Source organism: Anabrus simplex, chromosome 13 (assembly GCF_040414725.1).
Source record: "Anabrus simplex isolate iqAnaSimp1 chromosome 13, ASM4041472v1, whole genome shotgun sequence".
NCBI classification, from domain to species: Eukaryota; Metazoa; Arthropoda; class Insecta; order Orthoptera; family Tettigoniidae; genus Anabrus; species Anabrus simplex.
This window is the reverse complement of record NC_090277.1, coordinates 32,820,162-32,964,340: the sequence shown is the minus strand read 5'-3', so window position 1 is coordinate 32,964,340 and position 144,179 is coordinate 32,820,162. Positions and strand designations below refer to the sequence as shown.

Below are 144,179 nucleotides of genomic sequence, written 5' to 3'. Positions count from 1 at the left end.
GAAATGGGCCGTGCATGGAGAAAGGTGGGAAAAGGTAAGTAAGATGGAATATTTAGGAGTCATTATTAACAGAAAAGGAACTTGGGATGATCAGATGAGGCGTGCGAGAAACAAAGGGATGGCCGCCCTTGCCTCAGTCAATAACTTGCTGGCTAAATTTCCGGGTATCAATTATAAAATGTTGAGGTTAGTTTTACGATCGGTGGTTTCTGGTAGGGTAATGTATGGGGCTGAAATTTGGGGGGTGGATGAGAAAAGAGTAGAATTAAGACGAATTATTAGTAATTTCGGTAAGTCGATGTTGCGGCTCCCGCAGTGCACAGCTAATGCTGGGGTGGAATTACTATGTGGGGAAGACTTGGAATTTGAGTATGTGAAACGAATAGTGAAATATTGGATGATTTTGAAGAGACAAGATTGCGGGAGGGTGCTACAAGCTGCATACGAACAACAGTTAAATAGTATGTATAAGGGATGCTGTCTAGTCAAAATTAAAATATATTTGGAGATGATAGGATAAGGGCACATGTGGGGGAGGTTTGGTTGAAGACGGAAGCCAGACGGATGAGGGTGCTTCATAGGCAGCAATTGTTGGGGGAAAGTAGACTAAGAAGTTCGCTGAATGTTTTTATTAAAGTAGAGGAAGTAACGGGGATAAATATTAGATACGTTGACAGGTTAAAGAGAGGTGGGTTGATGTGGTGGCTGATGGGGTTGCATAGGAATAAGGGTTAATTAAAAGGGAGGGACAAGACGGTTTTTATACTATGAGGGGCAATGAATGATGATTTTCACTTATTAGGTGACTGTGAAGAAACATATAAGATAAGAAATAGATTACTGAGTGCCGAGCATCGGAAACTATTGGGAAAAGGGGATGAACAGTCTATTTTAAGGTGGATTATCAAGCAGTGGGAAAACGCGGGTGAGTTGAACAGGTATCTATGTACGGTAAAAGAGTCCTTTGAGAGCAAGATGAAAGAGGGTGAGTAATAGAGTGGACACGGGTGTATGTGTTTGGAATGAAGTTGTGTCTATGGGAAGCTTGTTTAATAATTTGACGATATGCACTGTATGGAGATTGTATGATAAAGTTAATGGTGAGTGGAGTACTGGTGTTGGTACATAGTTGAGTTGGTGTTTTGTTGGAGTTGGGTAAATGATGTGTTATTTTGCAAAGGTAGTGGACTTATTGTTTGTGGTATGGCAGGATGGAATGTAATTGCTGACCATCATTGTTTTGGTATTGATCGGGAGTAGGTCAGGGAACAATGAATGTGACGCAAGTTGCTGAGTGCATAAGGACACGTGATGAGTGTGCTGAAACGAGGAGCTGGTGTCTTCTGCAGCTAAAATGATCTTGTATTGGATATATTTAGTATGTTAGGGTACTTTAGCCAGTTAGTATATAGAGCTTCAGTTTACTATTATTAGTAGATTTTTTACATCGTTATGCCCTACTCCGGAGCACGGTTTAACTTGCTTAGCTGATGTGTTGGCCTTCTTTTCCTCCCAAAATCTCTTCATCTCCTCGCTGAACTTCTTCCTTCGTTCTTCTGTCAGAGTTATAGTAGCTCTGGTGTTGGGTTTGTCTTCAAAGTGTGATTGTCGATTTTGGTTCTGAATTTATATCTGTCCTGTACAACGTCTTCCGAGATGTTGATTTCCTGGAGATCTGTTTCAGTTTCACGAAGCCAGCTGTTATTGGTTTTCAATGAAAGGGCCGGGTTGAGAATTCTTTTAGTCAGCCTGTTAGTGTTCATTCTGATTATGTGTCCATAAAATTTCAATCGTCTTTTCCGAAAAGTGTGAAAATTTTTCTTCAGAATGACAATATACCTCTTGGGATGATTTTTTCTCCATATTCCATCTATATAAACTGGGCCAAAAATGTTTCGTAAAATTTTCTTTTCTTATTTCTCAATGTCTTTGGTAAAAGATCCGCCACCAATGATTAAGGTTTTTGAGGCATATAACGCTTCAGGTTTGATCACTGTATTATAGTGTCTAAGTTTTGCATTTCGAGATGATTTTTTATTATACCTCTTCCAAGTGATCTTGTATGCTTTCTGTAATTTGTAAATTCTTTCTTTATTTGCTTCGCGGTTTAAACCAGAGGGCTGAATAATTCCTCCCAAATATTTAAATTGGTTTACTTGAACAATTTTGCCGAATTTAGTTATCATAGGTTATCCATCTAAGTATCGTGAGGCTCATTCCATGTACTGAGTTTTCTCATACGAAATTTGAAGTCCCCTTATGACGGCAATTTCATGTACTTTTCAATGGAGTGAATTGCTTCATGCCTATTGTTGGAAAGGATTGCTAGGTCATCAGCAAAGACCAGACATTGCACGTGAATTAGGTCTTTACATAGTCATCCAAGGGTTATTCCTTTAGTTTCCCTTTCCCAGGTCCTGATTACTTTCTCAAATACCAAGTTAAACAGTAACGGCGATAAACCATCCCCTTGACGGACCCCGCAGGAAAAGGCTCAGATCTTTCGCTTAGGAATTTAACTTTCGAAGTACGTTCGAACCTCACTGTCGGCAGCCCTGAAAATGGTTTTCCGTGGTTTCTCGTTTTCACACCACGCAAATGCTTGGGCTATACCTTAATTAAGGCCACGGCCGCTTCTTTGCCACTACTAGCCTTTTCCTGTCCCATCGTAGCCATAAGACCTACCTGTGTCGGTGCGACGTAAAGTAACTAGCAAAAAAAGTAACTTTCGAAGTAGTGCCAGTTAATGCTTGTTTGATTAATTCTCTTGTTTTTTATCCACTTCAAATTCTTATAGAATATTGAAAAGTGTTTGATGGTCTATAGAGTCATATGCTTTTCTAAAATCCACAAAAGTAACGACTGTTTGTTTGATTTTGCGCATTTGGAGGATAGTTTTGAGATTGTTGTTTTTGTGTGTTGTTTTATTTTTGTTTTTATTGTTTTTCTTTGTTTCTTTTTACTGTTTTTGAAAAATTATTATTTTTTATTTTTTATATATAACTTGTTATTGTAAACATGTATTTGGAGCTGAACGCCTGTTATGTTCAAGAATAAAAATACAATACAATATAATGTGCAGCTCCACTTTCCTAGATTATTATTATTATTATTATTATTATTATTATTATTATTATTATTATTATTATTATTATTATTATTATTATTATTATTATTATTATTATTATTATTATTATTATTATTATTACTATACTTTTGGATTTGGACAGGTGCAGATTTCTCAAGATTTATGTAGAGTAAGTGATAGTAAGTGTAGTTGGTAAGAGAGAGCAGGACATTCCCGGAAGAGGAGGGGTAGGACCCGGGCCTACCCCTTAGAAATAAAACAGATATATATCATGAACCAGGAGGACAGAGGCGGGGTACAGTAGGAGAGCGGTTACAGCCTCACAAGTTCGACCGCCAATGGAATGGTGAGAAAGCTGCACTGTCATTTGGTAGGGATGGTTGGGGGCGTCTTACGGGCCCCAAGGATAGGGCCGGTCGTGTCATCATGGGAGGGTGGTCTTTTTCTCACCAGGGATGATGACATGACCGGACAGCAGTAGTTTATTTATTTTATTTACTTTTTATCCAGCGGGGTCAATAGGCGTGGCATGTAGGGACTGAGGATGACTGCTGTGGTGATCCTCCCTAGGGAGTGCCACGTTTCCGGAGTATCTGATGGACCTCGTGTTGTTTTTCTTTGTTCCTTTTTCCTGTTTTTGTAACTTTTTTAGTTTTTATATATCTTGTTATTGTGAACATGTATTTTGGGGCTGAACGCCTATTATGTTCAAGAATAAAAATACAATATAATGTGCAGCTCCACTTTCCTAGACTGGCTTATTGATAGACTGGTAGAGAAAGTGGTTACTAGATTGCGTGAAAGCATTGATTTTAATACAGGAGTCGTTGAGGACTTGAAGGCAGAGCTGTATAAACGCGATGAAATGATCAGAGAACTTCAAGAACAGGTCAGCAATGACGAGGCAAATGAAGACGTAGAACAAGTGAACCAATACCTAAGAAGAAATACATGGTGCGCCAGAAATCCAAGGAGAAGACATTTATGAAGTTGTTATGAACATAGGTGTAGCTGTGGGATGCGAAGTCAAGAGGACTGATCATGATGTCGTGGATCCCATCTGTCAACAAGAATATTCCTCATCCAATCATCGTCTTCGTCAACAGGTGGGGAAGGTACGAACTAATGATGGCCAAGAAGAAAATTAGGCAACTGCAGTCCTCGGCAGTTGGAATAAATGCTGCTAGCCACACTGTCTACTTACATGATCAGCTGATTCCTAACGTTAAAGGGCTACTAAAGAGAGCTAAGGACCTTAGGGTGAAGGTGTATAAACATAAATATATGTGCGTAAAGATGATCCCTCCCAAGTAATTAATGTCAAAACATTTGATGATATTGTCAGATTAGAATCATGAATTGTACAGTTTAGCCACTTATAATCATCATTATTATAATCAAGGGATAGCTCATAAAATCAATTGAATAGAGAAGTTAAAGGGAACAACATTAGGATGCTACCGTATATATAATGCTCAGAGTATACGTAACAAATGGATAACATTATCAACTCCCATTGTGCAAGCACACATGCCTGATGTTACAGTTATTACCTACAGAAACTTGGCTGAATCCTGATGAAGAAATATAATATAACTTACCAAATGATGATGGCTATTTTTTTCAAGATCCTTAAAAAAGTGTGGTGGGATTGTCATTTATGCCAAGCGATGCTATAAAGCTAAGGTCCTAACAACTGTAAAATCTAAAGACGTGCCCTTTAATGTGTTATTAGTTGAAATTTCTGGTTCTGAAGGAGAGTTTCTTGTTCTAACTTGCTGTAGTCCAAATATGAAATATTTGTGCTGATTCATTCATCACTTGTCTTGAAGAGTTGTGGAGTAAGTATAACACGAATTTCTGTGTTACTGCTGGAGACTTTAATATAGATATACTGGAACAAAACCAGCAGTCAGAGGAATTGTACAGGCTAATTGTATGTTATAATCAAATATATTGTGATACTTTTTACCCCCACTAGATTTACTAAAAGTAGTAACTTCGATAGATCATATATATATAATAAGAGTTGTGTCTGCACATTGCTCAGAATTTTGAAAGGATGTTATTTCTGTATCAGCCGCGTCCTGAGTAACAAGGAAATGCACTTTTTAATTTTCTGTAATGTCTGTCTGTGTGTACGTATTTACACGCATCACGAGAAAACTGCTGAAGAGAATTTAATAAAAATCGGTATGCGTAGTCGGAGAATAAGTCGCTACAATCTAGGTCATAATTAATTTTATTCACGCTGATTGAAATGGTAGTTTAAGGGAAGGCTTAAACTTTAATTCTCAAATATTTATGTTATTAGTGATCGTATCTTAATGAAAATCGTTATGCAAAGTCGGAAAATAAGTTGCTATAATCTAGGCCATAAATAATTGTATTCATGCTGAGTAAAATGTTAGTTTAGGGAAAGATCTAAAATTTAATTCTCAAATATTCATGCCGTCTTTCCTGGCAGGATGCAGTGTTTACAGTGCACTATGTCTTCTGGTATCGGCTAGAATAAATTTGTTACTTTCATTGACTTGTCTCAGTCTCATCCTTGGCTTTGACAATATGAAAATGACCGAGGTATAAGCGAAGCCAGTAATGCCATTTCTTATGAAGCCAGTCCCTGTTATGAATGGTGTGAAAATATCGCTTATAGGGTCGGTTGGTGCATGCATTTCAGTGGGCTTGGCAGACTGATATGCAATAACAACTTCTGGCTCAGTGAGGAAAGCAACGGGAGACTACCTCACTCCTCACTTTCCTAGTATGCCTCTTCAGCGACACCTGGGCTATCTATGACAGCTGTTGGTGGAGCTGTAGAGGATCAAACCAGCTTTCGGGCTGAATACCCAACATACATACATACAAATATTCATGCTATTAGTGATCTTATCTTGAAAAAAATCAGTATGCAAAGTCGGGAAATAAATCGCTATGATCTAGGCCATAAATCATTTTATTCACGCTGAGATAAATGGTAGTTTTGGGGGAAGGCCTAAAACTTAATTCTCAAATATTTACGTTATTAGTGGTCGTATCAATAAATATTACGTATTCGGGAGATAGTGGGTTCGAATCCCACTGTCGGCAGCCCTGAAGATGGTTTTCCGTGGTTTTCCATTTTCACACCAAACAAATAGATCATCTTTATATATCATATAAAATGTGAAACCATGGAACACCATCTTCAGGGCTGCCGACAGTGGGGTTCGAATCCATTATCTCCCGGATGCAAGCTCACAGCTGCGCGCCCCTAACCACACGGCCAACTCACTCGATCGTTGCGAGTGTAACAGCCTGCCTGAATATTGGTGGGAATTAGCTGGGGAGTTAGATAACTTTCTTCTTTAGCATGCCATTCCTCTGGTCCATGCATTTTCTGATACTACTGTTACGTAACACACTGACTCATTCCTCATAGAATTCGAGCTATTCAGTTCCTACTCTGAGGCACTGATTGGAATGAGCAATGTGCATATTTAACGGAATAATGGCAGATGAGTGTTCGCGGCTGTCTGCGGCTTGGTCATTCCAGCTCTGGAACTTTGGACTATTAGATCGGCACCGTAGTACTGTTCGTTAAAAGTCAGGAAATGTGCGGTTTTTCATTTGATCGAGTATTTTATATGATATCATTGCTTTTAATCACTACTCTCCTACTGACGTTTCTTAATGACCTATGCTGACTTCAGGTAGGAAAACCACAAGGTTAGTCTCTCTGAGAATCCAATCCCGTAGCGAAGCACGGGTACATTAGCTACTTTGTATATATAAACGAACACTGCTGTTTTCAAATGAACAACATTTTTAATGATTTTAGTGACCATAATATATTAATATTTGACTTAGAAAATCAGAAAGCCATACAAGCAAACAAGAAAAGTATTGTAAACGTTTAACTGAATACATGTTTAATAATCCCTTACTAATTGATACAAATGAAGATGTACATAGCAGTAAATAAACTAATTAGCTAAAGAGACGAAAAGTTTACGCTGTTCTTCAACAACCGAGGTAACTTAAAGAGTATGAGACCAACATTTCCATGCATGACACCTGATCTCTTGAAACTTGTTGAACAAAAGAACATGTTTTTGGCCAAAATTAAGAGGCAGCAACTTAGAAAAATAATGGGGTGTGAATAGTATTCAACAGAACTGGTAGGGGACTACAAATCGCTATGTAGAAAAATAACTAAAATGAAAAGGGGTCTAGAGAATTCATATTTTTCCGACAGATTAAATACTACAAAAATTATTTTAAAGTGGTAAATGAAATCCTAACCACCGACAGCGATTGTGATAGTAAAGAAATACACTTGATAGTACAGGATACGGTTATTACAAATCCACTAGAGATATCAACAACATTTAATTAATATTTAACTAATGTTGGACAAAACCTAGCTGCTAATATTCCAAGTAAAACCACTTCCAATTCAGGTACAGGTCCATGTAGTTCTCTGTTTTCACATCCCATCAACGACAATGAAATATTAAATACAATTAGAAAACTGAAAAATACCAGTAGCCGTGACTGCTATGGTGTAAGTAACAACCTCATAAAGAAATTGGCTCCATGCCTAGTCCCCTACGTTACACAACTTATAACTACATCGTTTAATGAGGCTACTGTCCCCAAAATATTGATGGTCACAAAAATTGTACCAATATACAAAGGTTTAGATAAATAACTATCGTCCAATTTCTATACTACCTATCTTATCTAAAATTTTAGAAAATATTTTTAAAGAGAGATTACTTAGCTTTTGCTTAAAAATAATAATGTTTACAGATATCAGTATTGATTTTTACCAAATTCTAGTACATACATTGCAATAGAAGATATCATGATTAAATTTCGGGGAAATATGGACTCAGAAAGTATAGGTGCGGGATTATTCATTGACTTGAAGAAAGCTTTCGACACAGTGGATGATGATTAATCATGAAGTTGGAAGCTGCTGAAGTTAGAGGAACAACATTAAACTGGTTTATCAGTTACCTTACAGACAAAGAACAATTTGTGTCCTGTAATAATGTGGCAGTATCCCATTGCCCATAAATGTAGGTGTACCTCAAGGTTCAGTACTACTGTTGGTTCCATTTTTTCCTCATATTTATGAATGATATGTTGTATGTTGGGTATTCAGCGCGAAGGCTGGTTTGATCCTCCACAGCTCCGCCAACAGCTGTCATGAACAGCGTAGGCGTCACTGAAGAGGCATACTAGGGAAATGAGGAGTGAGGTAGTATCCCGTTGCTTTCCTCACCAAGCCAGAAGTTGCTATTATGTATCAGTCTTCCAAGGCCACTGACATGTATGCACCAACTGACCCTACGAGCGATATTTTCACACCATGCATAACAGGGACTGGCTGCATAAGGAATGGTATTACTAGCATCACTCATACCTCAGTCACTTTCATATTGTCAAAGCCAAGGATGAGACTGAGACAGGGCAATGAATGTAGCTAATTTATTGTAGCCCATACCAGAAGACATAGTGCACTGTAAACACTAAATCTCGCCAGCAAAGGCATATGAATGATATTGGATCACTAAAATTGTACCAATATACAACAGTTTAGATAAATTTGACGTAAATAACTATCGTCCAATTTCTATACTACCTACCTTATCTAAAATTCTAGAAAAATATATGAAAGGGACGACACTAACGTGTTTTACACGGACACTTCTCCGGATAACCTTGAAATCATGAAACAGTCCTATATTACTTTATTCAGAATTGGTTTATTGTAAATCATCTATTATCTAACTACCGTAACACAATCATCTTTCATAAACCAGCATGCAGGCTTTCTCTGGAAATTACACTCAAAGTTTATGACTGAAATATACCTAGAGCTAGGGAGACAAAGTGCCTAGGATTATTCTGAACGAATTTCTCTCTTGGAGTGATCAGGTTCAGGCAATATGTATTAAAATTACACCAACAATTGGCGTTAATAGACTTAAATGCAAACTTATTAACTCACTACCTACTACAGAATATCTACCTCGCTCTTATTCAAAGTCATATTCTTTATTCGGTGCATGTTTGGGCATTTTGCAGTAAAGAGCTATTTCAGACTGTTGAAATTCTACACAAGAGAGAATTAAAAATTCTTTTTAAGCTACTTACATTGACATCGACAGCTTATCTACACAAACATTGTAATGTTCTTCTACTAGATGCTTCACGTCAGTAGGCTTCAGCTGTGTTATTCTATAAATTGATAATAATAATTTGGTTCACTCCAATATTTTATGTGTGAACAATTCTGACATTCATTCCTACAATACAAGAGGTATCAATACAATTCACATGGAATTAATTAACTCAACTAAATATGGCAACCGATCTGTACGGTACTACTCAGCACATGCGTATAACTCACTTCATAACGTATGTGACAGGCTGCTTCATTTCCCGTATTTACGCATAAACTTGTAAAATATTTACATAAGATGCTATGAACATCTGAGCTATCTTGACTATATAACTTTTATACGGTAAATGTATCGTACCTCTATAATGCGTAAACTCACACTCTGTTTATTCTCATGTAAAACATCTGTGTACTGTCCATGACAAACTGGAATTTTAGGCTACATCTTCTATGATCTATTTTGACCACAATTATAGTTCCTGTGGGAGTTAAATGCCAGTTTTGACAACATTTAGTTTCAAAGAAATCATTGACGGCAAAGAATTTAGAAATTTATTGGACATGTCCCGTGGTAAATTATTCCAGTCACTAAGTCCTGTTCTTATAAAGTAATATTTTCCTCGGTTTGTCCTTTTATGTTCCAAGTTTATCTTCATATTATTTGATTACCAATGTCATTCCAATCCATCTCCCCACTGACTGGTCAGAATGTACCACGAGACTGACGTATTTGAGCACCTTCAAATACCATCAGACTGAGTCAGGATCGAACCTGCTAAGTTGGTGCCGGTAGGACAGCGTCTCAACCGTCTGAGCCACTCAGCCCAGCTGGCCCTGTTTTACGGCCGGATATCCTTCCTGACGCTAACCTTATGCGGAGGGATGTAGTCAATATTGCGTGTTTCTATAATAGTTGGTAGTGTGCTGTGTTGTCTGAATATGAAGAGGAAGGTGTAGGGACAAACACAAACACCCAGTTCCCGAGCCAGAAGAATTAATCAGAAGAGATTAAAATCCCCGTCTTGGCCGAGAATCGATTCCGGGACCCTCTCCACCGAAGGCCTCATTGTTGACCATCCAGCTAAGGAGTCGGACTCGTTACACCACTACACGTTAATAGATAATTATTTTAAAATATACTGCGGTACACACTTCGGCATGAGTTAGCCTATATTTTAAAGCCAAAACTAGCGTTAGTTTCTACTTCTCTTAATTAGATTTAAAACTACGGTATATTACGGTATATTATTTTATCCACTGTACCTTAAAACTGAATGGTTTTGACAATATATTGATTCATCACTACGACCGCATTTAAGAAACAGGTGAGGATTTGTCAAAGTATTTCTTAATTTTATCAGACAGAATAAAACTACGCCGTTTCTACTTACCGAGTGGTATATTCAGTATTCTGGATAGTGCTGTTTGTTCGTGCTTAGTTGAGGATAGTTAACCTGAGCTTGGTGTCGTTTATTTGCTCTTAACCTACTGGATCTATACTAGGCCCTACATCCTTCATAGATTATGAGTGCATACAGGAAGTGAACTGGTAAGTATTGCTCAATAACATGTTATTTATTTCATTTTATTGTTTCATTAGGTAACAAGTTGTCAGAACTATGGCACAAATAACGTACCTAGCAGACAGACTACAAGTGCACTGACTGAGTGCGGGAAGCGAGGCTAGACTGGGCAGCCTATAAAAAAGAAAGCGGCTTCTGTATGTCACGTGATTACCTCTTTCTTGGAGTTGCCATTGATAAATGAGTCGGCTCGTACTAGATCTCAAGAAGCAAAGAGGGAGCTAGCATAGAGTACACTGGAGGTAGCAGTGGCGCTACCGTCTACGAGGGAACTGCAGCGAGCGGAGCATGTTGAAATCTCAGCTGTTTGGCGAAAATGGTCGCTCCGCTGTACTCATCAATGTAAATATGCGAATTTTAAAACTGTGTGGATATTGATATGGTTTAAAATTCTTACACGTAAACATTCTCAGAGACTACGGCATACTTCCGAAGTTTCTCTCCGGTAGAAAGAAAGCCCAAAAAAGTAGAAATACAGGACAAATGCTTGATAAGAGGGGACGGTGCTCAATTGCAGTTAAGTAAACAAAATAAATTTACTGTTTATATTGAGTTTTCTAAAAACATATTTTTAGAATGGGGGTGCGTATAATTCGCTAGTATCTGTTGTGTAAATGGATAGTACTTCGGCATAACTCTGCCCAACGACCGAAATCATTCTCTGCCGTACGAAGCGAATGAGCGAGTTTTTAGTCCTAAAAGCGTTGGCGAGAATTTGGAGCAAAGTAGATAAAGTATAGTCATCGACAGTCAAGGCGCTGGCTTTCTGAGCCCAAATTGGCAGGTTCGATCGTAGCTCAGTCCGGTGATAATTTGGTGCTCAAATATGTTAACCCCGTGTCGGAAATACACGAGCACGCAAAATAACTCTCATGGGCCAAAATTTCGGCACCTCGGCGTCTCCGAAAACCGTAAAAATAATTAGTGGGACATTATTATTATTATTATTATTATTATTATTATTATTATTATTATCGTCATCATCATCAACATCATCATTGTCCACTGTTTTCTAAGCGTGATTACACACGATTGTGGTTTCAGTCTATTATAGAGTTTTTATTTACCTTTTCGTGAAATGTTTGATTTGCTCTAAGATTTTAAGTTGTAAAATGACTTCATTTAATGGAAGGTGAGAGTGGTAAATTATACTGTATGATTGAAGAGAACTGAAGAATCTTTACAATCATATTTTGTTTGTTTACAATTTGGTTTACCGGTACGTCGCACCGTCAAAGATAGGTCTTATGGAGACGATGGGATAGAAAAGGGCTATGAGTGTGAAGGAACCAGTCGCGGCCTTAATTAGGGTAGAGTGAAAGAAAAATGTATTCCCTTATATTTTCTAAAACATTAATTTCAGTCTTCACGGTGAAGTCCAAGGAATCTCCTTCACGCCAACAGCGAAAGAACCCGCGAAGTCCATATAATGATAAGTGTCACACAAATTATTATTTTGTTCGCACGAAAATGAATTTCAAATAAACATACTGTAAAATGATACGCCAGGCAAATGCTGGGGCTGGACCTTAGTTAAAGCCACGGCCGCTTCCTTTCCACTCCTAGGCCCCTCCTATCCGTGGTGTAAAAATGGTAAACCACGGAAAACCGTCTTCAGGGCTATCGACAGTGGAGTTCGAACCCAGTATCTCCCGAATACAAGCTCACAGCTAAGTGGACCAAATCCCTCAACCACTCGTTTGGTATCATGCACATCAGTGACATTACATGAAAGGGGAGTAAATATATCAGATTAACCTCTTAACACTGAGTAATCATGGCCATGCGGAGCCAGTTTAGTTTTATACCCGTCAATACAGTCGGCGCTCTAGGAAATATGTTGAGAAATCAACATTACATTCTGATTATAATGAAGAGTAGCAGTGTATCAACCTAGTGGTTACGAAACAAAATTGTCTTTGTTAACCTACTTAATTTTTAAAATTTGTTTTATGTCGCACAGACACAGATAGGTCCTGTAGCGACTGTGGGATAGAAGAGGCCTAGGAATGGGAAGGAAGCGGCTGTGGCCTTAACTAAGGTACAGCCCCAGCATTTGCCTGGTGTGAAAATGGGAAGCCATGGAAAATCATCCTTAGCGTTGCCGACAGTGGGGCTCGAACTCACTATCTCCCGGATGCAAGATCACAGCTGCGCGCCCCGAACCGCATGACCAACTCGCCCGGTTAACCTACTTCTAACCTTGGGATCATGCATGTATGATCTGCCAACACGTTGTATACATAGGCCTGTATTCGTATACTCTTTCACTGGATTTTCAGGATAATCGCTTTCAAATATATTGCCAGTCAGTGAAAGAAAAATGTCTTCCCTTCTTGTTGTTTGAGCCATCAGTCCGTAGACTGGTTTGATGCAGCCATCCATGCCACCCTATCCTGTGCTAACCTTTTCATTTCTACGTACTCCTGCAACCTACATCTGCTCTAATCTGCTTGTCGTATACCTACCTTCCTCTACCCCTACCGTTCCTACCACCTACACTTCCTTCAAAAACCAACTGAACAAGTCTCGTGTGTTTAAGACGTGTCCTATCATTCTATCTCTTCTTCTCGTCAAAGTTAGCCAAATCGATCTCCTCTCACGAATTCGATTCAGTATCTCTTCATTAGTGATTCTATCTATCCATCTCACCTTCAGCGTTCTTCTGTAACACCACACTTCAAAAGCTCCTATTCTCTTTCTTTCTGAGCTAGTTATCTTCCATGATTCACTTCCATACAATGCCAAGCTCCACACGAAAGTCTTCAAAAACATCTTTCTAATTCATATAACAATGTTTGAATGAGCACATTTCTTTTCATAAGGAAGCTCTTCCTTGCTTGTGCTAATCTGCATTTTATGTCCTCCTTACTTCTGCCATCGTTAGTTATTTTACTACCCAAGTAACAATATTCATCTATTTCCTTTAAGACTTCATTTCTTAATTTAATATTTCCTGCATCACCTGCCTTCGTTCGACTGCATTCCATTACTTTTGTTTTGGACTTATTTATTTTCATCTTGTTCTCCTTACCCAAGACTTCGTCCATACCATTCAGCAGCTTCTCGAGATCTTCTGCAATCTCACATAAAATAACAATATCATCGGCAAATCTCGAGATTTTATTTTCCTCTCCTTGGATTGTGATTCTCTTTCCAAATTCCTCTTTCATTTCATTTACTGCCTGTTCTATGTAAACATTGAAAAGGAGGGGCCAAACTGCAGCCTTGCCTCACTCCTTTCTGGATTGCTGCTTCTTTTTCAAAGTCCTCGATTCTTATCACTGCAGACTGATTTTTATACAGATTGGTGATAACCCTTCGTTCTCAGTATCTGTTCCCAGACACCTTTAGAATCTTAAATAGTTTGGTCCAATCAACATTATCGAATGCCTTTTGTAGATCTACGAATACCATGTACGTGGGCTTGTCCTTCTTATATATTCTAAAACATTAATTTCAGTCTTCATGGTAAAGTCCAAAGAATCTCCTTCACGCCAACAGGGAAAGAAACCGCTAAGTCAGCGCAAGTAGGCCAATCCATATGATGATAAGTGTCACAAAAATTATTATTTTATTCGCACGAAAGGAGAAAAATCAAATCCTTGAGATTTGCCGATGATAATGTTATTTTATCTGAGACGTAAAGTTAGGATTGCTTCACGTGTTCCTACATTTCTTCTGAAGCCAAATTGGTTTTCTCCCAACTCAGCTTCAACTTTTTTCCATTATTCTGTAAATGATACGTGTTAAAATATTGCAGGCATGAAATACTAAACTAATGGTGCGGTAGTTTTCACATCTGTCAGCACCAGCTTTCTTGGGAATAGGTACAACAACATTCTCCGAAAATCGGATGGGACTTCCCCTGTCTCATACATCTTACACACAAAATGGAATAACTTTGCCATGCTGGTTTCTCCTAAGGCAGTCAGTAATTCGGAGGGAATGTCATCAATCCCTTGTGCCTTGTTCCTATTTCGGTCGCTCACAGCTCTGTCAAACTCTGACCTCAACATTGGGTCTCCCATTTCATTAGCATCAACAGCCCCTTCTTGTTCCGGAACCAAATTATCTACATCTTCACCTTGATACAACTGTTGGATATGTTCCTGCCATCTTTCTGCTTTGTCTTCTTTCCCTAGAAGTGGCTTTCCATATGAGCTAGATTTCCTTTCTCCAAAGGTTTCCTTGACTTTCCTGTATGCAGCATCTACCATCCTTAGGACCATACAACCTTCGACATCCTTGCACTTCTCCTTCAGCCAGTCTTCCTTAGCTACCTTGCACTTTCTATCTACTTCATTCTTTAGTCGCCTGCATTCTTTTCTGTCCTGTTCATCTCTAGCATTCTTGTATCTTCGTCGTTCATCAATCAGGTCTAGTATCTCCTGAGTTATCCACTGATTCTTAGTTGATCTTTTCTTCCTTCCTAACATTTCTTCAGCAGCCCTACAGACTTCATTTTTCATGACTATCTACTCTTCCTCTGTTGTGTTTCCCACAGCCTTTTCATTTAGTCCTTTTGCAACATGTTCCTTGAAACAATCCCTCACACTCTTTTCTTTCAACTTGTCTAGATCCCATCTTTTTACATTCTTTCCTTTCTTCAATTTCTTCAGCTTCAGATGGCATTCGATGACCAACAAGTTGTCGTCAGAGTCCACGTCTGCTTCTGGGAAAGTTTTGAATCCAACACCTGGTTTCTGAATCTCTGCCTAATCATAATGAAGTCTATTTGATACCTTCCAGTGTCTCCCGGTCTCGTCCACGTATAAAGCCGTCGTTTGTGGTGTTTGAAACAAGTATTGGCAAGGACTAAATTATGATCAGTGCAGAATTCAACCAGACGACCTCCTCTTTCGTTCCTTTGTCCCAATCCGAATTCTCCTGCTGTAGTTACCTTCTCTTCCTTGGCCTACCACTGCATTCCAGTCTCCCATCACAATTAGATTCACGTCACCTTTTACATGTTGTAATAAATCTTCTATCTCTTCATATGTTCTTTCGATTTCCTCATCATCTGCTGACATAGTAGGCATATAGACCTGCATTATTGTGGTGGGCATTGGTTTGGTGTCTATCTTGACGACGATAATTCTTTCACTAGCTAACCCGCTGCCCTATTTTCTTATTCATTATTAAACCAACTCTTGCATTTCCCCTTTTTGATTTTGTGTTGATAATTCGATAGTCGGCTGACAAAAAGTCCTGCTTTTCCTGCCAACGCTCTTCACTTATACCAACTACATCTAACTTTAGTCTATCCATCTCCTTTACCAGATTCTCTAATCTACCACAAACTTCTAACATTCCACGCTCCGACTCGCAGAAAATCAGTATCCATCTTCCTGATGATCGCTCCCTCTCGTGTAGTCCGCACCCGGAGATCCGAATGGGGGACTAGTTTACCTCCGGAATATTTTACCCGGGAGGAAGCCATCGTCAGTACAGCATTGATACAGAGAGAGCTTCCTTATATTTCCTAAAACGTTAATTTCAGTCTTCATGGTAAAGTCCAAAGAATCTCCTTCACGTCAACAGGGAAAGAACCCACGAAGTCCGCGCAAGCCATAAGCTGCCCAGGAGTCTGACATTTTCCTTAAGAGAATTAAAATACTTCAATTTATCAGATAAACTCCAGTAGTGATAGAGCCAAACAATCCAGCTTTTGCCAAACAGCGCGCTCGTTCAACTTCCCACGCGACTGCAGCGCCAATGCTACCTCTATGTGTATTATTTACTAACTCTGTGGGAGCTAGCTCATACAAGAGTCGACTCGTAATTGAACGGCTAGCTCTCAAGGAGCAAGGATGGAGCTAGTTCTTACAAGAGTCGACTCTCTCCAATGAGTCGTTAAGAAGGGTCAGTTTGTTGATGAACGACCCATCACTAGACTATCATTAATCTGTGACGGATTTTCGGCTTCCGGTTTAATATCTGTTCTGAGCCAGATCTGTCCTTTCTAAATCCACACTGATATTCACCCAAATGACTGTCAAGAGTTGCTTCTATCCTGTTAAGTAACATTCTTGAAAATATCTTATTTTCCACTGGCAAAATGGATATAGCCTAGCTCTGCAGTTGTTGACATCTTGCTTGTTACCCTACCGGTACCTTTGTTATGAAAAGGATGTGTAGAAGCCACTTTCCATTCCTCAGAGATCTTCTCCATTTTCCAGATTTCTTCAAAAGTATTTTGAAGATCATCTATGATTTTTGGCTGAGATCATTTTACAAGTTCAGCTGTACGGTAATGGAGTCTTCTCCACCATAGTAGCTTTGTTTCTTTTTAGGATTTTAATTGATTTCTCAATATCTTCAACAGTAGGTGCTGGATCTGCTTCTCAATTTTCATTACTCTCTGGAAATACCGTACTAACTTGTTGTTCGTTTCTTCACCGTGGTACCGAAGTTGATCGAAGTGTTTTGCCAGTAGGCCTATTTCACAGTTCTCAGTGTTGGTTAGAACCATTCTGCCAATTTCATCTCTGATACAAATACTTGGAGCTTGTTGTTGTTTTTAAATGTTTGATAGAAACTCCGTGAGTTCTATTTTCCATAGTTATTGTTGTTGCCAACAAATTGTGAATTTTCGAAAGATCGCTTAGTACCTACTCCTAATTATTATTATTATTATTATTATTATTATTATTATTATTATTATTATTATTATTATTATTATTATTATTATTATTATTATTGCTAGTTGCTTTACGTCGCACCGACACAGATAGGTCTTATGGCGACGATGGGACAAGGAAGGGCTAGGAGTGGGAAGGAAGTGGCCGTGGCCTGAATTAAGGTACAGCCCCAGCATTTGCCTGGTGTGAAAATGGGAAACCACGGAAAACCATTTTCAGGGCTGCCGACAGTGGGGTTCGGACCTACTATCTCCCGAATACTGGATACTGGCCGCACTTAAGCGACTGCAGCTATCGAGCTCGGTTATTATTATTATTATTATTATTATTATTATTATTATTATTATTATTATTATTATTATTATTATTATTATTATTATTATTATTATTATTATTATTATTATTATTATTATTATTATTATTATTATTATTATATTCATTTCAGCCATCTATGGGTTACGATTACGCAACTTCCAATGCTTTCTCAAGCTCTTTCTCCTTCCTCTTTCGTCAGTATTCCTTCATCCGTTGGCTATCTCGTGCTCGTTCTCTGCCGAGAATACTCAACTTTTCCTCGTTTTCTCATCAGCTAGGTCCTTCACCTCCGCAACTCTCTGCCTGAAGATTTTGCTCTTTGTTATATCTTCTGCCGTGATCACACATTTTTCTAAATCTCGGTGGACTTCTTTTACCCATGGGACTTGTGTCTTCCTGTTCTCCTGGAAGGTGAGGATCCAGTTGGCGAGTCTCTCTGACCCCATCCTTTTAACATGGCCGTAGAACGTCAATCTCCTCTTTTTCATTGTGGTGGTGACGTTTTCAAATTGTTGGTATAGTTCTTGTAAACTTGTCGGATGATTTTCTGGTTCCAAGAATCTTTCTAAGGAACCTCCTTTTTTTCTTTTCTAAATCAATCAATCAATACTGATCTGCATTTAGGGCAGTCGCCCAGGTGGCAGATTCCCTATCTGTTGCTTTCCTAGCCTTTTCCGAAATGATTTCAAAGAAATTGGAAATTTATTGAACATCTCCCTTGGTAAGTTATTCCAATCCCTAACTCCCCTTCCTATAAATGAATATTTGCCCCAGTTTGTCCTCTTGAATTCCAACTTTATCTTCATATTGTGATCTTTCCTACCTTTATAGACGCCATTCAAACCTATTCGTCTACTAATGTCATTCCACGCCATCTCTCCGCTGACAGCTCGGAACATACCACTTAGTCGAGCAGCTCTTCTTCTTTCTCTCAATTCTTCCCAACCCAAACATTGCAACATTTTTGTAACGCTACTCTTTTGTCGGAAATCACCTAGAACAAATCGAGCTGCTTTTCTTTGGATTTTTTTCCAGTTCTTGAATCAGGTAATCCTGGTGAGGGTCCCATACACTGGAACCATACTCTAGTTGGGGTCTTACCAGAGACTTATATGCACTCTCCTTTACATCCTTACTACAACCCCTAAACACCCTCATAACCATGTGCAGAGATCGGTACCCTTTATTTACAATCCCATTTATGTGATTACCCCAGTGAAGATCTTTCCTTATATTAACACCTAGATATTTACAATGATCCCCAAAAGGAACTTTCACCCCATCAACGCAGTAATTAAAACTGAGAGGACTTTTCCTATTTGTAAAACTCACAACCTGACTTTTAGCCCCGTTTATCAACATACCATTGCCTGCTGTCCATCTCACAATATTTTCGAGGTCACGTTGCAGTTGCTCACAATCTTGTAACTTATTTATCACTCTATAGAGAATAACATCATCCGCAAAAGGCCTTACCTCCGATTCCACTCCTTTACTCATATCATTTATATATATAAGAAAACATAAAGGTCCGATAACACTGCCCTGAGGAACTCCCCTCTCAACTATTACAGGGTCAGACAAAGCTTCACCTACTCTAACTCTCTGAGATCTATTTTCTAGAAATATAGCAACCCATTCAGTCACTCTTTTGTCTAGTCCAGTTGCACTCATTTTTGCCCGTAGTCTCCCATGATCCACCCTATCAAATGCTTTAGACATGTCAATCGCGATACAGTCCATTTGACCTCCAGAATCCAAGATATCTGCTATATCTTGCTGGAATCCTACAAGTTGAGCTTCAGTGGAATAACCTTTCCTAAAACCGAATCGAACCAGTTATTAATTTCACAAACATGTCTAATATAATCAGAAAGAATGCCTTCCCAAAGCTTACATACAATACATGTCAAACTTACTGGCCTGTAATTTTCAGCTTTATGTCTATCACCCTTTCCTTTATACACAGGGGCTACTATAGCAACTCTCCATTCATCTGGTATAGCTCCTTCAGCCAAACAATAATCAAATAAGTACTTCAGATATGGTACTATATCCCAACCCATTGTCTTTAGTATATCCCCAGAAATCTGATCAATTCCAGCCGCTTTTCTAGTTTTCAACTTTTGTATCTTATTGTAAATGTCATTGTTATCATACGTAAATTTTATTACTTCTTTGGCCTTAGTCTCTTCCTCTATCTCGACATTATCCTTGTAACCAACAATCTTTACATACTGCTGACTGAATACTTCTGCCTTTTGAAGATCCTCACATACACACTCCCCTTGTTCATTAATTATTCCTGGAATGTCCTTCTTGGAACCTGTTTCTGCCTTAAAATACCTATACATACCCTTCCATTTTTCACTAAAATTTGTATGACTGCCAATTATGCTTGCCATCATGTTATCCTTAGCTGCCTTCTTTGCTAGATTCAATTTTCTAGTAAGTTCCTTCAATTTCTCCTTACTTCCACAGCCATTTCTAACTCTATTTCTTTCCAGTCTGCACCTCCTTCTTAGTCTCTTTATTTCTCTATTATAATAAGGTGGGTCTTTACCATTCCTTACCACCCTTAAAGGTACAAACCTGTTTTCGCATTCCTCAACAATTTCTTTAAACCCATCCCAGAGTCTGTTTACATTTTTATTTACCGTTTTCCACCGATCATAGTTACTTTTTAGAAACTGCCTCATACCTGCTTTATCAGCCATATGGTACTGCCTAACAGTCCTACTTTTAGGACCTTCCTTTCTATCACATTTATTTTTAACTACCACAAAAACAGCTTCATGATCACTAATACCATCTATTACTTCAGTTTCCCTATAGAGCTCATCTGGTTTTATCAGCACCACATCCAAAATATTTTTCCCTCTGGTTGGTTCCATCACTTTCTGAATCAGCTGTCCTTCCCATATTAACTTATTTGCCATTTGTTGGTCATGCTTCCTGTCGTTCGCATTTCCTTCCCAATTGACATCTGGCAAATTCAGATCTCCCGCTACAATCACATTTCTTTCCATGTCGTTTCCCACATAGCTGACTATCCTATCAAATAATTCCGAATCCGCATCAGTGCTACCCTTTCCCGATCTGTACACTCCAAATATATCAAGTTGCCGATTATCTTTAGAAATGAGCCTTACACCTAGAATTTCATGTGTCTCATCTTTAACTTTTTCGTAGCTTACAAATTCTTCTTTCACCAGAATGAAAACTCCCCCTCCCACCTTTCCTACCCTATCTCTACGATACACACTCCAGTGCCGTGAGAAAATTTCATTTTTCAGCCATGATTCAACTCCTATTACAATATCTGGTAAATATATATCTATTAAATTACTTAATTCTATTCCTTTCTTTACAATACTTCTACAGTTCAACACTAACAATTTTATGTCATCCCTCTTGATTTCCAGTTCCCTGTTCCCTTATCACCGCTCCCTAGGCCATCCCGTTTCCCTGAATGTACCTCCCTATTATCCTTCCAAACAAATTTCCTAACTTATACGTACCACTGCGGTTTAAATGAAGGCCATCCGAGCGCAGATCCCTTTCTCCTACCCACCCATTAGGATCTAGAAATTTCACTCCCAGTTTCCCACATACCCACTCCATAGTCTCATTTAAATCCCCAATCACCCTCCAGTCAGTATCCCTCCTACACAGTATTCCACTAATAACAATCTCCGCTTTCTTAAACTTCACCCGTGCTGCATTTACCAGATCCCACACATCTCCAACTATGTTGGTACTTATATCAGCTTGCCTTACGTTGTTGGTACCAACGTGAAACACTACCACCTTATTATTATTATTATTATTATTATTATTATTATTATTATTATTATTATTATTATTATTATTATTATTATTATTATTATTATTATTATTATTATATTCATTTCAGCCATCTATGGGTTACGATTACGCAACTTCCAATGCTTTCTCAAGCTCTTTCTCCTTCCTCTTTCGTCAGTATTCCTTCATCCGTTGGCTATCTCGTGCTCGTTCTCTGCTCTTCTGAGAGTCCCTTCGTGGCTATTGTTTCAGCTGCGTATATACATTCAGGTTTGACTATCGTGCTGTAGTGCTTGAATTTGGCCTGGTAGGAGAGTGACTTAGATTTGTAGGTGTATTATTATTGTTATTATTATTGATTGTTGGACATGAAAGGACGCGTGAACTTCGCAGCTACAAAATAGCTGAAGAAAGCGGGTTCATATTGTGAAGGTACTTACCGAAACGAGCTTGTATGGTTATTTTAAACCCCATTGCATGGTAGATGTGTTTGTTTACAACTGGAACGACAGAATATTGAGTGAAATATTGAGAAGTTTGCGGTGAAATAATACTGTTGTGAGCAGCCATCTTGCCAAAGATCAAAATCGCGTAAAAGGAACACTGCGGTAGATAGACGATCGTTTTCTAGTGTAAGCACTCCCAGCGCCCACTCACAACTTCATCTCCTTCACTCAAAACACGGCCAACTAGACTCCCTCATTGGCATGATGGCAGAAGCATACATTCTGTGTGATACAGTGGAGCTCCCTGGTGTATCAAGGGAAAGTATCCACAATGGCCGAAATGTTAGGAGTATTCACCTAAATCTGATTGATGTTATCAGTCGGCAGTTAATGGAGAATCAATACAAAGGAGAGGTGCATCATGGGACTGCAAGATCACTGTTGAAGAACATAATGGCTATTCCTTACAAAAACCTAAAACCGGTAATAAAGAATGGCCTCATGAAGCTGGAAGAAGCTTTAGAGGCTGGAGCAACATGCAGGATGTTGTAGAAGAAATCTGCAGAAGAACTAAAGCAGAGGCCAACTACCACGTAGAATAAGGAATAGTCCAACACATCACCAGTGACAAATGACTCGGAGGAAGATCAAGGAAAATGGGAAACATTTCTGTCCAAGAAGAAGGGAAAGAAGAAGAGTGAGGATAGGAAGCACGAAGATATTCAAACGAAACAGGCCAGTAATAATCCTGAAAGTACAGCGCTTAGCGAAAGTGGGAAATGACCTAATTCTAAATCTAGGAGTCGTTCAGAAGCCGTAATCATCAAACCAATGAATGGTAAAACTTTCGCTGATGTTTTGAAGGATATCAGGAACAGGACGAAGCCGGAAGACAGTGTAGCAGGCATTCGATCTATCCGTAATACAAGAGCTGGAGCTCTTCTTCTTGAATTCAACAAAACAACAAAGATTGAAAATAGGGAGGTATTCAGTAATTCTCTGAGAGATGTCCTCGGACGAGATGGCGATATAAAGGCTTTAATCCCCCGAACTACACTGGAGATTCGAGACATGGATGGCGTCACTACCGCTGCAGACGTGGAGGAAGCTGTAAGACGAGATTCCGGCAATCCCCATGGAGAACTGAAAATATCGGTCTCGAAACCAAACAGCTGGGGACAGAATCTTGCCAACTTCGAAACCTAAGACGAGGATGCTCAGAAACTATTGGAAGCAGGAATAATTAAAATAGGATGGCTATACTGCAGAGTACGAGGTAGAACCATGTAACCTCGCTGCTTTCGATGCCTATCATATGGACATCTGGCAAGAAACTGCACAGAAGTAAGCTCTGTTTTAAGTGTGGAGAATCTGACCAAAAGGCAGTAGACTGTAAAAAGAACAATCCACGATGCATGATTTGTACAGACAAGGGTATCAATGAAGCTAAACGAAATCATATTCGTGGATCAGGAGCATGTGCAATATTTCGTGAAGCTCTGGAAAAGGCAAAAAATCTCAGTAAATGATGCGAATACTTCAAGCAAACATGCACAGGAGTCAAACAGCAAACGATCTTATGACACAGCTGATTTACGAGATGGAAGTAGACATCGTTATTATTAGCGAACCATATCAAGAGAGGGACATCCAGGGTGGTTTGTTGATAATCTCGGAACGGCTGGAATTTGGTTACCAGATCTAGGAGAAGTTCCAGTAACACAGCATGGATGCGATGACGGTTTTGTTTGGGTACAGACTGGGGGAATCACTATTGTAAGCTGTTATTTTACGTTAAATGAATCTTTTTCCAACTTCCAGATGAAACTTTATGGTCTTGAGGATGTAATACGCAGAATGGAAAAAAAAAAAACTAGTTGTCGTTGGTGACGTAAATGCTCAAGCGTCGGAATGGGGCATGCCACAAACAGACTCCAGAGGACGACGTATAATGGAGATGGCAGCAAGAACGGGTTTGGTGGTCAACAACATTGGAAATGTGCCAACATTTCGACGGCCAGGATGTCAGGGAACAATACCGGATGTAACCTTCTGATCAGAGGATATTACGCGTAGGATTTCTGAATGGCAAGTGATCGAGAACTACACGGGGAGTGAACATCAATATATCATCTTACGACTGCTCCAAGAATCTCCTCAAGAAAGAAACATGTTGCACAGGCCAGCACTGTAGAATGTAGCCGGTATCGACAAGGAAAATTTCATTGATGTAATACGGAATGGAATGGAGAACATAACTGAAAAATGTTTTGCTCGTAAGGGAAAGAAGCAGCTGGTGTATGTGTTGAACTCACTATGCAGCTAATCCATCAAGCATGCAACGCCTCAATGTCCCCAAGGAGAGCGCGAAATAGCAAGCGCCCAGCGTACTGGTGGACCGAAGAGATTCCTGAACTGAGAAAGAATTGTCTGTGATTTCGACGCAGGGCTCAGTGGATGAGAGGCAGTCAAGGGAATACCTCAGTCACAGCGGAGTACAAATCAGCGAAGAAGGAGCTCCGTAATGCAATCAGAAAAAGTAAAGCCGATAAATAGTGGGCACTGGCTAAAGAAGTAGAAGATGATCCACGGGGACAAGGTTATAAGATTGAAATGAAGAATCTCGGGACATTTAAAACTCAGAGTGCGAATCCGCAAACCATTAAACAAACTGTGGATATACTATTCCCAGACCATCCTAAGAGGATTGACTGTGACGATGAAAAAGAACTGGATGATATACCCCTCTTCACAGTACAAGAGCTGAATAGAGCTATTAGCTCTCTTAGAAACAAGAAAACTCCAGGACCAGATGGTATACCTACAGAAGTGCTAAAGGTAATATCAGAACTATGTCTAGAACTGTTGCTGAATATGTACTATCATTGCCTGAAAACGGGTGTTTTTAGTCCGCGATGGAAAACGGCTCGTTTGGTTCTGATCAGCAAAGGAAAAGTTGGTGGTCATAGACCTTTATGTATGCTGGGCACAGCTGAAAAAGGCCTGGAGAATCTTCTGCAGCTCAGAATCTTCTCAGCAGTTCAACTAGCAGGGGATCTATCTGCTCGCCAACATGGATTTCGGAGAGGACACTCGACGCTAGTGTGGGAGGTGGTGAATACAGCAGAAAGGGCACAAATGGGCAACCATCATTCCCGTAAATTGACACTTCTTGTGACCCTGCATGTGAAGAATGCCTTCAATTCGGCAGGATGGAGTGACATTTTGGTAGCTCTTGAACAAACTTTCAGTCTACCACAATATCTTATGCGCATAATGAGAGATTACTTCAAAGATCGCACTCTGTTGTATGATACGGAAGATGGACAAAAGACAAAACGTCTGACGGCTGGTGCAGCGCAGGGATCGATCCTTGGTCCAGATCTTTGGAATGATGTATGATGGCTTGTTACGTTTGGAGATGCCAGAGGACACGAAGCTTGTGGGCTACGCTGATGATGTGGCCGCCTTGATAGTAATTCGTAATGTTGAAATGGCTCAAATCAAACTGAACCAGGTGATGCGGCGCATAAAAGAATGGATGATGAGCCACAGTCTATCATTAGCCGAACACGAAACGGAGATAGTTCTTCTGACGAGGAAAAGGATCGAAACTCTTATACCAATGACTGTTGGAGTGATTGAAACATCTGCGAGCACAAAATATCTAGGAGTGACACTTGACTCCAAGCTCACATTCTGGAATCATATTCAGAGAGCGACAGACAAGGCAGTAAAATACATGACTGCACATAGCAGACAAATGGGAAATATTAAAGGTCCGAAATCCAGTAAACGACGTCTTCTCATGTCGACGGTTCAGTCAGTGCTCCTATATGGCTCTGAAATCTGGGCTGAATCCTTGAGATTTGCTTGGTATCGGAGAAGGATAGCTGCCGTACAACGGAGATCGGCTTTACGTATTGCATGTGCATACCGCACGGTTTTCGAACCTGCAATCCTCACGGCGGCAGCAATAGCCCCAATAGACCTATTTGCATTGGAGCGACATGAAATCTGGCGTACCCAAGGAGAGCTGGGAAAGAAATGTGCCTTCAGTCAACGGATGAGGCGATGGCAACTCAGATGGGAAAGTGACCCTCGAGGCAAATGGACAAAGCGACTGATACCACGCTTGGATATCTGAGTTAAAAGGGCCCATGGTGAAGTAAATTACTACCTCACGCAGCTTCTAATAGGACATGGATATTTCCGGAAATTCTTGCATAAAGTGAGCAGAGCGAGCGACGCAGCATGCATATACTGTGATGACATTGACGACGTATTTCACACCTTTTTTGTATGCGGCCATTGGACGATTCAGAGAAGATGTGTGGAAACTGAACTAGAAGAATTGACAACAGATAATATTATTTCGGTGATGCTGCGAAACCAGGAATCTTGGGATCGCGTGGCAGTGCATGTGGGCGAAGTCCTTCGTCAGAAGAAGAAGGATTTGGAAGCATACAAACGTTCGTAAAGGAGAAATGAAGAAAGAAGATGTCTGAAAGACAAAGCACGATATCACCCTGAAGTAATGCGAGGGCGGTTCCGGGGTGATGACACACATCGTGGGAAAAGGGTGTGTGATTTTTAGTGGGTAAGAATCCCTCACACCTGTGGAGTGCGGACCCTTCAGATGTGTCTTTTGAAGATTTTCCACAATCCCTCGTTAAAAAATTATTGTTATTATATTATTATTATTATTATTATTATTATTATTATTATTATTATTATTATTATTATTATTATTATTATTATTATTATTATTATTATTATTATTATTATTATTATTATTATTATTATTAGTGGAATCTTACGCAGAATATAATAAATAGGTATCAATGGTCAGTTTGTCAGTTTGGCTCCTTGGTACACATTAAATTTTACAACCGTCTTTCTTCCTATAAACGTTTGGATCGTAATTTACATTTGGTCGAAAATCCTTTTCTAAACCCAACCTAATCTTCCGGCTGACAGGAAGTGAGTTTGTTCGCCAAGCGTTTGGTTTATGGGATAGTAGTCTATAATTTGGTAGGTCCTATTACTACACAATTCACTTCATCCGGTTTCTGTTCTAAGTGGGCGATATTTCTTTAGGTTATGGCGATTGCAGTGGTGTTTTTTTATGATGGATACTAGGGACATCGCGAAGCGTTGCACCACTTTACTCCATTAATTGTGTCACTTCTTCAAGATAGTTTTTCATTATGGAATTGTGATTTCTGTCTATCACCCTCTAATATATTGTTGGTAAGTTCAAGTCTCAACAAGTTACTCCTGCCGATCTTCTAGATCTCAATAGTGAACTTAATATAAATCTTTTTTAATCACGTATGATGTAAAACTGTTCCCGAAATTCACGTAGCCTACTGTATTTTCTACTACCGGTATTTTTGTATGGTTAAGCGTTACCCTTATACCCAGCTTATTTTTGAAAAATTCCGTACCTTTTGCATTACGGTTGCGTGCATGTCCTTCAGTCTTGTGTTTCAACAATGTATAGCCTGTCTGAGTTTCACTGCATCGGACATCTAAATTTAATTGTAGGGAGAATTTTTTTGAAGTGAAGATTCGAGGGTGATAAATTTGTAATGAAATAACAAGATTAATATATTATTTTAACGATTCTGTTGGCGTGTTATTTAATTCACCTGTGTGTACGACTAAAGAGGGATTCACTGAATGTTTCTTGCTTTGCAGGCTACAAAACATGTTCCACGTTTGAAATGTTGACAGTTGTGCCGTTTAGCTTATCTGTAAGATCAATCCATATTTCCGAAGAATTCCTTCATATACCTATCAGTGTTGCTTTGGAGATTCATTGCTATCATATCGATATCCCTCAATGGCTGTTATTCAGTTGATAGCCAGTATTCACGCCTGATGTTTTATTTGTGTGTGATACCATAAAAGTAGCGAGCCTCCGTGGCTTAGATGGCAGCGCGTCGGCCTCTCACCGCTGGATACCGTGGTTCAAATCCTGGTCACTGCAAGTGAGATTTATGCTAGACAAAGTGGAGGCGGGACAGGTTTTTCTCCAGGTACTCCAGTTTTGCCTGTCATCTTTAATTCCAGCAACACTCTCCATTATCATGTCATAGCATTTATCACTCATTAATAAATCACCTTGGGAGTGCGACCCCAATGTAATAACAGCCTATATATGTTTCATTCATTACATCCCTAACCCAGTCAGTGACTGGAAAACAGGTTGTAGGTTTTCATTTTCACCATAAAAGTACTCTCTTTCGTAATATGTTAACCGGAAATTACAAGCTCACAAAAAAAGTTGTGTAGGACATAATTCTGTCTCTGGAAACTGTAAAATATAGTTATTTGTATGTAAAACAAATAATATATTAACAAAATAAACAATGACGGTCAAAACAAGTAAGCCTGGCATGCATTAGTATTGAATTGTCCCCAACATTGAAAGTTAAATCGTACCTCATAATACATGTGAGAGAAATTGAAGTAATCATTGTCAGTGCTAAGGAACAACCAATCCGCCCTATTACCTTTAGAGTGAAATATCACAAAATGAGTCACATTTCCCAATGTTGCCAGGTGAACAAACTAACTCCCAGTATTTAAAACAGACTGGATTCGTTAGCACCTGTGGAACAATAAACTCCTAGACATTTAGACCAATGGTTGACACAAAACTTACTTCATCACACTCCATGCTAGGTTCTGTCATTAGTTAGGATATGCACAGACCAATAAAAGAAATGCCCTTCAGTAACTGTTGGCAGCATTTTCCCTGCAAATGAGCAAGGTGCTAACAATGAGAGGATTGTCCTTTGTGCCCCGTGCATTGCTAGCTGGTAGAGCATAGGCTTTTCATAAGAACAGAAATTTTCTCACTTCTGTCATAGGTTTTGATGTGTAGTGTTACTGAAAGTTGTTGAAGGTCATGCCACAAATAAATGGATAGTGAATTAAATAGATGAGCAGAGAATGATTAGGGAGAATTTGATCCGAGTGAAGGAAACGATTGATGAAACACATAGGCTATCAGTACACTGGGAACTTGTTCATTTGATTTGGAGTGAAGTGCAAAGGATAAGTGTGGTAGGATGAAACAAAGTATAACACACAATTCAAGTACATGTAGGATATTATAGGATGTTAGCACAGGATAGTGTCATACAGAGCTGCATCGAACCCAGATATTAATCCAGGTGTTCAGGGTGACAAGCAGGTGAACCAGTCACTGGAATTTCATGAAGTTCGCTGCTATTTGATCCAGATCGATCCATGTGGGATTTTTAGAATGAACAGTCATGTCTCTGTGCTTTTAAGTTATTTCTGTGGAAATGTGTACATTGTTTGGCTATGATCATGATATTTACTATCATGTAGCACTGTATTACCTATGGCTATCATCAGAATATTGCCAGTGTTGTAAATCTGAAGGTCATATGATTGTGATCATGATATTGACAGTTGTATGAAACTGCATGTCCTGTAGCTATGATCTACAAGCTTCTTGTAAGAGAGGATCATGAGTCCTAACTTCACCACTTCTGCAGACAAATATATAAAATAAATAACATTCATTGGACTATTATCTAGACAACAATAATAATATATTTCTGGCTCTTTTTTCACTGCAGGATCATTTGGAGCAATATACAACCTCAGCACCTTTGAACTACTTCATTTGCAGTGTGATATGGACCAAGAATTAGAGATCAAAGAGGAACCAGTCTGGCTGGAAGGAACTGCTAAATCTCCACTTGTAAGTCTCATTCCATATAACTTAATAGTGATTAGATTTTAACCCCTTTTATTTGAATAAGTTTGACAGATTATTGTCACTAGCTGACCTGAAAGCAAACACCCTGATGATGGCTGAGCTTCAGTGAAGGTTCTGGAAAAGAAGTGAAGAGGTTTTTATTACGTGTCTTTGCTCTGTCTGTTGCTATACTCAGCACATCACATTGTAATATTCAGAGTGTGCACCTTGCAGTTCAGTGCCTCGTAATCCTTAGACGAAAATTGTCAGGGTGCCTCAGAGAGTAAAGCAATATCATGCTAATATTATATTGCTGACTGAGACGGTGGTTCGGTCCAGTGGTGTTTGAGGATGCTGAAATATCTCAGGATGTACAGCTAGTCATGCTGGTACATAAGTAAATTCATCCATGAGATCATTCTGGCACCTTAGTGTCTTTGAAAGCCTTAATTTTTTTTTGAGGGATATTCAATAAATAACTGTGGCTTAGTGGTAATAATCTATTCAAACACTGTAAAGTACTGCTTCAAAGATTTTATACTGCTAAAGGCTAGATTCTGTAAGAAATACACAGTGTTCTCAGAATAAATGTGTGCTGGAATAGTTGCAAGGTCCAAGCACTACAGAAGAGAGTGAAATCTAAACATATCCTACATATGAGCACACTCCTAATCAAAACCTCTAGTGTTGCTAATTCTTATTATATTACTGTGTCAAATTTTTAACATGATGTACAAGCACACCCTGTTCATGTTTCTTGTAATGTTAGTGCCAAACTTGTATGAATATAAAGGTTATGTTAGGGAAATTTTGTAGCAGTGTTGGAGCTGAAATATTTCTTCATGTGCAAACTGAGTTGTTCTAAAGGGTTTATTGCATTTTAAAAACTTATAGCTTGTTATGCTGTTCACACAAAATAAAATTTGTTACATAGTAAGAGATGTACAGTTGTTCAATGCATCTTTTCATCGCACTGCACACCTATAAGCTGCGTGCACTGATGGGAGAAATGCACGGTTTCACTGCAAGTGGTGAACATTGTAAGTCGATGCATTTCATTGTGCACATCCACTGTCTTCTCACCACATGTTGCCATGGCCAACCATATAATAACAGGGGGATTTCAGAGTGTTTTATGCAACAACGACTGGCCACATTATTCGAAATTTGTAGAAAGTGCTCATATAATAAATTTACAAGAAAAACAGTTTTCAGGAAATAGCAACAGAACAATAACTGCAAATATGTTCAGAAAGAAACATTGGTTCACTAGATATCCTACCATTTCACGATAAGAGGCGACGTAGTAATTTATTTAATAGTAGTGGTGATAACGAGATTAATGTTCATATTCCCATTCAACAATGCTGTCTTCAGAAAAATACCCGTAGTCTGTTTCTAATACGATATGTTAGCTTAAGTCAATGCTGCTAGGGAGGCGATTCATTTTAAATGTAAATTTTAATTAATTTTAAACTTAACCATGTTTTTCTAATGAAGGCCTTAGTAACAACTGTTATTATTTCATGAAGGCAAATAATTTTTCCATGAAATGTAGGCATATTTCAGCTGTAGTTTGTGCATTTTGCTCAGAACATGTCACGTCGCATACTGATCGACCATGTGAATGGTCTTGACCTTGCATCTTAAACTACAACAGGGGGAAGAGAGAAGAAGAACTTTTCTGATAAAAAGGCTCAGGCTTGATCTTGGACATATTGAGATTCTTAATATTGAAACTGCATATACACTATCAACATTATTCATGAGAACAAAAGTTCAGAATCTCTTAAAGTTGCCAATAAGTGATTATTTATATTGTGTGTCTGTATTTACAATATGATCACATCCACTTCTGTAATATAATGGTTGGCACTATTAGCTGCCATCCTTGGGGACCCTGGCTTGAATTCTGACACTGCCAGAAACTTAAGATTGGCATGAGGGTTGGTATGTGGTTAAAATGATGCATGCAGCTCATTTCAATTAGGGGTGACTTTGAAAACGAATGCTCCACCTCGGGATGAGGACATGAATGTAAAGGATTTAGAATACGGCATTTCTGTGAGCTATTGATATTGCCTATTTGTGTAATTTTATTTGTCTACTGACTTTCCAAATCAATTTCATTAGTTTGTAACAGAATACTTTAACATTTTGTAGTACATTATTATTATTATTATTATTATTATGCTGGCTATAATTAAAGACTATGGCAAAACAATACAATGTGTATCTATTATGATGTGTGTGATCTAAAAATGATGGCCTGCTGCAGCTTGCTTTGCAAATATGATATTGCTATAATAATTTGTTTCTAATTGTTAACCTGTTTGTAAAATGGTTAAAATACATGTTGTAAAGAGTTATTTTGTATTAATTAAAATATATGAATTCTGAATTACTTCTTGCAGTTACCACCTATCATCCACCGTATTTTCAAATGCATTTCATAAAGTCGTGAAGAAAACCATTGTATCACAGTTTCTCTTATTGCAGCCAACAACAAGCATATAGCTCTGCCTGAATGTTATGGTATTGAAAATAATCATCTGAAGACAACATTGTAAAATGATTCTCTTATTATTATTATTATTCGCCTTCTTAATTTATTTATTGGGTTCCGCTTTTGCATTATATGCAGGTACTAGTCATTTTATCGAGTAAAGCCAAAACCATATATTAATTTTAAAAGGGCAAAGATAAGTAATTAGCTGAAAAAACATATGTAGGTATCGTATACTGTGTCTAAACAAAACAAAACTTGGGATATTGAATGTACAGGGACACATGTTTGTACTCTTCACGCCAGTGTGATCCATTGCGGCGGCTATCTGCATCGCAAACATGACCGGATCAACACATAAGGAATGTGGTCTTAGATTCTATTAATGGCTTTACACAAAAACATAGAAAGGGATTCAACGATAGAGGACCACTGTAAATGATTAAATATATGGATGTAATCATCAAACATATTCCAGCTTCTTATGGACAGCTGTTGATGAAGGTGCCCCTAAGTAGTTCTTGTAATGTCCACCTGCAGCATCACATTGCTATACGCATGGAGTCTGTAGATCTAGTTTGGTTAGTACTCATTGTAGCATTTTGCTCTTCTTGACCATCACAGCAGTAGTATTGAAATCCTGAGGGTCATTTATTGTTGCTAAAAATGGTGAGTATTTACAGACTTTGAAACACAGATTTCATTTCATTTTCCCACATTCTTTTTTTGATTTGACTGTTCTCAGACCAGCTCATTGATGGCTCATTATTTTACATATATATGGACAAAATATGTGCACTGTGCTCTAACTGGGTCTAAACCTTGTTAACATTCATGACTCCTGATGATTACCATTTGTAACATAGTTTAGGTTTGGGTTACTTTGTTTATTTTACTGTAAATATAATAATTACATTCTCAGTTTTTTGCTTTAGTGATGGAGAGTCTTTCTTTTACGTAGAGACTGTGGGTTTGATTGCCAGCATGGTAGTTTTTTACCCAAATCGGAGAACTAGTTTGACATCCACTCAGCTTGCGCGAGAACGATTCGGGGGGTTACATGATGGGGGAGGGGCTCAGGTTTAAGAAGAAAACTATATTATCCAGGAGGCTGAACATGTATCACCTTGAAATCTGCTAGCTTTAAGCTGAGGGCTGGTCACCTGGTAGGCAAAGGCCTGTCCCAATTCTAGCAACATATCATTTATATCATTTGATGAAAATTTCTGGTAGTGATATTTAGGTCACTATTGTCGAATGTTAAGTTCATTTGGTGGATACCTGTTATCGGGACCAAGTGAGTTGGATACATGGCTTGGATCACAAAGCTGACAGCTTGCATTTGGGAGATAGTGAGTTTGACCCCCTTTGTCTGCAGTCCTGAAATTGGTTTTCTTTGGTTTCCAATTTCAATATCTAAATGAAGGCTGTAGTTGCTTCTTGCTAACTCTTTCCTACCCCATTATTGCCATTAGACATATCTGAAATGGTGTATGGCTTTTAGTGCTGGGAGTGTCCGAAGACAAGTTCGGCTCACCATATGCAGGTCTTTTTTGATTTGACTCCCGTAGGCGACCTGCGCGATGTGATGAGGATGAAATGCTAATGAAGACGACACATACACCCAGCCCCCTGTGCAGCAAAATTAACCGATTAAGGTTTAAAATTCCTGACCCTGCCAGGAATTGAACCTGGGACCCCTGTGATCAAAGGCCAGCTCGCTAAACATTTAGCCATGGATCTCGGCTGTGGTGTGATGTAAAACGAATACTCAAAGAACATTTAAGTATTCTTGACAGAGTAATGTGTATTAGCACATTCTGGCTAGGAAAATAAAGTAAATGGAAACTAACTCACTCATTCTTTCTGTAGTATGTCTCTTTGAGACACATTGTTGGTGACTTAACATACAGCAGGTGAGATGGGTGAGATATATTTCGTGATGGGCTGTACTTTCTGGTGCAAACTAAAGGTTGGTGGTCTGTATTTTTTCAAAATTGTAGGATGATTAGAATAATTATCACTAATTATTTACAAGTTTTGTGTTGTCACTGTGATATTTTAATGTATTATATAAGTGCTCCATAATAAAAAAAGTATCCCTGAGCATTGATATAGGATGATTTTCTTCTCCTGAATTGCACCCTTTTGTTTTAAGGATCATCAACATATAGATATCTTCCTTAAACATCAGTAAATTTTGAAATATCTCCAATACTGGCAGGAAATGAATTATCAAGGTCATTTGTAGGTGACTAGATTGACAGATGTCTATAAACGATGTGCAATATGTATATATATTCTTTTCCATGGGAAAGTTTTGAATTTCTACCAGAAATTATGCCTCTGAAACAAGGAATAAAATTGGAGATAACAGAGCCATTTCCAACATCTAAAAAGGCATTTGAGGTATTGAACATAATTTGATAAGCCGTTTTTTGATTATGATATTAGGATAAAATTGGTGAACAAATTTCATTGGGCAACCATTTATTTCAGTGCATATGAGCTGAAGCTTCTAGGAAAAATATAAATTTTTATAAGTTTGACAGTTTTTCTTACCTAGTTCTGGTATTTGCTTTAAGTTGTTCCAAGATCTTGCCTTAGCTATCATTTGTGATCCGGTATCATTGCTACTAATACTTTTGAATTAGTAAGTATTTTTACACAGAATTTGTATAATTGTGGGTATCTGAAGCCATTTATTTTCATCTTCAACAAACTAGAAAACCTAAGATTTATAAACAAATTTCTATCAGTTATTTTTCTTCTGTTACTATTATTGACACTATTTAGAATAATATGAGAAAACTATTGAACTGATTTCACATTGAACCTCCTTATTATAAAGCATTAAGTCTAAAGATCCTGTTATAAGTAGTACTTTTAATAGGACTGCTAGATTTCCCGTATGGTAATCTAATTTTCTTCAAATAATTGCAAGGTCTTCTACTGGGTACTGTCTTGCACATTGGTGTGACATATAGCATTGTTCTAAGGCCCTCTGCTATGTATCTTACAACATCTGATACAGTTCCACGATTCTTCCCAACGTACGTAGTGTGTCACAGTTGGTATTGTTTCTACTGGCAGTATATTTCGGGTGTTCTTTTCCTGAACTGCACCTTTATTTTAAGGGTCTCCTACATATAGAAATTTACTTTAACATAAATAAAATATGAAACAAAGTCAAATACTGACAGGTAATGAATTATAATGGTCATTTGTTGGTGATTAAATTGGCAGATATGTGCAGAGGGCATGCCTAATATATGCTCTATTCCATTTGAAAATGTTGAACGTGCATCAGAAATGATACCTCTGAATTAGAATTCAAATCAGATTTAACAGAACCAAGGCTAACACAGGAAATCTTTTTTGAGGTAATGTACATCATGTAATAATCCATTTTCTGATAATGGAAATAGTAAGGAAACACATGAACAGATTTCAGGGGACTATCATTCATTTTGATGCATACAATTTGAAGTTCTTAGGGACAGTATGTATTTACCTGAGATAGACAGTTTTCTTACTAAATGTTTGTACTTGCTTCTAGTAGTTGCAAGATCTCTCATTGTGCATCATATGGCTGATGGAATAGTTAAAAGAAATGACCACTACATATCATGTGGGAGCTTGTATCATTGCTGTTATTGTTGACTAGAAATATTTGAACACAGTATGCATGTGTTATAATTCTTTTATTACTGTTATTGATGCAGTGTAGAATGACGTCAGAAATCTATCAAATTTCAGTGAGTGACCCTTTATTATAAGCCACTCTGAAGGTACTCCAAAACATAATTTTTGTAGGATTGGTATTTTGCTTATATAATATTCCAAATTGTCTTTACTTAGTTCAAATGTCTTCCACTAAGTACTGTAATGTACAGCTAGGTTTTGTTAAATGGCCCACTGCTCCATACGGTATAACAGCTGATATAGTTCCATGATTGTTCTCTCTGTACCTAGTATGTGGCTGTTGGTATCATTGCTACTAGCAGTAAATTTCAGAAATTCTTCTCCTGAACTGCACCTTTGTACTTTAAGGATCTTCTACATGTGATGGAATATACCTTAAAAATTAGTAAAGTTTGAAATGAATGCAAATAATGACAGGTAATGAATTGTAATGGCCACTTGCAGGTGATAAAGTGGCTGATATGTGCAGAGAGCATGCCTAATATATACCTTATTCCACAGGAAAATGTTGAACTTGCATCAGAAATGATACTTCTGAAACAAGAGACCTTATCAGAATTAAACGAGCCAAGGATAACACAGGAAAATGCTTTTGAGGTAATGTACATAATTTGATAAGTCATAGTCTGATAATGAAAATAGTAAGAAAACAGCTGAAAAGATTTCAGGTTGTGATAATTCATCTTGGTGAATATGATTTGAAGGTCTTAGGGAAAATATGTGTTTTTATAAGATAGGCAATTTTCTGAACTACTGTAATCTTTATATCTACTTCTAGTAGTTCAGGATATATCATTAGATATCATGTGGTAGATTGTATTAGCTCCATAAACCACCACTACATTTCACGTGAGAACTGGTATCATTGCTACTAGTACCATATTATACAACAGCTTTATACAATTTACAGAATAATGTACATAAAATCTTTTTTTACATATATTTCTTAAAATCACTAAAATTAATTTACTTAACCTCTATAATTTTGTATCCTTATGGATAATTAAAAGCTAATTATTAATTTTTTATGTTAGTGAGAACTACTTTTTACATATTTGAATACCACATTAAACATTTCCTTTTAAATAGCCTCGGATTGCCTATGCCTGTAATTTCAGCTGGGATTGAGTTCCAGGAACGTGTGGTAGCAGGTATGAATGAGTTGTTGTATGAGTTACTGTGGTGAATGAGAATGGGCAAGAGGGAATGTGTGGATGACCTTGAGGGAGCTCTATCGGAAGGGGAGAGGTATTTAAAGTCTGTTCTTAGATAGTCTGGTTTGTTTACAGAATATTGTGGAGAAGAGAAACAGCATGGTATTCACTTCGCTCAGTCAATCTTAGCCATGACAGCTGAGAGAGGAAAGGGCTAATGTGAGTTTGGATTGGGATATTTAATACGAATCGAGCACAAGCATTGTGGGCTCGCTGTGGTCGACATGAAAGTGTTTTGCTCATACTATTATAAACTACATCTCTGTAGTCAAATATTGGAAATATTAGAATCTGAACTAATAATTTTCTTGTGTTTCTTGGAAGGAAGTCCCATCCTTTTTGCAGAATGCAATGAATAAAATACTCTTTGGCAAATTTTTGTGACATGTTCCGACCAACTGAAATATTTATCGAATACTACTCCAAGATTCTTTACAAGATCGCTAAGTGTTATTGGTATTCTACTGAGCATAACACTGGGTATAGATGTGTTTTATATTTTTGCTTGAGATTTATACGTTCCAATTATGATGGCCTGTGATTTTGATGGGTTCACTTTCAGGCCATGTCTGCTAGTCCAGTCATTAACATGTGCTAGGTCTTTGTTTAACTTAGTGATCGAATTGTTTAAGTCATTACGCTTTGTGTGAATATAAAATAGAATATCATCTGCATACAGTTGATATTTACAATTGGTCCAGCATCTCGGATAAGTTGTTCATGTACAATGTACATAGTGTGTGGCTGCTGGTACCATTGCTTCTAGCAGTATATTTCAGAAATTCTTCTCCTGAACTGCACCTTTGGACTTTAAGGATTTTTGTGTGAAGAAATATACCTTAAGCATTAGTAAATTCTCAAATTAATGCAAATAATGACAGGTAATGAATTATAATGGTCACTTGCAGGTAATTAAAGCGACTGATGTGCGCAGCGAGTGTGCCTAATGTATACTTTATTCCACAGGAAAATGTTGAACTTGCATCAGAAATGATACTTCTGAAGCAAGAGACCAAATCAGAATTAACAGAGCCAAGGATAACACAGGAAAATGCTTTCGAGGTAATGTACATAATTTGATAGGTCATAGTCTGATAATGAAAATAGTAAGGAAACAGCTGAACAGATTTCAGGGTGTGATAATTCATCTTGATGCATACGATGTGAAGGTCTTAAGGAAAATATGTGTTTTTATAAGATAGACAATTTTCTTAACTAATTTTTATATCTACTTCTAGTAGTTCAAGATATATCATTAGATGTCATGTGGTGGATTATATAGCTCCATTAACCACCACTGCATTTCATGTGAGAACTGGTATCATTGCTACTAGTACTTTTGTCTGTGCAAATATATTTGCATACAGTGTTTATGCATTATTGTTCTATTGTTACTGTTATTGACACAGTGAAGGGTGAGAAAACTATTGAATTGTTTTCAATGAAGGACCTGTTACTTCAAGGCATTAAATTTGAAGATCCTCTAAAAGTAGTAGATTTTTTTAAGATTGCTCGACTTGCTATTTAACATTCTGATTTTGATTAAATTGTTTCAAGGTGCTATGCTGGGTACTGTAATGCAAGCTAGGTGTTGTGTGACAAGTAGCATTGTTCCCAGGCCTATTGTTCCACATAAAACAATGGCTGATATAATTCCATGATTCTTTGCAGTGTACATAGTGTGTGGCATATGTTATCATTGCTACAAGCGGCATGTTGCAGGAATTTCTTTTTCAATCAGTGGCATGTTAGCTTGTTGTTAGGTCACTAGTATGAATTATGTATACATTTTTGCTTGAAGCTTTTAATTAAAAAGTGACAGAGTTACAGTATCTTCACCATATAATGCTTCATGTACAAAGTCATTTACTACTACTTCTGTCACGGAATGTCTCCATCCATTTGGTTGAGCTTCTAGGAACTCTTTGGAAAGGACCAGATTGAATGCAAAGTGACATTGCAGAATTGTCAATTGAGGCAGTAAACTTATTGTTTTATTTTATGAAATACTTCCTCTCATGCAGAGGCTGCCTTGCGACAAAGTATACTTTTACATTTATATTTAAAAGAGAAATAGATATTCTGTACTTGAGAAATGTTGAAGGTAACCTAATTGTAATAGTGATTTCTTAGAATTATCAGTGAGCCCCTTAAGGCTATGATGGCAATCTCCCGTAACGTTGTAACTGGCAGAGACATCTGTTTCCAGAAATTAGCGGCAAAAGCGGAAATCGTTCCCCTTGCTCCAATTATCAGACCTACTATGTCGATTTCCTCTAACTGGTATTTCTCCCTGTAGTAAGGAGTTATTGGAAAGTATATATTCCTCTTCTCTGGGTTAATATCTGAGGGCTGTGACTTATGGCTTTCAAAGCGAATTGTGGGGTCGATGATGTAACCTCTCTTCTTATTCTTGAAAGCAATGATGTCAATCCATCTGTGGCTTCCGTTTTTCGCTAAGCCATGAACCTCTTCAAATACCTGGAAACCGTGCTCTTTTAGCGTCGCCGCAATTAACGAGCGGATGTTATGATGACGCGTATTCCTTAAAAGTTCACCATGAGGACAAGATCCCAGAACATGCGCAAGAGTTTCAATCTCCTTGAGGCAGCGCCTACAAAGGGAATCGTTCTGAGATCTTCCTGGTACCGATCTAACTGCTGAAATGTTTGCTGTCATCTTAATTGCTTCACGCCATTCACTGCATGATAAGCCTTGATGGTCTCGAATCCAGGAGTTGGCAGGAGTGTATTCATTGTACAAACATACACCTCTTCCTTTCTGCTGTAAGTTGCACCACTCTCTGAATGCCCTTTCTCTCAGTACTCTTCTCACTTTCCTGGCATCTGTTATCTCTAGACGTGGATGTAGTAAATTGTTGGATGGAGGGACATTGAGGGATTGTAGTGAGAGAGTTATTTCTTCTTTCAGATTTCTTGTAGCATGTATGTATTCGTCACCTGAACTTAATAGTACCTTACAGATGTTAATGTGCTGAAGATGAGCTTCCCAAGTGGCGCAGAAGAGTCCCAACCCCTTATATTTTTTCTCAGTGTAGACCATTCCATTAGGAATGTCTGCAGGTATTTGAAGAATTTCCTTAAGAGCACTTCGAATTAGTATATCTGTATCAGCAAGGAACTTTTTCGGAATCTTCTCTGGCTTGATAGTTTGGAATGGGTATATGAGAGATGGGCATATAACTGTGTTTATTACTTTAAATTTCTGGTCAGCCTGTAATAGTGGAGAAGAAACCAATTTCTCCATTTTATTCTGTAATTTTTTAAGCTCCTGTGTAGGTTGAAAAATTATTTCATTTGAAAAGTTAACACCCAGATAGCGGATTGTTTCCCCACGTTGCAAACTCGATATATTATAGCTCTTAAATTCAGCTGGGTCTTCGATTAACTTTCTGCGTTTAATGCAGATTGCTGTAGATTTCACTGGGTTGATATAAAGTCCTATTTCATGAAATCTCCTTGTGACTATTTTCGAGAGCTCAAGTGCTGCTGTTCGACTATTTCCTATGACAACCAAGTCATCAGCGAAACCCATGATCGTTAAAGGTGGAAGATGTGGTACTAAAGAAAATCCATAGTGGCTTGTGAGAGAGTCTCCAGTTAGTTCGTTTAAAATATGATCTGTCGCTAAATTGTAGAGACAGGGAGAAAGAGGTGAGCCCTGCATAACACCCCTTTTTAGGCTTAAGGTGGCTGTCTTTCCAGTTACAGTTTCTATTTTTGTAGTGTTTCCTGTCAGGAGATTTGTTCCTTTAATTTCTCAGGTATTCCTAATGTCCTCAAGGTCTCATATAAATGAAGGTGCCCAATGTTGTCAAACGCCTTTCTGATGTCTAGAAAATTCACTGTTAGGTCAGTTTTGTTCAGTTTCGTGGAATTTAAAACCGAATCGAGTGTAGAAGTATTGATATATGTACCGGCTAAACATATAAATCCCCGTTGTTGTGGATTAAAAGCAACGTATTCTCTCAGGCGTTTATCAAGAGCTCGCTCAATTACTCTCCTAACAACAGAAAATATTGTGATTGGTCTCCAGTTTGCAATGTCATCAGGGGCACCTCCCTTGTGTATAAGAACGGTTCTTGCCTTTCTAAAACACGGTGGTACCTGTCCTGTTTGAAGCATACGAGTGGCTATTGTGGCAATTATCTCGGAAGCGATGTCACTTTTGATAGCTCTAACGATGACGTAATCAGGTCCAGGTGAAGTGTCCACTGCAATTTTACTTGTTGCAAGTTGTATATCATCTTTCGATATAACATCATTAAACATGTCATTGTAAACAGTTTGTGTAGCTTCACTCACTTTTAGGGGATAATTTTCTCTCACTGAATTATTTTCATGTCATAATATTTCATGGAAATAGCCATATACACATTGCAAATTAATCAGACATCTTTCATTGTTTTCATGAAGGACAGTTGTAACTGCTTTCCTACGTTGATTGTGGAACTGAAATTGAGTTAACTGATATAAATATTTACTTCGTCTTTTTTCTCTATCCCTATTAGCGGACCTTTGCGGATTTGAACTTTGTTTATATCCTTTTTCCGTATTAACATACGATTTCTTTTTACGCGCCTCGTAAAATTTCCTTGCTGGGTGCTTAGGCCCAGGCAAAAATCAATTGCAGTGGACAGAAACTTTAGAAAGTCTTCCACAAATAAGAAAAATTCGGAGTCATTGATGTCACATTGTAGCTTTTCTCTCCATATCACCATTTGCTCTTGGTAGTACGAGTTATGTGTGTTCTGTTATTTTATTACTTTTCTAGATTCATGCCCTTGTTCTGCCGATGTTCCTGAATTTATTTCAGTACTTACTTGGTGGTTCAATTCCCCAGCTATCTGTCTGTTCACTAGCCGTGGTGGGTGTTCATTCAGATGTGCTTTTGGGATATGAATATTGACCCCCCGAGTGGACTTAAACAGTTGCCCGCAATGGTTACACACAGGCTGAGAGGAATCACTTTTGTCATTAGCTGAAACATTACTTCTGTTTGAATCATCCATGTCAATGCATGATGTGTCAGCAGAGGTATATAAACTTCGGTTAACCTTACTTACGTAATCACCAGCTGATCATTCAAGTGCTATGGTAACTAAGCACTATAAGTAAATAAACAAATATGGCTTCCCAGACTGAAGATGTATGCACATTCAATTTGAAAAGATTATATCAAAAATATGCTGAGGAAAACACAGATAACATAGTATCGTATAAAAATCAATATAAATAACCACTATCACAATCCTATTATGCTGAAGAATACATAACTTAAAAGATTAATCCTATAAAGACCACATGCAATGTTCTTGGCTAATACATTTTACTGGACTTTTAAATATAGTGTTTTGTATCAAAGATATCATTTACAATGAATCTTGGTAAGTAGGTCAATGGCTGCTTCAAAACACTGCCTAACTCCTGACATTGTTGCATATTTCTACACAGCATAACAAAGGGATTGATTTTGAACAAGATTTACCTCATTTCTATTAATGAAATATTATGTTATTATCATGCATATTTCTGTATGTTGCATTATTACAGTATATACTATTTTTTCATCCATTATAAATGATAAAGAAGTATTAAAAATATAATATTTTGATATATATTGTTATGCTGTGCACTGAACCCCTCTCTTACCGAGAACAATACCCCAGCGTATACACACACATTGGGAGATTATGAGGCGTGAATTGCGACTAGGAAAGGCCAGATGAAACAGCCTTGAACTGGAAATGACCCTCATTATCAATGCAAATAAATATGGGACTAATGCTACTAACAATGAAATTGAAATTAAGGTTAATGAGGGTTTATTGATATATTGAAATTAAAAACAGAAGCAATGAAATGAAGCAAACACTTTAAAAATATAAATAACCAAAGGGTACATACATGAGCAGAGCCTGTTCAGTTGATGTGGTAACATCATTTCGTGAGCAAGGCATTTTTCAACTTCAAGATAAAATTACACTTATGACAGGTTCACCGCTTTAAAAGTAAATCTCATTTCATTTTCTGCCAATTCAAATATTATCCACACAGGGCAATTAGATCGTTCCTTCCACGACATTACAATCATCCTTCATGTACGCGTCTTTAAACTCCACCATCTCACAACAATTACCCAACGATGATAAGCTCCACGCATCATGGAGAAGAAAAAGCCCCAAACAGATAATACAAAGGAATGTAGGTATCATCATGGCACAGAGCGGAACATCTCTGGACCAAAGGAACGATGATCAAAACCCAAAGAGAAACACGGGCAGTGCATTGCCTAAATATAAGGGAAACAAACATGGCGGCATCACGGGCAAGCCAGCGACCAAGATAGCCACAAAGCTAAAACAATTAACACTGCACCCCAAACAAATATAAGGTACAGAAACAAGATCAAAAATTAAAATTGAGCCGAACGATACGTGATCCTTTCGCTCCCCTCACTTACCAACACACACCCAAACATCCAGACATTGCCGGTATCGGCAACAATATGAGCTCAACTCCAGTTAACAGACGAAATCCAATTCAAATACTATAACTCTCATGGTCATCGACAATGGTCTCATACATCTCGGAAGCAGCGTGCACGGCTAAAACAATTCAGCAGCGGGATCAGAGAGGATCCCGTAGTCATACATAAAAACATCAGGTTATGCACCTCGTACAACACGAATGGAACTTCAAGTCGACATGGGGGCGTACGTTCTTTTGATGGCGTAGCACTTTAGAATGCAGTGCACACAATTAAAGTCAATCTGAGACACAGCTATCAACATAACTCAATCACAATAAAAACAACAAGCACACAGCCCATTCACGCAGCAGAGCAGAAGGGTGCATATCAATCAGCTATGAATAAAAGCAAAACATCCACGAAAGAAACGTAGAACCAATATTAAAACAAGAATTACCATACCTGAAATATTAGCCGTCAAAATTAAAGGTAGGATGGTAGTATAGGCTAAGTTTGAACCAATTAAAAACCCATCTGTAGCTTAAAAATGCCACTCCGATCTGTGTGGGCTCCATTTTAAATTCTTCTCTCTCTATAAACAGTGCAAGGATTCGATCGAAAGAGATATGACAATTGTCTTGGAAAGAATGATGTCCCGTGTTCACATCCGAGAGAGCTGCCCTCTCTAGTGCAATCTTGGAAATACTTAAGTCAATCAATGAGAAGCCCGGAAAAGGCCATTAACAATGATAGAGAGGTAACTATTATGAAGCTGCCATTCAAGAATGTCTCAGCTGTTTGAGTCAGTAAAATACTTGTGTAGAAATTCTGTTCATGGTGCCAAAGTCACTTTTTTTGGTATAAATTGTTTTATGCAATTTGAAAATGTTTAAAAACCCTTGTATGACAATCCGGAGAATAATTTTAGGCTGTTTTCCCCATTTTCACACCATGTGAATGCTGGGACTGTCCCTTAATTAATGTCACAGCTGATTCCTTGCCAGTCATAACCCTTTCCCATCTCTGCATTGCCACAAACCTTCTGTGTGTTAGTGCAGTGTTAAACCACCAGCAAGAAATTTAAAATAAAACTATCTGCAGATTTGTACACTGCGTCATTAACAGTTAATTGTTCTGAGCAACCCGTTTTCTTTTTGGCAATTTATTTTAACACTACCATTGATTTTACAGCAAAATATCGCACAGTCCACTAGTGTCTTCGTACATTTGGTGAGTGTTGACTTCAAATTATTCAGTGTAACATAAAATGGGGTTAATTTGTACAGGGCTGTAACTTCTGACAAATGTGCACATCATTTTCTTAACAGAGATAGGTCTGCATTGATCTAGCACACAATTTTTGTTATTACAAGTTTTTGTTATCCTGTTATTTGACACTCAACATTCGCAGTAATATTGTGGTAATTTCTACACTTTTGTAATTTCCCTGAATGGGAGAATTTGGTTATTGTATCACATGGTAGTGAAAATATTGTAAACATTCATACTGTCAGCAAATGTTAATTAAAATCAATTGTTTTGAGTGGCTGATGGGAACTGGCTATTGTTAGGTTCAACTTGCATTAGGTTGGGCACCATGTATTCGTAATCATCATCTCTTTGGCTGTTTATGTAATTAGAACACTTGTGCTGGGTTTCTCGGTAACACTGTGAGGATATAAGCATAAACGTGGAAAAATGGTCTAACACATTTGAAGGGTAGAGGGAAAGAAGGGGCTTGTCGACAGTTTACCAACTTTTCAATAGAAGCATTTCAAACTGCAAACCTGTTCTTTTACCTATTTAAAGTCGAGAAATTCACAAATCATGATACATTCATTATGACTGTTTAACTTATTTTCATTATGGAATTAAAAAAATAAAAATATTCTCTTGACTACATGCACTGAACCATTATTTTAAGTCTCTATATTATAGTTATTTCATTATCTTATACTATATATAAACATGGATTTATGTATGTATGTGTGTAAATGACACATCTCCTCCTAAACCACTGGAGCAATTTCAATCATATTTTGAACACTTATTATTTGCTATCTGGAGACGAGCACTGTGGGGGTAAGCCACCTCAAGCCTCTTTAGGGGTGGGGGGCTAGGGGATCAGGTAAAAAAAATAATCGAAAATAGTGTCGAATCCATAGTTTTTGGGGTCACCGAGGTGAATAGTGACACTCTCGATTTTTTTAAGTCAAATTTCTGCTCCCATTTGGGTGGGGGGCGAGCAGGGACTGATATGTAAAATTAAAAGAAAATAGTGTCAAATACATAGTTGGAAATTCTAAGTTCCCATGGAGGAAATTAGATATTTTTCCACCAATAGGGCATATCAAAAAATCATATCAAAAATACATAGTTTTCGGGGTCGTCGAGGTGAATTGTACACTCCAGATTTTTAGTATCAGGAGACAAACCACATGGGGACAAGACAGCCCATGAAACCTTAGGGGCAGGGGTGGGGGCAGGGGGGTCAGATATGCAAATTAACGAAAATATTGTCGAATCCATACTTTTCGGCGTCACTGGGATGAATAGTGACACTCCGGATTTTTAGTATCAGACCTTCCTTTCGATGTGGCTAAACGGTAAGTTGTATCACAAAATGGATGGCACAATCTCTGTTCAATTTGGAGTGATCTACAACTTCGGTCCTATGACTTTTTGCCTTATCTCTATCCCTTATGTTAAATGTGGCGCTATTTCTGGATTTACCTAAATTTTGCACTTTGTACACGTATAATTGATGGTTTGATTCACTTATAGGAAAGATGGGATCATCAAGTTCTACACGAATATTGGCCCACCCAGCCAAATTCTATGTTTGAAGCTGTCGCATAAGTACCTCAAAAGTAATTCACTGTGTGAAAACCTTACACAAATTTCACCCTATTCAATGTTTCCAAAAATAATCTTGCCTTTAAATAGATGAGATACGAAGAAATATCATAGGGCCAGCCATTTAGATAGCTAAATGAGGTCAGAGTCGTCTTTTTATGCAATCCGTTTTTCAATATGAATGCACCGTTTAGCAGCAGTTATTTTGTAAATGAAGGTGAACATGCATGTACTTCCATATGTTGATCTACATTTATTAATTTAAGTCGATTTGTAGCGATCTAGAAAGGAGTGTGTCTTACATTGTAATTAATACTTTACAAATCAATAGTGACTCTCAGCAGGAGGGCGTCTGCTGTGGTAATCAGTACTCCCCACATCGACTTTAACTAGCAATAGGAATGGGGTAGTTCTCCAATGCCTGTGTACCATTGTAATGCATAATTCCCTTCTTGATTTGACTAGCAGAAGGCAAGGGAGCGTACATAAAAAAAAAACAACCTCTTTTACCTGATTCTCTTTATCATTAGGTATAGGTGCCCCCAATTATAAACACATTTACCCATCAAAATGTGACTGACGTTACGCATAGTGAATTGCGGCAGACAAGTGGGCCTCTCGTTATCATCACAACTCTTCAACTTGCACTTTACATTGGAAACAACGTCTGCAGACCTCCCTATGCCTTTTCTCGGATAACGTCAAGTGACATGCAATTAAAATTTTTTAATTCACTTCATGTACAGCAATTTAGTTCGATATCCGTATACATTGTAGAATACGGTAGCGAAGCACGGGTACATTTGCTAGTCAGTAGTAAAATAACATGAACAGTATGTAAAGTTTGAACATTTTTCGAGCCCATGACAAGCACAATACCACATTTTAGAATATTTGTAACAATTTACCAATTACTTTAGTAACTACAACATCCATCTTATCCTGCGACACAGGCGCCAGTTCATTATCCATGAGGTTTTTTGAGAAATTATCAGTTGCCTCATTATCACCGAATCTCCGTAACTCTAGGAAGTGTATGACATTCTCGGCAAATCTCCTAGGGAAGAAAAGCATTGTGTTCATTTGGAGTAATTAAGTGAAGGGTGAGTTACACCAGGAAGGTAATGATACACTTCATAAGCTTCTTCTGGCCAGACAAATTGGCCATCAGGGTGATTCTAAGCGTCATGTCACTTCCGTTTTGCTGCTACGGAGACAGATTCTGCTCCATTGTAAACGGTCCAGAAGCTCAACAATGGTCCTCTCTTGATCTTCGTCTCTCTTACTGGAAGGGTGGAAATGGTGATTTACTTGGACACCTCTTATCCAAGAAGTTCTTCCAATTCCTAAACGTTGTGTGGTCAGCTGTTCTGACAAGCGGTTTTGATGGTAGAGATCCATCACTAGGAACAATTGTGTAGGTTTTGGTATCCACCAAACCCAAATTCTTATTGTTCTCAAGATAGGAATGATTACCTACTTGGAAAGTTGTGTTTTTTTATGACTTGCTTTATGTTGCACCGACACAGATAAGTCTTATTGTGATGGTGGGATAGGAAAGAGCAAAGAGTGGGAAGGAAATGGCCACGGCCTTAATAAAGGTAAGAGCCCCAGCATTTGCTTGGTGTGAAAATGAGAAGCCATGGAAAACCATCTTCAGGGCTGCCGTAAGTAGTGTTCAAAGCAACTATCTCCTGAATGTAAGCTCACAGCTGCACGCCCTTAACCACAATGGCCATGTTGCATGCTTTTTTCCTCAACGTTCACCATGTTGAAGAGGAAATGAAAGAAAGTGAATTTCTTCTGTTGTCCACTACACGAGTCACAGAACATACTTTGGTGTATTACATTCAAATGGCTGTAGATGTATTGATGCAACAAGGAGCATACATCGTCACTTTCCGGTTTGCTTTCCTGGTCTGGATACATACGAAGAACACTTTGTGAAGTGGAGAGTACATGATGTTATATGCAAATAAAGAAAACTGTCTCCTATTTTGGACTTTATTCATCAATATATTAGAAACATATAGATGTTGATTCCCGTAGGGAATCTGAAATATTTGTCCCGAATGAGTAAATTTATAATACCAATATAAATGATCCGTTATTGGACATTATAAATTTTCCAGCTAACTCATTCCTGGTTGCTAGCGTTTTGCCCCCGTGTGCTAGGTTGGGCTCATCAGTTGGTACCTAGCACACCTACCAAGAAGCATGGCTAGTACATACCATGGAGGCCACTGTGTAGGCTACATGGCGCCACTGGCAGTACCAATGCACTATGAGAGACTTTGTCTCATTACCAAAAATTGATTCCTGCTTGGCCATCAGATGATATAGATGTTGATTCCCATAGGAAATCTGAAATATTTGCCCCGAATGAGTAAATATATAATATCAATATAAATGGTCCATTATTGGACATTATAAATTTTCTGGCTAACTCATCCCTGCGTTGGTAGTGCCGGTGACTCCAAGGAGCCTACGCAGTGGCCTCCACAGTATGCACTAGCCATGTGTCTTGGTAGGTGTGCTAGGTACCAACTGATGAGCCCAGCTTATCACACGGGGCGAAATGCTGGCAACCAGGAACGTGTTAGCTGGAAAATTAATAATGTCCAATAACGGACCATTTATATTGGTATTATATTAGAAACAGCCGAATTTCTCCCATAGTCAAAGCAAATCACCTCACATTCATATAGTTTTTTGATATATCCTTATGTCTTTTTCTCAGTTAAAGTGCTCCTGTTCTGCTTTGCTAACCCTCTGTTCATACACTGAGCACAAGAAGAACACAGTGAGCTCCTTCTTCCACTGCAGAAATTTCAATGAGCTCCTTCCTTCCCTGTATGATCTTTTTCTTCAGCATATTTCTCTGGAAGGAATTCCTTCTTTCACAAGTGGAGTTGCCCACTAGGAAGTTCAAGTGAGTATCAGCAGACACAGTGAATATTGCCATTTTTCAAAAAATGCAGTGAGCCCCTACTGTCTATGTACCCTTCAGTTATTATGGCAATGCGTTCGATAGAGTGTTAAAGAGATGTAGGATAAAATATTCATGTATGGAGAAATGTGAGACACCTTGATCCTGGGGTTCCTGGGGTACAGTGTTGGAAGATGAACCCAAATAGCATTGGCAGGCAGCTCATCTTGACTGCAAGGGAGAAAAACATGCTTGTGGTTCGAATTTTGAAAGCCGCACATTCAGGGTTTCCTTTTACTCTCTTGCTTTCTGAAGTAATCTCATATATCTTAAAACTCTGGACATGTCTGCAAAAACATGCACATCCTGAGTTTTCCAAAATGCAGGCTTGCTTTGGATTATTATTATTATTTTTTTTTTTTTTGCTAGTTGCTTTACGTCTCACCGACACAGATAGGTCTTATGGTGATGATAGGACAGGGAAGCACTAGGAATGGAAAGGAAGTGGCCGTGGCCTTAATCAAGGTACAGCCCCAGCATTTGCCTGGTGTGAAAATGGGAAACCACGGAAAACCATTTTCAGGGTTGCCGACAGTGGGGTTCGAACCTACTATCTCCTGAATACTGGATACTTGCCACACTTAAGCGACTGCAGCTATCGAGCCTGGTGATTTTTTATTTTTAAAATAAAATAGTTTTTTATTGTATTTTATGAAAATACATATTAAAAACATTCCTGGTGACACACACATTCAATCCTAAGGATTGGTATAAGAATAATTCTAACAATTATTGTTTCTTTGTAGTGAAAAAAGTGAAAATCAATGGAAACAATCCCATTTTATGGTAGTTTATGTTTCTGTACCCGTCCCTTGGAAAGTTTAGGTTCAAGAATTCAAATAACACTGTTCCATGACATTCAGTCTGTTCACTATTATTAGAACAGTCGTAATTCACTTCTGAGGGAGTTACACTTTAGTTCGTCTCACTCATGCACCATGTATACTGTATATCATCAATCAACACATTACAGAGTCAAATAATTAATTGTCTTTACAGTGGAAATTAAAGAATTTGTATTGTGCTGATGTTTGTGATGGTTTCAAACTATGTAAACAAAGCTATTTAGAATTTGATTAAAATGTTGTGAATTGATCTCAGTATTGATAAAGACTCCAGATTCTCTGATTATAGATAAACTTATATTTTCTGCATTTCCTTTTTTGACAGTTGACAATGTTCTCAGTCAAATTTTCCCCATTACTTTTTCTCCACTAATTTTTTTTCACAGTATGCAGTAGTATTAATAAAGCATGAAATTATTAGACCTACCTATTTTATTAGGCACAATATTTTGTGTGGAATTTCTTGCAGTAGTGCCTGTAACCTACAGTTTAAACTATTATCTTAAAGTACTCCTTATAGTCATTTTTGTTTCAAAATATGCACTTTTTTATCCAGGAAATACAGCCTGAAACTTCCCTGCATCTTGTGGTCTGAGGGTTTGTAATTACCTGTCACTGACTATAGAGAAATGCACTTGTTTTAATACCATGGTCTTGAGTAAGCTACGTAGTGTCAGTGACCAGCAGAAAAGGTGAGAAAGAAAGCGCTCTTTTGTCTCAGTCATTTTGTTGGGTTCCAGACAAAAAATGTGCTGTAATCTGCATTCATATTGTGTAGCACTAGAATTAGAAATGGTAAAATATACAAACCAACATGCCAATGAGCAGCAAAAACACACTTTGGGCAATCATCTATAGAATAATTGACTTGCTAGTGGCAAAAGAAGACAGTCAGCTATTAGGTCTAAAACCCAAACCCCATGTTGCAACGGCCCTGAACGGCCATGGCCAACCAAGCAACCGCTGCTCAGCCTGTAGGCCTGTAGATTATAAGGTAATGTGTTGTTAGCATGATAAATCCTCCCAGCTGTTATCCTTGGCTTTCTAGACTGAGGCTGCTGTCTCACTATCAGATAGCTCCTCACTTTTAATCACGTAAGGTGAGTGGACTTCGAACCAGCCCTCAGGTGCAAGTAAAAATTCTTTATCTAGCCATGAATCAAACCTGGGTCTTCCAGGTGAGTGTCAAGCATACTTCCCCTTCACGGCAGTGTCGAATCTGCTAGGTCTAGGGAAGTGAATAGTGCACAGTGAAAATAAATATGTTTAGAACTAAAAATAAGTTACATCGTTGCCATAAGACCTATCTGAGTCGGTGCGACGTAAAGCCACTAGCGAAAAAGAAAGTTACCTTGGTTTCATTTTTGTGTCATATTCTGTGTCTGTGTTTAAAGTGATGATAAATTTGTGTCGGAAATGACAGCAGTCCTTAAGTTCCGGAGGACTTCCAGTCTGAATAATACAGTATATCTTATTCTAGCAGAAGTGCTGCGATCCTGTCCTGAAGTTGAATCAACTTTTTTTGAGGTTGGAATTTTATTAGTTGTGCAGGGGATGTTTGCAAAGTGTGCTTCTGTATGACAATTCCTTTTGGGACTCGCTTAATGTGGTGTACAGACAGGAAAAATGTCTGCTAATTATGCTTAATAACATTTCCATGGTTATAATTTAAACATTTCCTGCTTGTTTTCAAAGAGATATTTGAATCCAACCCTTGTCCTATCTTTGTTTTTTTTGCTAGGGGCTTTACGTCGCACTGACACAGATAGGTCTTATGGCGACGATGGGATAGGAAAGGCTTAGGAGTTGGAAGGAAGCGGCTGTGGCCTTAATTAAGGTACAGCCCCAGCATTTGCCTGATGTGAAAATGGGAAACCACGGAAAACATCTTCAGGGCTGCCGATAGTGGGATTCGAACCTACTATCTCCCGGGTGCAAGCTCACAGCCGCGCGCCTCTACGCGCACGGCCAACTTGCCCGGTGTTCCATCTTTCTCTGAGGTTGAGTATTATGTGAGATGGAACTTCATGGCCATTTTTTATGACCAGATGCCATTCCCAAAGTCAACCACATGGGAGGAATTTATGAGATGGAGTGAATGACGTTATACATGATGGTAGGAAGGGAGAGGGTAAAACCCAGTGCTGGCATAGGGTACTCCTGTTGAATGACACCAACTTGTCCACTCAAGGCTTGAAGTCCCCATCTGATGGATGGAACAGCATCATATGCCCTCACTCCACATGAACACTGCATTGTATTCATGCTTTTGGCATGCAATCTAATGATTAGAAATTGTGTACCACCTCATTTCCCACCCAGCCAGGCAACATTCGGGTGGTGAAATTTTTTTACTGCCAATGGGAATCAAACAAGCTAACAACAAAGTGAGACCATATAGACTTGTTGACTTCCAATCAGGGCCACCGGGCGGCTTGTTGGAAAAGATGTGTGATAGGAAAAAAGTACTGTGGGATTAACTCGTTTTAAAAATAAAGTGTTTTGATAATGACAGGGTGAGGGAAAATTTTTCATTGGTAAACGAATATAACTGATCAATTGTCTTTGCGGAAAAAAGATTGGGAAAACTGCCTGGAAATGATGATATGCAAGTGATCAGCCGGGAGAGCTTGGTCAGGATGAGGATCATTACTTGTCTGCTTGACAATCAGAATCCTCTTTACAATATAAAAGAACATAGAAGTGATGAGGCAAGACATGTATAGAAGGATGGGAGAAGGGAAGAGTGCACATATTCGATAAACAAAGTAGCTGGTCAGTGTGGAATGTGAAGGAAGGGAGTAAACATGTGGAGATTGTCCTCGTCCTTTAAAGTTTCTCCTTTTCTGTTGCGACCTCTTCCAGTATTATCCTATTATTGTTCCTTTTCTAGCCCTTTTCTCTCTATAATTATGACTTAATTTATCACTTGTTTGTTCCTTTCCATTATGTTTTTACATGGGAGGTAAGTTATTGATACTTTTATTGCACGTATATGACAGTTATTTCTTCTGCTGTTTCTTGTTTGTATTTTTTTTTCTCTTCATTTCTTCCCTTAATTTTCTTTCCTTTTTTCTTACTTACAGCCTTCTGCAGATGCAATGAACAAAATATTCATAGAACAACTTACAGTTGATCAACGTACCCCATACGTCAAAGAAGAAAACAAGTAAGTACACCACTAACCATATATAGTATGCAATATGCTTGTTATTTATTATTTCAACCTATCAGAATTAAAAACAGATATATATATATATATATATAAGCCAATTTATCATTGATCAGTATGTTTGTTTTATTCATTTATTATGACTTCTTTCTAGTGTTGAAGTTAGGGCACCTGGTCCTCTCTTACATATAACCACATCTACAGATATATTAACATAATCTGGCAGAATTACATGATACTAACACATAGACTCTCACATGCATAAAAGAATTTCAATAAAATACTGTGAATTAACCAGTGTGAATATGAAGTAATCTTGCTTCTTCTGCCTGTCACACACACACACACACTGTCATGGGCTGCAACTCATACCTGAGTAAACACATTCTTCAGCAGCAGTTTATGTTTTCATACTCACAATGCTTTTTGAATATGTTTCATATAACTTAGTAGCCAAATCTTGGCATGAAACATACATCCGCACAGGTCACATAGAATGGCTGGTGGAGGGCCAGGCTGATCTTGACGGAGCTTTTGTGCTTTTCATTTTTCCTCTTCACCTCATCATCATTCCTCTTCAAACACCATAACTCATGTAGAAACTTTGTGGCGCCAAAGTGTACGATGCTCGTCAAGTGCATTGCGGGATTGAGTGATAATTCCTTCTCATTTCAAAGCATACTTTAGCTGCCTTGAAACATTTCAAAGCGGTTCCATGAAACCTTGTGCCGGAGCAGAGTTCACCATAGAGGATTTGACGGGGAACCCTGGTTACATTTATGTTACGGACATCCCTATCCATTTGAGACAGTGGCCAATCATGGCAGTTTATAGCATGCGCTTGTTCGAGAACTGTAAGTTTGGATCTGAATTTTTGCAGATAGAACCACTCTAGTTTTTTGATATCCTGATGGTAGAGGATCCAAGTTTAATAACCATAAAGCAGTGTTGGTATGACAACAGCATGGTAAACTATGATCTTGGTATACATTGTAAGTTCCTTATTTATGAAGACATGATGGGATAGATGTCCGAATGCCAAGTGGGCAGCACCAATTCTCCTATCCACATGTTGTAACCAGCTAGCATTTGTTGAGGAGATAATACCTAGATATAGAAAGTGGTCATCTGCTTATTCCAATTTTGTGACAGGGAAAATCTTAATAAGCTTTTGAGAGTGAAGTCTAGCCAGATTGAACAGTCCCCCATTAAGTGATATGTGATCTCAACACGTTGCTTGTCTGTAGATGTTCCATATAGCATAGCACCTAGATGAAGAGTGAAGTTTGTTGGAGCAAGCAGACATCCATGTTTCAATCCATCAATGATTGGGAATGGAACGGAGAAATATTTTGTTGAATCATTTGCCCAGGCATGTTATCATGAAGAGCTTTGACTAGATCCACAAAATGCTGTGGACAGCCAAAGTGTTTCACCACTGTCTACATAGCTGGCCTTGGGACTAATTTGAAAGCCTTTTCCAGGTCATAGAACACTAGGTTTAAAGGACTCTGTTGCTCGCTGCATTTTTTATGAATTTGTCATGCACAGAATATCATATCTTGTGCCTCCGGGTGTTCAAAACTGCACTGGAACTTTGGTAACCTCTCGGAAATAATCTGCAGGCAATTGAGCAAAATTATAGCAGGTATTTTACCTGCTATAGGATATACCCTGATAGTTGCCACGAATGCTACAATCAACTTGTTTGAAAGTATTAATGATCGTGGCATTTTTAATGTAACTAGGTACTTAGCAATTTAGCCTTGTTAAAAGGACAAGAACATGAAGTTTGGTCTTTAGAGGCACTTAGAATCAGTTCCAGAAGAATGTTATGTGGGCCATGGGCTTTGCCAGGTTTTAATTTACTGAGAGCAGCATTGGATTCCTCAAATGTTGTGGGAGAGCCATTCATGGCTGTTGGGGATGTAGAGGCACATCTTCAAGAAGGTCTTGAGCAGAATTTGAACTCCAATTGAGAAGAGTGGAAAATTGTTCTTCCCAATGCTCTAAGATTTATTGACTATCAGTATTAGCGGTTGCATTATTAGCAGCTTTCAATGTCCAATAACTCTTTTATACCTGCGTAAAAGTTATGCAGGTCTCGGACATCAGACATAATTTACAGTTCTGTGGTTTCTGCTGCCATCAGTTATTCTTCATCTTTCTTATTTGTCCCTGACATTTATGCTTGAGTTTGAGAAAGTGCACATTGTATGCGTCTGAAGATGGTTCTTGAAGAAGGGATAGATAGGCTTCTCATTGAGCATTGATGACACAAAAAATTTCTTTGTCGTTGTCAACAAACCAGTCTTGTCTTACCTTTTTTCCTTAAAACCAATGATTTTTCAGCTGATTCTGTGATTACATTCTGCAATATAGCCAATTCCTGCTTTATTGTGAAATAGGATTACATACAGATGTAACAGCTGCAGGACCGTCTTGCCTCTGCATCTGAAAATGCATCTGTGGATCAGAGCAGACTTGCCTAACCAACATAATATATTCATTGTTACAGGGATTCTATGGAGCATATAGGTGTAAGAAGGTGAGGGCATGAATGGGTGGATGGAGAGTACAAATTTTAATTTAAAAATCTAAAATTGGAATTTTATTTCTACCCATTTTTTTCTCTTCTCTTCTCAGATTTTAAACTTTAAACAAATAACTGTGGACTAGATCAGGTTAGCTCGTGAGCTTAAGAAACAATTTTTGAAAACAATCAGACAACAATGATACACTGACTGACAGAGCAAATGCAACACCAAGAAGGAGTGGTTCGAAAGGGATGAAAGTTGGGGAAAAAACAGAGACGGCACGGACGAATAATTGATGTTTATTTCAAACCGATATGCAGGTTACACAATGCTCACGGCATCGACTCAGTAGGATGTAGGACCACCGCGAGCGGCGATGCACGCAGAAGCACGTCGAGGTACAGAGTCAATAAGAGTGCGGATGGTGTCCTGAGGGATGGTTCTCCATTCTCTGTCAACTATTTGCCACAGTTGGTCGTCCGTACGAGGCTGGGGCAGAGTTTGCAAACGGCGTCCAATGAGATCCCACACGTGTTCGATTGGTGAGAGATTCGGAGAGTCGCTGGCCATGGAAGCATCTGTACACCTCGTAGAGCCTGTTGGGAGATGCGAGGAGTGTGTGAGCGGGCATTATCCTGCTGAAACAGAGCATTGGGCAGCCCCTGAAGGTAAGGGAGTGCCGCCGGCCGCAGCACATGCTGCACGTAGCGGTGGGCATTTAACGTGCCGTGAATACGCACTAGAGGTGACGTGGAATCTTACGCAATAGCGCCCCAAACCATGATGCCGCGTTGTCTAGCGGTAGGGCGCTCCACAGTTACTGCCGGATTTGACCTTTCTCCACGCCGACACCACACTCGTCTGCGGTGACTATCACTGACAGAACAGAAGCGTGACTCATCGGAGAACACGATGTTCCGCCATTCCCTCATCCAAGTCGCTCTAGCCCGGCACCATGCCAGGCGTGCACGTCTATGCTGTGGAGTCAATGGTAGTCTTCTGAGCGGACGCCGGGAGTCCAGGCCTCCTTCAGCCAATCGACCGGAAATTGTTCTGGTCGATATTGGAACAGTCAGGGTGTCTTGCACATGCTGAAGAATGGCGGTTGACGTGGCGTGCGGGGCTGCCACCGCTTGGCGGCGGATGCGCCGATCCTCGCGTGCTGACGTCACTCGAGCTGCGCCTGGACCCCTCGCACGTGCCACATGTCCCTGCGCCAACCATCTTCGCCACAGGCGCTGCACCGTGGACACATCCCTATGGGTATCGGCTGCGATTTGACGAAGCGACCAACTTGCCCTTCTCAGCCCGATCACCATACCCCTCGTAAAGTCGTCTGTCTGCTGGAAATGCCTCCGTTGACGGTGGCCTGGCATTCTTAGCTATACACGTGTCTTGTGGCACACGACAACACGTTCTACAATGACTGTCGGCTGAGAAATCACGGTACGAAGTGGGCCATTCGCCAACGCCGTGTCCCATTTATCGTTCGCTACGTGCGCAGCACAGCGGCGCATTTCACATCATGAGCATACCTCAATGACGTCAGTCTACCCTGCAATTGGCATAAAGTTCTGACCACTCCTTCTTGGTGTTGCATTTGCTCTGTCACTCAGTGTATAAGAAATGAGCTTGAAGCTCCCAAGTTACAATTTTACAAGAGCACCATTTCTCCCTTCAGTAAATCCACAACGACACTGAGCTCCCAAAATTTATTACATTCACATGGAGCATCCTTGCTTCACTTACTTAAGAAGGAGACTATTCTCCAAAATTTACAAGTTTCAAGGCTCGCCAAGGCACAAACAGTATTCACTGTATTATCCTCTCGACAGTCAGAGTTACATTTTTTTAAATGAAAAAGAAATTGTTAAAGTTATTGGCCAAAAATCAAAATGTTAGAAGGCGAACATTTGCACTCCTTTGGAATTCACAACAGAGGTGACCAGATGGACAGAAGGTTTTAAGTTACAAAATTAAAGGATAGATTTTAAAGATAACAAAATCATAGTTACCTCAATACCAAGATGAAAGGGAATAAATGAGGGTACACACTCGTTATTCTCTAAGTTAAACTAAGGCCTTTAGAATTGTTGAAATGTTACCTGTAAATATTATATTACAATAGGGTTTTGAAACCTTCCCCTCGAGTTAGCTTTCTGAGGCTATTACAAGATTACATGATGTCTGCTATTACCTTGAGCTGGTTGACCTTCTGGAGATGACAAGGCATGCCCTCTCCTGCCTCCTCTATGAACACACACTACTGCTGGACTAGAGCGGTCAAAACACAATATGGCCAGAAAGCACCCAGCTTTTGTAGCAGAGAGGAAGGCTCCTGAATTCTTTGCGCCGAAGCCCTGGACACACACACAAAATATCATTGGATAATAAAATAAATATCAAAAATTCTTTATTGGTCAAACATTGGAAGGGGGCAGGAAGAGATAGAAGTGTGATAACCTTAGAATACCAGAAAATAATCTACAAAGAATTAACTTTTACCAACTAATGTCTGCAATATTTCTCTTGAAAATAAGTTGTCCATCCTCTCACCAGGGGGTGCACCTAGGTTGACAGTAGAGACATCTGTCGATAAACATTCAAACTTCTTCTGAAATGAGTTTCAGTGTTCATATTATATATGGCCGTCTAAAAGGTGCTCTTTTTTAATGTGCGGAGTTGGTGTTCCTGCGGTACAGACCTCCAACCCCAAAGTCTTTCCACTGTTGGCACTGTTTTGAAAGTTTACATGTAAATAATTTTGAATTGCATAGAACAAAGTCAGAAAAATTTCTTGATGAAGAGCTCTTTTATAAGTTATTTTGCAGCATATAAGTCTTGAGATGTTTATGATGTTGTAGAAGTCCAGTAAGAAATGTCCATGTTTGACAGCGAGAGTGGCCTCCATTGCCGATGCCTTTGGATCCCCCAAGTACCCTCAGATACGTCTCTCCCACTATCTTGGAAGGATTAGCTATTGTGATGGTTGCCACGGACCAAATATTGAAGTTCTGTCCAACAATGAATTGGGCAGTTTTGGAACTGCACTTCAGCCCTTACCACTAATGATCATGTTCAAGTTTGCCGTCGTAAAGGAGACTGGTTCAGAGCAGGGTGGACCCTAACCCTGTCCAGCATCTCTTGCCAGTTGTTGTGACACAGCCTCAAATGAAATTAATGACTGAAACAATAATATTCAGGGCGACAGTGACTGTTTTTTATGGGACTGGTTTTATTTTAGTCCATTTTGGTGGTGCAGTTAAAGCAGGTTGCATTGAGGGTGAGTGTGGAATCCAGGCATTGGCTTCAAGGCAGGGGCAAGGTATTGGCAGACAGGAAACGGAAGAAACACTTTTTTCCAGAGGGGAAGGTTTGTACAAAAGTTGCCACAGCAAAAAGGGAATACATTAGGTATATTTTTATGGATTTAACAGGGCAGGAGGCCTCCTCTTTCAACTTACATATAAAAATTTAATAGTTTAAACTGAGGAAAGAAATAAAATTATATTCTCAATGTCATGATTTGGTGGCCTACACCTAATTGCTTACCAAGAGGGTGACTGGCGTTAAGAAATCCAGAATAATGCACAGCCCATGAAATCTGGGGGCAAGCTTGCCTGCAGGAACAAAATTTTTCACCACGACTTGATCTACATCCTTTATGTTGGTGGGTCTTCGTTCATGGTAGTATCTTTCTTTAACTTTCTTATGAAAAGTTTTATGATTACTTTCGGCCTTCTTCTACAGATCCCTGATATTATATGGATCTAATATCTCTGGCAAAATCTCATTGATGGACCCTAGATTAGACAACACCGTGTTAGAAACAAACCTGAACATTAGGGAAGCAGGTGTAAACTTGTGTGTCTTGTGAACAGCTGAATTTAAAGCAAAAGATAACCAATGAAGAGAAGTATCCCACCTAGAATGTTCCTCATGATGAAAAGTGATCAAAGAGGATCAAATATTATGGTTAACCCATTCAGCGAAAGATGGTTGTGGCTAGTAAGCAGGTGTTGTGGCATGATAGATGAGTATGTCAAAATAAAATTTGTGGAATAAATTAGAAGTGAATGCCTTTGAATTATTGGACACTGTGTATTGGCAAGTACTAAAAGAATCTAAAATAGTATTAAGACAAGAAATTGTATACTGTGCCATGGCTAGCTTAGTCCAAACTAGCCATAAATACCTGGTAAAACCATCTACACACACGAGGATGAATTTGTTCCCGTTCCCCTTAGGATAGGGTCCGACGTAATCTATGTATAAATGATCCATAAGGTGGGATGCTTGATGAGATGATGATAACCCTAGCTTAGTGAACAAGGACTAAGCAGGCAAGATTTACATACTTTAACCATTTCCCTGATTTTGCCACCCATACACTTCCTGATGAACATTTCTCTGATTTTTCTCTGTTTTTGAGAATGCCTAAATGTCCACCTAATGGGGTCTCATGATAATACTTGAAGAACATGGGCACAAGAACAGCTGAAACTACTACTTTCATCTTCTGATCATGCCTTAAGGCGCAACACAGAATGCCATTCGTCAGAACATAAGGGACAATGCGTTTCTCAGAGGAAAGGGTTAATCAATCTACGACCACATTCTCTAATCCCCAAATGTGTCGCACATCAAATTGAAAAGCCGAAATACGGATAGCACTGGATCTTCCCATTGATATTTTTCGATGTCACAGAATATCATAGGGGTATCAGAAAAAATAGCACTAACAAAAGGAGGCATGGAAATAGAAGGAGAATAAATTTTCTCCTGCTCAATGGAATCAACGTCACCAGAAAATATGGGGCTTAATCCATCTGTGACCACATTCTCTGAACCCCAAATATGTTGCACATCAAACTAAAGAGCCAAAATATCGATAGCCCAATGGGTGATATGTCCTGTATGATGTGGCCTAGCCAAAACCCTACTCAATTCCTGATTGTCTGTTTCTAACTCGAACTTAACATGTTCCAGATACAGGCGGAATTTCTCCAAGGTAAATAGGACTGTGAGTCTTTCTAATTCATAGATGCAGTACTGCTTCTTGAGCCAATAAGGTTCTAGACGCATAAGTAATGGGTCGCCTTCTGAGTTCTGTATCTTGGAGAAGAACAACCGTGACTGCAGATGATGAGGTGTCGTTTTGAACAATGAATTTCTTAGGGAAATCTGGCATAACAAGACTGCAGCATTACAGAGAGCTAACTTAAGGTCTTCGAATGCAGCTTGCTGCGATGGCCCCAATTTGAACTTGACACCTTTTCTACGAAGTAGGTTTAGGGGCACCGCCCTATTATCAAAGTTGAGATTAAATTTCCTGAAGAAATTAACCATGCCAATGAACGTAGCAATTCCTTTAATATCTTTAGGAGGCTTAAAAAGTCACAATTATCTGCATTCTTGAATGATCTATTTAAACCCTATTGGGCGACATAATATGCCCTAAGTTGGACATAGGTTAGCTAAAGCTACCTTAGATAACTTCACTGTCAACCCAGCCTTATGAAGTCGATTTGATGATGATGCTTGTTGTTTAAAAGGGCCTAACATCTAAAGTCATTGGCCCTATGAAGGCAATTTAGGACTTCCTTAAGATGATCTAAGTGTTCTTCAAAGGTTTCAGAAAACTCCACAACATCCACTTCCTATCACCTAAGTTAGTGGAGGCAACACTAGAAGAAGAAAAAGAAGGTGTGCTGTTACGAGACTACTATTTTTGACCAGATGTGAGAATGACCTGCATTTAAAGCATCCCTGGAATGGCCCAGCTCCATTCCTAGTTCCACTGGTTTTTACCACAGGACACTTATTGTTAAGGTGGTCTGACGAGCCACAGGTAGAACACTTGTGGGGAGAGAATGCTTGGCGAGGTGGTGACCGAGAACTATAAGCTGATGAAGGAGGCTCCATAGTGACACGTAAGGTGTCCACATACCTAACTCCCTCTGCTGACACTGCCGTAGCCTCAAGTTCAAAAAATGTTTGAGGTCGAGAAGTGAAACATAAATAAGACCTGTATGATGGGGAAATCCCCTCGACGATGGTTGGTACAATCTGATTTTCCGAGTAATGAAGGGCGAACACCCTTTTGAAAAACTTTACATCTTGAATAATGTGAGCAAAATTCTCATCCAGCCTTTGGACTCAGAAATAGTACTTTAGTATCAGCAAGGACATAGATCTGGCAGGAATGAAATTGGCTGAGAGAAGGGCATGAAATCCTTGTACAGAGCTTCTATCAGCTATTGCCTTTAGAATTTTATCAGAGAGGTCACCAACCGCATATGGGTGAATGATTTGGAGAATTTGAGAATGAGAAAGAGAAAATAATAAAGCATGATCCTAAAATTCCACCAAAAACCTTAGAAAGGAGATCACATCATTAGTCAAATTTATAGAAAATTTTGAGATGCCCTTAAGCAGCATGGCAAAGTAGTGCAGCAAGCTACTAAATCCCGGAAATATTATCAGAAATGGCGCTGGATATTGAGGGGGTTCGAAAGCTGTGTTACTGATGAAGAAAGGTAGAAGTTGTGAATGATCAGCCACTTGTCCTGATGGGGCAGAAGTTTGTTGTGGGACCACAGATTTCCTACTCTCAGCAGATTTATTAGGGTCGTCTTCTGTTGTTTACTCTCAAGAAATAGCTACACTTAGCACTAGCGGCTCCTGACAATTGATTAATCTTATTTGACATCTCGGAAAGTTGTTCAGCTAGCGAATTAGCTTCACTAGCATGTTTGTCCTTCGACTATAGGGACAATTGGTCCCTAGCCCTATTATAAAAATGGAACAGTCTAGCTTGAACACATTTTAGCTGATTTCCAGAAGGTTCACCTACCTCAAAAATCTTAAAACAGAGGCTAGCTCAGTAGTATTATCGGTGATGGTAGACAGAGCCTCATCAATTTCCTTCTTCTCACATACCGGAATAGAGATGGGAAGTTCTAAACGTTCTTTAAGTTAGGCAGTATCTATAGCAACCGTGCCACCAGACTGGAACTTTCTAACTACAAGTTTGTAAATTAATTCTTCCTTGCGAAGATACCGTAGTGCAAGGACTTCCCTAGAACCAGACATAGTGAAAGTGAAACTGACATTATTTAGAAAATTTCAAAAACAGAAAAATTTTTAAAGTTTGTTTTCAAGTTGTTTGAACAGCCATCGAAGGAGGCTCTATCCAGTGCTCTGCTACCACTTGTTACAGTGATACCTTGGAGCATAGAGGTGTAAGAAGGTGCGGGCATTAATGGGTGGAGAGAGAGAAGATCAAATTTTAATTTTAAACTTGAAAATTTGGAATTTGGAATTTTGTATCTTCCCTTTTTGTCTTTCCTTTTCATATTTTAAAGTTTAAATAAATAACAATGGGTTAGATCAGGTTAGCTGGTGAGCTTAAGGAGCAATTTTAGAAAAACTATCAGGCAACAACAACATAACAAATGAGCTTGAACTCCCAAGTTATAATTATACAAGAACACCATTGCCCCTTCAGTAAATCCGCAAGGAGACTGAGCTCCAAAAATTTTACTACATTCACACGGAGCGTCTTTGCTTCACATACTTATGTAGGAGACTATCCGAGAAAATTTACAATTTTCAAGTCTCTCTGAGGCACAGACTAACTTTTACAAAACAAACAGTATTCATTGTCTCATCTGCTCAACAGTGCAGTTTACATTTTAAAATAAAAATGAATAATAGTAGCTAACTTTAGCAGGGGTAAGAAGTACCCATCCTACCTGGCCTTAGTGGGAAAGAAAAGGTTAAATTTATTGTACTCCTTTGGAATTTGCTAGAACATCATTAAAACCCTATGTGGGCTTATGGCCCGAAGGTACAGAGGCTAAGCTTATGCTATGGAGTTGATGGAGAGAAGGTTTTAAGTTACAAAATTAAGAAATAGATTTTGAAGATTACAAAACCATAGTCATCTCAATACCAAGTTGAAGGGGAATAAATGAGAGTACATACTCTTCATTCCCTAAGTTAAACTAAGGTCTTTATACTTGTTGAAAAGTTACCTATAAAGATTACATTAGAATAGGATTTTGAAAACTTCCCCATGAAGTAGCTTTGTGAGACTGTTACATTATTGCAAGATGTCTTCCATTACCTCGAGATGGTTGACCTTCTGGAGATGGATCAGACAAGCCCTCCCCTGCCTCTTCTATGAACACGCACTATTCCTAGACTGGAGCGATCAAAAGACAAAATGGCCAGAAAGGTCCCAGCTTTTGTAGCAGAGAGGAAGGTTCCAGAATTCTCTGGGCTGGAGCCTTGAACACACCCACAACTATCATTGGATACAAATAAAATATCAAAAATTCCTGATTCATCGAAGATTGGAAGTGGCGGGAAGAGATAGAAGTGTGATAACCTTAGAATACCAAAAACAAATCTACAAACAATTCACTTTTACCAACTATTGGCAAGAAAATTTATCTTGAAAATTAATTATCCATCCTCTGACCAGATGGAGCACCTAGATTGATAGAGACCCTGTCGATAAACATTCAAACTTTTTCCGAAATGAGTTTCACTGTTTATTATAGATGGCCTTCTAAGGGGAACTCTTTTTAAATGTGCAAAGTTGGTATACCTCCAGTACATTTAAAATGCATTTTCTGATTTCCTTACATTAATATTTTTATAGCCAGAACTAAACCTCTTTAGTTTCTCATTATGTCAGAGGTAGTACCAAATTTAATACGTAACATAATCACCATTAATGTATCAATCTGTTACGCCTAAGGATAATAAAGTTTCATTTACTTCAGTCAGAGCTAGAAATGCATACCAGCTACATGTTTCCCGTATTAATCACAAACCATTCATTTTTTTTTTTGCTATTGGCTTTAGTCCACGGGAATTTAGAATTTTTCATTCGGAATTGCTAGGCGGGCAATAATTCCATTGTAGAGATTTATCTCCCGTATGCAGTTATCAGACTGTGCCTCTTATAAGGGCTTCTGATAAGTTCACCTGCATACACCCCAGCGTCAGTGGGTAGGGTCTGACACATCCCACTCTGATGAGTCTAGTGTCAGACCTAAGACGAAACGCTAGTTAATAGACCAAACGCCTGAAAAGCCTTACATCTGATCTGTTATTGGCTTTACGTCGCACTGATGCAGATAGGTCTTATGGCGACGATGGGGCAGGAAAGGGAAGGAAGCGGCCGCGGCCTTAATTAAGGTACAGCCCCAGTATTTGCCTGGTGTAAAAATGTGAAACAACGGAAAACCATTTTTAGGGCTGCCGACAGTGGGGCTCGAACCCACTATCTCCCGAATACTGTATACTGGCCGCACTTAAGCAACTGTAGCTATCGAGTTCGGTACCATTCATTTTATTACTAATATTATCAGTACAGATACCTATTCTAAATTACCCGAGGATTTCAAATCAACAGAGTTCTGCACATTATCTTGGTGCTTTTTCCTGCCATTGTAATTTTCCTCCAGGGGCATTTCCACAATCCAGCTCTCTTCAGCCATCTTAATGTTGGATAGGCACAGCTGGCACTGAAGGAACAGAAGTTTATGGAAGTTGCCTAACATAAATGCAAATGGCAGCACCAACCAAACCACTGGAATGTAAAAGGCAGTCCATTATAGCACATTAACAGCCTATCTTAAATTTGTAGCTTAGGCACCTATGGCACTGATAGAAGCAACAGTTAATAGTCCATTATTGCACATTAACAGCCTATCTTAAATGGCACTGAGACACTCAAATATGACGTAAATCAGTTATGAAGTAGGAAGTGAACTTTAAATATCTTAATTGCCCTTGTGATGCTTTCTCATTATTTTTCTTGAAGGCAAAAGTTTATGACTTATGGTTTGTGTAAAGTGTGTATGTACTGGAGGTAGGGGATCAACTAACCAACCGGGCATCAATGACTAGTCCTACTTGAGTGCATTTACTAACAAAGGTTTCCATCTTTAACTTAACAAGATCCACTTTTTCTCTACACACTTCTGCAATTTTGTATTCCATTTCAAAGACAGCATTTTCATTTTCTAGTACCAACGTGGTCATTCGATCATCTAGTTTATTAAATTCACTACATAACCTATGTGAAGTTCAGAACTTTCATTTCTAAATTTCCTCATTCAGGTTTTCAGAACCTGTTTCAATTTAAAAACTCTTATTTTTGTAAAACATTCTGTCACCTCTTTATGATTCTTAAGTAGTACCTCCAATTCCTCCATTACGGTAATAGGCATAAAATAACCAGATTTAGGCCACCAGTGTCTGCATTATTAGATCACGTCGTGGTCACCATTTAATCTTTAAACAGCATTGAAACTACCCATTTAACTCTTTCCCTAAATTCTCTGCCACATATTTAAAGATACGGTTTACTTTTACATGAATTACAAAAGCACAATAGTAACACACCAGTTCACAGCCTTCTTGATTTGTAAGAGCTCTCCTGCTTATCCAGACATAACAGAAACACTCATACTGTCCAGCTACATGACATTAACTAACTGAGATCAGAAAACAAGTGCTTCATGTTTCTCAATGTCTTGCTTTACAGCAGATGAAACAATTAACAAAGCATAATCAGCCATTCCACTTTTCAAATTGTCTGCCTCATAATCTGTACAATTGGCACTCCCTCTGTCAGGTTGGCACACCTGCACACCTAGTCAACCTTGTTTGAATATAGGCCACCAGAGCACTGCATACTCCTCCATGTGGTAGGGCAGCTGTTACACTCACAACGCTGCCTGTGCCCTTCATTTGAAATTTCCGTTGCTTGTGTCATTATCAGTCATGTGCCCAGCAACGGCCAATCAGCTCTTGATCTATCTTCATTATTTATATTCTACTATTATTAGTTAACTCTAGGCTCATGAGCCTTTTTCAGCTTCATTATGTACATTTCAAAACCTTCTTTCTGGCCATGGCTGCTAGATGCAGCAGAGAGAACAACGCATCCATTGCGATTGATATGTAGATGGGGAACAAGTCACAGTTGGACAGGTCTGCCACTAGGATAAGCAGAAAAGATAGCAGAAGGTCAAGTTGCTCCTTTTACAGTCCAATAGTGGAATTATGGTCCACTTTAATTACCGATTACAGCCAATTGCACGTTGTTATGGTGATACCTTCAAATAGGCGAGATATAACACTTATGATTAAAATGTCACTTTTAATAATACTACTACTTGAATATTTTATGCCACATTATGCATAAATGGGCTTCAGTGCTGGGGTCATATGGGAAGAATGGAGGAGGATAGATTACAGCAGAGAATGATGGGCTCCATTATGTTGAGAAAGTTGTGTTGAGGGGGAGCAAGATGACGATAGACTCAGTTTAACGATTTGAAGATAAGAGATATAGAACTAAACATTGTCACAGAACTGGTTACAAACAGAGGATTCTGGAGGTGATTATTAAATTCACAGAGGCTTGCAGACTGAACACTGAATGACATGAGATTTTAATGAATATATATGTGTTGTTACGGTTGACAAATTTACATTCTTATGATGTAGTGATTTCGGAGGTTTTGCAATTTTTGGCAGATTGCATTTTAACTTCGGAAATAAGATTGTACTTACTATAAATCTGGCTGTGTACTTTTGATCCTCAGGTGGTAGAAATTGCTTGTTGTTTAAAGGGGCCTAACGTCGAAGGTCCAAGTTGATTACAATCAGCCCTGGTGGCTGAAATTCACGAGTGGTCTTGGTACAGAACTGATCATTGGCGACTCCATTGGGTGACACAACATGTCCAATGAATTTTAGCATAGTTAACCTAGGATAATTTTACTGTTAAGCCTGCCCTTTTCATCCATTCAAGCATTTTGTGGATGTGTATATGATTATCTCCAAAATTTTACTGTAGATTACAAGGTTGTTGAGACAGTGATGTACAAATAACACCCAAGTGGAACCCAGAGGCCATATGAACACAGCAGCACTAATCAGTATGTCGGTTGAAAATGCAATCAGATGCTTGGGAATTTTGGTGAATGGAACTTAGAACATATTCTTAAGTCAAGAGTTCTTAGGTACTGTGTGCTATGAAAAAAAGGAATTAAGTGTTAAAGTCATGAAGTGGCACCAATTGAAGTATGCCATTTTAATAGTCAATTCACAATAATCACAAGTCTCATGACTAAAAGTATAGGAGATTCGTACGATCAAGCCGAAGGGTGTATTATGCCTTTATGGAGCTCTTCATCAGTGAACACCTTTAAAATTTTATTCATAGGGAGAGCCAGTGTATAAGGTAGTGATCGTACAGCAGTATTGTCTGAAACATAGATTTTATACCCTAAAATATTGAATATAAATGAATTTTTGAAACTTGACAGTACATTTTACAACATTCTCAATTTTTTTTTGGGCTAGAATATCCATTACATAACTAAAGTCAAGGCTGATTGCATTAAAGTTTTCCTCATCAATTGATACATGCATAGGCTGAGCAAGTGGCCATGTAACTGTCAGCTTGCATTCAGGAGATTGTGGGATCGAACGCCGCTGTCAGGATCTCTGACAATTTTTTCTGTTGTTTCCCATTTCCACAGCAGGCAAATGCTGGTGCTGTATCTTAAGGCCATAGTTGCTTCCTTCCCACTCAGCACCCTGTTCTATCCCAATGTTGTCATAAAAACCTATTTCTGTCAGTGTGATGTAGAACATTGTAAAAACGATAGACCATTAGACAATTTGGAAGCAGTTATTATTAACATAATTTCATGTGATGGGCAGAAATTGAAATGTAAATTCAATATTATTTTGTGAGATGATATCTTCTCCAAACTATACCTGCAAAGCAAGTTTTGGATGATAAACTTTTGATTTTCCACATGAATTTTCAAATTCTAATATGAACCAAGTTGATTACAATCAGCTCCAATGAACTAATAAACACAGAGTCAATGTACAGTAACTTCCAAGTGCTTAGCATGCTCTTGTACCAAGATATTACTTTACTAATATTAATGAGAGCAATAATGGGTTTATTATTAGTTTCAACATCAACCATAAATCATACATAAAAGTATCAGTTGTGAAGTATTGTGACATTTTGGTGTGCATGCATAATTTTGTAACTGTGGATTATTAATAACATAACTTACCCAAACAATTTCTACTGAAGGTGCAGAATTGCTCTTCTTGGGCTCATTTAGAGAAATACTGGCATAATTACAATTTGAGGAATTAAGATTTATTTTATGTAAATTTGGGCAATTTTTAGGGTGTATGGGGGCAAACCAAAATTATAACAATATTGAGCTTTGTACTAGATTTTGAGTTTGTAGATTTATCTCTGAACTGCTTTCTTGATACACAAGTGTAGTGACTTCTCCCAACGCTAATGTTGGATGCATGATGGGACTGTGAGCTATTACTACAGCATTTCAAGAATTTGGAAGAGGTACACCAATTACATGAGATGCATTTCCTTACTTAATAATTACTGCTTCAGTACTGGCCCCATCACCAGGGCTCAGCAAGTAGGCATGAGACTATCCAGGCACAGAACATCCATGTGAACCAATATCTTATTTCAAGAGGTATATTTATAAAATTCAAAGCAATGGTATTATGGGTTAGATGGATAGGCTTGTGGCAAATTACGTTATAATTCCAGTCAAAATTTACATTTATTGATAGATCAACCAATCAAATAAAATTTCTTTGCATAATTACAATGAAGCAACTATTTCATTTTCTTGAGAAATCTCACTTTTATATCAATTTCATGTTTTATGACTGAATAACACCACTGAAAAACGTATTTATTCGGGCATGAGTGTATGTATCAAGATGCTTTCTCGACATAATTATATTGGTATTATAATTATAAGAAACGTACTTCTGAATTTCTCATACATTAGAGTGCTCCCAGTTGTATCTAAATTCATATGATAACCAACTTAAGTCTTTATACACTGGTTTCAGTATTTCTGTTTGTGTTCATGTCAGTTTACAAATTAAGTATCCTCTCCTACAAGTCTTTAAACTTGTATTATCTTTTTATTCTATCTTCTAATTTCTACTTTTTAAGAGAATTATCTCCTAGCTGATTTTATTTACAATAATTTACAATTCTACTCTACTATCATCTTTCAGTAAGCTTATTTTCCTTTATTGTGCACAATTCTCAATCATAGCCTGTATATTCCCAATTGCAATTAATTAGCGAGTTAGTTAATTTGATGTCATCTCATTCCTTTTTATTTCAGAGTTTATCTCATCCTATTTTATTGAATTCCATTTTTTTATCTCACCTATGGTAATACGAATTATTTATTCAGAATTGCTTAATTAAGTAATTAAGTATTTATTTAGAACCTGTTTAATCATCAAGGTATATCTGTCTAAAGTAATATTTCAATTATTAATCATACTAAATTAATATGCTTGATTATTATTTATCATCTCAGAAATACATGAACTTTATATTTAGGTTCTCAATATTTTAATTACTGACTTTTCATCTTTATTTTTGCACTGTATTTCATTTCGATCATTATAACACTGTGCATAATTTTTTGTTCTCTTCAACATTTAAAATATGAGTTTCATTCTTCACTCAACCTATTGTAAGCTAGGTGAAGTTATATACCTCTTTGCTAAATTTAAATGACGATGATATTTGTACAATTAATATTAACTCTCTCTCTTATTTCTCTTTCTCTTTTCTAAACTCCAATCATTACCCACAAATCATTAAATGATCTTTACTTCCATTAAATTACAAGTTAAGTCTATCTCACTGCAAGACAGTAGTATGAAATTCAGTTCATAGGAATGTTCTATTATCTGGGAATTACCCATATAACCAAGATTTGGAATCTTCCATCACGATCAGAACGTGTGGTGTCCTACACATTCTGTGAAGTTTACAAATGGTTAAATGCAACAGCAAATTAATTTGATTTCAGCAATATCTCATACACATACTGACACATACAGACATAAATATGCATAATTTATCACTTTATTATTAACAGGTATCAAAATACCTGAATTTTAACTTTTATTATTATTATTATTATTATTATTATTATTATTATTATTATTATTCCTTGTTGAGAATTATTCTCGGGTGACTCTACAGATTACCTAATTCAGTAATTCTACTCTTGATTATTTTCATGACCAAAATTACGATTATCACTTTTCAGGACTAACAGTTTCATCTGTCACTACGTGACATGGAGGTGTACAGGAAAGAAATGTTTATTTTTCTACTACTCATCCTTAATAATCATCCATGGGGCTACATATTTCTGTTTAAATGTTTTGAGCAGCCTGTGGGAGAATATTATGTGACAGTAACTACCTCTGCATCCAATATTAGCACATGCATACCTAAATCTGTTTCTCCCCCAAAGTCAGTGCTAAATTTGCAAATGTTCGTAGCCAGTTCATATCCTATGAGGATGTGAGGACTTTATGAAACTCGTATAAATATCACCTAACAAAATCACATCTATGATTGACAGCTCGACATCGAATTTGTAAATGTACCATAGTTCAAACTGTCTGCTGTTTCTAATTCATATTTTTGTTCTGTAATTTTCAGTAAATTGTTGTCAGATGACTTTTGTGTTAATACACTGAAAATTGAGTTGATGATCTGTAATGAAATCACTGTAATGTTTGTAATCACTTAAAGTCATTTCATATTTTTATTTATATGCCAATTTTTCTTTTATGATTATTCATTTGTGGAAAAACTCTCAGAAATTAATCATAGATGATTGACACAATCATTTCTCTGCTACAAGGTCTACTCAGTCATTCGCTAGCTACCAATGACCAAGTAAAACAATAAGAGGATATATCTCAAATCTACTGCAAGTTTCTACAAAATACACTTGCCATTAGGAAGATCAATTTAACAGTAGAAAGTGGTAGAATTTAGCAGAGATTGGTACTTATTTTATGTGGATGGAAGGTGATCCTCTCCTCTGCTTCCTCATGGTATCAGATGTCCTACATTGTGGTAACTGGTGGTCCACTGTCTGGTCTGGCTACAATTTGGTTTAGTAGTTACACATGGCAGCACTGTATTCTGGAGTTACTGCATTCATTGATGGTCCAAATGCTTCCCATGTTTGGAACATTTTCTCCTTATGTCGCACATGGACACATGAATTCATATTTTCATAAACTAGTGTGTGCATGACTGTAAACTAATACACTGAATTAAAATTTGGCACTCTGTTAGAAATACCACACAAGCATTTCTTGAGGAAATAGTTAGCTTAGTCCAGTATTTGCATGTAGTCATGTAACTTTATGGTTTTTCAGCCCCAAAACTGAAACTGACTGGTCGAAAATATTATACCACACTCCTGCATAATTTGTAGTTCATTTTGAGATATTATCACTCGCTGAATATCTAGTATAGATTGTACCTTTTTGGTCTGTCATCAGAAATGTTTGTTCTTGGAGACTATATTGCATTCATTTCAAGAAATTCCCAAATACTGTTGAACACGTTTCAACACCAAATAACTTCCTTGATATGTGGAACTTCGTAATATAAATCGGTTTAGATGCCCAGAATACAGTACAGTTCTGTGTTAAAATTCCTTAACATTGCAAGTCTATAATCTCACAGATTTATATCATGAAGTATGGTCAGCATAGAAAAAAAAACACTCCACAGCAGAGAAATACTTCAGCCCGAAACACTCTTAACATAGATTTCCGACTGACGACATGGAAACTTAAGTTAATAACATAGAGAGTCGTTGACAATGAAACCATAAGGAAACATTAACAGAAAGACATAGGGATATCTTCTTGTTCACACTTAGTTTTATATTAACACGGGCTTCACAGGTTTGTAATGAATTTATGATATTATTGGTTTGTAAGGTGGCTTTTTAATACCATTGATTCAATCCATTGCAAGATATATTTAGAAAATACTTGTGTTGAATCTGCTCTGTGCACATTTTTTTCAAAATGGCGCCCGGTAATAACGACGTCGTGTTTTATCCTCCGAGTAAATTAATTGTAAAATGTGACAAAAAGTGCGGAAAATGTCGAAGATTAGTGAAAAATGGAATGTTGTGTGGTTCATGTGATTGATGGTGGCATTATAAGTGCAGAAATTGCCCTAGAGACGTAGAAACTAATGAAAATGTTGACTGGATTTGTGAGCAGTGTGTTCCGAATGTTGTAGTTGGCGACGACGTTGACGATGAAGCACCAAAAACAATCGATGAGGAATACAAAAGTGCATTAGAAATTATAAACGTTCTACAAAAGGACAACGAGGCTCTTAAAGTTGAAAATCAAGAATTAAAAATGACTGCGATCGCTAGAATTTGGTCTGACCATTCTTCGAGTGATATACCGGTACCAGTAACAAACTCGAGCACGTGGTGTCAAGCAGTTCGTGGATGGCCGGCTAAGAAGAAATCTACAACTGAATTTCCGGAAATAAACATCAGAAATAGGTTTTCTGCCCTAAATAATTTAATTCTGGAAGAAAGTGATTGCGCGCATGAAACCAAAACATCGGGATCCGCTGCCGTTGACGTGGCAAGGTTAAAATTTCGGCCTAGATTTCAGATTCAAGACCCAGCTAGGTCTAAATCAGCAAAGGTAGCTGTGTTAGCCAAGGAAGGGGAATTGCGGGAGTGATAAACGACGAGAATATAGCAGCAACTGGAGAAATATATCCAGGAGCTTCTATCAGCATTGTCATGGAAAACGTAGAAGAAGCAACTAGGAACTTCGGGAGCGGCGATGCAGTGCTTACCATCGGTGGGACGAATGACATAGCTCACGACGACGCCAAGAGTGTAAGATCACAACTTAAACATACACTAGGGAAGCTGACCCACACTAACGTCTTTGTGGTGAACATGCCCCACAGGCATGATTTGAGTAGAGACTCGTGTGTGAACATTGAAGTGGACAAGGTCAATACAGATATTGGTAAAATTTGTAAACATTTTCGGAATACTCAGGTTATTGAATGCAGCAGTTTTGAGAGATGCTGTTATAAAAAAACATGGCCTCCATCTTAACAATGCACGTAAATGAACGATAGCAAATATTGTTCTAGATTTTATTAATCTTAAGATATGTACTGTAAAACAGGCAACTCCCTTCAGTTATAATACTGACCAGGAAAACTAGTCGAAAGAGCCAGCGGTACTTCAAGCTGGCTCAGTCAACTAGAAAATGAAACTCAGGAAAGTAAGGAATTTCAAGTTACCCAATTGCAACAGTCAAGTTTTAGGGTGGAAGAGGGTCTGTGATTGCTCTTGGTAAACTGTCATAGTGTAGTAAATAAACAATTAAAATTCGGTACATTGATGGAATCTTATGAGATTGATGTGGTGATTGGAGTGGAATCGTGGTTGAGAGAAGGGTTGGGTAATAGAGAAGTATTTCCAGAAGGGTACACAGTCTATCGTAGAGACCGAGGAGATAAAAGGGGAGGGGTGGTGTTAATTCTGGTGAAGGAAACTTATTGTTCACATGAATGGTTTACCGATGAAGGGATGAAATATTAGAGATAAAATTAGTTTGTGATAATATGATGGAGGTGGTAATTATAGGAACATACAGGGCTGGAAGAGAGGAAAGAAACATGGAAATATTTGAGAAAATAATAGATTATACTCATAAAAACAATAATGATATGGTAATAATTGGGGGAGATCTAAACTTGCCTGAAGTTGAATGGAATGGAGCTGCAAGTGAAGCCCATGAACAGAAACTGGCAAATAAGTTAATTTGGGAGGGAAGATTTACACAAGTAGTACAAGAACGGACTCGTCTCAATAACTTACTATATGTATTCTTGGTTAAACCATGGGAAATTGTTGATAAAACTGAGGTAATTGAAAGAATAGGAGACCATAAGGCTGTAATAATGGATATAGGACTTGTACCAAAAAGGCTTCATAAGAGGTTTACATAAGACAAGGAATTGTACAGAAAAACTAAAGTTGATGAATTTGGGACTCACATTAAATCACAGTTCAGTTGTTGGATAAGTGAAGACAATGGGGTGATACATATATGGGTACACTTTGGGCTAAATTTAAAGGAATCATTTGGGAAGAAGAGAAGAGATTTGTACCTGTTAAGAAGGGTAAAATGACCTCAGACCCTGTTTATTATACATGGGAAATAAGAAAATTAAAAAGGAAATATAGAATAGTAAACAGGAAAATCAAAGAGGGTAGGGAGAGTAGAGAAACTAGAAAACAGCTAATGAGGAAACTGAATAGAGTGAAAAAGGAAGCAAAATAGAATTATATGAATGGCATACTTCAAGAGGGTAATGACCACAAAAGGAAATGGAAAAAGCTGTATTCATATATCAGGAATCCAAATTCCTACAATGGTGGGAGAAGGGGGTGAACACTTTTTAACAGATACAGAAAAAGCAAACCTATTTAGTGGGGAATTCAGGGATTCAGTAAATGATTGTCAGGAGTTGGAAACCAAAACAGAAGATAGAGAGGGAGAGACACAGAGGGAAACAAGAAGCTTCTCATTCACAAATGAAGATATTTTCAGAGAAATCCAACTGCTTCAGCATGGAAAAGCAGCAGGAAGTGATCAAATTACTGGGGAGGTATTAAATACAATGGGGTGATACATAGTGTCTTATTTAAAATTTCACTTTGACTATGTCATAAATAATAGTGTAATACCAAAGGAATGGAAGAAATCTATAACAATACCAATTTATAAAGGAAACCAGAGAACTACAGACCAATCAGTCTGACCAGTATAGTTTGTAAAATACTGGAGAGTTTAAAATCAAAGTACATCAGAGGGATATGTGATGATAAGAATTGGTTCATGGGGAGCCAGTATGGATTTAGAAAGAAATTTTCTTCTGAAGCACAACTGAAGGGATTTCAGCAGGACATATCAGATACATTGGATTCATGAAGTCAGTTAGGTTGCATAGCCATAGATCTTTCCAAAGCCTTTGATAGAGTGGAATATGGAATATTATTAAAGAAACTGGAGGGAATAGGATTGGACGTAAGGGTTACACGTTGGATAAAAACATTTCTAAATTCAAGAATTCAGAAAGTCAAAGTACGAAATTATGTATCTCAGGAAGAGAAAGTTTGGAAGGGAATTGCAGAGTGTAGTATGATCGGTCTGTTACTTTTCTTAATATACGCAAATGATTTAGGGAACAATAGAACATCAAAAATAAGATTGTATGCAGATGACATAATTGTTTATAGGGAAATAAATAACATTGAGGATTGTTCGGAATTACAAAGGGACCTTGAGAGTATCCAACAATGGGTTGAAGAAAATAATATGAAGGTTAATGGAGGCAAATCAACTGTTACAACTTTTACAAACAGGAGCTTTAAAACTGGATTTGAATATACTTTGGATGATGTAGTTATCCCAGAAGATGGCAAGTGCAAATAATAAGGTTTGAGATTTGAAAGTAATTTGCACTGGAAGGGGCATGTTGATGACATTGTTGGAAAAGCATACAGATCGTTACATGTCATAATGAGGCTACTTAAATGATGGAATAAATAATTAAAAGAAAAAGTTACTTAAGAGTGGTTCATCCATTATTGGAATATGCAAACAGTGTTTGGGATCCTCACCAAGAATACCTAATAAAAGAAATAGATAGTGTGCAGAGGAAAGCAGCAAGATTTGTAACGGGATTTCAGGAGAAAGAGTAGTGTATCAGAAATGTTACAGGAACCTGGGTGGGAAACCTTAAGTAAGAGAAGGGAGAAAACTAGACTTATAGGATTATATCCGTGAGAGGCTTCAGTTGGAAAATAATTACATCGGCAGGACAGACCACAAATATAAAATTAGAAGGAATTTTAGCAGAAGTGATTGGGGTAAATTTTCATTCATTGGGGAGGGTGTGATGGAGTGGAACATTTTACCAGGGGTAGTGTTTGATTCTTTTCCAAAATCTGTACAGATATTCAAGAAGAGAATAAACAGCAACAGAGAAAATAAATGAAGTGTTAGAGGGCATTCGACCAGTGCAGGTTATTGTAAATAAAAATGTGTCTGTGAATAAATTAATTCCACCCCCTGGTCTAAGGAGTTGGACAGCCAAAGTAGGGGACTGCCTGTAGGGGTAAGTACAGTGGGGACTTTGAGGGCCCTGGGACCACTACGGCAGCTGTGAAGGCCTTTCAGGAACTCTGAAAAGTGGTGGCAGAAGGGGCTCTGGTTAAGACACAGCAGGTCATTTTGCTACTTAGGTTCCAGAATGGGCAAAGAGAAATAAAAAATAAGTAAATAAATGCCATGTAAAGTTTAATCTTATACCAGTTGTATAGTATCATTTGAAGTAATTCCACATACTGTATATCAGTTGACTATATTTGTAAGTAGTACAGGAGATATTATAAGTAGAATTTTGTAAACAATATAAATTTATTAAGGATGAGCTGTGTGATTAATAGAAAAAATTGTTAGTGTAAATTGTATAATATTGTATTATAGGAAAATTTTCCTCTCTCGTTAATTTAGTATTTAGTGCTTGACAAGAATGTATTTTAGTGTACCTTTTTGCCACCAAGGTAGACACCTCATTTGCAAATAAAGAGATTTTGATTTGATTTATCAGCTGACAAGTCTCACCGATGCATGGCTGTGAATGTGAGAAATAAACTCCATGTCACTGTGTCAAAGCTAATAACATGGATATCGGCTTCCCCTGAGCTAGTCAGGCATGAGGCCACTTGGCTTGCTGCTGTACAAAATGAAACAAAATTCAATAATGAATGTATGTTTCATAAATTATCCATTTATCTGTTTATTAATGGAATATACCAATTTATATGGACAAGAATACAAAATTAGCTAATGTTTTTGGTGCATGTAGCAACTGAAAATAAGTTTCCATGCATGATATCTTCAACCAATTCAAATTCATGGATATGTAGTGTAATTGCCTTAGAATAGAAAGACAGGTCCAGAATGAAGGTTGATATATTTTCATGCATGGATTGAACTTGGAAACAAAATTTAGGAGCTAAATTTGTTAGGGCTGTAAGTTAAATATATCCCATGAAAATCACTTCTTGTTAACGTTTCAGTGATTACCAGTCAGTAACAGCCTGAAATACTCTTTTTCAATACTACAACACAATGGAGAAATAGTGCGCTTAAAAATGCTTGTGAATTCAAACTGAAGACATTGGCAGTTTCAGTAAGATACTCAGTATAATTGAAGGGGAACTTATTCATTTATTTAAACAGGTCACTTGGCAGAAATGGGAATTACTCCTAATCATGATAGTATTGAATTATGCAATGCATTTACAGTTGGAGCAGTAATAGGCTGAACATTATCAGAGGGAAAATATTCAGTAGTAGACTATCATCATCAACATTGTTACTGGATACATATACCGACAGTAAGAGAGAGAAGTTCTTCAAGGTATTGTAATTGTGAAAAATTGTAGTTTACCAGATAGACAAGCAACTTTGATTTTTATCGTGGTACACAACGGTTATATTTCCACTTCAAGTCAAAGCGTAAATAGGTCCTGCACTCGGTATATATTCTGCACTCCATACCTTTCAGCCTATTTCATACCTTGTGTCTATGCGGTACAATCTAAGGAAATGTTTCAAAGATGATGTGGACTAGCACAATCAAATCAGTTTATTAAATCAGGTTAATTATGTGCAATCAAAGAAAAAGTACATCAGTATGATCCATTGTATCAACTTCAACACAACATGCTATAAATAAATCATTCTTTCACTGCAACAGTACATTATTAAAAGAATAAATTTACACACAAGCTAAAGGTATGTACCAAGATTAATACTCATCTGAGAGGAATAAAATCATGGAAGGTTTTGGCCGCATCTTTGGTGTGTGTTTATGACCTTTCTATTATTTTGTTGAATGATTGATAGATTCTCTTTTTAAATGAAAACAAATTTAACGAAATGAAAATTACTTGTAATTAAAACCAGCAAATTATTCAACTTAGTTCAGAGTAGATCACATTAAAGAGAAGGAGGAAGATTATTGAGCTTAATTTGAACAAAAGTAAAAGTCTCACCAGTTATTACAATTGGGAAATTAAGTAGTATATGAGTATTTCACTATACAAATTAAAATCATAACTCATTGAACTTTATCTTTTTTTATAAAAATGCTAGTTGTTGGAATTATTCAACCGGTATGAAATCAGAAGATAGAGAAAAGCAGAAAAATTGATTTGGCAGAAATAATACCAAAATGGTTATTATACTCTCAAGTTAACACTCTTCTAATATAACACAGGTCAAACACACTCATTTAAAAATAAGCTATTTCAAACCAAATATGCTTTACACCACAAATAAAGAAATTCACCAGAGAACCCAGACAGTCTGATTCAGTTACCAAATCCAAGTTAATTTTAGAAAAACTAAACATATCTCATATTCTCACTTGGACATCCAAACAAGTAATACGTCGATGACATAAGGTGATATTTGAAAACAAAGGTCTGTGAGAAGTATGCTTCATTTGATCATCATTATTGCAACCACTCTCCTGAGAAATTAGATACTGGGAAATATTTCCTAAGTAAAACTACTTCTATCAGAAGATAATTTGAAGACAGCTACGTATTTGTTAGGGCTAAAGGAGTTGAAGAGCAAGGAACATCTCAGCTCCTTAATTAATATTCACTACTGGTCTAACGTAGTCTAGGAGCCTTATGAAATGTAAGCATATAGTTGATACAAAAATATTTCTCTAAATGATTTTTAGAAGAGTTTAGGATGATCTAGAGATGACACATTACAATAGGATTGGTTAACAACTGGATTAGGTAGATTCAATTACCGTCCAGTAAAATTATTGCACAGGATTAATTTAAAACTACAAACTTATAAAGACATAAAAAGGTAAATATTCAAGTTACAAAATTTCTCTCCCCATAGAGTTTGAAATTGGGGAAAAATCCCCTGGTATATCTGTGTGATCATATTTTTAAGGCATATGTGGTTGCTAATGGTTGCAATAATGGAAACATTCACTTGCTCTGTATGAAACGTGGAATCTGAAGCTTGCTTTTATCTCTAGGTATATTAGGTTTTTACTGTCCTCTGACATTTAACTTGTGCTTCTCCAGCCCTTTCACAATCGCCGTTCTCACTTCTGGTCATGTATAGTTATCAGAAAGACCATCCCTGGAAAATTGTGACCTTTTTGTGCTGATTTGTACTTAATAGGTGTATCATAAACACACCTTCCCACCCAGTGCTCAGATGTATTATTTCCATATTTCGTATCCACATTGATAGGCCTTACCATTTCATTTCTTTCATGTTGAATCTCACGCCCTAGTTCTTGTTATATACCTTGCAACTACCATCACACATTTGTGCCAGACCTTAGTTCTTAATTGCAATATTCTCTGCACATCACATCCCTGGATATATTATGTAATTTCTCACAGTAATGTACTGAATCTTTTCATGTCCTGTTTTTCTCCATGGAAACATGGAAATACTACAAGGAGACTGTAACCCTTACATGCAAAATTAGTTATTATTTCTTAGAAATTAATTTTTAACATTGTTAACCAATGTGAGATGCATCAATTAAGTAATAATCAGTCAACATTTTAGCACTTCATTACTGAACTCCTGCATATATTGGGACATGTCTTCCCATATATTGATGTTATTTTGATTGCTTACATGTCTGACCGCGAACATCCTAAATATATGAGTCTTGGTTTGTTAGACTGTCATAATTTTATTAAGAATAAATATTGCGTAGTTTGCAATTTGTGTTCTATAACTGGAATTCTTGAGTGATTCATAAAACATGTAAATTATATTTTCGTTATATATTCGTTATATTATATATTGGCGTAAGGAATTCGTGAAAATACATTGTAATATGATAAGCATTATCTTTTTTTCTCACACCTTGAATATACATGGTTCTGACCTGCAAAATGGTAATGTTTGTGTTTTGTGTGTATTTCAGTGTGGTGAAATATCCCTTGGTGACCAATGTTGCTTTGCAGTCGGAAAAATTGTACAGATGTACTGTTTGTGAGACGTCTTTTGCCACCAAGGGTTGGCTTAAAAGACACATACTAAGTCACTCCGGCCCCATGCCATACCAATGTACCGTCTGCGAAAAGTCGTTTGCCCGGAAGGGCGACCTTAGGTTTCACGAGCTCTCTCACTCTGCCCAGCGGTCGTTCGTGTGTAACGTCTGTGATAAGCCCTTTGTAAACCGAGCCCTTCTTAACATTCACCATCGATTGCACTCTGGTGAACGCCCATATAAGTGTAACTATTGCGAAAAGTCGTTTACCGAAAAGCGGAGACTCAACAGACACGAGCCCTCTCACTTGTCCATGCGGTCATATCAGTGTAATGTCTGTGGGAAGTCCTTTATCACATCGTCCGATCTTAAGCTCCACTTCCGCTCGCATTCAGGTGAGCGGCCATACCAATGTACCGACTGCGAAAGAACCTATGTCAAACAATCTCATTTGAACGTCCACCTCCGATCTCACTCTGGCGATCGGCCTTATCAGTGCAACGTCTGTGAAAAGTCCTTTTCCACCGGTCACACACTCAAAGTGCACATGCGTTCGCATTCTGGTGAACGGCCACATCTCTGTAACGCCTGTGGAAAATCGTTTGTTTCACGATCCCATCTTAAAATCCACATTCGATCGCACTCTGGCGAGCGGCCATATCGATGTACGGTCTGCGATAAGTCGTTCGTTGAGAAAGGCAAACTGAATAGACATGAGCGCTCTCACTCTGCCCTGCGGCCATGTTACTGTAACGTCTGTGGCGTGTCCTTTGTCACACGATCCGACCTTGACATCCACCTCCAAATCCACTCTGGCGAACAGCCCTACCAGTGTACCGACAAAGAAGAGTTTTGCCATGAAAATTCCGTCTTAATAACCAACTCTGATCGGTCTCGGGTTAACGACCATATCAATGTAACGTCTGTGGAAATTCCTTTGTCAATCGATCCCATCTTAAAATCCAATTCCGATCTCACTCTGGCGAACGGCCACCTCATTGTACCGTCTGCAAATAGTTGTTTTCCTAAAAGGGCAAATCAACAGACAACAAGCTCTTTCTCAGTCTGCCCAGCAGTCATAACAGGTCTGTGATAAGTCACGTTTCACACAAGGCCTTTAACATCCGTCGCCTGGACAAGTTCAATTTCAGTGGAAATAAGTTTGACAAAGAAGAATATGTTAAAAGACACTTGTGATCACTCTCTGACGAACGGCCATGCTTACGAAAGCTCGTTACTAGGTAATGGTGCTTTAATCAACACCTGGTATCTCAGGTGAATCGCGATTCTAATGTATTATCTGCGTGATGTAGATCACGCTATCATGCTACTCTACTCGACCGTGGCCATTCAGGTGAATTATCTGCGAGAAATCGTTCTTCGAAATTAAGATTCTTAAAAACAAACTCATTCAGACTTCTATCGACTATCAAGTATGTGGTTGTTTCGTGTGCGGGGTGATGTTTTGAAGACGATGCTATCTTAAATTATAACTGGTCACTCTGGGGAGATTAGTAGTTTTCACTCACACTATTTACAATATTGGATTATATTGTTACAGATATATGTTGTCCCGTATATCTGTCGTCATCAATATAATGTGTCGCGGACTGGTTAGCTGCTCCCGGGCGCCCTCATTTGGAACTACTCAAAAGATGAAAGTAACTTAAAATTACACAGTTGCTTTGATGGAGAACATATATGTCTAATACGGAAGGACACTCAGTATAAATGATTTAAGTCCAGGCATGACTTCAGTTTTGAGGGAAAAGTGTTTATTCATTACAGAATGAATTACGATAGGTATAGCAATGTGATAAGAAATGCAAGCCTCAGAAATTTCTGAATGGTCATAGAGTTCTTCTTGTTGATCAGAATATAACATTAAATCAATCAATTGTACGCCGACACAACAAAATTCATGAACATTTGCACTAGCCGCTTATGTGAATATCTCGGTACACACCGACTCGCTCTGAGGTGGGGAGCGATTTCCGTGATTGAAGAAAATATTTATTTACTTGCTTAAATACAATCTTAGACTAAAATGAACTACATAATGACCCTAGAAGAAATATTTACTTGAATGTAGCTTATTTAATTGTCGAAATGTCCTATTGTTTTAATTTTAAATTCTCTGTGCAAAAACTATTGAAGCATAACTATTTTAAACTATAAAACCCTTTAGGATAATTGATCTTACTTCTACGACTGGTGAACACAGTTTTAATTATTCATAGTAAAGACTTGAACTATGTTCCCTCCATTTTTCTAATAGTAAAGTGTCCTTGTAGGATCATAATTCAAGGAACCTTGACTGTATTCTCTTGATTAAGTATATGGTACTGGATCTCTGAGTTTGTATTATATACAACTACAGTGAGGGCGCTGCTCATTTCCGACATCTTCGTACTTGGATAGCTGCCGGAACGCGGCTTTGTCTGTAGCTGCGACTCCATTTTGAACAGATGCACCTCAGGCTAAGTGCTAGTCATGGTGCGTCATCTGAGTGTAAAACAGAAGAAACCATCTTGATAGATTCCTTCACACCTTCTTAAATGGAGGAATGATAACTGGTTTGAACTATCTTAATACTCATCTTCTTCTGATCTGGTATCACTTTATAATGGCTAAAATAACTTAGTGTGAACTCGATTTTGTATGTGTAATTCTGGAGTTGGGAGTAACATAAGTAATGAACCTTTTTTGGCATGAAATTCCTCAGAAATCTTAACTCTTCTCTCCCAAATTAATGAAGTGACTCTTTCAACAACATTTTATTATATTTTGGTGAGATAATATTTCATATTGGTCATTACGATTTTGGTGTTGGTACGTCGAGTCGATTTTCAACATGTGCTTCTGGATTGTGTGATCTGCATCACTGTTTTATTTGAAATCTAGTATGATAAGAACAATGTAATGATAGATATTTAAAATATTCATATTTGTTATAAAGAGTAAGGGTGATCTAAATTTCATCCTCAACAAGTGGGGATGGTTTGTTGCAGTGTCAGTAGCTTCTTTATACCAGATATATGGTTAGACTTTAATATTTTGTTGTTCTGAATGGTAAATAATATTTGCTCATCACTATTTATTATTGTCTAATCAAGCTTCAAGTAAGCATTTAATATTTTCAACGTACTGATAATCCTCTAAACGTCAAGACATAGTTGAACATTGTGCCTAGTATGGGTGAATATTTTATTTAATACCTGCCGCTTGAAATTGAATGGAGATTCTGTTCTACAAACATATATGTCATGGTATATAAATTTTATTTTCGTTATTATACATACCGGTACATACATTATCATTATAGACTGTTATGCCTTTCAGCTTTCAGTCTGCAAGCCTCTGTGAATTTACTAAACGTCGCCACAATCTTCGATTTGCAACTAGTGCCGTGGCCTCCTTGAGTTCTAGACCTCTTATCTTTAAATTGTTAGAAACTGAAACTATCGTCGTCTTGTTCTACCTCTTCTTCTGTTACCCTCCATAACTGAGTCTTATTCTCCTAGGTAACATATCATCCTCCATTCGCCTCACATGACCCCACCATCGAAGCCGGTTTATGCGTACTGCTTTATCCATCGAGTTCATTCCTAAATTAGCCTTTTAGCTCCTCATTCCGAGTACCCTCCTGCCAATGTTCCCATCTGTTTGTACCAGCCATCATTCTTGCTACTCTCATGTCTGTTACTTCTTACTTATGAATAAGATATCCTGAGTCCACCCAGCTTTCGCTCCCGTAAAGCAAAGTTGGTCTGAAAACAGACCGATGTAAAGATAGTTTCGTCTGGGAGCAGACTTCCTTCTTACAAAATACTGTTGATCGCAACTGCGAGCTCACTGCATTAGCTTTACGACACCTTGATTCAATCTCACTATATTACCGTCCTGGGAGAAAACACAACCTAAATACTTGAAATTATCGACCTGTTCTAGCTTTGTATCACCAATTCAATTCTGTTGAATTTCTTACCTGCCGACATCAATTTTGTCACCGAGAGGCTAATTTTCATACCTAATTATTATTATTCAGAATAGTTATTTAGGAAATCCTGGGTAATTCCTGATTTTAAAGGCGCATGATGCATTCTTTCATGAATTGCTTTTACTTCAAGTTAAGTTGAATCCATGAATTTAAAGAAATCTATTTTGTAGGTCCTACGACTTTTAATACCATCAAACTGAACATTTTCATCAATCGTTAATTAAGTGGCATCGTGGTATTATCTTACACATGGAGGCCAGTAGTATAATTGGACAGTTCGGCGGCCTCCTCCCGCGGGAAATTTGAATTTTGGCGGGAGATTTGAATTTTGGCGCGAGATTTGAATTTGTAAACAAAGCCACGTGCTTTTTGACAGCTGTCATCGACAACAACGCATTGCTAACCTCAGTGCTGCCATCTTGACGGGCCTAAACCTCAGTAGTGCCAACTTAACCTAACTAGCGCGAGGTAAACAAAGCCACGTGTTTTTTGACAGCCACGTGCTTATTGACAGACAACAACGCATCGCTAACCTCAGTACTGCCATCTTGACTGGCCTAAACCTCAGTAGTGCCAACTTAACCTAACTAGCGCGAGGTAAACAAAGCCACGTGTTTTTTGACAGCCACGTGCTTTTTGACAGACAACAACGCATCGCTAACCTCAGTACTGCCATCTTGACGGGCCTAAACCTCAGTAGTACCAACTTAACCTAACTAGCGTGTGGTAAACAAAGCCACGTGCTTTTTGACAGCCACGTGCTTTTTTGACAGCTGTCATCCGCCATCTTTAAACCACAGAGCACTGTGCTGCCCTCTTTATCGTAGTAGATGTAAATTCATCACCTGTCATCCGCAGTGCTGTCATCTTGACGGGTCTAAACCTTAGTGCTACCAACTTAACCTAACTAGCGCGAGGTAAACAAAGCCACGTGCAGCTGTCATCCGCCATCTTTAATCTATAGAGCACAGTGCTGCCCTCTTTGTGGTGGTGGATAATTTGAAAAATGCTTTTTGATAGGAGCCATCTGTGAGCACCGTGCTGCCCTCTTTAGCTACTTACCTTTGAAATGTGGTGGCGGTAAATTCCACGTGCTTTACAAACCTATATGCTTTTCTGACAGCTATCATCCGCCATCTTTAATCCAGAGAGAACAGTGCTGCCTTCTATGTAGTAGCGGCAAATTCCACGTGCTCTTGTTTGGAAACAAATCAACATGCTTTTTTGACAGCTGTCAACCGCCATCTTTAATCACCGTGCTGCCCTCTTTAGCTACTTACCTTTGAAATGTGGTGGCGGTAAATTCCACGTGCTTTACAAACCCATTTGATTTTCTGACAGCTGTCATCCGACATCTTTAATCCAGAGAGAACAGTGCTGCCCTCTATGTGGTGGCGGCAAATTCCACGTGCTCTTGTTTGGAAACAAATCAACATGCTTTTTGATAGCAGCCATCTTTAATCACCTCGTTAGCTACTTACCTTTGAAATGTGGTGGCGGTAAACTCCACGTGCTTTACAAACCTATATGCTTTTCTGACAGCTGTCATCCGCCATCTTTAATCCAGAGAGAACAGTGCTGCCCTCTATGTAGTAGCGGCAAATTCCACGTGCCCTTGTTTGGAAATAAATCAACATGCTTTTTTGACAGCTGTCAACCGCCATCTTTAATCACCGTGCTGCCCTCTTTAGCTACGTACCTTTGAAATGTGGTGGCGGTAAATTCCACGTGCTTTACAAACCCATGTGATTTTCTGACAGCTGTCATCCGCCATCTTTAATCCAGTGAGAACAGTGCTGCCCTCTATGTGGTGGCGGCAAATTCCACGTGCTCTTGTTTGGAAACAAATCAAAATGCTTTATGATAGCAGCCATCTTTAATCACCGTGCTGCCCTCTTTAGCTACTTACCTTTGAAATGTGGTGGTGGTAAATACCACGTGCTTTACAAACCTATATGCTTTTCTGACAGCTGTCATCCGCCCAGCAATTCTCTTTATATATAATAATTTCGTGTGGCTATTTCTAGCCAAGTGCAGTCTAAAAAAATAAATCCTAGTCTTGTTGTATCACGAAGGGTAACTGGCTAAATCCCGGTCTTTCAGCGTCAGGAAGGGCAACCAGTCATACCGTGAAACAATAGTGTATGGTGTAAGTGGCTAGAAACTGCTTTGAGCATCTAGCTGTAAAACCCCGATTCTCGTGTTTAAAAGGGCATCTAGTTGAAAAACAGATTTTTAATCCCAGTTATTTGACGTCAGGAAGGGCAACCGGCCGAAAACAATAGTGTATGATGTAAGAGGCTAGATACTGCTAGTTTTGTATCAGGAAGGGCAACTAGTCTTAAAACAAATTCTTGCGATTTAAAATCTTAGTTTTGCGTCAGGAAGGGCATCCGGCTGTAAAACGATAGTTCGTAATTTAGCGATTTAAAATCTAAGAAGAGCATCTAGCTGTAAATCCCCGATTCTCGTGTTAGAAGTTGTAAAACAGATTCTTAATCCGAGTTCTTTGACGTCAGGAAGGGCAACCGGTCGAAAACAATAGTGTATGATGTAAGAGGTTAGATACTGCCAGTTTTGCGTCAGGAAGGGCAACTAGTCTTAAAACAAATTCTTGTGATTTAAAAATCTTAGTTTTGCGTCAGGAAGGGCATCCGGCTGTAAAACAATAGTTCGTCATACAGCGATTTAAAATCTAAGAAGAGCATCTAGCTGTAAAACCCCGATTCTCATGTTAGAAGTTGTAAAACAGATTCTTAATCCCAGTTCTTTGACGTCAGGAAGGGCAACCGGTCGAAAACAATACTGTATGATGTAAGAGGTTAGATACTGCTATTTAAAATCCTAGGAGGGTATCCAGTTGTAAGATAGATTCTTGTGATTTATTATCTCGCGTCAGGAAGGGCAACCGGTCGAAAACAATAGTGTATGATGTAAGAGGCTAGATACTGCTTTTTAAAATCCTAGAAGGGCATCCTATTGTAAAACGGATTCTTATGATTTAAAATCTCGCGTCAGGAAGGGCAACCGGCCGTAAAACGAATTCTTGCGATTTAAACTCATGCGTCAGGTGGAGGCACTCGGCTTTAAAACATATTTTTAATCCCGGTCCTGCTACGTTAGGAACCACATCTAGCTGTAAAAACAGGAGCTTCAAACATTTACAGTTATAAGCTTTAGGAACGGGTTATGGGTTACAGTTTCTGTTCTAATACATAGAACACTATCTTTGAAGTTGTATCGGCGCAGTCATTCAGAGCGAATGCATGTGTTAGCTGAAATTGTACACTCGGCCACTCGGCTTCCGGCTGCACTAACCTTGAATGAAGACACGGTGTGCTGATGAGCGACTCGTAAATCACGTAGCCCGTGTAAGCTCCTAACATAAATTATCATGATTGTACGGAGAGGTTAAAACACACAGTGCTAGCATATTACCCCCCCCTCTTATCGAAAGAGCCTGCACGGCGCCGGCATGTACGCTACTCCTGTTGAAGGAGTCTGTACAAGGTTTAACACCCCTCTATCAACAGCCCTTACTTAACGCTAGCTTTTTTTTGCACACCCGCCTCTTAGATAATACACCATAGTTTTACGACCGGTTACCCTTCCTGACTAGGATTTAAAATCGCAGTATGCGCGGTAAATTTGTTGTAGCGGGTTTTATAACTAGATGTCCCGGTACCGGCACATAGCCTACTCCTACCGAAGAAGCCTGCACACAGCTTATTGCCTCCATCCGACAAATGAATCACCCTCAACGTCTTGTACTCAAAATCATTTTCGAAGGAGTCTGCACAAGGTTTAACGCCCCTATCAACATCCCTTACTTAATGCTGGCTTTTTTACACACCCGCCTCTTAGATCATACACCATAGTTTTACGACCGGTTACCCTTCCTGACTAGGATTTTAAATCGCAGTATGCGCGATAAATTTGTTGTAGCGGGTTTTATAACCAGATGTCCCGGTACCGGCACATAGCCTACTCCTACCGAAGAAGCCTGCACAAGGCTTATTGCCTCCATCCGACAGATGAATCACCATCAACATCTTGTACTCAAAATCATTTTCGAAGGAGTCTGCACAAGGTTTAACGCCCCCTATCAACAGCCCTTACTTAATGCTGGCTTTTTTGCACACCCCGACTCTTAGATCATACACCATAGTTTTACGACCGGTTACCCTTCCTGACTAGGATTTTAAATCGCAGTATACGCGATAAATTTGTTATAGCGGGTTTTATAACTAGATATCCTGGTACCGACACATAGCCTACTCCTACCGAAGAAGCCTGCACAAGGCTCATTGTCTCTATCCGACAGATGCATCACCATCAACGTCTTGTACTCAAAATCATTTTCGAAGGAGTCTGCACAAGTTTTAACGCCCCCTATCAACAGCCCTTTTTTAATGCTGGCTTTTTTTGCACACCCCGCCTCTTAGATCATACACCATAGTTTTACGACCGGTTACCCTTCCTGACTAGGATTTTAAATCGCAGTATACGCGATAAATTTGTTATAGCGGGTTTTATAACTAGATGTCCCGGTACCGGCACATAGCCTACTCCTACCGAAGAAGCCTGCACACAGCTTAACGCCTCCATCCGACAAATGAATCACCCTCAACACTCTTCAATCATTCTCGCTACTTCGGTAGATAGCGGGTTCGAACTCCTACTGTTGGAAGCCGTAAAAAAATAGCAAATGCTAGGCGAGGGGCCTGCGCGATCGTCATAACGTGTAATTACATGATCTAGCTAAATGTAGTTTTAGCTCAATACCTTTAAGTGCCTACAGGTAAGGAATACCGCAGATGTAGCTTAGTACCCTCCCGTTTAAGTCCAGAAGTCGAGGATCGCGCGCTAACTTTCCAAGGCTCGATCCGCGGCAGAACTCTTAAATTCTGACACCTCGGCATCAACAGGAGGTTCGATTCCGGCTTAAATACGTCAGCCTGCGGGACTCAGTGTAAGACCTTCAGGAGAGCTCTTGTTGCATAAACACTTCGTTCCGACTGTACTGCAGTTGTCAGCGATTTTCACATCCGCTTGGTAACAAGCAGCATATTTACTCGCTAGTAGAGTATCTAGAAGAATTCTGGACCAGCTTTGCGAGAGAAGAATTCTGGACCAGCGGCAGCCACTGCGCATGCCCGTGCGCTTCACTCCCTGAAGGGGCCTCTCACTTGCCAAGGCGTGTGTGGAATGTTAACTACACATACTGCAAGGTCTTAATGTGAGAGGTAATTAATTCTTGAAAGGTGTGGGGGGGGCAAGGTGCTGTGACTGGATTTTGCTGGAGTAGCTTTCACTGGCTAAGGGGGTCAACTACATGTAGAATGAGGACAACACACTCAGAGGTCTTTATGTAAGAGGTAATTAATTTTCTTGAAAGGTTACTCTTGTGGCCAAGGTACAGTAACTATGTGGCAACTGGATTTGCTTTAATAGGTCACTTGCTGGTGAAAGCTGAACAGGATGTTAGTTTATGTAAAAAAAAATGATCCCTCACTCCTCTCTTACTAGAGGGGTGAGGGGGAAACACTAAGGAGTGCTACAGTGCAGCTGTTACTAGGCAAGATCCGCTTTCTAACTTGTTGAAGGTTATCTCTGTCACGAACAGGATGTTTATTGTAGGTTGTAATTTTGAGTGAAGGTGAACTAGTGACAAGTCCAGCCTACTGGTGAGGAGTGAAGGTGGTGGCAGGGAGTATTTAAGGAGCAGAGCACAACATGAAAACTATCATCTAGTTGGAAGAGTTCTCTACTACTACTTTTCTTTCCTCTTCAGTAAGTGTAAGTTTATTTAGTTTGTTAATTTTAAAAAGATATAGCAGTTTCAACAAAATGGATATGTTAATGAAATTAAACAAAATTGCCAAGGCACCACAATTTCATAATAGAAAGTTAAGTGAGTTGCAACTTAACCATCCATTTAAGGTTAAAGCGCTGAGAGCGGTAGAAACAAGATTTGGGAGGAAAATAATCGTTGATATAGAAGGGGAAGATGAGGAGACTGTGAGTGTTTTCCTGCCGGCGCAATTCTCAAAACTTACAGCAGAAGAAATAGAAGAAATAAATTCTTTAAAAAACAACTTGAAAATGATGTACAGAGGCATGGAGAGGGGCTACCATCAAGTGTGCTTCCTACAGTAGAATGTCATCAGTTACGACATCTATTTTAACTAAGTAAGTATGCAGAGAGTATTTTCGTTCTTAATGTAAATTTTTTTTCGCCATATTCGCATAATTGTTTTGTTAATTGAAAATAGTATGTGGTGTTTCTTTTCAGGTCCGATGTGGTAATATGATGAAGTGGAAGAAAGTTGAGATTAAACCAGGAACTGAACATCAAGCATATCCAAGCATACAGAGTCGTCGTCTGCAAGTACATCGAGAGGAGGATGTGGTCGCTACTTCACAGCCTGTTGAAGATGAAGCTGGACAACTGAGCGCACAACAAGAACAAGAAGTGAGTGCTAATTGTATTGAACTATGGAACAGAGGGGGTTCTCTTTTTAATTATACAGTATATGTGACGAACCTGAGTAAAGCTTATGAAAGCCAGCAGGAAGTGACAGCTGCTGTAGTGCGATTTCTTTTGAGTGAACTTTCAAGTAAAGAACATTTTCTACTATTTCTTGGCTATAATACATTCGAAGAAATTTATAAAATTGAATTTTCCTTTTCGTCACAAGATTCAAATAACATTTCCTATACCGTAATACATTGCTAGGGAAGCTTCAGGAGGAGTTTCCTAGCGAAGCTGTACACTGTTCACGCGATGCAGAAGGTAGTGACCTAGCTCGATGGTTATACTGTGTAATGACGGATTGTACATTCTTGATAAGTCGTTGCTACAGCAACTGCTGGACTTGTCTTGAGATTGCTGAAAAATTTAGCACCAAATCGTAATTTTTTTTTGTAGTCATGGAGTTTCCTTCGAGCAAACGTAGGAAACTAGACATTAATTTACAGACAGATGAAGATGCGGGTAGAATGCAAACTCATTTTGATAGAGCGTTTGAACGCATTCGCGCGTTTATGAGGGAGGTAAATGGATCAATACTAATTTCATATCGGTTCGAACCTAGCGACGAGCGAGAAGAAGCTCAGTTCAAGCTGATTGAAAATCTTAACGAGCTAGAGGAAATGCGTAATCAGATGTTAGAAATTTATTTTCACGCTCGCGCTGTTAATGGACTAACTTTTCAGATAGAAGATTTGTCTGCTTTCCAGTGTAAACAAATCGAGGAAGCTTTTCGTCGCAGAGTGTACACACTAGCGGTGGTAAATGTTAACAATGATTTCTTACTCCCCGAAGAGTTCCTAGATAAATCTTACGTGTGGTTTAATAAATACGTGAAGGAAGCACTCAAGACACAAGCATTAAAAGTAAATACCGTTCTCTGCACACAACATGTCCTTCACGATAAAATCGATAACAATTATTTTCATTCAAGGAACGCTGAAATTACTGAAGGTACTAATTTAAGAGAATGGTACAACGAACATGTAACGAGACCGATTCTGAAAAAATTATCAGAGTTCGAGGCTCGTGATTCGGGATGGTCTCTGCTACGAATTCGCGAATTGCGGATAAACATTAATAAAAATGTAGGTTTTCACCTGGGCAAGTCGCCAACTAGTCTAACGTTGCCTACAGCAATTCGAAACAAGAAAGCAGTTATTAATCTGCGGAACACACGAGATGCTTGCTTTGCGTGGAGTGTAGTTGCTGGCTTAGTTCCAGCTAAACATCATGTAGATCGCATTTCTTCTTATCCACATTATAATGCAATTTTAAATTTAAAAGACATACCAATCCCGATGGAAATGAGATACATGAGAAAATTTGAAGATCAAAACGAAATCTCCGTGAATGTATTCGGAGCGCAGTATGACGAGAACTACTGGGTGTGCATAGGACGGAATGATGACAAAAAAGAGTTTACTCTTGTACCTTTGTACATTTCACATAAAACGTGTGAAAAGATCGTAGATCTTCTAATGCTTCAGATTGGCGACAGTGAGAAGTATCACTTTTGTTTGATTAAGAATCTTCCACGTCTTGTGCGCTCATCTCTTACGAAGAACCATAATAGAATTTATATTTGCAGACGGTGTTTGTCTTACTTTTCTAATAAGGAAAAATTAGCTTTGCATACTAATAACTGTATACAATTTCCGGTGGGCAAAAGTATAATGCCTTCGGACAGCGAACGGCTAGTGTACTTTACCGAGTATAAGGTTAAAGAGCCAGTGCCTTTTATTGTGTATGCTGACACAGAATGCATACTGAAACCTGTGTCTACTTGTTTTCCAAGTGATGACACCTCACATTCAACTCCAATTCACGAACATGTGCCATACAGCGTAGCATATTATTTACACTGTAGTTTTGACAGAGATTTGTGCTCTTTCAAACTCTATCGAGGTAGTGATTGTGTAAAATGGTTCGTAGATGAGATGTATAACTTGGTGGACACGCTTGCGCCCTATTATTTTGATACGAAACCAATGTTAGCATTAACTGTTGAGCAAGAAAATGAATTTCTTTCGTCTACATTATGTCACATATGTGAGAAGGAAATTGCAGATAATGAAATTAAAGTTCGCGATCATTGTCATTTAACGGGTGTTTACAGGGGATCAGCACATCAATTGTGTAACTTACAGTATCGTAAAATTTCTATCTTGCCGGTAGCATTCCATAATTTGACAGCCTATGATGGTCATTTCATAATTAGAGAACTGCATAGGAAGGGAGGGGATGTTGTGACAAATCTCAGAACGAACATTAAACTATTAGCAGTGAACATGGAACGATACAAAGGATTTTCAAACTTTATACGTTATAACCAAAGACAGTGTGTTGAACTAAGATTTATAGACACTTACAACTTTATACCTTTTTCGCTGGACAAAATGTCGCTATTACTTAGTGACGAGTCAAAGCTTGTAACGAGACGGTATTTCACCGATGATTTACAGTTTAAACTCGCTTCTCGGAAAGGGATATTTCCATACGAATATGTTACTAGTATGGAGGTGTTAGACGACACTAGTTTACCGTCAAGGAGTTCATTCTTTAGCTCTTTAAAGGGTGAAACTGTTTCGGAAGAAAACTACGCGTTTGCTCAGCTTATTTGGAATAAGTTTAACTGTAAATCGTTGGGTGAATATTCTGATCTTTACTTGAAAATCGATACTTTACTCTTGGCCGATGTATTTGAAAACTTTAGATTGAGTGGAAAAGAGACATATGGTATTGATGCCGCTCATTTCTACACGGTACCGTCTATGGCATGGAGTGCTATGAAGAAAATAACAGCTGTCCAGCTAGAATTACTTCAGGATATCGACATGCTGCAGTTTTTCGAACGCTCCATACGCGGTGGTAATGTGCAATGCGTTACGCGGCATGCAGTAGCAAATAACAAGTACATGTTAACATACGATGAGTCCAAACCGGAATCATACATAATGTACTTTGACGTGAACAATTTGTATGGATTCGCTATGCAACAGTTTCTTCCAACGGGCGGCTTTCACTGGGTCGAAAACGTTGAGAATTTAGACATTATGAATGTAGGAGATGAAGCAGATGTTGGGTTTATGGTAGAAGTTGATTTAATCTACCCGCTAGAACTTCATGATAAACATGCCGATTATCCATTGTGTCCTGAAAAATCTACGAAACTAATGAGCACTCTTTACAACAAGGAACGGTATGTTCTTCATTATAGGCTATTAAAACAGTGTGTAGAATTAGGTATGAAAGTAGCTCACATTTACAGAGCGATTCAGTTTAATCAGAGCGCATGGTTAAAATGCTACATTGATTTGAACACAGAGAAACGAAAGTTAGCAAAAAATGAGTTCGAGAAAAGTTTCTATAAATTAATGAATAACGCAATTTTTGGTCGTTCATTAATGAACGTAAGGAAGCTGCGCGACGTCAGATGGGTCACACAGTGGAAGGGACGTTATGGTGCAGGTACGTTGATCTCAAGAGCAAACTTCAAACGTCGTATTATAGTAGACGAACAGTGTATGGTTATCGAAATGAAGAAACTTCAAATTCATCACAATCAACCGGTTTACCTCGGTGCTACAATTTTAGATTTGTCAAAAATGAAAATGAACGATTTTCACTACAACGTTATTTTGAGAAACACAGAATCAAACTCATAACTACTCTACACTGACACCGACAGTTTGATATACAATTTTTCATTTGATATATATGAGTTTATGAAGGAAAATTCAGTTTTGTTTGATACAGGAAATTATGATGAAAATAATCCTTTCCAAATTGAAAGAAAAATTCAGGTGAAATAGGTTTGATGAAGGATGAAAACGGTGGAAGTATTGTTGAAGAATTTGTAGGTTTGCGACCAAAGATGTATGCTATTAAGTTGTGTGAAAAAGAGAAACCTACATGTAAAGCTAAGGGTGTCAAAAAAATGTTGTCGATCACCTTACAATTGATCAGTATAGACGTTGTCTGTATGAAGGTGAACAAGTTATCAAACTACAAGTGTGCATTACTTCCAATTCTCATTCTGTGTTCACGGTTCGTCAATACAAACTAGCACTCACAGCTAATGATGACAAAAGGTACATCACAGATAACAAAATTAATACATTACCATTTGGACATTACAGTCTTGCAGAGAAAAGAAGTATAACTAATGTATAGCTATCTTGCAAAGTAGGTTTGCTTTTTTTGTGAACACCTCCTCCACTTTGTCATCAGTTTACCCCTCTGTATGTAAAATAATGTAATTTTCTCTGAAGGTGAATATTAAGTAATAAGAGGAGAAGCTCCTATGATTACTTTAATCATTTTTATTTTAGAGAAACTTTTGTTTCATTCTGTAATTTATTAATGAAAAAAAATGTAAGCTTATAGAATTTCAAACTAGATAAACATTTCACTCGCTGTTTCTTTTATTCAATGTATTGTACTGTATTTATACTTTTAAAGTACATTGCATACTATTATATTTATTTAATTATGAAAAAAAAAGGAATCTTATAGAATTTCACTCGCTGTTTAAGTACATTGTATACTATTGTACTAACTACTATTGTACTGTAAGTTAATTTTCTATCATTTATATATTAAAGTGCATTGTAAACCTTTATTTAATCCTTTTTCTTTTTCGAAAAAAATAAAAACTCTACACTAGATGATAAAAAAGTTGATTTTCTTTCAAACTATCCTGCGCAGCCTCTCCTTTTATTCCTTGTACTCTTAACTAAAGTAGGAGTAGGAGAATAAAAAAAGAGAACATATTTCTTTTTTACAATCAAGTTTATTGAATAGGAAACTAAAAAGGATTTTCAAAATATAAACTTTTGATTGAATTTGTAACTGCAACCACGAGGAGAGATCTGCAGAGACTGAATCTTCTACCGCCACCAGAGGAGAGTCCTGCAGAGGGGGGAAAAAAGAAAGAAAAATTAGTTGATAGCAGCATAAAACAGAAAAAGCAAGCAAGAAAAAAAAGGAAACTATTTTTTTTCTTTACCTTAATAATTGATGAATTAGTAACTAATATCAAGCTCAGACGTCGTTGTTGTTGTTGTTGTTGATTGCACTATGAGGAGACACCTGCAGAGGAGAAAAAATAAATAAATTAGTTAGAAGCAGAATAAAACCGAAAAAACAAGCAAGGAAAAAAGGATGGTATTATATCTATTTTTTCAGCTTAATAATTGATGTATTAGTAGCTGATATCAAGCTCGAACGATGTTGTTGTTGTTAGCTCCTGAATCCTGACAAGCCTGGTGTAAGTTCGCCTTCAGATGATCTGGTAGATACTGCCAGAGCGCACTTAACTGATGTTGTTCGTAAATAGATAATATGTTTTCAGGGAAGAAAGTCCACTCAAATTTATTGAATCTGCTCACACCTTCTTTCTTAAATTTGTTTATCACTGAACACACTATTCTCATCACACCATCTGACGATTTTAGCCAACTATGAACTGCGTGAACGTTGAACATAGCACAGCTGCCTGAGTGTCTTGCAACATGTGGTAAATGGCGCGGACAGTCAACAGGGAAACACTCGTTACGCATTGTTCTTAAATCAGGTACACCTTCTATAGTGTTCAAGTCAATTATGCATGTACGAGGATACTCTTGAAGTGCTAATAGACGTAACTCATTAACACAGTTGCACACAACCAGATATTGATATTGTTGTTCACTGAGAAGATTGAAAAACGACGTAAGCGTGAAATCTAAATTAGGTACACTCATACCTAATAGAGCAGTAGATAACACATTTGTAGACGAATCTATATTACAACAGGCTATCTCGTAACCTCCAGTAGGTAACCTCTGAATGTCAACTATCACTCCTCTGGGTTTTGCACTCATGGTGTGCTTGATATCGAAGAACTGAAGCAGAGAATCTTCACTCTCTCGTTTATATACACTATTAGCAAGGAAAAAAAGGAAGAAAAACTCGCGCAAGATTATTGGAAGAAAAATACTTCATTCGTTAGTGGTTTATAATTTATTATGCGATCATGAATAATAATGCAATGCAGAGTAGTGTTGGCTGGAATAGGTTCGTTTGTTTCAATTTCAACGCGAACATCTACAGAAGAAGATTTTATCGATTCAACCTGTTCCATGCAATTAACAACAACAATAGGACAATGCGAGTGAAATTCACTTCGTGATATGTTCGGTTCGGAACGATTATCATCAAGCTGATAGTACGCATTACGAAACTTGATGAACATATCATACAATTCACTGTAGTCACCATTGTTAAAATTAGCTACAGCCTTTTCATAGGGATAAAAGTTTGAATTTAAGAATACGCCAACGGATCGAATATTATAGTGATCGAACAGAGAAGAAGAAACATTAATTTTCTTACGATCGGTTTGGAAAGCAAGCATAAAAACTCTCGGTTTTTCTATTTGTGACGTAGTCATAACAGTCCAATTAATTTTCGTTGAATTTGGAATAGTAGGTAACTCGTGATAACTCCACGATCGAAATGCTACAGGAATAGAAGGATTTTTTTGGATTAACTTTATGCGTTTAACTTCTTCCTCGTCGGACAGTATTAGAGTTGGTAGCTTTATATACATTTTTCGTACTTTGACCTTAGCTGTATCTTCCGCGTTGGCTGAAAACAGTGCACATTTGTCATCTCTAGAACGAATAAAGATAAATTCAAGTTTACAGTTTATGAATGGTTTCCTGTAGTCTTCAAATAATCCACAAAGAAGACTCAGTGGGATAATTGCGTGGAACAGCTTTGTAGTTGCGTGGGCAATATTAGCTTCGTTTGGTGGTGTAGAAATTGATGGAAAATAGCCAGCATTTTGCAGCGCTAACATTTCATTTTTAGAATAAGAGGCGAAAGTTTTTATAGCACTAGTTGTGCCTACACGTCGTGTTCTTTCAATCTCTTTCCCATTCAATTCAATACGCATTTCATCGAAGAGATTTGCTGCAAAGTTTTGATCAGGAACGGCTGTAGCTGATGGTGTATTATCTGCGCTTGATCTAACTATTTCACCTTCGATGTGAACATCAGCTTCAGAGGGTAAAAATATATGTTCGTGGTTGTGTACAGGAACTCGAATTTCATCGTTGTTTTCATATTTCGTGCCAGCATATGGATGATAGCTCCTTACTTCCCGCCTAGCAACTCTGTTGTCAAATATAACTTTGTCCGTTACGTTGAACATATTTCTCCTTGATGTTAGCGTGATTGTACACAAAAAGAGACTAAAGTAGTTTTTGGTAGAGAATTAGAATTTATATGCTTTATCCTGGGGGGGTAGTCGGTAGCATTGTAAAGTGATTTCACACGAAAAGAGAGTGATGTTACCTTGATTACGCACACGAAAAGAGAGTAAAGTAGTTTCTGTAGGAGAAATAGAACTTATAGTAGTCGGTAGCCTAGCGATTGTAAAAAGTCTTTATTGTTTGTGGTTAATTTTTTCTTGTCGCGTACACGATGAGATTGTTTTTTTAGCTTTACTCTATATTTTACTACTCTAGCTGCTTCCTCTTTTAATCCTCGGTTTTTTGACTGGTTGTTGTAAATTACTACCATGATGTTGTTCAACTGTTCCTTACTCGAATGATAGTACATAAGTGTACGCTTTATGTTATATATGATTACTGTATTTTTACTGGACGAATAATTGACTCTACTGTTACATCCTCATTTTGTAAGTCGATTGGGTTTTCGAACTGATCTTCGAGTACGACGGATATATGTTGAATAACACTAGTGTTTACCGGTAAGAAGCTTATAGTTGACGGTTGAACTACGATAGGATAGCCTGCTGGAAGAAGCTGTTTAAAATTGTATAACGAATGTGTTTGTTTACCGTTGAGGTAGGAACCGGAACCTAACACGAGATTACAACATACATGAATCGAGTTCACGTTATTAATTTTAATAATCTCTCCTGAAATATGTAATTTATTAGCATCATATTTTCGACGTGAAAATCCTAACAAATCAGCAATTGAATCGGAAACATCAAAGTCTACGTCTAGGTTGGAGGACATTTTACAGCGAAGATAGGTCTTTTCGTAAGTAATAGTAATGAGTTTACTATCTCCATCTAGAGGGTCATTCTCCTCTTCGAGAATAGGAAAGTTGTTAATTATTGCTTCTTGAACTAGAGCTCCTATTTCCGAAAAAGTGTAACTACCTTCCGGTAATGTGAGTACAGTTGTTTTGTCTCCCTTCATTTTAATACCAATCTGGTTATTTGTGCTATTAACGATTACGTTACCTATTTCATTCAGCTGTGATTCATGGTTAGCATTTTTCTCATATACATTTAACAGATAACCTAAGCTAGTGCCAACACTGTTCGGTACATTGAAATCAATGTCAAACGGAGAATGCATAGTAGGTTTGTTGTTAATAGTCGAGATAAAAAAACTAAGTTTTGGAGTGTACTCCCGCAGAAATAGTTTCACATTTTTAATAGTTAGCAAACTTTCTATTTTTGCAACAAGATCTTCGAATTCATAAATGCCTTCTGCTACACTCAAAAGAATTTTTTTACCATTCAAATATATAGCAAACTTATTATTTTTACTAGTGACATTTCGAATACTATTAGATGTAAATAGTGCGGCAAGACCTATTTCATAGAAAGAAGCTCTATTCAAATAAATCGGAGTTTCTAATACTACATCAATCTTCGAGCCTCTACCCTCGAGTGTAATCCGTCTTTCATACGGCATCGTGCACACTGAACACAAATACTAAGGTCTTGCTTTATTTATACAGTATAAAAATAGTAAACACAGATGACCACAAATTGATGAATTAAAAGTTTGATAAGAATGAAAATTATATCGAATGTAACAGTTTCTTAAATATTCTAATACCTCTTTAGGGGGACGTAAATTACCAAAACTATCGAAGTAGTAGACATACGCACCTCGTTTACTGAACGCAACCCAGTGCGAACCAGATTTACTTATCGGATCTAAATTCAAAATACAACTCTCATTTTTACGAGAAATTTTCGGTAACGTATCTCGCATAAACACACCTCTGAAGTAGGGAATTTTTAAACGATATGCATAACGATACAGATCTATGTTAGTTAATGCTCTATTCGGCAGACCTTCCATTATCTTTTGTATGCTGGAGGATTTAAGTAAATGCCCTTTCCTTTGTTTCGAGTAGAAAGCCCTTTCCCACGCATCGCTTCTAGCATTCGATTGTGGCGCTTCATTTCTTTTAATTCTTCCTGTGCGGCTTTCGCCTTGTTTACAGCCGATGCTATGCCCGCAGCTCCACTTGCAAGACCGCCCAAGCCCGACAAGGCTGCAAATATCGGAAGAAGTGGAAGAAAACCACCTTTCTTTTTTTTTACAGCATGTTGTCTTTTTTTGGTTTTACTCGTTCTCTTCGATGTTTTGATTTTCTTCTTCGTCTACCACCACCTACTTTAGTTTTCGCTTTCATAATACCCGTAACTGCTAGTGCAGCTGCTCTTTCTCCTAATGATGCGTCCTGAGAGTTTACACGAGACCAAGCCTTAGAGGCTAAGATTTCATCTGCTTCTTTCCTTCTGTTCTGGTCTTTGTATGTAGCGTAAGCGATATCGTGTTCTTTACATGCCTTATCTAATAGATTTTTTCCTTGATCACCACGCTTAAGTCGTTTTTCTAACTTTGTCCCAGGTCCACAGAATTCATAACCTGGTATGTGCAATTCTACTGGTAAATTATCTATAGCTTTATTAAGAACTTTGCCTATTATTCCTCCTTTCCCTACTCGTTTACATGGAGCTGCTACAACGTTGCGTCTTCGACGCAGCATACTCAAATAAGAGCTCCTGCTATCAAGTGTGTTGTTATATACGAATTACATTTTTACACGATGTGTACCTGTTGAGTACTAAAAATGTAAGTTTTTTTCTTTTTTTTTCTGAAAGGTAGAAAGATATATATAAGAGAGATATTTTTCTGCTCTCCTCATTTTACAGCGACATGGCGTACATTCCTCGTCCGTTAAATTTAAAATCTGAGGTAGATCGGATAAGGACTTTCGCTAGATGGCGTGTACCGTGGATAGACCCCTTAAGTTTAGCTAAAGCTGGATTTTACTTCACGGGATACCTAGACGCATTTAAATGTATTTTTTGCGGAATCGAATTATTTTCGTGGGATAAAGATGATGATCCGTTAACAGAACATAGAAAATGGTCGCCTTCTTGTCGGTATATGAGAGGTTGTGAAGTTGGCAACATAGTATTAGATCACTATAACAGGACAGCTCTTCCAGCACTTTTTAATACTACGTGTAGTGTGATGCACGAACCATTTTGGAACTAGATAAGTAAAACAGAAGGTAAAAAAAAGTTCGTGTTTATTTAGTAATCAACAATAACTTTGAGAAAAAAGAAATCCACTGTGCACTCGATCGTTGAAAATTATCATCATCAAAAGAAAGTGATGGTGAAGACAATAAAACAATCGATATCTTTACCTGTTGCAAATCTGAACGACACAAAACGTTCAGTAGGAAAGAAAAAAAAACATAGTAAACTGTTGCCGGACACAATACGCGGTCTCATATGCGGACCATCGAATGCAGGGAAGACTAATGTAATGATTAATTTGTTATTGCAACCGAACGGGTTACGTTTTGAGAATGTGTATGTTTACTCAAAATCATTGTCGCAGAGGAAATATATTGAGCTAGAGAAGCTTTTAAAATCTATTAAAGAAATAAAATGCGAGTTTTACTCTGATCGTGAGCAAGTAATACCGCCAGAAAAAGCTCAAAGAAATTCCGTTTTTATTTTTGACGATGTAGCAAGCGACAAACAGCAGCACATGAAAGACTACTTTAGTAGAGGTCGACACCATATCGTGGATGTTTTTTACTTATGTCAGACCTATTCCTGCATTCCCAAACAACTTATTAGAGACAACGCTAATTTCATTATTCTGTTTAAACAAGATGCAAGAAATCTTCGGCATGTCTACGACGATCACGTGAACACCGATATGAGTTACAACCAGTTCACTGATTTATGTTATCGTTGTTGGTCACAGTCGAAATTCAGCTTTCTCGTTATCGATAAGGATAGCGAAATAAGCAAAGGTCGATATCGAAATGGATTCGATATATTTTATGTGATATAAATACGAGGGTGTATACATTAACGAACTCATTTTCGAATTGTTGAGTAGAGAAAGAACATCACGATGGCATCAAACAACAGAACCAGTAACGTGTATGTAACGCGACCATCATCACGTCATGATATTGCTACTAAATCATATGTAGATGAAAAAATGATGGTTAATACAAATTACGTAACATCAACATCTGACGGAAACTTAAGTATTCATGGTAAACGTTTAAAGAACGTTGGCAATCCTATAAACATGGAGGATGCTTGTAATAAAAATTATGTGTTAAAAACCGTTAAGGACAGTATTAATAAAGAAGAAATACAACGTGACATTTTAGATCTTAAAAATGAAATACATGACATATGTGAACTAGAAGAGGATGCAGTTGATTTTAAGAACAAAAGGCTGAAAGGAATAGCTCCAGCGATGAATGGAAACGAAGCAGTTTCGCTTGACACAATGCGTACGCACACTAACCATGTGCAGAGAAATTTAGAGAAACGAGTTAACGACGTTTCTGCACGCATAGAATATGTTGATTCTCTTTTACGTGATATTGTGGATGATCACCTTCCTGTAACTGACAATAACCTCAACATGAACAACAAGAGAATATCGGGTGTGGCAGATCCTGAAGAGGAACAAGATGCAATTTCGCTTTTATTTTTAGAAAAGCATACAAAAGGTAGACTACTACAAGTGAATGACGATGGATCGATAGATATGCAAAATAAACGAGTAACAAACATCGGTAAACCTATTCATTCGACGGATGCGATTAATAAAGCATACCTAGAAAAACATTCAGCAGCGCGTGAAGAACTCGAAAAACTGAAGAATGAAATAAGCAATCAACAGAAACTAAACGTTGATGTGGGTGGTACTTTGAGTATGGAAAATAAGCGAATTACTAACGTACATAATCCGTTAAATGAGAAAGATGTTGCAAATAAAATCTTTGTAGAACAGTATGCAGCTGCGCGGAGAGAAGTTGACGAGTTAAAACTTGTCATATCTAAACTTCAGAAAAATTCTCTACCAGTAGAATCTAACGGAGAATTAAATATGAAGAACAAACGAATTACAAATGTTGATTCACCTATCCACGAGCAAGATGTTGTTAACAAACAGTATTTAGAAACGTTTGCTACTGCAAAAGAAGAGTTTGAAGTGATGAAAAAGGAACTGCACAAAAAACCAAGAAAAGCTCTTTTTCAAATTAACAGTCTACCGTCAAATCAATCACCAATATATATGCTACAAAACTGTCGTCTTATGTATAAGCTTCCCTACACGGGTACACTTACACCGTTAACAGTTTCACGTGGTTCTCTGGTATATGCGATGATTAATCACGTGAACAATCCAATCGAATTAGAAGTAGGTACACCAATTGCTGTAAAGGAAGGTGATGAAATTCAATTCCGCCTAAAAGACCCAGAACAATGGAATACTAACGATCTTCCGCTCCATATACTCTTTGAATATACTATATATGAGTAAAACAGTAGACGTTACGCTTCAGTTTAAAAAATGCAGGCGAACATAGTGGAAAAAAGTCGTGTAAAGGATAAACTAGCAAAATTAAGAAAAGATGTAAAAAAAATATAACTCTCTTAAAGCAGATATGGCTTTAAACCAACTAAAGTTAGAAGAAACATTTAAACCAATAACTGCACCATTAAATAAACTACAGCAGCTTACAGTTAACTCGAATGGATTAATTGCAAAGAAAAATCGAAAATTAAATAGTTATATAAGTGATGAGGAAGAAGAAGAATCAGAAGAAGAAGAAGAAACTCTGGACAGAAAGGTTACAACTCTCCTGCAAAATTATCTTAACCCACAATTGAGACACAAAGTTGATAGAATATTCGGGGTTCGAGTAGTTCATGGAGAACACTATTTAGGGAGTAAAAAGTACTGTTTCGCGATAACAATCTTATAATTGACAATTTTAACTATCCTTTAACTGAAGGTCTCCTTGAATTAATATTTCAGAAAGATCCGGACGCACAGTTGTATGATGATAAGGATCTGTCAGCTTACAGTCATATATTAAATTACACTAACGTGCACAGGAAACAGTATGACGCAGGCAAGCCAATGAGAGGCACGAAATCGCTCAAATTTCAAAAAATTATCAAGCCATTAGTAGAAGATGCAAAAGTGAAAAAAGGAAGGAGCACACCAAAATTTGTAAGTGTACACAAATACAAACGTACAGGAAGAGGATCAAAAGTAGCCAAGTGGAAAAATGAACAAAGAAAGAAGATCGAATTAGTTCATTGGAATGATCCAAACAGTCTAGTGGAGAGACTGAGAAAGTTAATAGCATCTAGAAGTGCTGGTCATTCGTCACACGAAAACGAAATCTTGTCAATCGAAGAAGAACTTCGAAAGTCGAGGTACATCGAATAAATGAACACTGCGCGGTGGGACGAACTTCCGTTCGCAAATATATTTAAAGCGGTTAGATTCTCAAAGGATATTTCAGTAATCTATGAAATTGGATGTGAAAACAGAAGAAGCAACTGGCAACAACTGGCTATAGATCGACTGCGATTCAAGAAACGAATAGACGACACAGAACGAAATCTTTTACCTATACTTTATGAACAATATCAGAGAAGAAATAGCGAAAGAACTCCACGCTCCAGTGCGAAAGAATTTTGAAAGACGGAGCGTTATTAGCCGGGGGAGAGATGATTTACATCAAGCGGATCTTGTTGATATGTCTCTGTTTTCGAAAGTTAATAGTGGATATAAATACATGTTAACTGTTATTGATGTTTATTCAAAATATGCCTGGGCAGTTCCACTTAAAACAAAAACAGGAAACGAAGTAGTGGAGAATATGGAACGCATCTATTCAAAATGTAAACGCTATCCAAAACATCTGCAAACTGACAGGGGAAAAGAATTTTATAATAAGATTTTTCAACAGTGGATTACAATAAGAAAAATAAAGCACTATTCGACAGGGAGCAGCTTGAAGGCAAGCGTAGTTGAACGCTTCAATCGAACACTGAAGCAGTGGATGTGGAGGAAATTCTCGGCGTGCGGATCATACCACTGGCTTCGCATGCTACCAAAACTATTAGATGAATATAATAATCGAAAACATCGTACGATTGGTATGAAACCTATAGACGTCACAAACAATCTACAACAACATGCTACTGTGTACAAATTACGGGAAATGAAGAAAAAGAAGTCACCTTATCCACCAAAATTTAAAGTAGGTGACACAGTACGAATAAGTAAAATTAAGCGATATTTTACAAAGGGCTATACTCCTAATTGGAGTAATGAATTATTTACTGTAAGAAAAGTAAAAGAAACATCACCGAGAACTTACTTGCTTCACGACTATCAAAATAAACCAATATTTGGTGCGTTCTATGAACAAGAACTGCAGAAGACAAAACATCCTGAAATATACATCATTGATAAAATTTTAAAAAGAAAGAACGACAAAGTTTTCGTATCGTGGCTAGGATTCGACGCCACGCATAATTCATGGATTCCGAAGGAATATGTATTCTAAAAAAATCAATAGTAAGTACGCTAGTATAATATATTTTTAATTTTTTACTCTAATGTCTGATAGATTTACCATCTTATAGTGTCCTCTCTCTATTGTTGCAGACTTCCCTTGCTCAAGAAACTGTGCTGTTTGTTTTGTTGATGGCAACGTTGGACATTACCTCAAGCAAGAAGATATTTCCACCTCAACTCTGCATAATTAATTCGAAACATTTGTGTAACATGTATCTTAATAAATTATATTAAACAAAATTTAACTAAAGATAACCTCTTGTAATTTTTTAATATTAAATTAAATTCCACCCTTTTTCCTACTCCTTTACGTATCTGTGTTAGTGCGACGTAAAAAAATTATATTTAATTAGTTTATCTTCCTAAGAGCAGAAAAGAAAGCAAGATAAATAAAATATATTTTTGCACTCACCTATAACAGTTCAAATAAATTAAATTTTCCTCCTCCTCCAGGCTCACTTCTTATTCTTCTCCTATATAGAAAGAAAAAGTTAATGTAAGATTAAAATCTTTCGCAATCCGACAATAGACGAAGTCTTGAAATTTAGAAAAAAGTTAAAACTCACCAAAAATATCGCCATCACTTCCGTGATCGTCCAATAGCTCTCTTACTTCAGCTAACATCGCGTTGCAGGAAAAGAAACTAAATTTGTGGATAAATAATATATGGAAGTTCGGGCTTTCGCGTCGTAACAAAATACGTGTATGCAGCCTAACGAGAAGCCGAAACTCTTCGTTAGTCATATGACGTATTCTGTTTACAATCGCTCTTTCAAATGAGCCCTGTACTTCCACTATATTATTTATCTCACACATTTCCATTAATCTAACTATTTCCCGCAGCGCTAGAAGCTTTTCAAAGAGAGTTTCTTGGACGGACGGCATTTCGAAGGCAGTTTGAAACTGTAACGTACCTACAGCAAGCGATCGCAGTATATATATACCCGTTCTAACGGCGATATGTAATTTGAAAAAAACAACTAGTTTCAAAAAACCTGCCTGGATACAACATCTGCTAGTAAGCTGCGTAGCGATCCGGACTTGAGTTCACGCATCCTCTTTTTTGTAGCCTTGATGAAACCGTGGTCAAAGCACGACCATGACCAGCAATGACCGCGAAAGAAGTAAGGCGTTAACCGGTTTATGCGAAAGCTGCTTGCAGAAAACATCCGGGATAGATATACACTGCAAAGGAATGTTCTGCTTCAAACATATGTCTACAAAATAATAATTTTACACACAATAAAGTTGCGTCTGGTATATAATGTGAGATTATCTTACACCTAGCATTAAAATTTTTATATAAAGCAAGTGAATTCGCTCACATCTAGATGAGTACAAGTTCGATCCTCCTCGTTGGCAATCATAAAATTATTCTCTCTAGTTCGCTATTTTAACACTAGGTAACTGCTAAGAGAAGTGTACTTTAAAGCTAACTAGAGTATACACCATGTCAGTGTGACGTAACGTAAACTGTAGCACACTATTTAAAAAAGTGTGTGAATAAATATTAAGGTATTGTCTTTGTTGGCAACAGTGTGTGCGTGTCATCAGTCATGGAGCGACAAGTAAAGAATGAGTTTGGTGAGAAGAGAAACCGTAACATCCAGTGTAAATGTGAACTTTGTACACCAAGTATTAAACCTGATCCTTTACGTACAATATATTTCTCACTAGTAAGTGAGGCTATTACATCATACTATACACATGGCAGTTTACTTCGAATGCCACAACATCTAATTCGCTATTTACCATCTGGGTTTCTCTCAACATATGCCGCTAAAGATTTAGATGAAGCATGGGAGAAACTACCCTACTATGTAAAAGCAAAAGTGGAAATAGCAATCTGCAGCCCATGTGTCAGACATTATTGCTACAGAGGGCAGGACGAGGTTGATGGTTTTGACGGAGCGAATCCAATGATTAAAGACTGTGAAGCATGCAAGAAAGAATTTAATCATGTATTTTGAACTAACAGGTAAATAAAACAGTGTGATGTTCCACTTATTATTCGAGTTGCTTGAATAATTCATCCTAACCTATATATGCATACACATATTTTTTTTTGTTTTTACACCAACCAAATGCTATAACCTTGAATCCTTTACCAGATTTTATTTTTTCTATCCTCATATCACCAACCTGTGTAGGTGTGACAAATTATAGCTTTCACTCACACACTGTCTCAATTCAGAGGTTGATTAAGAAATAATTCGTAATATTTTATTTTAAAAGAAACCATGCTTTACAGTTTTTCAACCAATATTTCAGCTACGTGGCAGCACGTTCTTTTGTTTTGTTAAAACACTGTCGTGTTTGATGTCTTTGTCACTGAAGTTCTTTGCTGTTGTTCTTTGCGGTGAATTCACGCGCCCCTAACTGATTCATTAGACGATTTATTATTTCATCTTCCGTGCTAAACATATATATTCGTTATAATTTTTGATGAGATAGCACATCATGTGTTAGCCTAACTAATTTATTCGTTCAGAGATCATAATGCATTCTTTTTTTGTGTCAGCCATCTTGGACAAAGATAATAAGAAATCACAGACATGACACTCTCATGTATGGGGCTGTTTGACCTCGATGAGTATAAACAGTTGCTGATGTATCCAACAAAAATGGCGAGATGTTTTTGTTTTATTCCGTATGTAAAATTTCATACTATCGCGTTCGTAACAACGGAATGTCTTAATCAACCTCTGATTTCAGACTTTATCCGAGTTTTTTTTAATTTGTTTTTTACCTAGTACAATGATATTTCATTGATGACATTTATTGATGTAAGGTTAGTAAACAATGCGTGTATCTATCGTCAAGAATTACAGCTAGGTGTGCATCCTGTCGAAAAATAATTAAAGGTAAGTAGTCAAGAAAAATATTTTTATTATTTAATTAATCTAATCACTTTTGTGTTGTCCTTCACTCATCACCAGTTGGTTAGAGTCGATAGTAGTTAACCTTCACTCAGGTAAGCAGGAGGAGAGGAGCGATTCTTTTTTACAAAAAAAAATATCATATCCTGTTCACCTTTTGGGCAGCAAGTAACCTTGTAAAGCAAATCCAGTTGCTGCAATTATTTAACATGTAGCTGTCTCACCTTGAACAGTGAGAGGAACTCCACCAAGTAACTTTTAGAAGCAAATCTACTCACAGAACCTTGCCTTTCAAGAAATATTTACCTCTTACATAAAGACCTCTGGGAAGTGTATTTAACATTTCCTACATGCACCCTAACAAGTAAAAAGAACTCTGCAAAAAAATATATAAATTTAGTACCATATCTAACATGATGATTTTTGTCAAAATGTCTTTCCTGTCACCAACATAAACATTTCAAGAGGTAATCACATAGGCAAGTAGGGTAGAATATTTTTTTTTTGCTAATTGAACAAAGCAGTTAATTACACTCAATAGAGGATCTTTTTTTTTAAATCTCTACTAGAAGAGTGAGGTTAATAGTGAACTTGTTTTGCTCTTACAATACCTTTCAGTAAAAAGATACTCAATTACGCACCAAAACAAGTGATGTTACCTATCACGCCCACGCATAGCAGTAGTAAGCTACCGCAAGGAGCGACATTCCACACTTGTGTGTAGCCTTGACAGCGAGAGGCGCCCCCCGCACGTGCCTTGCCAAGTGAGAGGCCCCTTCAGGGAGTGAAGCGCACGGGCATGCGCAGTGGCTGCCGCTGGTCCAGAATTCTTCTCTCGCAAAGCTGGTCCAGAATTCTTCTAGATACTCTACTCTCGCTGCAGTCTGCGTGAAGCGCTCACAGTTCTCTGTATGCGTTTATCACGCACACATCTCCCGTCTAAGTACTGTCTGCTCTGAATATTATTCTTCAGCCTTTATCTTAAGGTAAGCTAGAACTGTTAGTTACTGTTTGCAAAGCAACTTCTACGCTAGGTAATAGACATCTACATTCATATATGTTTGTTCTTTTTTTTAGGTACCGTTCGAGTTACAGGCTTGAAAGTACGCATTTTATTCATCCGAGTAACAGTCTGCAGCACATGCATTTTTAAGGTATGTTTTCGAACTTTGAGATGTAAAGATAGCTAGGTTAACTGATGTACCCTACACTACATTCATATATGTTTGTTCTTTTCTTTTTAGATTCGACCAGAATATTATCATTCGAGTTTCAGGCTTGAACGTACGCATTTTATTTATCCGAGTAACAGTCTGCAGCACGTGCATTTTTAAGGTATGTTTTCGAACTTTGAGTTGTAAAGATAGCTAGGTTAACTGATGTACCCTACACTACATTTATATCTGTTTGTTCTTTTCTTTTTAGATACGACCAGAATATTATCATTCGAGTTACAGGCTTGAAAGTACGCATTTTATTCATCCGAGTAACAGTCTGCAGTGCGAAGATTTTAAGGTATGTCTGACCTCTATTCGTTGAAACTTGGGTTCTTCCGAACATCGTAACTTTAAGCTAATCATAAATAGTTGTTCTCTTCAATCCTCATGCTATAGACGAGGTTAATCTTATAATTTCAAACACGCACACATAGCTATGTCTGTCCTCAACAGGCTGAAACTTGGTTTCTTCCGAACATCGTAACTTTAAGCTAATCATAAATAGTTGTTCTCTTCAATCCTCATGCTATAGACGAGGTTAATCTTATAATTTCAAACACGCACACTTAGCTATGTCTGTCCTCAACAGGCTAAAACTTGGTTTCTTCTAAAACATCGTAACTTTAGTCTATTGATAAATAGTCGTTCTCTTCAATCCTCATGCTATAGACGAGGTTAATCTTATAATTTCAAACACGCACACATAGCTATGTCTGTCCTCAACAGGCTGAAACTTGGTTTCTTCTAAAACATCGTAACTTTAGTCTATTGATAAATAGTCATTCTCTTCAATCCTCATGCTATAGACGAGGTTAATTTTATAATTTCAAACACACACATAGTCGTTCTCTTCAATCCTCATACTATAGACGAGGTTAATTTTATAATTTCAAACACACACATAGCTATGTCTGACCTCAACAGGCTGAAACTTGGTTTCTTCCGAACATCGTAACTTTAGACTATTGATAAATAGTCGTTCTCTTCAATCCTCATGCTATAGACGAGGTTAATTTTATAATTTCAAACACACACATAGCTATGTCTGTCCTCAACAGGCCGAAACTTGGTTTCTTCCGAACATCGTAACTTTAGACTATTGATAAATAGTCGTTCTCTTCAATCCTCATGCTATAGACGAGGTTAATTTTATAATTTCAAACACACACATAGCTCTGTCTGTCCTCAACAGGCCGAAACTTGGTTTCTTCCGAACATCGTAACTTTAAGCTAATCATAAATAGTTGTTCTCTTCAATCCTCATGCTATAGACGAGGTTAATCTTATAATTTCAAACATGCACACATAGCTATGTCTGACCTCAACAGGCTGAAACTTGGTTTCTTCTAAAACATCGTAACTTTAAGCTAATCATAAATAGTTGTTCTCTTCAATCCTCATGCTATAGACGAGGTTAAATTTATAATTTCAAACACACACATAGCTATGTCTGACCTCAACAGGCTGAAACTTGGTTTCTTCCGAACATCATAACTTTAGTCTATTGATAAATAGTTATTTTCTTTAATCTGCATGTCATAGAAGAGGTTAATCTTATAATTTCAAACTCACAGCAATGTCCGACCTCTATACATTGAAACTTGGTTTCTTCCGAACATCGTAACTTTAGTCTATTGATAAATAGTCGTTCTCTTCAATCCTCATGCTATAGGCCTGGTTAATTTTATAATTGCAAACACACATAGCTATGTCTGACCTCAACAGGCTGAAACTTGGTTTCTTCTAAAACATCGTAACTTTAGTCTATTCATAAATAGTCGTTCTCTTCAATCCTCATGCTATAGAAGAGGTTAATCTTATAATTTCAAACTCACAGCCATGTCCGACCTCTATACGTAGAAACTTGGTTTCTTCCGAACATCGTAACTTTCGCCTAATCTCTATCGGTCGTTCCCTTTTCAGATGTTCCCCTTCTGCGAGGAGTGTAATGTAACGTTTACAAGGCGAGATAACTTCATGCGCCATATGAAATCAAAACACACTAGCATAACATCTGCTTTATGTAAAGTTTGTAGTGTGTATTTCGCTAACGTAGAGCGATACGAGGCTCACTTAGTAGAGGTACATCAAATATCTACTTGCCCTCAGGTAGTAGTAGGGAAAAAGCGTGCAGGTACTGATGTAGCTGTAGAAAGTACTAGTAGTAAAAAACCTAGGAAAAATGAACTTCAAACTATTCACTGCGAGCACTGTAACACTGATGTACCATCTTCGCATTTTCAGGGACACTTACGGAGTAATGCACATAAAAATAATGCATATAGAAGTGGTAGTAACGCAAACATCGAGGAAATGAATACAGCATTTAAAAGTAGGATTGCTAGTTACAGAATTCGCACTAGTCAAAAGTTTCAGAGCACTTCAAACATTTAAATTGCGTTCAACCGGATGTACAACAGCTTCTTGCTAAATCTTTGTCCAATCATAATTTATTTAAAGTTAATTTTGAACTTTTCGCCTTGTACATTAAAAGCACGGATGAATCCGAAATAACGGACATTAAATCATTTAATACGAACATTTTTGTCATAAGTCAGTCGACTAATTTTGGTGATGTACTTAGGGATGTCTCTAACATTATTTCAACTAAGAGCGAGGAATTTCAGGAAAAGGAATCAGGGTGGGCTTTAGTTGAAATAATGTATCTAGAAGTTAACATCAATAAGTACAATCCCATGCGAGGTTCATCGTACATCGAGCTGCCGACATGGATTCAGCGAAAAGAAGCTGTTGTAAACATCCAAAACAATGACGAAGCATGTTTTGCATGGGCGGTGATGTCGGCTTTAAATCCTACGAAATCAGACGTAGCTAAGAGAACATCATCGTATCCACACTATTCAACGCAGCTAAATTTCGATAGTATAGAATTTCCTGTGCAGATAAAGGATATTAAGCGCTTTGAGGAATTAAATAACATTAGCATTAATGTGTATGGTGTAGAGAAAAAGTCTGTAGTAGGTCCTCTGTATTATACATGTCATAAGAAGAGTACTCATGTTAACTTATCTATATTGAAAACAGTGAAAATAGCCACTTTTGCTGGATTAAAAATCTGAGTAGACTTGGTAGTCAGTTGTCAAAACATGATGGTAAAAAGTGGCTATGTGATGAATGCTTGCAGTATTTTAGAACTGAAGATCAGTTAACGAAGCATTCCAAGAATGACTGCAACCATGTACGTACAGAGATACCTACTACAGGCAATAATGTTTTAAAATTTACAAATTTTAACAAGCAGATGTGGGTACCGTTCGTGATTTATGCAGACTTTGAAGCCATCCTCACGCCATGCAACACATGCTTACCTAATCCTGACAACTCTTTCACTAATACTACGCACATGCATGTCCCGTATAGCTTCGCGTATTACATCAAGTGTAGTTACGATAGTACGCTTAACAAGTTAGAGCTGTATCGAGGACATGATGCCGCTAAAGTATTTTTAGAAAGACTTGAAAGTGATGCAGTTCGTCTTGGTCGTATTCTAAATAGTAATATTCATATGAAGCCACTCACCGAAATTCAGTTAAATGATCATGAACGTGCTAAAAATTGTAGCATTTGTGATGGGGAATTTTCCGAAAATGACCCTAAAGTTTTTGATCATGATCATTTAACTGGTTTCTACAGATGTGCCGCTCATTATAGCTGTAATCTTAAGTATAGAGTTCCTAAATTTATCCCTGTAATTTTTCATAACTTATCTGGTTACGACTCTCATTTCATCATTTCACAATTTGGAGCTTCAGATGAAAAAGTAGATATAATCCCTCAGAATAAAGAGCGGTACATTGCGTTTGCAAAGTCTGTAAAAGTAGATGCTGAGCATTCTATAAAACTGAGATTCCTTGACTCATTTCGCTTTATGGCGAGTAGCCTCGATAAACTTTCTAGTCATTTACAGCCTGAACAATTTACGGAAATTCGACGCGTTTTTCCCGAAAAAGCGCAGTTTAATTTACTCGGCGTAAGGGTGTTTTTTGTTATGAATATCTTGACTGTTTAGAACACCTCGAAGAACGTGCCTTACCATCGAAACAATCCTTTTACAGCTCGCTGAATTCAGCAGATATTAGTGATGATGACTATTTACATGCACAACATATCTGGGAGCAGTTCCACATTCAAACGCTGGGTGAATACTCCGATTTATATTTAAAGACGGATGTACTTTTGTTAGCTGATGTTTTTGAAAATTTTCGCTGTGTTTGCAAGAAAACCTGCAGCCTTGACCCATGTCAGTATTTTACTGCGCCTGGGTTAAGTTGGGACGCGGTGTTAAAATACACGCAGGTGAATTTGGAACTGCTAACTGATATTGATATGGTGCACTTTATAAAATCATCTATTCGAGGCGGTCTAAGTCAGTGCAGCGGGCGGTATTCCAAGGCAAATAATAAGTACATGCCGAGTTTCGATTCTAGTCAGGAATCTCAGTATATCGTTTATCTCGATGCTAATAATCAGTATGGTTGGGCGATGAGTCAGCATCTACCGGTGAGTGGTTTCCGCTGCCTAACGCAGTGCGAAATTGATGCTTTACAGCTACACGCCATAGGCGATGAAGCTGATAAAGGCTATTTCCTCGAAGTTGACTTACAGTGTCCTAAATAGTTACACACTTCTCATAATGACTTACCGTTCTGCCCTGAAAATATGAAGCCCCCGTACATCGCATCAACGACGAAAATGCTCATTGCTAATTTGTGCGATAAATCTAAGTATATCATTCATTACCGAAATTTAAAACAGTGTTTGCAGCATGGTTTGAAGTTATCCAAAATTCATCGCGTACTAGAATTTAATCAGTCACCATGGCTAAAGCCATATATTGATCTGAACAACAATTTAGGAACGAATGCGGTTAACGAGTTTGAAAAAGATTTCTACAAGCTCATGAATAACAGTGTGTTTGGTAACACTATGGAAAATGTTGACAAACGCGTTGATGTAAAATTGATTACAAACTGGGGGAATATTAAGAAAAGGTATGGTGCTAACTATTTAATAAGTAAACCAAATTTCCACAGCTGCACCATCATACATGAGAATTTAGTTATTATACAGATGAATCGTGTTAAGGTTAAGTATGACAAACCTACCTACGTCGGCTTTGCAGTACTTGAATTGGCTAAAACACTCATGTATGAATTCCATTACGATTATATGATGAAGAAGTACACGCATAATGCGCAATTGCTCTACACAGATACCGATTCGTTTATTTATCAAATCAAAACTGATGACTATTACAATGATATAAAGCCAGACTTGGGTAGGTTTGATACAAGTAACTATCCTGCAAATAATCAATATCATCTACCGCTAGTGAACAAAAAGGTTCTAGGTAAAATTAAAGATGAATGTGCTGGGAATATTATCGATTCATTTGTAGGTACTAAATCCAAGTCATATTGCATAAAACTCTTAAATGAATTACAAATAAAGAGATTGAAGGGGGTTAAAAAGAATGTCGTTCAGAATCAGCTAAGTTTTGAAAACTATAACAATTGCTTTAAAAGTAATCCACCTGTTTTGCATAAGCAAATGTCTGTCATTAGAAGCAAGAAGCACCAGTTGTACACTCATTTAATTAGTAAGGTAGCCCTTAATAATGTTGATTGCAAACGGTTTGTCATTCCAAATTCTACCAACACTCTAGCCTGGGGGCATAGTAGTATTGATAGGTACTACTTTACATAAAGCAGATGTGTGTGTAAACATTATGTTAGAGGTGTGTACTTACGTTACGCTGTCTTACGTCACAATTCACTGTACATATTGTAGGGAGAGGTACGCTGAGAGAGTAGTACGGCAAGTTTAAACTTGTACATTCAAGAATTGCGTCGAGAAGTACGCAAACATCACTAGGGTAAAATGATTCGAGATTAAACTTGTACATACAAGATGTAAATAAATAATGTAGAATTGGCATATTCTTTTATTTTAGGTTAGGTATTACCTTCCTCCCGCTCCTTATTTGCAAGGTAGAGTTTTTGTTTTTTACTCAAAGAAGAAAAGCAAGAAAGAAGGTGTTGAGCAGATTCGTAAGTATGTTATTGTCTAGCTCATGTTGAGAAGAGATTTTTTTCTAAACAGTGTTTGATTGCAATGCAGTGTTCAACAACATCGAACTATAAACGGTAGTATGTGTTCAAGTCTAAACTTGCAATACTCTTGCTTTTGCAATGCACGTTCGATAGAGATTTAGCTTGATAGAGGAAGAAGAGCAGTTAGCAAGTATGTTGAAAAGATATTTTGTTTTTCTTTCTAAACAGTGCTCGATTCTAGTTATACAATGCAGTGTTCATCAACATCGAACACTAGTGTGCAGTTCAAGTTGTAATAAGTTTTGAACAGTAGTATGTGTGTGTTCAAGTCTAAACATGCATCACTGCGGGTATGCGAGCGGATGACAGCTAACGAAATTGCCCCGCAAGAGTGCGGCACGGTGATTAAAGATGGCGGATGACAGCTGTCAAAAAAGCATGTTGATTTGTTTCCAAACAAGAGCACGTGGAATTTGCCGCCACCACATAGAGGGCAGCACTGTTCTCTCTGGATTAAAGATGGCGGATGACAGCTGTCAGAAAATCACATGGGTTTGTAAAGCACGTGGAACTTACCGCCACCACATTTCAAAGGTAAATAGCTAAAGAGGGCAGCACGGTGATTAAGGATAGCGGTTGACAGCTGTCAAAAAAGCATGTTGATTTGTTTCCAAACAAGAGCACGTGGAATTTGCCGCTACTACATAGAGGGCAGCACTGTTCTCTCTGGATTAAAGATGGCGGATGACAGCTGCCAGAAAAGCATATAGGTTTGTAAAGCACGTGGAATTTACCGCCACCACATTTCAAAGATAAGTAGCTAAAGAGGGCAGCACGGTGCTCAAAGATGGCTGCTATCAAAAAGCATTTTTCAAATTATCCACCACCACAAAGAGGGCAGCACTGTGCTCTATAGATTAAAGATGGCGGATGACAGCTGCACGTGGCTTTGTTTACCTCGCGCTAGTTAGGTTAAGTTGGTAGCACTAAGGTTTAGACCCGTCAAGATGACAGCACTGCGGATGACAGGTGATGAATTTACATCTACTACGATAAAGAGGGCAGCACAGTGCTCTGTGGTTTAAAGATGGCGGATGACAGCTGTCAAAAGCACGTGGCTGTCAAAAAGCACGTGGCTTTGTTTACCACACGCTAGTTAGGTTAAGTTGGTACTACTGAGGTTTAGGCCCGTCAAGATGGCAGTACTGAGGTTAGCGATGCGTTGTTGTCTGTCAAAAAGCACGTGGCTGTCACAAAACACGTGGCTTTGTTTACCTCGCGCTAGTTAGGTTAAGTTGGCACTACTGAGGTTTAGGCCCGTCAAGATGGCGGTACTGAGGTTAGCGATGCGTTGTTGTCTGTCAAAAAGCACGTGGCTGTCAAGAAACACGTGGCTTTGTTTACCTCGCGCTAGTTAGGTTAAGTTGGCACTACTGAGGTTTAGGCCCGTCAAGATGGCAGCAGTGAGGTTAGCGATGCGTTGTTGTCGATGACAGCTGTCAAAAAGCACGTGGCTTTGTTTACAAATTCAAATCTCGCGCCAAAATTTAAATCTCCCGCCAAAATTCAAATTTCCCGCCAGAATTCAAATTTCCCGCGGGAGGAGGCCACCGAACTGTCCAATTATACTACTGAGGCCGATAACTGCTATTCGGACGCAAACTTTCTTTCGCCAAAATTGTAAATCGCAGGTGATATAGAGCTTGAAGTGAGAAATACGTTATGAAATTCGTCCTGATGTGAAACATGCTTGAAGTGATAAAGATGTTATTACATTCGTGCCTAAGTTCAACGTGTGCAGTTAACTTAAGTAAACTATCAATGTTCTACTAGTAAGTTGTCATGGTGGCTCCTAAGAAGCTTCCCCAAGCCAGCCCGCCGCATGGCGCCAGCATACAAGTACTCGCTACGCAGGCCGTGGCCGAACAGTTACAACCCCTATTGTTGCAGCTCCAGGAATGTAGATTGGAGTACTATGAAACTGTCAAACTATTACAAGATCAGCTTCAGGCTAAGGACAAATTCAAAACTGACTTGCAAGATGAACTTGAGCAATACCAGCGGCGGCAAAGTATCCGTATTCGTGGCATTCCAGAAAAGGAAGGGGAAGATTCCGATGTCATCGCAAGAGATCTTGGTGTCGACCTTGACCTTCGGGACATTGACAAGAGCCATCGCATTGGAAGATGACTGGGCGCGAAGCCACTATCTGCAATAGTGAAATTCGTTTCCTACCACAAGCGGAGTGAAATCTTCCACAAGACAAGAGGATTTAAGGGAACGTCCGTCACAATAAGAGAGGATCTGAGTGCAACAAGTCTTGCAGTCCTTAACCCACAAATGCCCACCGTATGATATATCATATGCAAAATATGCTTTCCAAATTACGTTTTATCTCCGTCACCGTAAGTGTTTAGGAATTGTTAAAGCCATCATTAGCACGCCAGAGACGCCAATAATGTTTCCTAGTTAATGGCGTTGTTGTTTTCCTCCAGTTACGTCGATAGTTGGCAAGAAAGTGTGGGTAGTGCAGCAGCCTGACAAGAATAACGCGCAGGTGAGTATTTATAATTACTGTGAAATTCAGCTATGAAAAATTAATCATATTTCGGAAATAGTATGAGGATTTGGCCTCTTATGATAGTTACTGTATTTACTGATCGAGATGGCTTTCAAACACAAATATCTTTTAATGTATGAAATATACGCTGGGCATTCACAAGATGAATATTTGTCAATTTCAGATACAATACTGCCCCCATTTTTCCCGAGCTAAGCCCAGCCATCGAGCGAGGAATCCCAAGGTGGACCGTTCGATCGTTGGCTATCACTTTCTAGAGGCATTTAAGGGTTGTTAAGGATTGATGACCAAGCAGGATAAAAAGAAATATTAAAACAACACTCTGACATTTATTCACATAAGCAGACAAACAGATAAAATATTCTTGCTGATATTTTACTTTTAACAGAGAACTTTCATAATATTGGATTTCTTCCTCGATTTAGAGTGACACGTGTTCATATCTCCAGCCTTACTGTGCTGTAATGAAACCAAAGAAGTAATTAGGCCACTTGCCTTTTCAAACCAAACATTTGACTGAAAGAATTAAATAAATTAGCATGTGTTCAAAGCTTTACCAATTTAAAGTAGTCTCAACACGTGGTTTTAAGATGTATTCAACTGAATTTGTCATTTACAGTATTTAATATTGGTCAATGACACCAACATGAACTTCAGTAGAAAATGAAAATTGTTTCCAAAATTCTCAAAATTAATTATTATTCTGATTATTATTATTATTATTATTATTATTATTATTATTTTATCATTCAATTAACCTGTTTCATTGTCACACGATCGTGTTCTTATTAATTTTCCACCGCATCATTTACCTAATGATCATCATTAGCATTTCAGAGTAATGATTTTTAATTAATTATTAATGACTTATTTTCACAATGTTTCAAAGCAATCATGTGGCTAACGAATTTCTACCTCTGATCTTTGCATTTCATTTCTATTCAAATTAATCTTAAAGTATTTCAGATTTTTAGAAATTTACATTACCAACGTGTGAGCTAGTTAAATAAATTTTATTTACAAATCGAGTGCCTTCATAAAGTAACGAGATGATCTTTCCTTTTAAATCTCGCTAATTAAGAAAATAAATTCCTTCCTAGTCTTCCTTGACTTAACTTAATTAAACTTTCCCTTAAGGGCATGAAATTATTTCTTAAGGCGACACACAACGATGGGTGTGATCTGCGTCACAGCAAGTGCATGACCAGATCAAAATCAAATGAAATCAACATGACACAAGAGAAATATACACATTTACACACACACATTCACACTAGGGAAACACGTTTTTATGTACACTATTTACATCGAATCCTGATTTGGCAAATTTATTTATGATTTTTATTGGTGGTCGGGACGCGTAATGTCTAACAGAAATAATCCGTGTACTGAAATTACCCTTCATTACTGGTGGCTAGTGATCGAAGTCATGGGTATCACTTGGTAGAAACACATTTCACATACCAATGCAAGTTCATCTAATTCATGAAATTATAATGGAAGATTCTAGTAAAATCCATAAGCACTACCATCATTTTGGCTACAGGTTAAATTTACCGCAAGCGTGAGCCTTACTCGTATTATTTTTACTTCCTACCTGTGAAATACACTCGCAACACGTGCTCCAATAATTATAATCCATCTTGCGCTCCAAATACACAAGAATAAATCAAATATCACCATTAATTCATCAATTGCTCAATTATACAACAAATATCCCTCAGGATAGGCCATATTCCAGACCGTTCATGAACAGAGCACATTCCTTCTCACATTTAGGAACTCTACAGTAGTTTTATGGCTCACGAGCGTTTACATCTGTTTTACCCGATCTTTAGTCAATATTATTATTATTCAAGTGATTATTACATCTACTGATCCTCATGGAATATCGTAAAATTAGATGACTTCATCATAAAAACAACAAGTGATCTTAAAAGACACTAGGTTCGACCCTATTCACTCAAAATGTACACGCAAATTTTCCGTCCGGTAACTTTCAATATTGCAAGGAAAGTAGATTTATCGTGTGGTCAGTGATTATTAGACATGAAGCTCCTTAAGCATGGGAAATCATTCAAAGACAACCTACATGTCTACTCTAATAGATTCCAAAATTTCATTCACACGTACCTAGTCTACCACGACACCTTAAGAAGTAGGAAAATGAAATATGTCTAACTACAGCAATCTAATAGATCTATGACTTAAGAAGAAAGACCTCTAGTTGTACAAAAGGTAAGACAGATAAATAAAATTAAAAAGGTACTCAAGTTTTGTGAAGTTCGATTCCCGTCGACAGTCAGTTATTTCAGCATACTCCGGCCAGTCTCCTTCCAATTACCAGAGACGCCTTACATTTTTACAGCTCCATGGAGGCTCTGCAACGGGTGTCCCTCGATGAAATTGTGTTGCCGGTGGTTGCGGAATTCTTCATCTTGAGATGTTCGATTCTAAGACGTCTTCCGTAGATTGCTGGTCACAAGCTGTAACTGAGATGACAAAATTAAGTATTTTGCACAACACACGCAGAATATAAACAGCTCGTCTACACTGTCACACTTAACTTGGCTCCTAGGCGTTTTTATTCCACAGAATTCACTAATTATCAGACTAAATCCTGGTAGAACGGGCGTCGACTTGACTTGAAAATTTTCTTTCCACGTGGTCCGGTAACGTGATGTCTCACACAGCGAAGAATATATTCAGAGAGCTTCAGAATAAGCGCATAAAGAGAGCGATTCACTCGAAGCAAGGCCTTTTATCTAATTAGCCAGGGAGGCGTGTTCTTCAGCGAGAACGGTAATTGGCTGATGGTCTCCTTTAATTTGCGCAGACTATTCCAGAAACAAGCTGGGTTGTGCGCGTGCGAAGGCGGTCACGTGGTTTGATCCGACCTTGGCACAGTCTCGGTGACGTATCTCACCCCTCTGAACGACAAAAAAAACTCGTTCTCGGCTCGCCACAACTCCCCAAATGACAGGCTGCGGTTTTAAGCAGACAATAAACCTTTTGCTTTCCACTTGTTAAAATATTCGTAAGATCGCCAATTTTCACGGGGACAATACAATAACAGATGGGGAGGCCATTCTGAACCATCTAGACAGCTTAGAAAATTACGATGGTGATGATGACCCCTTTTCAGTAGCAGATGAAATAGAATTGGTGCTCACGAGAGCTCTTGATGACAATGACAAAGATCAAGACGATGGGTCTAGTGATGATGATGAGTGTGCTACAGCTTGGGACGTAGGGAAGGGTGTACTTAGGAAATTGAGGTCAGAGGTGTAAAGAAAACTCCATGTGGCTTAGAAGAGAGACTCGATATATGCATTTCTGAAAATCAGAGGGAATATTTACTGCAGCTGATGAGAATCAAATACAACTACAGAAGGCTCCTACAACTACAGAATCCTCTGATGTATCTTGTGAATGGAATAAATCCAGTAATCCGCAGAAGACAGTAAGAAAAGAAGAAATTGCATAAACAAGGAGCTTAAGAAATCAGTAAAGTTTACTGAGAGAGATGTGCCAGAACACTCATGAATTCAAGAGTGGCGTGTCAGTAAGTACGCTCCAGTTGATATATTCCGTCTGTTTTTCGGCCACGATTTTCTCAATAAAATTTTCTAGCAAACTGTTATTTATTCTATGCAAAAAGGTCATAGTATTGAGTGTTCTCCTGATGTTATCTTCAGATACTTTGGTATTTTGCTTTTATCTGGTTATGTTCCTGTTACGCACTGACGAATGTTTTGGGAAACCCGTGCAGATTCTCACAATGCTCTCGTTTCTTCCGCAATGACAAGGAACAGATTTGAATTAATTCACAGTGTTTTCATTTGAATCACAACTCGAATTATGAAACCACAGATCGTATTTACAAAATAAGGCCACTCGTGGAACATCTCGACGAGAAATTTCAAAAATTTGTTACTTCTCTAGGGGATAAGTTTTCCCTTGACGAGGCCATGGAGCCTTATTATGGCCGTCGCTATGCCAAGCAGTTCATTGGAGGGAAGCCGTTGCGATACGGATTCAAATGTTGGTGTCTTGCTACCTCAGAAGGCTACCGGCTGAAATTTGAACCATATACGGGCAGGGAATAAAAGTCGGGAAATGAATCTTGGTTCGAGTGTTAGTGAGGGACTGTGTGTGGGTTATCTACCACATCAGAGTACAGTATTCATTGACAATTATTTCAATTCTCTACCTCTATTGGAATCGTTTAAAGATAAAGGGATAAAATGTATAGGAACAATAAGAAGCGATCGGATTGAGAAAGCACCTCTCAGAGACTTGAAAAAAGAGTCAAGAGGAACATTTCATGCCATACAAGGCGAACAAAGTTCGCTTACTTTGATCAGATGGCATGACAACACACAAGTTACCATGGCAACTAACATTGAAGAGGCTGCAGTACTTGGGGAAGGCCAGTGTCGATGATGGATTCATCAGGAAAGGAAACACAAGTATGTTCCACAGCCAACTTTGATACAGGAATACAATGGCCATGTGGGTGGTGTTGATATTTCTGACAAGTTGAGAGGAGCTCACCGGTTGAAAATTAGAAGCAAGAAATGGTACTGGCTGCACATTAGATTCTGTATCAACAGTGCAGTCGTCAGAGCCTTGCTCCTGTATCGCCGGATTGAGGATATGCCTTTACTGGAATTTACAAGGCGCATAGTAATGGCTTTGCTCACGGGGCCAGAATATTTCAGTCCAAGAAGAGTGCGTCCTAGCAACTACTGATGGTTCTCAACGACGCTGTGGAAATGTCCCAAGTTTGAATGCATCAAGTGCAATGTTGGACTTCATCCGAAAAACTGCTTTGTTCAGTTCGATATGAAGAAGTGATTACTAAATGGTGATGGATAGAATCATGAAAACAAATAATACAGTGCTTTCTGTAGTTACTGTTACTAATAAGTTTATGTTGTATTACAAAACAACAGTAGGCTTCAAAATTCGTTTCAGATCATGCTAATGCATCATATGATAGGTGGGAATTAGGAACTTTCCGTGCGAGTATTCCTCTCCCTAGAGGGTTCCATCTAAAAGATCAGTATTTTTTACTGTTAATTTACGTTGCAATAAATTATTTTTGTTCTGAGAATTTCATAAATATGTTTGTAGAAATATATTACCCGCTACTGCCCAATAATGATCCTTAAAATTGAAATATTCAGATTTCTTTTATATCCTTGCCTCAAGGATTGGTTGTAGATGCAATGTTGAAAAAATGTACAAGAAAATTTGAAAAAATATTTTCTGGGCATGAATGGGTTAAGGAGGCAATTCGATGTTTGGTTTACGCCAGGTATGGAGCATAGACGTAGTAATTAATATAAAAATAGGATCAAATAAGTATAAAGTGTGCACTATGGAACAGTTAAATGAACTAAAGTGATATGCGGGAGAAAGGGTCACAATATTTTTGTAACTTTCTGTTCCAGTTAAATGTAAGAGTTATCCTTGTAGCATATAATAATATTTAACTTTAACTCTCTATTATAACGTAATTAGTAATATAGTTTATATTTGCTTGCCGTGATGGTAGATTGGTGTTAGTAGCAGTAGACTGGGTTCAGTGCCTTATTTTTGTCGTATTTATTTCCACTTACATTATTGCCATTGTTGTATTGATCGACATAAATTGTTATTTCCATTCCCATTATTGTCATAATAATCTCCAATATAACTTAGAACAAGGAAAGTTACGTAGAACGTACAATTTGAAAGTGGAGAAACTGGATTCGAATGCTTGAGACAAATAAACAGGTTCCCCTCTTCCTTGCAAACGTTCCTCAAAGACATTCACTTACTCCACCCTCCCCCAGTGTCGCTGGAACCGGATGTGAAGGCAATACACACATATTGTCATCTGAGCTTTTTTGCCATTCCCAGTCAACAAGGGACATCATTAACCACCAGCTTTCTCTGTACAGTAATACTTTAAAGATTTGCCATATAAACGCTCAAGATCTGCTTGCGGAGGCGCGAAGTGTCGAAATAAAAAACCTATTTATGCCCCCCCCCCCAGTTTCCATACAATAAAAATTCCTGAATCTTGGTTAAAACCACACCACGGTATAGAAAGACTGCAGCTGGCTGGCTATACATTGCTTAGATCCGACAGATTAAATATGCTCTCCGGGTGAACCACCGCATATGTTATGACCAGCCCTAAAATAATCTATAGGTCTCCAGGTCCGTACGTTCAGAAAAGTGAATTCATGTTCCTGGAAATAACTGTGAGTGAAGTAAAATGTTTTCTGGGTGTAGTATATAAGCCACCGAATACGGGTATTTTATGCGATCTAGATACTCAAATACAGTATTTAGTCACTGATTTCTCAAATATAATTATAATGGGCGACTTCAACACAAACCTACTTGAACCTAACTCTCCTTAGACAACCCAAATTTTAACTTCTTTTAAGGCTTGCAATTTAACGTTTCTCCCTCTCAATGCTCCACATCACACAGACACATCACACACCTTAATTGATCTCATTGCCGCTAACCATCCTGTATTAGTTCTTTATCACTGTCAAATTAGTGTCCCAGGTATATCGCGGCATGATGCTATATGTATGGCCTATTCTATTAAAAGTCCAAAGTTCAAACCGAAAATAATTTCATACAGAGTTCCACAAAGAATTGATAAAAATAAACTTTTACAAGACGCAGTTGCAATGCCATGGCATGACATATTTGAACTTAAAGACATAAATGACAAAGTGAGTCTCTTCATTCAACATATGACTGAACTGTACGATAGACATGTCCCTGAAAAGAAGGCTCGAGGTACGCGGAAGCCAGCTCCCTGGCTCTCAGATGAGACCAGAGCACTAATGCCTGAACGCGATGCTGCTTATAGACGACTTAGAAAACTTTGCACTCCTGACTATCTACTTAACTATAAGAGACTGAGGAACACTACGACCCAACAGATTAGAAACGCGAAACTATGACACCGCGAAACTAAGACACGCTCACAGTTTAATTCAACCAAATGTTTCAACAGCTGTGTTATGGAAATCCATGAAGAGCTTTGGAATTACCAGGGGACGAGACAACAAAGAAATAAGTATGTCCTTGGAAAACTGAACGATTATTTTTCATCTAACTGCACATTAAACGCAGCCTTGAAACAGGAAGTTCTAGACGGGAATCACGCAAAGACGCAGGCAGATAGAGAAATCTTCTGCTTCCGTCCAGAAACCCACTCACAAGTCAGGTTTGCTATAAATCTGATAATATGAACGGTGAAAGGAAATTTACAGTACAGGAATAGAGATGATAAAAATTTTTCAGGATGTGATTTTACGTGCACTAAATAACATACTTAACTTTCTCCTTGTAGACAGCACATTTCCCGAAATATGGAAAGCGGGCATTATACGTCCTCTAAAAAGCAGCTTCCCTTTTTGAACCATCTGACTACAGAGCCATCTGCATACTTTTTGCTTTATCCAAAGCGCTAGAGTTCATCGCTCATAGACAAATAACAGACTACATGACGACTTACAACTTACTTGACCCACTACAATCTGGTTTTCGTCAAGCACACAGTACTACAACGGCACTACTGAAGGTCACAGAATACTTCCAAGAAGCAATGGAAAACAAGGAAGTGACAGTTTTATTACTTCTAGGCTTGAGAACAGCTTTTAACTCAGTTGACATTGACATTTTGCTCTCGAAATTGTATTCCCTCCATTTCTCGGACAGTGCCCTCCTTTCGTAGCATTCCTACCTGCATGACTGTCGGCAGTGTGTTTCACACAGGATAAACAAGACAACTTGGCGGTCTGTGCAGTCTGGTGTGCCCCAAGATCGGTGTTAGGACTCCTTTTTTTCTATTTACATGAATTATGTCTCCCAAAATCTAACGCACTGCTAATACCATATTTACGCTGATGATGTACAAATGTACCTCCTTACATCTCCAGACCTAATATTTTGGGCCATAGAAAAAATCAATCAGGATCTAACATCGTTTTCTTCTTGGTCTTAGAGATGTGGTCTTATGTTAAACCCAGCAAAAATGCAAGCCATCATCCTTTGATACCAGAAATTACTCGCGAAGATCAGTCGACCAGGGATTCCATCTATAAGGTTTTGTTATAGTAACATACCATTCATGTCACCAGTAAAAGTCCTAGGCGTTACTTTCGATGATGAAATGTCATGGAAAATGCATATTAGGAACATCACCCAGAAAACATTGTCTCCATTGCACGTGCTGCGCGGGTATAAATACTTGGAGCTCAAAATAATGCCGGTAGAAGCTCTGGCTTTCCCTCATGTCGACTATTGCGACGCGATTTATAGAGACGCTCGGGGGAGGTTATTTAGCAGTTTGCAACGTGGTCAAAATGCATGCGTGAGATACGTCTGTAACCTACAGTACTATGACCACGTAACTCCTTCATATAATCACCTGTCTTGGCCCCGACTAGAAATCCGTCGCAATGTGCATACCCTATGTCATCTCCATAAAATACTTCATTCTTCACAGCCATTTTACCTTACTTCATTTTTCAAATACCTATCCGCTTATCACAGTCTTAACACCAGATCTGATAATAATTCCACCCTTGCTCTACCTGCCCATAGAACTACCATCTACGATAAATCATTGACAGTAATTGCCTGCCGTGAGTGGAACCTCCTTTCCGAAAGTATCAAGGGTTTAAGCGCTCTTCGCATTTCAAGGAAGCACTTTGGAGACATTTTATGCACCAGTAAGGGTCATCTGTAAACTTGATGCTGCTACTCACAACCATTCTATTGTTAAGGAGGTCCTGGTAGTGGAGAGTCTAAAATTATTACCCGATTTGTTTTTCAAATGTTATTGAATGTTATGTCCTACCTATTTTTTTACATGTAGGATATTAGATTTAAGAATTTATCCTTTTATTGTATCTAATTTATTTCATCTGAATTTAATCTGAATTTATTTCATCTTAATGTAATCTTAATTTATTTCATCTATATTAATCTTATTCTTGTATTATTATTAATTTAATTTGTATTAAAACTAATTATTATAAGCAATACAACGTTATATATGTATATTTCAATGCCTGGTTAGATGGAAGAGAAGGCCTGAGCGCCGTAATCTTGCCAGGTAAAATAAAATATTACTAATCTAAACTAAACAATCATGTTACAAGTTAGGTAACAATCTAAATTCGTATTTTCTACCATATAAATTACACCAGGCATCACAACATCAGGCCATCCATAGCACAGACGCTCCATAAAAGAGGATTTCAAGTGCTTGAGGAAGTCCATGGCATTGGAGTAAATGGCAGCACGAGAAGGATATATATGATCGCCATTAAGGGGAAGAAACGATATATATTAGACCCCACAGTAAGATTTGAAACACACTCCGACCAACCAGACGAAGTGGACCGAGAAAAGCAGTCTATCTACCTGCCTACAGTGCCGTATTATAAGTATAAATACGAACTGGACGATGTAGAAGTGAGGGGTTTCATGATCGGTGCGAGAGGGACAGTTCCTAAGAAGACGATAGAGCTGATGAAGGTCTTCAACATCAGTACCAAGGAGTTCATCGACAGGGGGTTGATACTCAGATATCACTTGTATTCCCCAGCCTGAGCGAAATTGTGTGTGTATTCTTTGTCTTAGGCAGCCTCCGAGTGGAGGGAGATTTTGAAAATAAAAAAATACAGACTTGAAATTGATTTCAGCCTAATAAATATCCAGTAAACCTAACAATACTAGTTTGTCTCACTGATCCCCAATCCATGTCTCAGTGTACCCCCAGCTGTGGGGAACACTGAGACAAACTGCACTTTGTGACATTTCTATGCGTAGATAACTAACTATATAAAATATTTTGTATTTTGAAGGTGATTTCACTAAATAAAGTACACGGGTTTTTTATTATGTATGAAATTTCTTTACAGAAAGTAAAATTTATATACTTTTCTTATTTTAGAAAAAATATGTCTCACTGGTCCTCATGATCCCCTATTTATACATGTCTTTCCTTTGCTCCCTAACATTCATATGGCTCCTAAATATGTTTGCCTTCATGCTACCCTTAGCTGATTTTTTCGCCGAGTTCAATTTCCTAGCAAGTTCCTTTAAGCTCTCCTTAAACCTGCTACGATTCTTAACTCTATTTCTTTCTAATCTGCACTTCCATCTTAATCTCTTTATTTCCCTGTTATAATACAATGAGTCCTTACCGCTTTTAAATTGCTTTAAACCCATCCCATAGACTGTTTATGTTTTTTTATCATTTTCCATTGATCACAATTGCTTTTTTAAAGATTATCCCACTCCCCTCTCATCAGCCATATGGTATTGCCCAACAGTGCTACTTTTACAGCATTCCTTTCTAACACTTTTAGCCCTGACAAAGACAGCTTAATTTCGCGTATACCATCTACCACTTCAGTTTCCCTATAGAATTCATTCGGTTTACAGCACCGCGGCTAGAATATTTTTCCCTCTAGTTAGTTCCGTCACTTTCTGATTCAGCTGTCTTTCCCATGACAACTTATTCACTTTTTGTTGGTCATGCATTCTGTCATTCGCATTCCCTTCCCAGTTGACATTTGGCAAGTTCAGATCCCACGCCATAATGACGTTCCTCTCCCCAAACTGCAGATTTCCTTATCAAATAATTCTGCATCAGCGCCAGTGCCAGCCTTCCCAGGTCTGTTCACCCCGGAAACATTAGGTTGTGTATTGTCTTTAGGGAATGAGTTCTACACCTAGAATTTCATGGTCCTCATCCGTTACTTTTTGGTAGCTTAACATTCTTCTTTCACAAGTAAAAATACTCCCCGTTTGAGAGTTCCTAACCTGCCTACGATAAACACTACAGTTCTGTGAGAAAATTTCCGCATCCATAGTATCACTTCTCCGCCATGATTCAATTTCTATTACAATATCTGGTAAATATGTACCTATCAAATTACTTAATTCAATTCCTTTCTTTACAATACTTCTAAAGTTTAACACTAACAATTTTATGTCATCCTTACTCGACTTTGTCATCACCGCAACCTGGTCCACCCCGTTTTCCTGAATGTATCTCCGTATAACTCTTCCAAACAAAACCTCCTAACTTAAATGTACCATTGTGGTTCAATTGAAGGCCATCTGAGCGTCGATCCCTATCTCTTTCCCGCCCATTAGGATTTACAAGTCTCACTCCCAGTTTCCAACATCCCATTCCATAGTCTCATTTATATCCCCAATTACGCTCCCTCCAGTATTCCTCCTACGCAGATCTCCATTGATAACAATCTCTGCTTCCTTCTTCCGTGCTGCCGTAGCTAGATTAGATTCCAAACATCTCGAACGATGTTATTACCAATATCTTCTTGCCTTACATTCTGGGTACCAACATGAAAAATAACCACTTTTACTTACCCTCCTCCCCTCCTTCAACATTCGTCAACATATTCCTTAACCTGATTCTTGGATAACACTCCACCGCTGTTCTCTTTCCTCCACATGTGAGTAGTTTCCCCACATGCCTGACAATTAATTGAGTCAGCCTTGACGAGAGGCTCAACCCTACAATTATGATCCCTCCACTCCTGGTCTCTGTTTATTTTCCTGACACCTGCAGAACTAAATTCCTCGTCCCTTTTCTCCCTTTCACTAACCTTGTTTCGTGCTTGCCATCAATATTATGGAGAGCTTAATCCATGAAGACTTTACATAGGAATGTTTTCTAATTTTATTTTAATAAAACCTACCCCTATTAATGCAAATTGACACAAAGCCATTCATGACCCTTCGGTTTTCTTTTGCAAAACACGACTTGTGTGAGGGCCTTGATGATGCCAATTACTGACAGTAAAAAGTAGCGCAGAAATCAACATTTCCCTAACAGCCTCCCCACATTTGCAATTTTGCTTTACACTTATAAAAATTGCAACAAAATAAAATAATCATTAACCTTTACATAAAAAACGTTCAAATCTCTTTCACTTAACCTGATCTTGCACACAATGCTTATTTCCTTGGTATTATGTGCAAGTGCAAATATTTTGGTGTTTTCACTTTTGTACTCCTTATTGTAGACTTCATCTGTGGATATGCCACAACGTGAGGAGGTCCATCAGATGTCCTCTCTAGCTGCAACTCCTGGACAGACTCTGACCGATTGCTCTCCACAATTGCAGTAGATTCATCCAATTAGGCCACCTCTGAGGGATAGTCTTTGCAATGATCTCACCGAATCGCCTGCAGCAGTTGTCAGTTTGACAAACCTGTCGACGCTATCCTTACCAGGGTACATCTCTTGTACAACACCCAGTAGCCAGTAAGGTCGTTTAATTTCATCAGCTCCGATCAGCACAATGTCTCCATTGGGAATATCTGTCGAAGATCGTCCCGAAATGTCTGCATATAACGCCATCTCATTTCCTTTCCTTTTCAGTCCATGGGATCCAAATCGGCACAGTAGTACTGGGTATCTCATGGAGAAACTCAGTTGGTTTCAGTGGCTTCAGTTCGTGCAAATAATCTGATTAAGGTTTCGCAAAAGAGGAACTGAGGTGAAGGAAGAGGCGTTCCGGTCCATTATTCTGTTTCCTACTTCCTAGTCTTCTTCGTCTTCATATAACGGTCAATCTTTCCGCACTTTACAGGCGAACTCACGTAACGCTGTTATCTCGCTTTTATGTACTGTGAATTTTCTATCTTACCTCTGAAGATAGAAATACATAATACATATGGGAGTTAAGTGAGAATATTGGCATCAGGTGATAGGTTTTATTGAGACGATAGGATAAAGAAGGAATAGGAATGGAAAGTAAGCGACCGTGGCCATAATTAAGATATAGCCTCACCATTTGCCTGGTACGAAAATGGTAAACCACTGAAAACCATCTTCAGCTCTGCCAGGAGAGGAGTCCGAACCCACTACGTGACCTAAACCACGCAGTCACTACGATGTTCCTGATAAGGAGGAAGTGTTCAAGATTTCCTCGGTTCTCCTTCACAACATTATGTATGCATGAAGAACTGTCATACTTACCGATACACTGAAATAATTTTCTTACAGAAAAAATGAAATAATATAAAAGGTTGAAGCAGGCATGATTCGAAACTTCATCTTCACCATTATGCTACGCAGCCACAAACTATGTAGGTTGTGTGAAATGCATGGTTTTACTTTATTCTGCGGACCACAAAATTTGAAAACATTAACAGTTCAAAATTTTGTTAATATAATTGGTTTAACGCCCCGCTAATAACTCATTAGTTGATTATCTTCTTAATATAAGGAGCACAGAAGACATCCTTAACACAGCTGCGAGGTCATGAGTTTGTAAATACTTGCGGTCCTTATCGGTCCTGTGTAATTTGTTCATCGCAGAACTTCTTTTCTTGGAATATCACTGCAAAATAATGTCAAACACTGATAAATTATAATTAGTACGGCAGTGCACAAATACCGCACAAGTGCCAATATCCTGTTGCAGATTTGCTTACACCGTGCAATGTAGATAGCAGCACTATCGACTTTCTCGCTGAAACCGCAAGATGTCCGGTATAACTACAGCAACAAGCACCAACATGTCTGCGACGTCGACACCAAACAGGATGAGGTGAACATAATTTCCAAACAGATTACTAACCCCGGGTGGCCATATGTCCCGGTTGAGGACCTTTTGTCCCAGTTTCCAGAACCACTTTTTATTCGGGACACAAGATGTGCCAGACTTCAAATATCGATTTCTTCCTTATAACGGCAAAAGTTTGTAGATAACCAACGAATTTATACTGGGAAATATTGCAAGGTTACGGCCCGCAAGAGTATGATACAGTAGCTGAAACTGAAAATTGAATTTGGATGAAAGCAGCATGCAACTGGAGCAGGGAATCGGAGCATAAAGTCATAAATGAACGAGATTATAAAGGGTAATAGGGCGATTCAAAAGTAGATGTGATTTTTCTACTCGATGAAATGGAGGACTTGTGAACAAACAACGAGAAGAAGGGAATGAGGGTAGAAATAGAAAAACTGAAGCAAAATTTTTATTTTTTTATCAGTCTACAACCTATAGTTCGTTTCTCCCCGGACTCAGCAGGGATCCCACCTCTTCCGCGTCAATGGCGGTGTCCTAGAGCGTGAATCATCTCGTCGGGGATACAAGTGGGGACAGTGGGGACGACTTCGGAAGGTAGGCAAGGAGATTTCAGGCCTCCAAATATGTTCTCAAAACCACAGGGTGCCATTTTGCCCCTCCCCTTGAAAGAATTCTTCTCTTAGATGTTGTCTTGCCACACTTACACGTGGAGTTCTGAGCCCCGAGTCGAGGATTACAGAGTAACGAGGTTTGATAAGAAAGTACCAAGTTGATTCTCTCATGTCTGCTGCGGGATGGCCTGAGCTGCGCTGATGGGACAGGTGTGTCCCAGAGTGTCCCACAGTGTCCAGTGAGCTCTCACTAATGAACACCGGACAATTCGTAGTAGGGACATTCCCTACCAGCGGCCGAAACGTACCACTTATCCAGCGAATGTCAGCTAACTACTTTAAAGTATTTATGATATGACAATATGGGACGTATTCCGAGTGCATCACGACCGATATGCGATTACAGAATATTAATTTTGTCACGTACCGGTATGTGATAAAATGCCTTACTCACTACAGGGTACATTTACCGTTACCGAGGTCCCGGAGACGGTGTTCGAGGTAATATTTTGGTGGCATCAATAATGTTTATCAAGTTCTGTGATGAGAGAGCTCTCAAGCAGGATCTCACACCGCTTCATTATTCATAGCGTTGGCCAGGTTGTGTCTCTCAGACGGTTGAGTAGCTGGTTTTCTAACCCCAACGTGGCAAATTCTATCCTCGCCCAAACAGGTTGTATTTGAAGATGCTCAAATACATCACCTCCGTGTCGGTAGATTTACTACCACATAAAAGAAAGACGCCTGCGAGACTAAATTCCGGCACGTCGGCGTCTCCGAAAACGTTAAAAGTGTTAGTGGGACGTAAAGCCAATACCATCACTATCAAATGGGGAGAAATTCCCATCTTACGTTTTATATTAATCATATGACATCAAGTGCTACGGTTGACCTGGTATAAATGTTCGGAGATTATGGCAAAGCCATTCGCAGGTAGTTAACAACCAGCGAGATGTCCAGAAAACTCAACTGGGAAGGAATGTTCCTGGTGCAAAATACCCGGACATCTTCGCTAATGGGTTTTGGAAGAGCCTGGTGGTGGTGACCACTGTATTAATAGGAAGTGTGACGAGACAACAAACCTCTATTAATATTAATCTGAGGGAAAATATGGAATGGGTGCGACAATTCGAAAATGAAGGTATCAGCCAAAGAAAGGCATGAACCACAAAGGGCGTGATAATTAAAGGCTCTCAAGGCCTCGGAAACCTAATACCGTTGGGGTAGGTTGTGCAAGGGAGGTCGGATGGGATGGATGAAAGTGAGAAGCCTGGCAAAAGTAAGTGGAAGCAATGCCACGACTTAGCTAAGTGGCCCTTGGTCACCAAACCCTCTTCCCGAGTTAAGAGCCCCTGGGGACAAAGAGCGTGGGGTATATTATATCCCTTGAAATGCTGGTTGAGTGATGAGTTTACCGACTCTACGACAGCTACATATAATGTACCTGGACTCCATAGAGTTTCGGTAGAATTAATCAGTGCAATTTACATGTCATCCATGTACAGTCAAAGGAGGTGCATAATTGCGAGTTATAAGAAAATATATATTTCGCCACTGTGTGTTAACACAACACGGTCAGGATTGAAGGAATTCGAGCAAGGCATATTCAGCACATTTATTTAAGAACGGTAGTAACTTCTATTATAAGCGTCTGAAAATCACGAACATCGTCGTACGATCAACCGAGAATTTATTTCGAACAGTGTAAAACGAAAAGTGTGTGTCGTGATTTATGAACGGACATCGAAGTTGCAGAATATCTTTCACCCCCCTCTGCCTAACAAAGAAGAGGATTCCCAACAGGTATGAGGATTCTGATTATAATAAAATTCAGCAAAGCAGCTTGATTGAGTTTTAAAAATGCAGGTCTATATTCTTTGTAATCATAGACAACACTATTAATTGTCTGGCTTCCCGTTTTGACGCATCTTACAATTTCTTGCTTGAACTCCAGGAGTTTATACAATGCAGTGATGCAAACAAAGACACAATTTTACAGTTCCACCTAGTTAATGTAGGCTCTAATCATCCTTTGCTTCATAGAGGAAAAATATATTAGAGGATACTTCAAGAAGTATCATATCATATCATCTTTATTTTCCTCCAGGTCTACAGTATTGCTACCTTATTGACCTATTAATGTAGAAAAATAATAATGTCCAACGTAGACAGCTTTTATACTGACATGCACATAGAATAAATTCTCATAAAATAAATAAAAGTACATTAAATGAATTAATCGGTACCGATAGCCATGTTAGTACAGCAATTCAATGAACACAAGGCAAGAAGGCAAAATTAAAATGGCAAATAAAGTGAATAACGCAAAACGGCACGTCAGCCTCTTGTTACAAGTCCGCCCATATGGGGGACAATGTCCTCCCTCAACTCTTCTGACTGACACAGCAAGACATTACATTCCACTCCTACCTCTTCTCGCACATACTATCATCGCTTGCTGCACAGTCATCACGTTGCATCACTGCTGAGTTGTTACATACATTACCTTCCTGTTTCTACTTGGTGCTTATTCTGCTTTTGTGTCGCTTCTCATAATTACTAACCACACATACTCCTGCCATGTTGCCAAACCCGTAGTTTATCCACTATGCATTCCTACCTCCCTTTTCATCTCTCTTTCACACACACTCTGCCTATACTAACCACCATCACATATTAGTTGTATCCACAACTAACCGATTGCCAACAAATTGAATTAATCTTGGTCACCCAACTTTACCCACTGAGCACATACCAGCCTAATCACACATTGGTTTCGCCTCCTCACTCACTTACTATATACCATCAACTCACTCATATTCAATCAACCATCCCACTTTGGCCCTTCTCGCTCTTATCAACAACCACTCGAGATGCCAATACCTGTAATTACAGACTAATTCTCTTTTATCACACCTATCACAATCACATTTGACCATTACGTCAACTCATATAATTCGAGTCCAATTGTCTAACGTTACACGCATCAAAATAGCACGTAATAGCTACGTAATCTCCCTTCTGTAGACAATACCTACTCATAACAGATACAATTAGCAACTATTACTTAATTAAATCTATCAAAACCACACTGAACCACTAGATGTACTATACTTTTCCAATCTCCAAAATAAACACACTCCACTTCCACTCAAATTACCATACCCATCCTTTAAGCATCATTTCATTTCTACAACCACCACCTTTACATACCGATCCACCAACCACTTGGTAAAAGTATATTCCCTTAAATTACCATTTACTTGGTAATAAACTTATTTCCATTCAAACATGTACAACTTATAATTTCAGCCCTTCAATTCACTCATTATATAGGCCTACCACCAATTCAACCTCTTATTCCGCAACTTTATCATCGTCATCTTTTTTATAAACACGTATTACTTCCTCGGACCACTCCAGTTGCATCCACCCAGCACTTTCTACACATACATTAAAGTTATTTAACCATCCTTGGCCACTCTCTTGGCACAAATCAGATAATATACGGACACATTCCAACACATAAACCTCTTATATCAAAGACAACCCCACTCCGGTACCTTCCAACTTATACTTGTTTACCAAGCACTTCCACTTATAAATTAAATATACTTGAGTCCACAATTAACCTGATAAATGTATATTCACTTGAAATATCATATTTTATCTCGACTATGTCGAAACCTCCTTCCACTCTAACTTCATCGTTCTTCACCAACCAAACCCTTAAATACAGAGAGATATGATCTAAAACTACTTTACTGTCTCCCTTATGATACCACCATGATTTCAACCACTATTCCCTTACTTACTTACTATTTTATTTGGGTTTTTACTTCTTGTGACTCTACCCTCTTCATTTATCTTCATTCCCCAGATGTCCCTTAAGCTCCTGCTTCTCCCTTTGCTCATAAAGTCTATTCTCTGCCTGCTCATAAACTCTATTCTCTGCCTGGCTTCCGCTGCTCTTTCCTCTTCACTCTTCACATCCATTCCTTCACTGCATTCGCCTCTCTGACTTTCCTCTTCTGTGCCTATGTCCATATCTGTATTCCTAAGCCTTCCTAATCTCACCCGGTTGTCCACTGCACTTTCATTTTCACTATGTACGATCACACTTTCACTATACTCATCTATCTTCCTTTCCTGTTTTCTTATCACTATGTCCGTCTTCTCCTACACTGCTGTCCATAAATTGCCTTTCTTCCACTCTCTTCCACATTTCTTCTTCTCCCTTCATATTTTCTTCTAAATCCCGTAGTTTTGTCACTGTCCAAAACTTGTTCCAATGGCCATGGTTACCACTAGTTATTGACCCTAAATGTAAGCTTTTAACCTTTGAAGTCTGGCCCGGACTAAATGTTTTTAGGGCAGTTATATCCCTCATCCCTTCTCTTCCCAAGTCTCTTTTAATCCAGATTTTGTACTCGGTAAATTATCCCGCTCTCTCATCACTATTTCCTCCACCAGGGTGGAAAATAACTTCACTTTTATCGGCCTGCTGCCTTGTGCTTTGCCTATCCTTTCCACATCGTCTACATCAACATCACTGAAGTTAGTTTTCATCCTTTTTGGATGAGTTCCACCACCTTGTAGATTGTCAACACTTTGTCCTCTCCTTTTTCTTCCGGCACTCCATCTATAAAAAAGCATTTATTCCTGCGTTCTTGGCAACTGCCTTCTATTTCTGCCTTCAGCTTCACCACCTCCTCCTCCATATCCTTCATTTTCTTCTTGAGTGACGCGATTTCTCTCTCGTTGATTCCTACTTTGGTCCTTGTTTCGTCTGTTTCTCCCTGTACCTATCGCCTCATATTCTCAAATTCTTTCACTTGTTCCTTCATCGTATTTTTAATTTGTTCAACTGGGCATACCTCTTCCACAACCTCCCTCCTTATGACCTCCACATTTTCCCAGCTCATGTTGCCATTGGGAGTCGGTCCGGGGTTTACTTCCACACCCCCTATGACTAGCAGTAATATAATCACCGTTGCCACCAATATCATCTCATCCTTCAATCTTGATTCCACTTTATCTCTTTCACTCCTGGCTGTTTCCTTCTTCCCTCGCCCCTGCCACCTTCCGATAACTACCCTGTATTATTCCACACCAATCATCTTCCTTTTCAATCCCGTCTCACTTCTTCCACGCACCGCTCGCACTCCACTCCCTCTCTACCGGCACACTCGACTCAGCACGTCTACTCCTGCTGACTGTCTAGGTAAGACTGACTTCAAAAGGTAGCTCATGTTAATGATTTGGTTCCAGAACAGTTTAACTTTTTGATAATAGTGGAGATATTTCCCGTGACAGCGTAAACTGCTGAGAAGTCCTTCAGACTTCTTTGGGTACAACTAATGGACAGCAGAGAATGAATTCGTTGAGCCGTCTGTATGTACACGAGGAGAATGCTAAGGCGTTAGACCCAGAGAAGGTGGCGGATAATCTTATATGAAGAAATGAGGTCAGAAAGCGGGCATTCCTTCAGAGAACTGCATTTCCCAAAGGAGACGGTTACGACAGTACATCTGGTGATAGAGCTTTACACACTTCATATCATGAAATTAAAAATTCACAAAATGTATTTGTGAAGCAAGACTTATCCTGTTTACTTATGATTATTTTTGATAACTCCGTACATCAGACGTTCTTTGTATGTATTTATGAACCATGTTCTATTTTTCTGTTTACTCGTGAATATTATTGAAAACTCTGTTCAAAAGATTCGTTCAAACAATGTATTTGAGGAACAAGTTATATTATTGGTCTTTTTTATTTTATTTTTTGAAAATTGTTTTTGTATAGGAATGCATTAATAGTTATTCGTCATTCCATATGCCTGTGTTCGTGCTGATCATGCCCCCGCCCCCCTTCCCCCAACACAATAGTTTCTCGAAGTCGGCGCTAACGACTGGATAGGTGAAGGACACACCTGCTAAATTGACCAGGGGCCTTGTTAGGGATGGTAAGGGACAAACAAGGAAGAGGGAAGAGAGCGGTCCCGGCCTTGAAACGAAGTGCGGAAACCACGGAAAACCACTTTGACAATGGCTGATTTGTGAATCGAATCCTCTCTACTGAAATGACCTCCCAAGGCTGAATAGATCCCGTTCCAGTTCTCATAGGTACCGGTAACACTTTTAAAATTTCGTGGAAGAGCAGGGCCTTCGGGGGTGGCAGCTAATTGCGCCACAATAGCGGACGAAGCAGTATTTGAGATGAAGTAATTTAGAGGTGCCCTGCATTCGTGAAGTGAAAGATGAAGTTATTGATGACGACATCCCACCTCTGAGCGAAGCAATGGACACGAATTGAGAACTGTCACATAAATATAACACTTAGGCTTCCGACACGCAACTACGCAGTAACGCAACGCATGGTTTGTACGTCTGCCATTAGATGGAGGAAAAATAAGGTTCTTTCAAAGACCATCACCATATCCACATATCGAAGCTGCAAACACAAGATTTACAACAATCAGGAAGTGTAACGGCAAACTTGTATGCTAAACAGCTCATGAGCATAGTTGTAATTGGCGGTGTACGCTTCTGATTCCAATTTGTCTCCCGTCTCCCGGTAGGTACGCACGCCATGTATTTTTTGTCCTTTTGTATGAGTGTAATGGTTGGTCTTGTTGGTCCGAAATGACTTAATGACTTTTATCCTTGTACAGTAGTTAGCTGGAGATAAGTGAATTGTACCGGGTGTGTGTGTATACAGTCGAGGAACAACGCACTTGTTATAAAGTTGTGAGAAGCGCTATTCTCTATTTCTGGTTTACTTTCGAAGTGGTTGGCTTGTCGTTATTTAATGTTCGTAATCATTTGTTTTGTATTCTGCATCTCGGACATATTGCGGCATCTTTTCGAGGTTTGTTCTGTGGATTGTGTTGTTTCTCTTAAGACTTTCTTCATCAGTTAATTGCAGTTTCTTACGTTTTGCACTGTGTACAAAGCTTTGAAGATATTTCTAATAAAGTTGGAGTCTCAGTCTTCTACATCTCCGTAAGGAACTGAATATCGTACGGTACGTCATAGGAAATAAGGTAAGCTTTATTGTTCCGTTCGTATTTAAACACAAAAGAACAGCGGCAGATAATTCTGTTGATCAGCCGACCGTTGGCTGGCTACATTAAATATTACCCAGCTGTCGTTCTTAGTGATAATATATGCAAGTTTTCTCCAACATGTTACCGATTTTTTTCTCAATAGCCTGTTCATGCACAGTAGAATACATGTTGTTCCAAAAGGGATACGGAACTGGTTCTGAACTGTGAGTTTTGAATTCATGCTGTTCTAACTATATTCAGAACCATTTCGGAGCCAGTGCCTCTTTCAGTACCAGGGACTGCGTGTTGTATACATCCACATTTAATTCGACGAGTAAGTGGTGCAACTGCGAAGAGTACTTCTCATTGGAATAGTGAGGTCTTCCATCATCCATCGTTAAAAGTTTTGTAACAATTAATTATGGAAGAATTCTGACTTGCATATTATCGCTGCTGGGACAAAACCTCCCATGTGAAATATTATAGCTTAGAAATTTGGCCTGTAAAGTTCTGGCATCTAAGGCGCAATATTGTGTGATTATTTTCAAGGCATTCCTATTCTTCATAACGTATGTGCTGCGGGTCAGTATATCTCCAAATATATCACATAGGAGGTTTTGTCCCGGCTACGACGATATGCTCATTAAGATAATTTTGAAGGAGCTCATAACCTGTTCGGATCTGTTTGTTGTAACAAAGTAGTTCATGGCTAGTTCGGAACTGTTTTTTGTAACAAATATACAGTATATATTGTAACATAATCAGTAATGGTTGCAACTTCTGGGATAAAGTCGCCAATGAGTACTGGCTATCCTCTATGATATCATTTGTTTGATCAATGAGGAATCTGGCTAAACTGCTATTGAATTCAACATATTGTATGGTGGCTCTTAAAGAGGCTGCTAGCCCAGGTGAGGACTGTGCATTGAGAGAAAAACTATGCCTATATCTGTGTAGGAGACTGGCTTATTAAAATACATAAGGCACAGGGCTTACACACAATTGTCATTGTTATAAAGGATGATTTACATAATTTGTAAGTATAATGAAAAAGTCCGGGCTCTCGATCTACTATCTGAATATTTGCAGGCTGATGACCTTGGATGTTAGGCTCCTTTAAACAATAAGCACAAACAGGAATATTTGCGGATTGGAAAGAAAACTGAATGTACTATATCAGAAAATTCCTAATATTTACTTTCCAAATTATATTGTAACTGAGTTTCCGTTGGACTGTAGTGTAAGAACAGTACAGAATGTACATAGCCAATAGAGCTAGTGGAGTGACAGGGTGGGGAGGTTGTGTCTTCACTGTCAGATCATTGGCCCTGCATGTTGAGCAAGGAATGATTAGTTTTGAAGGTTTGGTTGTAGAATTTTATTTTTACAATTTGATTTGACGCACCAACACAGATAGGACTTATGGTAACGATGGGATAGGAAAGGACTGGGGGTGGTAAGGAAGTGGCCGTGGGAGTCCTGGAAACAGTTGTCTGTGCTTTCCCAATTGCATATTAGGCAAATGCAGGGATTGTACCTTACTCAAGGCCACTGTCACATCCTTCCTGCTCTAGCCATAACAACATAAGTCCTATCTGTGTCAGTGTGATGTAAAATGAATTGTTAAGAAAAAAAGGTCAGTTGGGGTATAAAGGAAAAAATATAATGAACAGATCAGAGTACATCTACAGTGTAGCACAGTATAGGGTTATATGGGGAGGTACATCACACCAGTCATTAGACCCACAGAGTAGTGGGTGATATGTAAGTTGCATAGTCATGGAATATTCAATAGGGGTGTGCAAATTAATCCCAACCTGTGGGTGTGGGATGTTCTTTTAGTGAAAATGTTCATCCCTGAGGTTCAGTTTCCAGGTAAAACTGGAGATCCTGTGGCTATGAGCACAATATCAACAGTCACCTAAAACTACAAGTTTTATTACAAAACAGCAATAAGATTGTTTGTTGCTCATATTTCAGTGCAAGGTCTGTGGAAGTAATCTATGTCCCAAAACTATCTAAACCTTCACACGCTATTTAAAATGGACTTGGATGTAATGATCAAAGAGGAACCAATATGCTTTGAGGAAACATCAAATAATTCATGCGCAAGTATCATTACAGATAACTTTATAGTGATTACAATTAAAGCCTTAGCAGTCGTCTGAATTTGACTCTGTTTTTATACAGTTAAAACTTGTCAGTCCTATTCTATGTACCATAAAAATATGTCCAACATCTTGTTCCTTTAACAAAAGTGTTGGGAAAAGAGGATATTAGTATGGGGGCTTATTTGACCTACTATATCATTTTCATGTTCTTGACGTAACTAATGTTGAAATGTGTTGTCAAGATCGTTGTTGTGAATGGAACTGTAAGTGTCTTGACTTTGGGTCTTATGTAATGACAAGGAATTGTGAAGAGTACAATTTTAGGCTGTTTCTTCATTTTAGGCTGCTGCTTAATTGAGAAGGAACATCCTAGAAACTTAATACAGTCTTGTATGAATATCATTCCTGTTGATGTGATGCTTGGCCTTTGGGAGGGATCTTACGATTATCTGTAATAAAGTAAAAGGGAAATTTTATTGACAATTTTGAGCACGCGTTGTGACAAAACATATTAAACTAACACTTTGCAAGTGTAAAATGTCTTACTTGTTCAATTCATACTAGGTGGCTTTGTCTGTTCCAGCAGCTCCTGTCTTACTAATATTTCTACTCCTGGTGTTATATCGGTGCAGTAATGGAAGGACGGGGCATGGAGCGAGAGTGGGGGGAGGCTGGTCTATGGGCGTATGTGCTATTGCTGGAGGAGAGTTTCTATAGCGGTATGGGCGGGCTTAACGTTTGGCATGATGGATGAAGCATTTGAGTGTGGAGATTTAAATAAATGAGGGATTTTGTTGTTATTTGAATTCACAATATTAATTTATTTAAGTGTTAATTCACTCAATGGATTTTTAATTTTATTGACATCATTAAGATTTTTATTTTTATTATAGGTGTGGTCCAATAAGGTGTGTAGATTTTCCAGTTTGTTCATTAATTTCCCTTTAACTATGCTTCTAATGATGGTAAGATCTTTCTCTATTGATGTAAAGTGATGAACCGTTTCTCATATGTTGGCTCATCGCTGAGTGCTTGTTGTGTGTTTGAGCGTTATAATGTTTCAAATATCTCGTGTGAAAGCTCCGTCCAGTTTAACCTATATAAGATAAAAGCACATTGTGTACATGTTAGTTTATATACGCCAGACCTTGAATAATGACTCTTATTGTAATTGACCTTGTTGTGGTTAAGAAATATGCTTTGACTGGTGTCAACTGTCCTGAAGGCTGTATTAATGTTGTGCTTCTTTAAAGTATTTGCGATCTGATGGACGGCTGGATTATGATATGTGTTACGGGTATACCTGTGGAGCAGAAAGAGGTTAAAGAAGGTGCCGGGGTGAATCGGTCTATCTACAATATCAAAATTAATTTAAAACTTGAACTGAAGGTTATATTTCTTTTACAACTTCAAAATTAATGATTTTTCATAACAATGGAACATCAGGTACAATGACAATTTCAGAAATTGGAAAATTCAAGATTCAGACCTTTACAATTCTGGGCTACAAGCCCCTAGGTTACAAATTTACAATTGAAAGTGGGTATTATTTAGTTAAGGGCAGAAATCCCCTAATTCAAGAGCACTTGCTCCATAAAATACAATATCTAGCCGCCCAAAGGCA

General features: G+C 38.3%; 1 protein-coding gene across 1 annotated transcript; it reads left to right on the top strand.

Annotated features, from left to right (window-relative positions):
• The first annotated feature begins 38,197 nt into the window (after nt 1-38,197).
• Nucleotides 38,198-84,349, top strand: LOC136884812 (zinc finger protein 883-like). Its single transcript, XM_067157103.2, has 3 exons — nt 38,198-38,289; nt 53,496-53,578; nt 81,125-84,349. Exons 1-3 carry the CDS (start codon nt 38,218-38,220, stop codon nt 82,281-82,283), a joined length of 1,314 nt encoding a protein of 437 aa, XP_067013204.2. The 5' UTR covers nt 38,198-38,217; the 3' UTR covers nt 82,284-84,349.
• The last annotated feature ends 59,830 nt before the right edge of the window (nt 84,350-144,179 follow it).

Excerpts from the sequence above, each read along its gene's own strand:
- LOC136884812 (XM_067157103.2), top strand. The coding sequence starts at position 38,218 with ATGATACTTCTGAAGCAAGAGACCAAATCAGAATTAACAGAGCCAAGG. Across the intron at positions 38,290-53,495 it reads CACAGGAAAATGCTTTCGAG|CCTTCTGCAGATGCAATGAA; the intron begins GTAATGTACATA and ends TCTTACTTACAG. Across the intron at positions 53,579-81,124 it reads TACGTCAAAGAAGAAAACAA|TGTGGTGAAATATCCCTTGG; the intron begins GTAAGTACACCA and ends TGTGTATTTCAG.